The 115415-nt window shown below is 49.4% G+C and overlaps 2 protein-coding genes across 2 annotated transcripts; both read right to left on the bottom strand.

The window, feature by feature from the left end:
- Window positions 1-2462: 2462 nt before the first annotated feature.
- Window positions 2463-71151, bottom strand: LOC145338821 (uncharacterized). Its single transcript, XM_080183232.1, has 13 exons — window positions 70447-71151; window positions 26871-26973; window positions 25031-25175; window positions 24196-24278; window positions 21727-21834; window positions 19454-19590; window positions 17503-17680; window positions 16073-16173; window positions 12752-12829; window positions 7572-7961; window positions 7455-7529; window positions 5513-5760; window positions 2463-3452 (listed from the first exon to the last, which is right to left on the bottom strand). Exons 1-13 carry the CDS (start codon window positions 70538-70540, stop codon window positions 2478-2480), a joined length of 2715 nt encoding a protein of 904 aa, XP_080039358.1. The 5' UTR covers window positions 70541-71151; the 3' UTR covers window positions 2463-2477.
- Window positions 71152-76550: 5399 nt separating this feature from the next.
- On the bottom strand, window positions 76551-112433 carry LOC145338820 (nectin-4-like). Its single transcript, XM_080183231.1, has 9 exons — window positions 112143-112433; window positions 94709-95053; window positions 86641-86940; window positions 85688-85805; window positions 83865-84016; window positions 83150-83297; window positions 80739-80847; window positions 80251-80577; window positions 76551-77138 (listed from the first exon to the last, which is right to left on the bottom strand). The coding sequence occupies exons 1-9, from the start codon at window positions 112198-112200 to the stop codon at window positions 76941-76943; spliced, it is 1755 nt and encodes a 584-aa protein (XP_080039357.1). The 5' UTR covers window positions 112201-112433; the 3' UTR covers window positions 76551-76940.
- Between the last annotated feature and the right edge of the window lie 2982 nt (window positions 112434-115415).

The raw sequence follows: 115415 nt of genomic DNA, 5'->3' as shown, positions 1-115415 counted from the left end.
CCCGAATCCCTTGATTAGATTCCAGTCTGTAACTCACTGTTATTCTATATATAAACCGCTCCGAACTCCTCGATTAGATTCCAGTCTGTAACTCACTCCCGGGTATCTGTTATTCTATATATAAACCACCCCAAACCCCTCGATTAGATTCCAGTCTGTAACTCTCTCACGGGTATCTGTTATTCTATATATAAACCACCCTGAACCTCTCGATTAGATTCCAGTCTGTAACTCACTCCCAGGTATCAGTTATTCTTTATATAAACCACCCTGAACCTCTCGATTGTTTGACAGATTTTTTGGGAGTTTTTTTTGAGAATTTCACTGGCAGGCTAAATGAGGAGGAACCTGTGGATGTACTTTAATCTGATAATGTGCCATCTGCGAGGTTAATGAACAAGATGTGGGGACATGGGACTGGGGATAATATATTAGCAAGAATGGTGGATTGGTTAATGCACAAAGAGGGGGAATAACTGGGTCATTCTCTGGTTGACTCGCTGTGACCAGCGGAGTACTGCAAGGATTAGTACCTGAGCCCAAACTATTCACAATCACTGATTCGCATGTGGGGACCAAATCCAATATGTACAAAACTCAGTGGGAATGTGAGTGGTGAGGAGGATGCAAAGAGGTTACAAAGGGATTTCATAGAATCCCTACAGTGCAGGAGACCATTTAGCCCATTGAGCCTGCACTGACCACAATCCCACACAGGCCCTATCACCATAACTCCACACTCCTGACACTAAGGGGCAATTTAGCATGGCCAATCCACCTAACCCACACATCGTTGGACTGTGGGAGGAAACTGGAGCATCCAGAGGAAACCCACGCACCCATGGGGAGAATGTGCAGACTCTGCACAGACAATAACCTGACATGAGAATTGAACCGGGGGTCCCTGGCGCTGTGAGGCAGCGGTGCTAACCATTGTGCCATTGTGCTGCCTCAAATTTGGACTGGCTAAGTGAATGGACAAGGACATGGCAGATGCAGTATAGATATGTGTGGAGTTACCACAACACCAAACAACCCTGCCACAGCAACCTCTGCAAGACATGCCGGATCATCAACACGGATGACATCATCACACACGAGAACATCATCCACCAGGAACACGGTACATACTCTTGCACGACGGCCAATGTTGTCTATCTGATACACTGCAGGAAAGGATGTCCCGAAGCATGGTACATTGGGGAGACCATGCAGACACTACAACAACGGATGAATAAACATCGCTCAAAAATCACCAGGCAAGACTGTTCCCTTCCTCTTGGTGAACACTTCAGCGGTCATTGGCATTCGACCTCTGACCTTCAGGTAAGCGTTCTCCAAGGCGGCCTTCACGACACACGACACCGCAGAGTCGCTGAGCAGAGACCGATAGCCAAGTTCCACACACATGAGGACAGTCTCAACCGGGACCTTGGGTTCATGTCGCACTATCTGTAACCCCCACGACTTGCCTGGGTTTGCTAAACCTCACTTACTGTACTGTCCGGAGACAATACACATCTCTGTAACCTGTGGTCCTTCCACTCACATTGTCTGCATCTTTAAGACTTGAATAGCAGGTTAGTTGTAAAGACTTGCAATCTAATCAGTAATCTGTAAACTGCTCTGAGGCCAGAACTCTCCATTCACCTGACGAAGGGGCAAACCCCAAAAGCTTGTGAGTTTACTATCAAATAAATCGGTTGGACTTTAACCTGGCGTTGTCAGACTTCTTACTGTGTTATCCAGTTTGGTCAGAGAAACAGTAAGACAGTGTATTTGTTAAATGCTGAGAGGTCGGAAATGTTGCTGTCCAAAGGATGTTCTTGTCCATGAGTCAGTATAAACCATCGCGTGGGTGCAGCACGGCAATAGTACGTTGATTTTCATCGCGAGGGCGTTTGAATTCAGGAGTAAAGATGTCTTGCTGCAGTAGTCTGTGGCTCTGGAGTTACATGTAGGCCAGACCAGGGTAGACAACAGATTTCCCTCCCTAAAGGATACGATTGAACCACAGGGGTTTTTACAACAACTGACAATAGTTTGACAGCCAATAATTCCTGGTGTCATTTTTAATTCTAAATTTATTAACCGACTGATTAAATTCATGCTGAGCAGGAGTGGGGAGATTCAGTCTGATCTGCCTGTGGTATTAGTCCAGCACTGGAACAGTCCCCAGTCAATGTCCCTCCTCAGAGGGCTGGAGTCTCCTTCAGCTCCAGCCTGTCCTGAGGATTCCCTCCACCAGGGATATGCCACCCCGTCTCAATCCTCGGCCTGTCTCTGCTCGCCTTCACCAGGCCTCAGGCTGCCGTGACGTCCCAGTGACACGTTACCACGGCGACCCCACCACCCCACCACCCCAGCCACTTCCCACACCGCCCCCGTGCCCCTCCCCACCCCCTCCGCCCCCACCCCAACCCCCCCCCCGCCCTCAGCCGCGATGTCCCCTCCGACTCCCGCCCTCGACACCGTCTTCACTCGGCCTCGTCTCCCTCCAGCACCAGGGAGCGACAGCGGGCCTGGGCCTTGGGGTCGGGAGGAGCCTCCGGGTTCGGTGGCCGCAGGGGGTCCGGGAACTGGGGGAGGCTCAGCCGGTCGCGATGGGCCGAGGGTAGCGCGGGAGGGCCGGGGTCCGGGAGGGAGTCGCCCCTCGCGAAGTTTTGCAGGCGCCTGCAGGGGGCGTTCTTGCGCTCCCGGGCCAGGGCGACCGCCTCGTCGAAGGAGATGCTGCCGCCGCTGCGCCAGGCCTGCCAGCGGACTGCGGGGGAAGCGCGGGCGGCTTCCTCGACTGGGCCAGAGTGTGGCGGAGTCTCGGATGCCTGCGGCTCCGGCGCCTCAGGCCGACGCTTCTCCTTCAATGCTGGCGGCAGCTTGGCATAGTGGGGCTTGGGGGGCACCACCGGTAAGGACTTGGCATGGTACACTCTGCCCGGCGAACTCTCCAGCCTCATGTGGACGCCCGCTGGCACCCATGGAGATTCAGAAAGCAGCGGGAGCGGAGAAGATCCCTGCTCGGTGAAGGCCTCCGTAGCCGAAGAGCACTTATCCCCGGCTCCCCCATCCACCTCACAGGGAGAGCCCCGCTCCGGGCAGCTCAGTTGGGTGGGGGAGCCCTCATTCCCATCTCCCGCGCTCTCCTGGATGGGATCCTCCTGCTCTGTGATGCACGCTGCAGTTGAGCAGCCCGCTTTCCCAGACACTCTGCCGCTCCCCTCGCTGTGATTCTCCGGCTCAGTTTGCCCGGCCTCCGGTCTCACGTCGAGGTCAGTGGCCTGGAGGTCCGGGGCGGATGGTTCAGGATCCTGCTCCAGGTATCCCACTCCCAAAGGCGGGGGCTCAGCGGGGCAACTGAGGGCTGTTCCTGGGGGCTCCGAGGACCACTCATAAACATCGTCTTGATTCCAGATCTCCTCAACTGGGGGCTCGACGGAGAATTCCACATGATGAACCTGGAGAGTGAGAGAGACACGAGGGGGTTAACATTAACATCAACATAGGCAACACCTCATTCCCAGAACTCAACGCAAATCCACCCTTCAAAACACCCCAATCCCCCAGACCCACTTTCTCCCCAATCCCTCCAACACAGCAACTCCCTCTCTGTAACCTCATCTAGACATTACAACCCTCCCTTTCTCTGGAACCTCCACCAATTCCTAGATCCCTCCCTATCTCTGGAACCTCCTCCAGCCCCTACACCCCTCCCTATCTCTGTAACCTTCTCCAGTGCCTGTACCCCTCCCTATCTCTGTAGCCTCCTCCACCTCCCCTGCAACCCTCATTATATCTGTGGCCTCCTCCAGTCACTACAGCCCTCCCTATCTCTATAACCCTTCTAGCCGCTACACCACTCCCTTTCTTTGTAACCTCCCCCACTGCCTACTACACTCTATTTCTATAACCTGCTCCACACCCAACAATCCTCCCTATCTCTGTGGCCCCCTCCAGCCCCTACAACCCTCCCTATCTCAGCAACCTCCTCTAGTCCCAACAACCCTCCTTATCTCTGTAACCTCCACCAGTCCCTACAATCCTCCCTTTCTCTGTAACTTTCTCTAGTCCCTACAACCCTCCCTATCTCTGTAACCTCCTACAGCCCCCCCTATCTGTAAGCTCCTCCACTCTTTACAACCCTGTCTATCTCTGTAGTCTCCCCCATCCCCTACAACCTTCCTTATCTCTGTAACCTCCTCCAGCTCCTACAACCTTCTCTAGCTCTGTAACCTCCTCCAGCTCCTACAACCTTCTCTATCTCTGTAACCTCCTCAAGCCCCTATAACACTCCCTATCTCTGCAACCTCACCAATTCCTAGATCCTTCCCTATCTCTGAACCCATCTCCCGCCACCTACAACTCTTGTCTCTGTAACCTCCTCCAGCCCCTGCAACCCTCTCTATCTCTATAAGCTCCTCCAGTCCCTATAGCCCTCCCTATCTCTGTAACTCCCTTATCCCCTTTACCCCTCCCTATCTCTGTTAACTTCTCCCGCCCCTACGCCTCCCCCTATCTTTGTAACCTACTCAGCTCCTACAACACTCTCTATCTCTGTAACACCCTCTATTCCCTACACCCCTCCCTGTCTTTGTAACATCCTCCAGCCCCTACAATCCTCTCTTTCTCTGTAACTTACTCCAGCCTCTTCATGTGCGGGTTAGGTTGATTGGCCATGCTAAAATTGCTCCTTAGTGTTCTGAGATATGTAGGTTAGAGAGATTAGTGGGTAAATATGTAGGGATATGGGGATAGGGCCTGGGTGGGATTGTGGTCGGTGCAGACTTGATGGGCCGAATGGCCTCTTTCTGCATTGTAGGGTTTCTATGGTTCTATGAGCCCCCTCCCTACCCCTCTAACGTCCTCAGGTGTCACATGACCTAGTGACAAATTATTATTGACTACACTCATGCAAAGCATCTTGGGGCCTTTCACTACTTTCTCGGCCCAAAATAATGTTGAATTTTGTTGGTTGCTCCATGAGTTCCTCATTAAAGACCATGTCACATTCTCCATTTACACTCACTCCCACTTTCTCCAACTGGAGTGAGCGTGAGGGGAAAAAGGAAGGCAGACACTTCCTTAACGTCAAACCCAAGGGAGACATCTCAGCTATGGCAAGATTTGACCTCAGGATGTGCCTATCTCCCCCTTCGTCTGGCTTCCTTCAGTGGGACAGGCCAGGGCAAACCTCTGACTCGCTCTCCGACCAATCACCAGGCACAGTTGGCTCTCTTCAAGAAAACTTTCATGTGGAACTTTATCACGAGCCTTCCTTAAAACAGTTTGGATGTTGCGCTGAGCTTATGGTGGGGTAGGGGAGGGCTGGTCTAGTCGGTGTGTCGTTGGCTGCTTCTGAAGGGATCAAAGCCCCGTTATAGTCTCTGCAGTGTCAGGGGTTTAAGAGGGTAAATATGTGGCGTTACAGGGGATAGGACCTGGGTAGAGTTGTGGTCAGTGCAGGCTCGATGGGCTGAATGGCCTCAGTCTGTACTGTGGATTCTATGATTTTATGTACCGGCGTGTCGTAAACTCTCAGCTCTCTGCTGTCCAAATCGTGGTCCATCAGCTCTGACTCGATGCTCATTTCCAGGGCTCCTGTTCTACTATGGTCGCTGTGGGCGTAGTAATCATACGGCTCCATCTCCTCGGGCGTCATGAGCGGCATCCCCATCTCACCGGGGTAATCCGAATCACAGTCCCCAGTCTCGGAGGTGTCCTGGGTGTCAAGGAAGGAGAAGGTGTCCTGTAGTTCCAGGGTGAGTTCTGGAGGGAGATAGGGACATCAAAAATCAGATTCTCTCATGTCTCTCTCTGTCTGTTTCTCTCAATCTCTCTGTCTCACTCACTTTCTCTGTGTCTGTCTGTCTTGCTCACTTTCTCTCTATCTCTCTGCCTATCTCTGTCTCTCTCTCTCTCTCTCTCTCTCTATGTCTATCTGTCTCTTTCTATGTCTGTCTGTCTCCCTTAGTTGCTCTCTGTCTCTGCCTCCTTTTCTCTTTCTCTCTGTATCTGCCTCTCTCCCTCTCTGCATTCCTCTTCGCGTCTATCTCTGTCTCTCTCTGTTTCTTTTTTGCCTCTTTCTCGCCACCTCTCTTGTCTCTCCTCTCTCTGCCTGTCTATCTATCTCTACCTCTGCGCCTCTCTGTCTCTCTCACTGCCTGTCTGTCCCTCCCTGTCTGTCACTCTCTTCCAGTCTCTCCCACGTTGACTTTCTCCTAGCTGTCTCTCTCTCTCTCTCTCCCTTTCCATGTCTCTCTATATCTCTCTGTGTTTTATTTATCTCTCTCCCTGGTTCTCTTTGTGTGCCTGTTTCTTTCTCCAGAAGCATGAACCAGTAACTGTTTTTGTCTTTCTCTCTTTCTCTCAGATAAGTGTAGGGATAGGAGTAGGCCATTCAGCCCATCGGGCCTGCTCCATCATTCAAACAGAGCATTGGGCTGATTTTCTCCCTCACTGACACTTTCCCCCTCTCTCCACAGTGTCCCAGGGTGTTAGTCACATCCAGAGATCTATCACTCTCTGTCCTGAGCACACTCTATGACTGACTCTCCACAGTCCCCTGGGGGAATGAACTCTAAACATCTTTGGACACTAGGGGGCAATTTACAATGGCCAATCCACCTAAACATGTCTTTCGTAGTGTGGGAGGAAACCCACGCAGGCACAGGGAGAACGTGCAGTCCCCACACAGACAGTGACCGGAATTGTACCCAGGTCCCTGGCGCTGTGAGGCAGCTAACCATTGTATCGCTGTGCCACCCAATTTAAATTTAAATTCAATAAAAACCTGGAATTAAATGTCTAACGATGCTCGTGAAACCATTGGCGTAAAACAAAACCCATCTTGTTCACTAATTTACAGAAGGAAATCTGCTGGTTTCTGGCCCACATGTGACCCCAGACCCACAATGTGGTTACACGTCCTCGGGGAGGCAGTAATGTTGACTCAGCCAGCCATAGCCGTATCCCAGGAACAAGTCGAGAAAAAAGGTTTTGACTACCTCTTACTCCAGTGGATACAAGCTTAACCTTTCCAACTTTTATCCCTCCTGTTAACTCCTTAATTTATCCAACCTTCCCTCATTGATCCGTTGTCCCCGCATGAATATCTCTGGGGATGTGACGTGGCAGAACACTGGTCCCAGTATAGTTCAGGGAAAGGCCTTCCCGATGGTTAAAGGGCCTCCTGATATCAGTGCCCAGGAACCTGGCCTTCACTCAGAGGGTGAGTGGAATCGGCTGCCGTCGGTGGTGGTGGAGGCAAACTCGTTTAAGAGACTTCTGGATGAGTACATGGGATTTAATGGGATTGAGGGTTATAGATAGGCCTAGTAGGTAGGGATATGATTGGCGCAACTTGTGGGCCGAAGGGCCTGTTTGTGCTGTAGTGTTCGATGTTCTATCTCTGTCTTTCTCCCTCTCTTCTTTTTCTCTGTCTCACATTCCCTCTCTCTCACCGTGACCTTCCATCGTCTCCATTCCGGCCTGCACGTTGTCTGCGACCAGTTCACGGGGCGCATCGTCATCCTCCTCCTCCTCCTCCTCCTCGCCCTCCTCCTCCTCCTCCTCCTCGCCCTCCTCCTCCTCCTCCTCCGCACTGGCCTGATCCTGCGTCCCCTGGCCGTCCCGGGTGGCCTCGGACCCCTGCTCGGCGTTCCTGAGCAGCAGCGAGGTGACGTGTTCGGGCAGGCTGACCGAGAAGGGCCCGGAGATGTGCATGGCCGCCCGCTTCTCCGCCCTCAGCCTGGCCGCCTTGCCCGAGCGGGGGGAGTCCAATCCCGCCCGGAGCACGGGGGCCGGCTCGTCGGCGGCGCTGGGCTCCAGCAGCAGCTCGGACCCCAGGGAGCAGAAGGCCACGGCTTGGCGGGCTGGCGAGCCCAGGCGCATGGAGCCGAAGCTGTCCCGGCGGGCGATGAGGGCCGGGCGGTGAGGGGCGTGGTCATCCATCGCCGGGGAGATGCCTGCTGGGAAGAGAGAGAGAGAGAAGTAGCGGTTAGACTGACAAAGATGGAGGGGGGGAGGGAGGGGAGGAGGAGGGGGGAGGGGGAGCGGAGGAGGGAGGGAGGGGGGAGCAGAGGAGGGGGGAGCGGGGGAGGGAGGAGAGAGGAGGGAGGGGAGGGTTGAGGGGGGAGGGGTAGGGAGAAAGGGGAGGGGGAGAGGAGAAATGAGGTGGGTGGTACACGGGAGGCATCAATTGCATGGGGGATCGGTAGGTAGGAATGTGGAACTCGACACAAACATGGAAACACAGGAGATAGGAGGCCAGTCCAAAGATGTGCGGGTTAGGTTGATTGGCCGTGCTAAGAAATTGCCCCTTAGTGTCCAGGGATGTGTAGGTTAGAGGGATTAGTGGGTATAGGGATACGGGGGTAGGGCCTGGGTGGGATTGTGTTTGGTGTAGATGGGCCGAAGGGCCTCTTTCTGCATTGTAGGGTTCTATGGTTTGGCCTTTCGAGCCTGCTCCACCATTTATTACAATCATGGCTGATCATCCAACTCAATAATCTAATCCTGCTTTCTCCCCATAACCTTTGATCCCATGCCCCCCGCTATATCCAGCCACCTCTTGAACACATGCAATGTTTTGGCATCAACGATTTCCTGTGGTAATGAGTTCCACAGGCTCACCACCCTGGGTGAAGAAATGTCTCCACCTCTGACCTAAATGGTCTACCCTGAATCCTCAGACTGTGACCCCTGGGTTCAGGACGCCCCCACCCTCGGGAATATCCTCCCTCCATCTACCCTGCCTCGCCCTGTTAGAATTTTGTAAGTCTCTGCGAGATCCCGTCTCATTCATCTGAACTCCAGCAAAAATAATTCTAACCGAGTCAGTCTCTCCTCGTATATCAGTGAGGCTGACTATCTATGATCTTATTGACTGGTAGGAACATGCTCCAGGGGCTGATTGGCCTACTCCTGAGAGAGTGATTGCTACAACTGTGCAGAGCATTGCTGAGATCGCATCGAGGGTACTGGGTACAGTTATACCTGCCTTGCAAAGGAGGGATTACTTTTAGCTCATTCACATAATGTGGGGATCGCTTGCCAGGTCAGCATTTATAGTCCATCCCTAATTGCCCCTTGAGAAGGTGGTGGTGAGCTGCCTCCTGCAACCTCCTGCAATCCTTGAGGTGTAGGTACACCCACAGTGCTGTTAGGGAGGGAGTTCCAGGATTTTGACCCAGTGACATTAAAGGAACGGTGATATATTTCCCAGACAGGATGCTGAGTGACTTGGAGAGGAATCTCCAGGTGCCGGTGTTCCCAGTGCTCTTGTCCTTCTAGATGGAAGTGGTGGTGGGTTTGGAAGGTGCCGCCTAAGGAACCTTGGTGAGTTGCTGCCGTGCATCTTGTAGATGGTGCACACTGGGTGTCAGTGGTAGAGGGGGTGAATGTTTGTGGATGGGGTGCCAATATAACGGGGCTGCTTTGTCCTGGATGGTGTTGAGCTTATTGAGTGTTGTTGGAGCTGCACTCATCCAGGCAAGTGGGGAGTATTCCATCACACTCCTGACTTGTGCCTTGTTGATGGTGGACAGCCTTTGGAGAGTCAGGAGGTGAGTTACTCACCACAGGATTCCCAGCCTCTGACCTGCTCTGGAAGCTCCAGTATTTATATAGCTGGGTCCAGTTCAGTTTCTGGTCAATGGTAACTGCCAGGATGTTGACAGTGGGAGATTCCGTGATGGTAACACCATTGAATATCAAGGGGCAATGGTTAGATTCTCTCTTGTTGGGGGTGGTCATTGCCTGGCACTAATGTTACTTGCCAGTTGGAAGCCCAAGGTCTTGCTGCATTTGGAATCGGACTGCTTCAGAATCTGAAGCGTTACAGATGATACTGAACATTTTATAATCATCTAACCTTAAGGTGGAAAAAAGGTCATTGATGAAGCAGCTGAAAATGGTTGGTCCTAGGACATAACCCTGAGGAGCCTCCATTGGAAGCAATCCAGAGAAGGTTGTCTTGGCTGACTTAATTTGAACTAATTTGATTTATTATTGTCACGTGTATTGGTATACAGTGGAAAATATTGTGTGTTACGCAGACAAAGCATATCATACATAGAGTATTTAGGGGAGCAGGAAAGGGGAGGGTGCAGAATGTACAGTCATAGCTTGGGTGTACAGAAAGATCAACTTAATCTATGGTAGGTCCATTCAAAAGTCTGACGGCAGCACGGTAGCACAGTGGTCAGCACTGCTGCTTCACAGCTCCAGGGCCCTCGGTTCGATTCCTGGCTCGGGTCACTGTCTGTATGGAGTTTGCACATTCTCCTTGCGTCTGTGTGGGTTTCCTCCCACAGTCCAAAGATGTGCTGGTTAGGTTGATTGGCCATGCTAAGAAATTGCCCCTTAGTGTCCAGAGCTGTGTAGATTAGAGGGATTAGTGAGTATAATATTTTGGGATATGGGGGGTGGGATTGTGGTTGGTGCAGACTCGAAGGGCCTCTTTCTGCACTGTAGGGTTCTATGGAATTCACTGTGTTGAGTCGGTTGGTACATGACCTCAGACTTTTGTATCTTTTTCCTGACGGAAGAGAGAATGTCCGGGGTGCGTAGGGTCCTTGATTACGCTGGCTGCTTTTCCTGAGGTAGTGGGAAGTGTAGACGGAGTCAATAAATGGGAGGCTGGTTTGTGTGATGGATTGGGCTACATTCATGACCTTTTGTAGTTCCTTGCAGTCTTGGGCAGAGCAGGAGCCCATACCGAGCAGCGATACAACCAGACAGAATGCTTTCTATGGTGCAGCTGTAAAAGTTGGTGAGAGTCATCGTGGATATATTTCCTTAGTCTCCTGAGAAAGTGGAGGCATTGGTGGGCTTTCTTAACTATAGAGTTGGCATGGGGGGAAGCAGAACAGGGTCATCCCTAGGATGAAGGTGGTTTCCCTTGTGAGGAAAAATAAAACAGGCTGGGCCCATATTTGTTGGCACTTAGAAGAATGTGAGGTGATTTTACGAGAACATACCAGATTCTGAGGGGATCTGGGGTTGAACAAGGTGTCGCTGAGAAGCTGCTTCCCCTTTTCAAGTCAGGAGCGGGACTGTCAATCTAGAACTAAGGGGAAAATGGCGTTCTCCCATTTAGTATTCTAGATAATAGGTGTAGGCCATTCTGTCATTCAACATAGAATCATAGAATCTTACAATGCAGACGGAGGCCATTCAGCCCGTCAAATCTGCACTGACCACAATCCCACCCAGGCCCTATCCCTGTAGCCCCATATACTTACCTAGCGAGTCCCCCTGATACGAAGGGGCAATTCAGCACGGCCAATCCACCTAACCCGCACGTCTTTGGACTGTGGGAGGAAACCCACGCAGACACAGGAAGAACGTGCAAACTCCACACAGACACATACCCGAGGCCAGAATCGAACCTGGTCCCCGGCGCCGTGAGGCAATGTTGTTAACCGCTGTTCTACAGCGCTGCCCCTGGATCATTTATCTCAAAGCTGTACTTCCACGCCAAACCCCTTGACGCAAAGGGAGCTGGGTGTCTCAGTGTACCAGACTCTGAAAGTAACCACGCAGGTATGGTGGCACTGTGGCTCACACTGCTGCCTCTCAGCTCCAGGGACCCCAGTTCAATTCCAGCCTCAGGTGACCGTGTGAGGTTTGCACGTTCTCCCCGTGTCTGCGTGGGTTTCCTCCGGGTGCTCCTGTTTCCTCCCACACTCCAAAGATGTGTGGGTTAGGTTGATTGGGCATGCTAAAATTGTCCCTTAGTGTCAGGGGGATTAGCAGAGTAAATATGTGGGCCTACGGGGATAGGGCCTGGATGGGATTCTTGTCGGTGCAGACTCAATGGACCGAATGGCCTCCTTCTAGAGCAGTTGTAGAACATAGAACATTACAGCGCAGAACAGGCCCTAAACGCCCCCAAACTAGGCACATTTACAACTGCAGAAGGCAGTTAGGGAGGCAAATTGGGCATTGGCCTTTATTGCAAGAAGACTCGAGTACTGGAGCAGGGATGTCAGACTGCAGCTGTATGGGGTCTTGGTGAGACACAGCTGGCATATTGTGTGCAGTTCTGATCTCCCTATCTAAGAAGGGGTGTACCTGCCATAGAGGGACAGGCTCACCAGACTCATTCCAGGATTCCCTGAGGAGAGATTGGATTGTCTGGGTCTGCATTCACCTGGGATGAGAGGTTTCTCGAGAGTGTAGGAGCATGGCATTGAGATAGAGGATCATATTGGACTGTGGAACAAACTCAAAGGGCTGAATGGCCTACTCCCCTTCCCATTTCTATCTATTTCTATGATACCTGAAGCAGTGAGAAATCTATATTGGTGATTGGTCCCCACAAGCTTCAGTGGAAGAATTGGGGAGCAGGGTATATGGAGAGTCAAAAGACAGAGAGGGGTAGAGGGAATCATTTGAGGGAGGAGAGAGAATGGGAGGGAAAGAGGAGAGGGAGATAGGAGTGGATGAGGGTGGGGCTGGAAATGAAGGACAGAGGTGAGGGTAGGGAGGAGAGAGGAATGGAGTTGTGGGACTGATGGAGAGATGGAGGAAAAGATGTGGGAAAGGGAGACTTTCAGGGAGGTTTGGGGAAGGGAATGAAGGATTGCGGGAGGGAGTAAGAGCGAGAGTCTGAGATGGAGACAGGTTGAAGGAGAGAAAGGTTGAAAAGAGAGTGAGACAGTGTGCAGCAAGAAAGAAGTTAGTGATGTGGAAGTGTTGACAAACGAGCAACCCCCCCCCCCCCCCCCCAATTCATTTCTTGACTGAGACTTACCATCGTCAGTAAATGGGACAGAGCTCAGGGAGTCCATACTCTTCGCAGGACGCAGATTCCTTGTTTCGGCCTTTAATTCTGAAAGGTGACCAGGGTGACGAATGGGTTAGAGGGTAAAGTGAGGAGAGAGAATTATCAAACCCCTTCTCATTCACTCCCACTGTACACAATCCCAATGGACCCAAACCCCTTCCCATTCACTCCCACAGTACACAATCCCAATGGACCCAAACCCCTTCCCATTCACTCCCACTGTACACAATCCCAATGGACCCAAACCCCTTCCCATTCACTCCCACTGTACACAATCCCAATGGACCCAAACCCCTTCCCATTCACTCCCACTGTACACAATCCCAATGGACCCAAACCCCTTCCCATTCACTCCCACAGTACACAATCCCAATGGACCCAAACCCCTTCCCATTCATTCCCACTGTACACAATCCCACTGGACCCAAACCCCTTCCCATTCACTCCCACTGTACACAATCCCAATGGACCCAAACCCCTTCCCATTCACTCCCACTGTACACAATCCCAATGGACCCAAACCCCTTCCCATTCACTCCCACTGTACACAATCCCAATGGACCCAAACCCCTTCCCATTCACTCTCACTGTACACAATCCCAATGGATCCAAACCCCTTCCCATTCACTCCCACTGTACACAATCCCAGTGGACCCAAACCCCTTCCCATTCACTCCCACTGTACACAATCCCAATGGACCCAAACCCCTTCCCATTCACTCCCACTGTACACAATCCCAATGGACCCAAACCCATTCCCATTCACTCCCACTGTACACAATCCCAATGGACTCAAACCCCTTCCCATTCACTCCCACTGTACACAATCCCAATGGACCCAAACCCCTTCCCATTCACTCCCACTGTACACAATCCCAATGGACCCAAACCCCTTCCCATTCACTCCCACAGTACACAATCCCAATGGACCCAAACCCCTTCCCATTCATTCCCACTGTACACAATCCCACTGGACCCAAACCCCTTCCCATTCACTCCCACTGTACACAATCCCAATGGACCCAAACCCCTTCCCATTCACTCCCACTGTACACAATCCCAATGGACCCAAACCCCTTCCCATTCACTCCCACTGTACACAATCCCAATGGACCCAAACCCCTTCCCATTCACTCTCACTGTACACAATCCCAATGGATCCAAACCCCTTCCCATTCACTCCCACTGTACACAATCCCAATGGACCCAAACCCCTTCCCATTCACTCCCACTGTACACAATCCCAATAGACCCAAACCCCTTCCCATTCACTCCCACTGTACACAATCCCAATGGACCCAAACCCCTTCCCATTCACTCCCACTGTACACAATCCCAATGGACCCAAACCCCTTCCCATTCACTCCCACTGTACACAATCCCAATGGACCCAAACCCCTTCCCATTCACTCCCACTGTACACAATCCCAATGGACCCAAACCCCTTCCCATTCACTCCCACTGTACACAATCCCAATGGACCAAAGCCCCTTCCCATTCACTCCCACTGTACACAATCCCAATGGACCCAAACCCATTCCCATTCACTCCCACTGTACACAATCCCAATGGACTCAAACCCCTTCCCATTCACTCCCACTGTACACAATCCCAATGGACCCAAACCCCTTCCCATTCACTCCCACTGTACACAATCCCAAAGGACCTAAACCCCTTCCCATTCACTCCCACTGTACACAATCCCAATGGACCCAAACCCCTTCCCATTCACTCCCACTGTACACAATCCCAATGGACCCAAACCCCTTCCCATTCACTCCCACTGTGCACAATCCCAATGGACCCAAACCCCTTCCCATTCACTCCCACTGTACACAATCCTAATGGACCCAAACCCCTTCCCATTCACTCCCACTGTACACAATCCCAATGGACCCAAACCCCTTCCCATTCACTCCCACTGTACACAATCCCAATAGACCCAAACCCCTTCCCATTCACTCCCACTGTACACAATCCCAATGGACCCAAACCCCTTCCCATTCACTCTCACTGTACACAATCCCAATGGATCCAAACCCCTTCCCATTCACTCCCACTGTACACAATCCCAATGGACCCAAACCCCTTCCCATTCACTCCCACTGTACACAATCCCAATAGACCCAAACCCCTTCCCATTCACTCCCACTGTACACAATCCCAATGGATCCAAACCCCTTCCCATTCACTCCCACTGTAGGCAATCCCAATGGACCCAAACCCCTTCCCATTCACTCCCACTGTACACAATCCCAATGGACCCAAACCCCTTCCCATTCACTCCCACTGTACACAATCCCAATAGACCCAAACCCCTTCCCATTCACTCCCACTGTACACAATCCCAATGGACTCAAACCCCTTCCCATTCACTCCCACTGTACACAATCCCAATAGATCCAAACCCCTTCCCATTCACTCCCACTGTACACAATCCCAATGGACCCAAATCCCTTCCCATTCACTCCCACTGTACACAATCCCAATGGATCCAAACCCCTTCCCATTCACTCCCACTGTACACAATCCCAATGGACCCAAACCCTTCCCATTCACTCCCACTGTACACAATCCCAATGGACCCAAACCCCTTCCCATTCACTCCCACTGTACACAATCCCAATGGACCCAACCCCTTCCCATTCACTCCCACTGTACACAATCCCAATGGACCCAAACCCCTTCCCATTCACTCCCACTGTACACAATCCCAATGGACCCAAACCCCTTCCCATTCACTCTCACTGTACACAATCCCAATGGACCCAAACCCCTTCCCATTCACTCCCACTGTACACAATCCCAATGGACCCAAACCCCTTCCCATTCACTCTCACTGTACACAATCCCAATGGACCCAAACCCCTTCCCATTCAGTCCCACTGTACGCAATCCCAATGGACTGAAACCCCTTCCCATTCACTCCCACTGTACACAATGCCAATGGACCCAAACCCCTTCCCATTCACTCCCACTGTACACAATCCCAATGGATCCAAACCCCTTCCCATTCACTCTCACTGTACACAATCCCAATGGACCCAAACCCCTTCCCATTCACTCCCACTGTACACAATCCCAATGTGCACAATCCCAATGGACCCAAACCCCTTCCCATTCACTCCCACTGTACACAATCCCAATGTGCACAATCCCAATGGACCCAAACGCCTTCCTGTTCCCCCACAATGTATACAATCTGGCTATCATTTTCATTGTCTATCTTTTCCCTCTCATGGAGCCTCCATCTCGATTTAATGCCGTTAACACAGGTACTCTGCTCACCTTTCTCCTCATTCCTGGAGGCTTTTCTTTTGGAATCTGTCCCAGATCGTCCAAGGTTAAAAATTGATTTCCATTTCTTCACCTTCAGTGATCCTTTCCGCCTGGTTACGTATGAGAAGAGGCATTTGTTATTCTGTATAGCGACTACCCTGAACCCCTCGATTAGATTCCAGTCTGTGACTCACACCCAGGTATCTGTTATTCTATATATAAACCACCCTGAACCCCTTGATTAGATTCCAGTCTGTAACTCACTCCCGGGTATCTGTTATTCTCTATATAAACCACCCCGAACCTCTCGATTAGATTCCAGTCTGTAACTCACTCCCGGGTATCTGTTATTCTATATATAAACCACCCCAAACCCCTCAATTAGATTCCAGTCTGTAACTCACTCCCGGGTATCTGTTATTCTATATATAAACCACCCCGAACCCCTCGATTAGATTCCAGTCTGTAACTCACTCCCGGGTATCTGTTATTCTATATATAAACCACCCCGAACCCCTCGATTAGATTCCAGTCTGTAACTCACTCCTGGGTATCTGTTATTCTATATATAAACCACCCCGAACCCCTCGATTAGACTCCAGTCTGTAACTCACTCCCGGGTATCTGTTATTCTATATATAAACCACCCCGAACCCCTCGATTAGATTCCAGCCTGTAACTCACTCCCGGGTATCTGTTATTCTATATATAAACCACCCCGAACCCCTCGATTAGATTCCAGTCTGTAACTCACTCCCGGGTATCTGTTATTCTATATATAAACCACCCCGAACCCCTCGATTAGATTCCAGCCTGTAACTCACTCCTGCGTATCTGTTATTCTGTATAAAAAATACCCTAAATCCCTCCATTAGATTTGATATGTAATTGACCCACAAGTATAAGTTATTCTGTATAAAAACTGCCCTAAATCCCTCAATTAGATTCCAGTCTGTTGTTAGTTAAATTTAATAACTTTTTTTAAATGATCAATTTATTACTTGGCCTACAATTCGTTTTAAATTCATGATTTCTATTTTACCAAACTTATCTTGGGGAACTATACTTAACAACCCCTTGAATGAGAGCACATTTAAAACTTGTTCCCCACCCCAATGCGAAAGATCTGGACTTACGCGGTGATGTGGGGAGGTGACCCCAGTGGGGCTCTCGCTTCTGGTTGGAAGCACCCGGGCAGGGCCTGGTAGGTAGGGATATGATCGGCGCAACTTGTGGGCCGAAGGGCCTGTTTGTGCTGTAGTGTTCTATGTTCTATGATGTGTAGATGGACGCTGCCCTCACTTCCCACCCTCTGATTCTCCCTGCCAAGGTTGACATGTCACTTTTGATGTCTTTTGGCCATCTCTCCCCACCCCTCTTCCCCTGCCTTCCTCCCTCCATCTCCAAACGCATCTGGCGCCAGCATCTATCCCCCTTACCTGTGTTCGGGCAGCTCGATAATGGAGTGGTATGGGCGCATCGCGGGTGGTCCATCGCCCATGTGGAGGGTGTGTGGTATCTGGGAGACCAAAATCCGACATCCGGCCTCGTCATATGCCAAGTTCGGGGCGGAGGTCGGAGAGGGCAACGACTTGCGTCTATCGTCGGTGTGCATTGCTGTGGGGAGAGAGGAAGGGAGGGAGAGAGTTGGGGGGTTAATATTAGTGGACTATGCAGATAGAGAAAAAAAAGAGAGAGAGGGAGTTTGGGGCAGACAGACTGGAAAACAGAACCAGTATTATAGAAGAGCATGCAGGAAAGGAGGGAGAGAGAAGGAAAGAACCATGGTCAGAGAGAGAGAGAGAAGGGGCAACAAGAAGGTTGGAAAGAGAGCGGTGGATGGGGAGAAAATGAGAGAGAATATCAGCAGAGCATGAGAGGAGAGTGGGTGGGTGAAGGGGAGGAGGGAGAGTGAGAGTTAGAGAGAAAAGAAGGGACAGAGAAAAGGGAGACAGAGGGAGGAATGGAGGGAGAGAAGGAGGGAGAATTGGGGGAAGCGGGAAGAAGTCAGAAGTTAAGAAGGATGGAGGGATTGGGAAGCAAGTGGATTGTTGAGATTCCAGGACTGGGGAGAAGGTGGGTGGGTGGGATTGAGAGATTGGGGAAAAGGTGGGTGGGATTGAGGGATCGGGGAGAAGGTGGGTGGGTGGGATTGAGAGATCGGGGAGAAGGTGGGTGGGATTGAGGGATCGGGGAGAAGGTGGATGGGATTGAGGGATCGGGGAGAAGGTGGGTAGGTGGGATTGAGGGATCGGGGAGAAGGTGGGTGGGTGGGATTGAGAGATCGGGGAGAAGGTGGGTGGGATTGAGGGATCGGGGAGAAGGTGGATGGGATTGAGGGATCGGGGAGAAGGTGGGTGGGTGGGATTGAGGGACCGGGGAGAAGGTGGGTGGGTGGGATTGAGGGACCGGGGAGAAGGTGGGTGGGTGGGATTGAGGGATCGGGGAGAAGGTGGGTGGGTGGGATTGAGGGATCGGGGAGAAGGTGGGTGGGTGGGATTGAGGGATCGGGGAGAAGGTTGGTGGGTGGGATTGAGGGATCGGGGAGAAGGTGGGTGGGTGGGATTGAGGGATCGGGGAGAAGGTGGGTGGGTGGGATTGAGGGATCGGGGAGAAGGTGGGTGGGTGGGATTGAGAGATCGGGGAGAAGGTGGGTGGGATTGAGGGATCGGGGAGAAGGTGGATGGGATTGAGGGATCGGGGAGAAGGTGGGTGGGTGGGATTGAGGGATCGGGGAGAAGGTTGGTGGGTGGGATTGAGGGATCGGGGAGAAGGTGGGTGGGTGGGATTGAGGGATCGGGGAGAAGGTGGGTGGGTGGGATTGAGGGATCGGGGAGAAGGTGGGTAGGTGGGATTGAGGGATCGGGGAGAAGGTGGGTGGGTGGGATTGAGGGATCGGGGAGAAGGTGGGTGGGTGGGATTGAGGAGAAGGCGGGTGGGTGGGATTGGGGAAAGGGTCAGTGGGATTGGGGAGAGGATGTGTGACTGGGATTGGGGAGAGGGTCGGTGGGGTTGGGGAGAGGGTCGATGAGTGGGATTGAGGAGGAGGTGGGTGGGTGGGATTGAGGGATTGGGGAGAAGGTGGGTGGGTGGGATTGGGGAAAGGGTCAGTGGGATTGGGGAGAGGGTCGGTAAGTGGGATTGAGGAGAAGGTGGGTGGGTGGGATTGGAGAGAGTGTGGGTGGGTGGGATTGGAGAGAGTGTGGGTGGGTGGGACTGGGGAGAAGGTGGATGGATGGGATTGGGGAGAGGGCGGGTGGGTGGGATTGGGGAGAAGGTGGGGGGTGGGATTGAGGGGTTGGTGGATGGGATTGGGGAGAGGTTGGGTTGAGGGCAGTGTGGGGATTGATAGCTCTCTGGAGAGGCAGACAGGCACCATTGCACCATTACCTGGATTTGAGTGAAGGCTCTTGCTGTCGAATAGCTGTTCCACGTGGTTAAGGATGAACTCTACAACAATGGATTGCACACGGACCTCCATGAATGCAGCCGTCCCATTGAATCCTGATGACTCAATCTCCTTTGATCTGTTGATGTGTGAACAGAGGATTTAACTCATCTTTGACCCCCTAACCCGTCAACATCTTGTCCCCACTTCACTCCCGCTTTCTCTGCCCTTTTCTCTAACATCCCTGCAATCAGTGCCACAAACCTGCTAGATGTGAACGCCAAGAACATTTCATAAAACAGGCACAGGAGGAGGCTATTCAGCCCCTCGATCCAGCTCCCTGCTGGTACAAGGTGATGAATCCTATGCCTTAACTCCACATTACCCTCCACATCAACCTCTTTAGTGTCCAGAACTCCCTAAATTCCCTTGAACTGAGTGGCTTGCACATCCATTTCAAAGGGTAATTAAGAGTAAACTGCATTGCTGTGGCTCTGGAGTCACATGTAGGCCAGTACAGGTAAGGATGGCAGATTTCCCTCCCTAAAAGACATTAGTGAACCAGATGGGTTTTTATGACAATCAGTTAGACCGTAGGAACAGAAGGAGGCCATTAGGCCCATCGAGTCTGCTTTGCCAGTCATAAAATCATACAATCTACAGTGTAGAAGGAGGCCATTTAGTCCATCGAGCTTGCACTGCTAACCATCCCACCCAGGCCCCATCCCTGTAACTGCATATATTTACCCTCCCAATCTCCCTGACACTAAGAGGCAATTTAGCATCTACCTATCCCGCACATCTTTAGGCTGTGGGAGGAAATAGGAGCACCTGGAGGAAACCCACGCAGACACGGGGAGAATATGCAAACTCCACACAGACAAGTCACCTGAAGCCGGAATTGAACCCGGGTCCCTGGCGCTGTGAGGCAGCAGTACAGCCTTGTCGCTCCCCCCCCGCCCCCCCAATCATTGAGACTCTGATTGACCTGAAACAATAATCCTCAACTCCCCACTTTCCTGCCTTTGATTCCCTGACCGATAAAAATCTCTCTGTCTCAGCCTTGAACATACTTAATGATCCAGACACCACAAACCTCTGCAGTAAAGAATTCCAGAGGTTCACCACCGTCAGAGGGAAGAAAATACCTCCTCATCTCTGTCTTAAATGGGTGACCTTTGACTCTGAGATACTGCCCTCTAGTCCTCGACTCTCCCCCAAGGAGGAACAACCTCTCAGCATCTACCCTGTCAGTCCCCATGGAGAATCCTCGCTGTCTCACCTTTCATTCTCCTAAACTCCAGTGAGTACAGATCCAACCTACTCAACCTCTCCTCAGAAGAAAATCCCTCCATACCTGGGATCAACCTTCTCTGGACTGCCTCAAATGTCAGTGTATCTTCCCTTAGATAAGAGGACCAAAACTATACTCATAATGCGTGCTCCCAGCGCCTCCAGCCCCTACCTCTCCCCCCAGCCCCACACCACCCATCACCTTCCAAGCACCAATCCAGGCCTCTACCTTCACAGCCCAGTCATAGAGTTGAAGCAAACTCGATGGGCTGAAGGGCCTCCTTTTGTAGGGACTCTATGGTAAACCACGTAGGGGCCATCAGAGACTAGCTGTAAAGGCCAAATCAACAACTGTTATTTTACAGTAACTATTATTAATGCCTTTTTTAAAAATTCTGGATTTAATAATTACATTTAATTTCCAACACTGCCCGTGACAGGATTTGAACTCATAAGAACATAAGAAATAGGAGCAGGAGTAGGCCATCTAGCCCTTCGAGCCTGCCCCGCCATTCAATAAGATCATGGCTGATCTGAAGTGGCTCAGTTCCACTTTCCCGCTTTCTCCCCATAACCCTTAATTCCCTTGTCTACCAAAAAACTATCTAGCCGTGACTTAAATATATTCAGCGAGGCAGCCTCCACCACTTCAACGGGCAGAGAATTCCAGAGATTCACCACCCTTTGAGTGAAGAAGTTCCTCCTCAACTCTGATCTAAACTGTCCCCCTTATCTTGAGGCTGTGCCCTCTAGTCCTGCTGTCCTTTCTGAGTGGGAAGAATCTCTCTACCTCTACCCTATCCATCCCCTTCATTATCTTATACGTCTCTGTAAGATCCCCCCTCATCCTTCTAAACTCCAATGAGTACAAACCCAGTCTATTCAATCTCTCCTCACAGTCCAACCCCCTCATCTCCAGTATCAGCCTGGTGAACCTCCTCTGTTCTCACATCACTCAGTTGGTTAACACAGGAACACGTACCTCAGGAGATTAGGGGCCCACACAATGGCCAGGTTCCGAGCGTGCATGTTAGTCTCAGAGCTATGTGAAGCCATGCGGAGCAAATGTCGCATCAAAAATTCCAAAGTCCTGGACAGAGTGAAGGAGAGAGGGCAAGGGAGCAAAAAATTACTGTAAATCCTGCATCAGAGCTCACTGTTCCAGGAAAGACACAGATCCACAGATACAGCAGAGAAAGGGACCATTTGTTCAATCCTGTCAATGTCAGTCACGCTCACAAGACGATCACACGAGGGTCAGTGCTGAGGGAGCGCTGCACTGTCAGAGGGTCAGTACTGAGGGAGTGCTGCACTGTCAGAGGGTCAGTACTGAGAGAGTGCTGCACTGTCAGAGGGTCAGGGCTGAGGGAGTGCTGCACTGTCAGAGGGTCAGTACTGAGGGAGCGCTGCACTGTCAGAGGGTCAGTACTGAGGGAGTGCCGCACTGTCAGAGGGTCAGTACTGAGGGAGCGCTGCACTGTCAGAGGGTCAGTGCTGAGGGAGCGCTGCACTGTCAGAGGGTCAGTACTGAGGGAGCGCTGCACTGTCAGAGGGTCAGTACTGAGGGAGCGCCGCACTGTCAGAGGGTCAGTGCTGAGGGAGCGCCGCACTGTCAGAGGGTCAGTACTGAGGGAGCGCTGCACTGTCAGAGGGTCAGTACTGAGGGAGCGCTGCACTGCCAGAGGGTCAGTACTGAGGGAGCGCTGCACTGTCAGAGGGTCAGTACTGAGGGAGCGCTGCACTGTCAGAGGGTCAGTACTGAGGGAGCGCTGCACTGCCAGAGGGTCAGTACTGAGGGAGTGCCGCACTGTCAGAGGGTCAGTACTGAGGGAGCGCTGCGCTGTCAGAGGGTCAGTACTGAGGGAGTGCTGCACTGTCAGAGGGTCAGTACTGAGGGAGTGCTGCACTGTCAGAGGGTCAGTACTGAGGGAGTGCTGCGCTGTCAGAGGGTCAGTACTGAGGGAGTGCTGCGCTGTCAGAGGGTCAGTACTGAGGGAGTGCTGCGCTGTCAGAGGGTCAGTACTGAGGGAGTGCTGCACTGTCATGACTACACCCTTTCCTATAAGCTGACCCATCTACCCTCTTGTGGACGTAGTGAATAAACAATCAAGCTGGCCGTGACCACATTATGCTGGCGGGATCTTGCTGTGCATAAATTCCTGTATTAATTCCTACATCACAACAGATGAGAATGATGCAAAAATGCGGAAGTATTGTAAATTGTGATGAGGACAGCATCGAAATTGACAAAGGGCTGAGACAAGTTGGTGGAGTGAGCAGATAGGTGGCAGGTGGATTTCAATGTGGATAAACGTGTGCTCATTCATTCTGGTAGGATGAACTCGTAGAATAAAGGGTTGAATGCTAAAAGGAGCAGAGGGAGCTTGGTGTATCAGTGCATAGATCACTGAAGGTGGCACAAACAGAGGGACAAAGTAGTTAATAAAACATATTATTTTCTGAGCTTTATTAACTGGGGCAGTACAAGAACAAGGAGGTTATGCTGAACTTATGTGAGCTAGATCTCAGCTGGAGTATTGTGTACAGGTGCCACACTATAACAAGGATGCGAACACATTGTAGCGAATCTGGAGGAGGTTTACAGGAATGGTTCCAGGGACGAGAAACTTCAGTTATGGAGATAGTTATGTTCCAGTTGGTAGAAGTATTGAGAGTGGGAGGATAATTCATTGGCAAAAGTGAGGGTGATGTGAGAAAAGTATCTTTACACAGCAAGCGGTTAGGGTCTGGAGTGCACTGCCTGAGAGTGTGGGGGGGAGGCATCTTTGCACGGCAAGTGGTTAGGGTCTGGAGTGCACTGTTTGAGAGTGTGGGGGGTGGGGGGGTGGTGGGGGAGCAGCTTCGACTGAAGCATTCAAGCCTGCTCAGTGGTAAGAGTGAAGGTGATGGTGCTGAACAAGTTGCTGTGCCGGGGAGCCAGTGCAGATTCAAAATGCCAAACAAGTCTGCGAGTGAACTTGGAAAAGCAGTGCATGGACTGTGAAACACGCTGGGGTGTTCTGCAGCCCAGGCTATCGCTACACCAACACAAAACCTTCAGCTCAACTTGATACATTCACAACCATTTGGCTGTACATTAGATGGTCTGGACTGTACGCAATCAATGGGGGATGCATTGGCAGGACATGAAGGTGCTAAAACCTCAGCTAACACCAGGACCCTGGGAAGACCAATGTCCGAACTCTGCTGGGGGTTGTGGGCTTTAAACAAAACAGCGGGCTTGCACGCCTAGATTCAAAGTAACAGCCACAGATTTCTTGGAAGAGATGTTCTCTACTCAGAGGACAAACTGAGAGTAAAACAGCATCTGCTGCAACACCCTAATGACATCACCATCAAATCATGTGATCAGCTTTGAAAGCAACCATACAACCAATAAAATATATAACAGAAAAGTTCTCTCCCTCTTGCAAAGAAAACCCCACTCTACCTGTAATGTCCGATTGGAAGATCTTGCAAGACACTCCGGATTTTGAGCAATCTGTCCTCTTCCAGTTGTGTGTTAACCGCATCCTTTCCATCAGAAAATATTAAAAATGAAAGAATATCAACAACACAGAGAAAGATGATACAACATCTCAGACAGTGTAGAGAGAGACTTACTCTGGATCTAACCCCATGCTGTTCCTGTCCTGGGAGTGTTTGATGGGGGACAGTGTAGAGGGAGACTTACTCTGCATCTAACCCCGTGCTGTATCTGTCCTGGGAGTGTTTGATGGGGACAGTGTAGAGGGAGATTTATTCTGTATCTAACCCCGTGCTGTACCTGCCCTGGGAGTGTTTGATGGGGACAGTGTAGAGGGAGATTTACTCTGTATCTAACCCCGTGCTGTACCTGTCCTGGGAGTGTTTGATGGGGACAGTGTAGAGGGAGATTTACTCTGTATCTAACCCTGTGCTGTACCTGTCCTGGGAGTGTTTGATGGGGACAGTGTAGAGGGAGATTTACTCTGTATCTAACCCTGTGCTGTGCCTGTCCTGGGAATGTTTGATGGGGACAGTGTAGAGGGAGATTTACTCTGTATCTAACCCCATGCTGTACCTGTCCTGGGAGTGTTTGATGGGGACAATGTCGAGGGAGATTTACTCTGTATCTAATCCCGTGCTGTACCTGTCCTGGGAGTGTTTGATGGGGACAGTGTAGAGGGAGCTTTACTCTGTATCTAACCCCGTGCTGTACCTGTCCTGGGAGTGTTTGATGGGGACAGTGTAGAGGGAGATTTACTCTGTATCTAACCCCAGTAGAAAGTGACAAATGAACTTACTGCAAATTTATCGTAGAGCTGGTACATGAGTAGTGGATTAGGTAATTCCCGGAAGTAAGCTTTACAGAGAGAGCTGACACAGTGAATATCCTGGAAATACACATCCTTGGAGAGATCAGCTGTCTTTTCACTATCAAATTCCTGTCTGTGAAGGAATGGAGAGATAAGGAATAGTTGGAATGAACTGAGAGTGAGTCAGAGGGATAGAGATGGAGAGAAACAGAGCACAGAGAGACAGAAAGATAGGGAGTGATGATGAAATAGACAGAGGGAAAGAGAGGGACTAAGGGCAGGAGACTGCCAGAAACAGAGCAAATGAGTTAGAGGGATAGAGACAGAGAACAAAAGGGAGCGATTAGAAGAGAGAAAGAGAAACAGAGAAAGAAAGAGATCAAGAAGGCAAGGAGAGAGAGAGATGCACACAGCAAATGAAACAGAAACAGATGAAGAGAGGCTGTAAGGCAGAGAGAAGTGAGATAGCAAGAGAGACTGAAAGAGTGAAAAAGTGTGTGAGAAAGATAGAGAGACAGAGAGAAAGAGGAAGTGAGAGACAGAGAGAAAGAAAGAGAAATGCACAAATATGGACAGAGTGAGTGCCTGACAGTAAGAGAAGGAGTTGGCGTTATTTTCTGATTGGCAGTCAGTGACTAGTGGGTTCGACAGGGATCTGTGCTAGAACCCAACTGTCCACATTGTATATTAATGATTGGGAATAGGAAACTGAATGCATTTCTCCAAATTTGCAGATGATACAAAGTTGGGTGGAGGGTGAGCTGTGAGGAGGATGCAGAGATGGACTGGCAGGTGCAGTATAATGTCTATAAATGTGATGTTATCCACTTTAGTAGCAATAATAGAAAGACAAATTATTACGTGAATGGGTGTAAATTGAGAGAGGTGGACACTCAGCGAGACCTTGAGTCCTTGTGCATCAGTCGCTGAAAGTAAGCACACAGGGACAGCAGGCAGTAAGGAAGGCAAATGGTATGTTAGCCTTCACAGCAAGAGGATTTGAGTATAGGGGTAGGGATGTTTTGCTGCAACTGTATAGGGCGCTGGTGAGGCCTCACCTGGAGTATTGTGTGCAGTTTTGGTGTCCTTATCTGAGGAAGGATGTCCTTGCTATAGAGGGGGCACAGTGAAGGTTTACCAAGGCTGATTCCTAGGATGGCAGGTCTGTCATATGAGGAGACACTAAGTCGATTAGGATTATATTCATTGGAATTTGGAAGAGTGAGAGGAGATCTCAATAAAAAATTATAAAATCCCAACAGGATTAGACAGGGTAGATTCAGAAAGAATGTTCCCTATGGTGGGGGAGCCCAGAACTAGGGGTCATAGTTTGAGGATAAGGGATAAATTTTTTACAACTGAAGTGAAGAGAAATTTCTTCACCCAGAGGGTGGTGAATGTGTGGAGTTCACACAGAATGTAGTTGAGGCCAAAACGTTGTCTGATTTCAAGAAGAAATTATATATCGCTGTAGGGGATAAAGAGATCAAGGGATCTGGGAAGGAAGGAAGGATAAGGATATTGAATTTGATTATCAGCCATGATCAAAATGAATGGAGGAACAGGGTCAAAGGGCTGAATGGCCTACTCCTGATTCTAGTTTCTATGTTGCTATGAGAGAGAGAGAGAAACCATGTGTAATAGAGAGATACTGAAGAGACGGGCAAAGAGGGATAGAAACATAGAGGGACAGAAAGAGAGAAACAGAGAGAGGCAAAACGAGAAGGAAATAAAGGGGAGAGAGAGACATGGAGAGAGATAGTAAAATAGGGAGACAAAGAGAGGCAGTGAGTAGAAAATGGAGCATCTGCAAATTCTGATGTTTCACCTGAGTTTCTGGATATTTGATGATACCCCGGAGAGACGATAGATCCCATCAACAATTCCATGTTCCTCAATGAATTCTGCGCAGCTTCTCAGGACCTGAGGGACTGAAACACGACAGAATGATAGTTGGATAGGAACGCAGAAAGAAAGAGGGAACGAGAGAATGATAGAAAGGAACAGAATGAGAGGGATACAATTCAGGAGATAGCACATGAAGACAACAGACAATGAAACACAAAATTAGCAAAATACCTGTACAGTGACTGGGCTTCACAGGAACCAATCTCCCACTGAGTGTCACTGAGAGAGATATCTGTACACTGACTGGTGTCTCTCAGTCCCTCTCTCTCAGGGAGATATCTGTACACTGACTGGTGTTTCTCAGTCCCTCTCTCTCTCAGGGAGATATCTGTACACTGACTGGTGTCTCTCAGTCCCTCTCTCTCAGGGAGATATCTGTACACTGACTGGTGTCTCTCAGTCTCTCTCTCTCAGGGAGATATCTGTACCCTGACTAGTGTCTCTCAGTCTCTCTCTCTCAGGGAGATATCTGTACACTGACTGGTGTCTCTCAGTCCCTCTCTCTCAGGGAGATATCTGTACACTGACTGGTGTCTCTCAGTCTCTCTCTCTCAGGGAGATATCTGTACACTGACTGGTGTCTCTCAGTCTCTCTCTCTCAGGGAGATATCTGTACACTGACTGGTGTCTTTCAGTCCCTCTCTCTCAGGGAGATATCTGTACACTGACTGGTGTCTCTCAGTCCCTCTCTCTCAGGGAGATATCTGTACACTGACTGGTGTCTCTCAGTCACTCTCTCTCAGGGAGATATCTGTACACTGACTGATGTCTCTCAGTCCCTCTCTCTCAGGGAGATATCTGTACACTGACTCGTGTCTCTCAGTGCCTATCTCTCAGGGAGATATCTGTACACTGACTGGAGTCTCTCAGCCCCTCTATCTCTGTGAGATATCTGTACACTGACTGGGGTGTCTCAGACCCTCTCTATCAGAAAGATATCTGTACACTGACTGGTGTCTCTCAGACCCTCTCTCTCAGTGAGATATCTGTACACTGACTGGTGTCTCTCAGTCCCTCTCTCTCAGTGAGATATCTGTACAATGACTGGTGTCTCTCAGTCCCTCTCTCTCAGGGAGATATCTGTACACTGACAGCTCTCTCTCACTGCTTTCTCAGGGAGATATCTGTACACAGACTGGTGTCTCTCAGTCCCTCTATTTCAGGGAGATATCTGAACACTGACTGGTGTCTCTCAGTCCCTCTCTCTCAGGGAGATATCTGTACACTGACTGGCGTCGCCCAGCGCTTCTCTCTCAGGGAGATATCTGTACACTCACTGGTGTCTCTCTGTCCCTAACACTCAGTGAGATATCTGAACACTGACCGGTGTGTCTCAGACCCTCTCTCTCAGGGAGATATCTGTACACTGACTGGTGTCTCTCAGTCCCTTTCTTCCAGGGAGATATCTGTACACTGACTGGTGTCTCTCAGTCTCTCTCTCTCTCACGGCGATATCTGTACACTGACTGGATTCTCTCAGTCCCTCTCTCTCAGGGAGATAGCTGTACACTGACTGGTGTGTCTCACTCCCTCTCTCGCAGGGAGATATCTGTACACTGACTGGTGTCTCTCAGTCCCTCTCTCTCGGGGAGACATCTGCACACTGACTGGTGTCTCTCAGTCCCTCTCTCTCAGGGAGATATCTGTACACTGACTGGTGTCTCTCTGCTCCTCCCTGTCTGGGAGGCATCTGTACACTGACTGGTGTCTCTCAGTCCCGCTATCTCAGGGAGATATCTGTACACTTACTGATGTTCTCAGTCCCTCTCGCTCAGGGAGATGTCTGTACACTGACAGCTCTCTCTCACTCCATTCTCAGGGAGATATCTGTGCACTGACTTGTGTCTATCACCCCCTCTCTCAGGGAGATACCTGTTCACTGACTGGTTTCTCTCACTCCCTCTCTCTCAGGGAGATACCTGTACACTGACTGGTGTCTCTCAGTCCCTCTCTCTCAGGGAGATATCTGTACACTGACTGGTGCCTCTCACTCCCTCTCTCTCAGGGAGATATCTGTACACTGACTGGTGTCTCTCAGTCCCTCTCTCTCAGGGGGATATCTGTACACTGACTGGTGTCTCTCAGTCCCTCTCTCTCAGGGAGATATCTGTACACTGACTGGTGCCTCTCACTCCCTCTCTCTCAGGGAGATATCTGTACACTGACTGGTGTCTCTCAGTCCCTCTCTCTCAGGGAGATATCTGTACACTCACTGGTGTCTCTCTGTCCCTAACACTCAGTGAGATATCTGAACACTGACCGGTGTGTCTCAGACCCTCTCTCTCAGGGAGATATCTGTACACTAACTGGTGTCTCTCAGTCCCTTTCTTCCAGGGAGATATCTGTACACTGACTGGTGTCTCTCAGTCTCTCTCTCTCTCACGGCGATATCTGTACACTGACTGGATTCTCTCAGTCCCTCTCTCTCAGGGAGATAGCTGTACACTGACTGGTGTGTCTCACTCCCTCTCTCGCAGGGAGATATCTGTACACTGACTGGTGTCTCTCAGTCCCTCTCTCTCGGGGAGACATCTGCACACTGACTGGTGTCTCTCAGTCCCTCTCTCTCAGGGAGATATCTGTACACTGACTGGTGTCTCTCTGCTCCTCCCTGTCTGGGAGGCATCTGTACACTGACTGGTGTCTCTCAGTCCCGCTATCTCAGGGAGATATCTGTACACTTACTGATGTTCTCAGTCCCTCTCGCTCAGGGAGATGTCTGTACACTGACAGCTCTCTCTCACTCCATTCTCAGGGAGATATCTGTGCACTGACTTGTGTCTATCACCCCCTCTCTCAGGGAGATACCTGTTCACTGACTGGTTTCTCTCACTCCCTCTCTCTCAGGGAGATATCTGTACACTGACTGGTGTCTCTCAGTCCCTCTCTCTCAGGGAGATATCTGTACACTGACTGGTGCCTCTCAATCCCTCTCTCTCAGGGAGATATCTGTACACTGACTGGTGTCTCTCACTCCCTCTCTCTCAGGGAGATATCTGTACACTGACTGGTGTCTCTCAGTCCCTGTCTCTCAGTGAGATATCTGTACACTGACTGGTGTCTCTCAGTCCCTGTCTCTCAGTGAGATATCTGTACACTGACTGGTGTCTCTCAGTCCCTCTCTCTCAGGGAGATATCTGTACACTCACTGGTGTCTCTCTGTCCCTAACACTCAGTGAGATATCTGAACACTGACCGGTGTGTCTCAGACCCTCTCTCTCAGGGAGATATCTGTACACTGACTGGTGTCTCTCAGTCCCTTTCTTCCAGGGAGATATCTGTACACTGACTGGTGTCTCTCAGTCTCTCTCTCTCTCACGGCGATATCTGTACACTGACTGGATTCTCTCAGTCCCTCTCTCTCAGGGAGATAGCTGTACACTGACTGGTGTGTCTCACTCCCTCTCTCGCAGGGAGATATCTGTACACTGACTGGTGTCTCTCAGTCCCTCTCTCTCGGGGAGACATCTGCACACTGACTGGTGTCTCTCAGTCCCTCTCTCTCAGGGAGATATCTGTACACTGACTGGTGTCTCTCTGCTCCTCCCTGTCTGGGAGGCATCTGTACACTGACTGGTGTCTCTCAGTCCCGCTATCTCAGGGAGATATCTGTACACTTACTGATGTTCTCAGTCCCTCTCGCTCAGGGAGATGTCTGTACACTGACAGCTCTCTCTCACTCCATTCTCAGGGAGATATCTGTGCACTGACTTGTGTCTATCACCCCCTCTCTCAGGGAGATACCTGTTCACTGACTGGTTTCTCTCACTCCCTCTCTCTCAGGGAGATATCTGTACACTGACTGGTGTCTCTCAGTCCCTCTCTCTCAGGGAGATATCTGTACACTGACTGGTGCCTCTCAATCCCTCTCTCTCAGGGAGATATCTGTACACTGACTGGTGTCTCTCAGTCCCTCTCTCTCGGGGAGATATCTGTACACTGACTGGTGTCACTCACTCCATCTCTTCCAGGGAGATGTCTGTACACTGACTGGTGTCTCTCACTCCCTCTCTCTCAGGGAGATATCTGTACACTGACTGGTGTCTCTCAGTCCCTGTCTCTCAGTGAGATATCTGTACACTGACTGGTGTCTCTCAGTCCCTGTCTCTCAGTGAGATATCTGTACACTGACTGGTGTCTCTCAGTCCCTCTCTCTCAGTGACATATCTGTACAATGACTGGTGTCTCTCAGTCTCTCTCTCTCAGGGAGATATCTGTACACTGACTGGTGACTATCACTCCCTCTCTCTCAGGGAGATATCTGTACACTGACTTGTGTCTCTCACTCCCTCTCTCCCAGGGGGATATCTGTACACTGACTGGCGTCTCTCAGTCACTCTCTCTCCGGGAGATATCTGTACACTGACTGGTGTCTCTCAGTCCCTCTCTCTCAGGGAGATATCTGTACACTGACTGGTGTCTCTCAGTCCCTCTCTCTCAGGGAGAAATCTGTACACTGACTGGTGTCTATCACTCCCTCTCTCTCAGGCAGATATCTGTACACTGACTGGTGTCTCTCAGTCCCTCTCTCTCAGGGAGATATCTGTACACTGACTGGTGTCTCTCTGCTCCTCTCTGTCTGGGAGGCATCTGTACACTGACTGGTGTCTCTCAGTCCCGCTATCTCAGGGAGATATCTGTACATTTACTGATGTTCTCAGTCCCTCTCGCTCAGGGAGATGTCTGTACACTGACAGCTCTCTCTCACTCCATTCTCAGGGAGATATCTGTGCACTGACTTGTGTCTATCACCCCCTCTCTCAGGGAGATACCTGTTCACTGACTGGTTTCTCTCACTCCCTCTCTCTCAGGGAGATATCTGTACACTGACTGGTGTCTCTCAGTCCCTCTCTCTCAGGGAGATATCTGTACACTGACTGGTGCCTCTCAATCCCTCTCTCTCAGGGAGATATCTGTACACTGACTGGTGTCTCTCAGTCCCTCTCTCTCGGGGAGATATCTGTACACTGACTGGTGTCACTCACTCCATCTCTTCCAGGGAGATGTCTGTACACTGACTGGTGTCTCTCACTCCCTCTCTCTCAGGGAGATATCTGTACACTGACTGGTGTCTCTCAGTCCCTGTCTCTCAGTGAGATATCTGTACACTGACTGGTGTCTCTCAGTCCCTGTCTCTCAGTGAGATATCTGTACACTGACTGGTGTCTCTCAGTCCCTCTCTCTCAGTGACATATCTGTACAATGACTGGTGTCTCTCAGTCTCTCTCTCTCAGGGAGATATCTGTACACTGACTGGTGACTATCACTCCCTCTCTCTCAGGGAGATATCTGTACACTGACTTGTGTCTCTCACTCCCTCTCTCCCAGGGGGATATCTGTACACTGACTGGCGTCTCTCAGTCACTCTCTCTCCGGGAGATATCTGTACACTGACTGGTGTCTCTCAGTCCCTCTCTCTCAGGGAGATATCTGTACACTGACTGGTGTCTCTCAGTCCCTCTCTCTCAGGGAGAAATCTGTACACTGACTGGTGTCTATCACTCCCTCTCTCTCAGGCAGATATCTGTACACTGACTGGTGTCTCTCAGTCCCTCTCTCTCAGGGAGATATCTGTACACTGACTGGTGTCTCTCTGCTCCTCTCTGTCTGGGAGGCATCTGTACACTGACTGGTGTCTCTCAGTCCCGCTATCTCAGGGAGATATCTGTACACTTACTGATGTTCTCAGTCCCTCTCGCTCAGGGAGATGTCTGTACACTGACAGCTCTCTCTCACTCCATTCTCAGGGAGATATCTGTGCACTGACTTGTGTCTATCACCCCCTCTCTCAGGGAGATACCTGTTCACTGACTGGTTTCTCTCACTCCCTCTCTCTCAGGGAGATACCTGTACACTGACTGGTGTCTCTCAGTCCCTCTCTCTCAGGGAGATATCTGTACACTGACTGGTGCCTCTCACTCCCTCTCTCTCAGGGAGATATCTGTACACTGACTGGTGTCTCTCAGTCCCTCTCTCTCAGGGGGATATCTGTACACTGACTGGTGTCTCTCAGTCCCTCTCTCTCAGGGAGATATCTGTACACTGACTGGTGCCTCTCACTCCCTCTCTCTCAGGGAGATATCTGTACACTGACTGGTGTCTCTCAGTCCCTCTCTCTCAGGGAGATAGCTGTACACTGACTGGTGTCTCTCAGTCTCTCTCTCTCAGGGAGATATCTGTACACTGACTGGTGTGTCACAGTCCCTCTCTCTCAGGGAGATAGTTGTACACTGACTGGTGTGTCTCAGACCCTCTCTCTCAGGGAGATATCTGTACACTGACTGGTGTCTCTCAGTCTCTCTCTCCCAGGGAGATATCTGTACACTGACTGGTGACTATCACTCCCTCTCTCTCAGGGAGATATCTGTACACTGACTTGTGTCTCTCACTCCCTCTCTCCCAGGGGGATATCTGTACACTGACTGGCGTCTCTCAGTCACTCTCTCTCCGGGAGATATCTGTACACTGACTGGTGTCTCTCAGTCCCTCTCTCTCAGGGAGATATCTGTACACTGACTGGTGTCTCAGTCCCTCTCTCTCAGGGAGAAATCTGTACACTGACTGGTGTCTATCACTCCCTCTCTCTCAGGCAGATATCTGTACACTGACTGGTGTCTCTCAGTCCCTCTCTCTCAGGGAGATATCTGTACACTGACTGGTGTCTCTCTGCTCCTCTCTCTCAGGGAGATATCTGTACACTGACTGGTGTCTCTCAGTCCCGCTATCTCAGGGAGATATCTGTACACTTACTGATGTTCTCAGTCCCTCTCGCTCAGGGAGATGTCTGTACACTGACAGCTCTCTCTCACTCCATTCTCAGGGAGATATCTGTGCACTGACTTGTGTCTATCACCCCCTCTCTCAGGGAGATACCTGTTCACTGACTGGTTTCTCTCACTCCCTCTCTCTCAGGGAGATACCTGTACACTGACTGGTGTCTCTCAGTCCCTCTCTCTCAGGGAGATATCTGTACACTGACTGGTGCCTCTCACTCCCTCTCTCTCAGGGAGATATCTGTACACTGACTGGTGTCTCTCAGTCCCTCTCTCTCAGGGGGATATCTGTACACTGACTGGTGTCTCTCAGTCCCTCTCTCTCAGGGAGATATCTGTACACTGACTGGTGCCTCTCACTCCCTCTCTCTCAGGGAGATATCTGTACACTGACTGGTGTCTCTCAGTCCGTCTCTCTCAGGGAGATATCTGTACACTGACTGGTGTCTCTCACTCCCTCTCTCTCAGGGAGATATCTGTACACTGACTGGTGTCTCTCAGTCCCTGTCTCTCAGTGAGATATCTGTACACTGACTGGTGTCTCTCAGTCCCTGTCTCTCAGTGAGATATCTGTACACTGACTGGTGTCTCTCAGTCCCTCTCTCTCAGTGACATATCTGTACAATGACTGGTGTCTCTCAGTCTCTCTCTCTCAGGGAGATATCTGTACACTGACTGGTGACTATCACTCCCTCTCTCTCAGGGAGATATCTGTACACTGACTTGTGTCTCTCACTCCCTCTCTCCCAGGGGGATATCTGTACACTGACTGGCGTCTCTCAGTCACTCTCTCTCCGGGAGATATCTGTACACTGACTGGTGTCTCTCAGTCCCTCTCTCTCAGGGAGATATCTGTACACTGACTGGTGTCTCTCAGTCCCTCTCTCTCAGGGAGAAATCTGTACACTGACTGGTGTCTATCACTCCCTCTCTCTCAGGCAGATATCTGTACACTGACTGGTGTCTCTCAGTCCCTCTCTCTCAGGGAGATATCTGTACACTGACTGGTGTCTCTCTGCTCCTCTCTGTCTGGGAGGCATCTGTACACTGACTGGTGTCTCTCAGTCCCGCTATCTCAGGGAGATATCTGTACACTTACTGATGTTCTCAGTCCCTCTCGCTCAGGGAGATGTCTGTACACTGACAGCTCTCTCTCACTCCATTCTCAGGGAGATATCTGTGCACTGACTTGTGTCTATCACCCCCTCTCTCAGGGAGATACCTGTTCACTGACTGGTTTCTCTCACTCCCTCTCTCTCAGGGAGATACCTGTACACTGACTGGTGTCTCTCAGTCCCTCTCTCTCAGGGAGATATCTGTACACTGACTGGTGCCTCTCACTCCCTCTCTCTCAGGGAGATATCTGTACACTGACTGGTGTCTCTCAGTCCCTCTCTCTCAGGGGGATATCTGTACACTGACTGGTGTCTCTCAGTCCCTCTCTCTCAGGGAGATATCTGTACACTGACTGGTGCCTCTCACTCCCTCTCTCTCAGGGAGATATCTGTACACTGACTGGTGTCTCTCAGTCCCTCTCTCTCAGGGAGATAGCTGTACACTGACTGGTGTCTCTCAGTCTCTCTCTCTCAGGGAGATATCTGTACACTGACTGGTGTGTCACAGTCCCTCTCTCTCAGGGAGATAGTTGTACACTGACTGGTGTGTCTCAGACCCTCTCTCTCAGGGAGATATCTGTACACTGACTGGTGTCTCTCAGTCTCTCTCTCCCAGGGAGATATCTGTACACTGACTGGTGACTATCACTCCCTCTCTCTCAGGGAGATATCTGTACACTGACTTGTGTCTCTCACTCCCTCTCTCCCAGGGGGATATCTGTACACTGACTGGCGTCTCTCAGTCACTCTCTCTCCGGGAGATATCTGTACACTGACTGGTGTCTCTCAGTCCCTCTCTCTCAGGGAGATATCTGTACACTGACTGGTGTCTCAGTCCCTCTCTCTCAGGGAGAAATCTGTACACTGACTGGTGTCTATCACTCCCTCTGTCTCAGGGAGATATCTGTACACTGACTGGTGTCTCTCAGTCCCTCTCTCTCAGGGAGATATCTGTACACTGACTGGTGTCTCTCTGCTCCTCTCTCTCAGGGAGATATCTGTACACTGACTGGTGTCTCTCAGTCCCGCTATCTCAGGGAGATATCTGTACACTTACTGATGTTCTCAGTCCCTCTCGCTCAGGGAGATGTCTGTACACTGACAGCTCTCTCTCACTCCATTCTCAGGGAGATATCTGTGCACTGACTTGTGTCTATCACCCCCTCTCTCAGGGAGATACCTGTTCACTGACTGGTTTCTCTCACTCCCTCTCTCTCAGGGAGATACCTGTACACTGACTGGTGTCTCTCAGTCCCTCTCTCTCAGGGAGATATCTGTACACTGACTGGTGCCTCTCACTCCCTCTCTCTCAGGGAGATATCTGTACACTGACTGGTGTCTCTCAGTCCCTCTCTCTCAGGGGGATATCTGTACACTGACTGGTGTCTCTCAGTCCCTCTCTCTCAGGGAGATATCTGTACACTGACTGGTGCCTCTCACTCCCTCTCTCTCAGGGAGATATCTGTACACTGACTGGTGTCTCTCAGTCCGTCTCTCTCAGGGAGATATCTGTACACTGACTGGTGTCTCTCAGTCCCTCTCTCTCAGGGAGATATCTGTACACTGACTGGCGTCTCTCAGTCACTCTCTCTCAGGGAGATATCTGTACACTCACTGGTGTCTCTCAGTCTCTCTCTCTCAGGGAGATATCTGTGCACTGACTGGTGTCTCTCAGTCCCTCTCTCACAGGGAGATACCTGTACACTGACTTGTGTCTATCACTCCCTCTCTCTCAGGCAGATATCTGTACACTGACTAGTGTCTCTCAGGCCCTCTCTCTGAGGGATGTATCAATACACTGACTGGTGTCTCTCAGTCCCTCTCTCTCAGGGAGCTATCTGTACACTGACTGGTGTCTCTCAGTCCCTCTCTCTCAGGGAGATATCTGTACACTGACTGGTGTCTCTCAGTCCCTCTCTCTCAGGGAGATATCTGTACACTGACTGGTGTCTCTCAATCCCTCTCTTTCCGGGAGATATCTGTACACTGACTGGTGTCTCTCAGTCCCTCTCTCTCAGGGAGATATCTGTACACTGACTGGTGTCTCTCTGCTCCCCTCTGTCTGGGAGGTATCTGTACACTGACTGGTGTCTCTCAGTCCCGCTATCTCAGGGAGATATCTGTACACTGACTGGTGTCTCTCTGCTCCTCTCTGTCTGGGAGGTATCTGTACACTGACTGGTGTCTCTCAGTCCCGCTATCTCAGGGAGATATCTGTACACTGACAGCTGTCTCTCACTCCATTCTGAGGGAGATATCAGTACACTGAATTCTTTCTATCACCCCCTCTCTCTCAGGGAGATATCTGTTCACTGACTGGTGTCTCCCAGTCCCTCTCTCTCAGGGAGGTGCCTGTACGCTGACTGGTGTCTCTCAGTCCCTCACTCTCAGGGAGATATCTGTACACTGACTGGTTTCTCTCAGTCCCTCTCTCTCAGGGAGATGTCTGTACACTGACTGGTGTCTCTCAGTCCCTCTCTCAGGGAGATATCTGTACACTGACTGGTGTCTCTCAGTCCCTCTCTCTCAGGGAGATATCTGTACACTGACTGGTGTCTCTCAGTCCCTCTCTCTCAGGGAGATATCTGTACACTGACTGGTGTCTCTCACTCCCTCACTCTCAGGGAGATATCTGTACACTGACTGGTTTCTCTCAGTCCCTCTCTCTCAGGGAGATGTCTGTACACTGACAGCTCTCTCAGTCCCTCTTTCTCAGGGAGATATCTGTACGCTGACTGGTGTCTCTCAGTCTCTCTCGCTCAGGGAGATATCTGTACACTGACTGGTGTCTTTCAGTCCCTCTCTCTCAGGGAGATATCTGTACCCTGACGGGTGTCTCTCAGTCCCTCTCTCTCAGGGAGATATCTGTACACTGACTGGCGTCTCTCAGTCCCTCTCTCACAGGGAGATATCTGTCCACTGACTGGTGTCTCTCAGTCCCTCTCTCTCAGGGAGCTATCTGTACACTGACTGGTGTCTCTCAGTCCCTCTCTCTCAGGGAGATATCTGTACACTGACTGGTGTCTCTCAGTCTCTCTCTCTCAGGGAGATATCTGTACACTGACTGGTGTCTCTCAGCCCCTCTTTGTCAGGGTGATATCTGTGCAATGACTGATTTCTCTCACTCCCTCTCTCTCAGGGAGATATCTGTACTCTGACTGGTGTCTCTCAGTCCCTTTGTCACGGTGATAAGAACATAAGAACATAAGAAATAGGAGCAGGAGTAGGCCATCTAGCCCTTCGAGCCTGCCCCGCCATTCAATAAGATCATGGCTGATCTGTCGCTGCTCAGTTCCACTTTCCCGCTTTCTCCCCATAACCCTTAATCCCCTCTCTTATCAAAAACCCATCAACCCGCGTCTTAAAAATATTTAGCGAGGCAGCCTCCACCACTTCAACAGGCAGAGAATTCCAGAGATTCACCACCCTTTGAGTGAAGAAGTTCCTCCTCAACTCCGTTCTAAACCGCCCCCCCCTTTATCTTGAGGCTGTGCCCCCTAGTCCTACTGTCTTTTTTGAGCGGGAAGAGTCTCTCCACCTCTATCCTATCCATCCCATTCATCATCTTATACGTCTCAATGAGATCTCCCCTCATTCTTCTAAACTCTAACGAGTACAAGCCTAGTTTATTCAGCCTCTCCTCATAGCTCAACCCCCTCAACTCCGGTATCAGCCTAGTAAACCTCCTCTGCACTCCCTCCAAGGCCAAAATATCCTTGCGCAGGTGCGGTGCCCAAAACTGCACACAGTACTCCAGCTGCGGCCTCACCAATGCCCTATACAGCTGCAGCAAGACCTCCCTACTTTTATATTCAATCCCCCTCGCTATGAAGGCCAGCATCCCATTTGCCTTCCTGACCACCTGCTGCACCTGCAAGCTGGGTTTTTGCGACTCATGCACAAGGACCCCGAGGTCCCTCTGCACTGTCGCCTGCTGCAGTTTTTCGCCCCGTAAGTAATAGTCCTTCCTACCATTCTTCCTACCAAAGTGGACCACCTCACACTTGCCAACATTAAATTCCATTTGCCATTTCCTGGCCCATTCGCCCAGCCTATCTAGATCCTTCTGCAGACTCTCCACACCCTCCGCACAATTTGCCGTTCCCCCTATCTTGGTGTCATCAGCATATTTCGACACCCTACACTCGGTTCCCTCCTCCAGATCATCTATATAAATGGTAAAAAGCTGAGGCCCCAGCACCGACCCCTGGGGCACTCCACTAGTCACCATCCACCAATCCGAATAGCACCCGTTGACCCCCACTCTCTGCCTCCTATTTGACAACCAATCCTCTATCCACGCTAACACCCTACCCCCAACTCCATGTCCCTCGACCTTCTGCAATAACCTCTTGTGAGGTACTTTGTCAAACGCCTTCTGAAAATCTAGAAAGACCACATCCACCGGCTCTCCTCTATCCACCGCCCTAGACACATCCTCATAGAACTCCAGTAAATTTGTCAGACACGACTTCCCTTTAATGAAACCGTGCTGCGTCTGCTCTATCAAGCAATTCCCTTCAAGATGCCTCGCAATTTCCTCCTTAATGACAGATTCTAACATTTTTCCTACAGCAGACGTTAAACTAACCGGCCTATAATTCCCCGCCTTTTGCCTGGCACCCTTCTTAAACAACGGCGTAACATTAGCCGTTTTCCAATCTTCCGGCACTTCCCCGGAATCCAGCGACGTCTGGAAAATAACCACCAAGGCATCCACTATAACCTCCGCCATTTCATTCAGAACCCTCGGATGCATTCCATCCGGTCCTGGGGACTTGTCCACAATCAGCCCCTCCAGTCTGTCGAGCACCGCCTCTCTAGTAACAGTAATGTCATTAAGACCCTCCAGTCCTACCACCTTTCCATCGCTAACACCCGGCAAATTATTCACGTCCTCCTCCGTGAAGACAGAAACAAAAAAGTTATTCAATACCTTAGCCATATCCCCATCCCCTACCACTAGGTCCCCTTTCTCATCCTCTAAAGGACCAACGCTCACCCTAGCCAGCCTCTTCCTTTTTATATATTTATAAAAACTCTTGCTATCCTTTTTTATATTAAGCGCTAGCCCAGCTTCATAGTTTCTCCTACCCTTCTTTATCAACTTCTTTATCAATCTTTGTTGACATTTAAACCTCTCCCAATCCTCTTCTCGCCCACTACTCTTAGCTACTCTAAATTCCTCTGCTTTTAATTTAACACTTTCCTTCACCACCTTCGTTATCCACGGCTTATTACCTCTCTTCCTACTATCCTTTTTGACCATCGGAATAAATTTCCGCTGAGCACCAAGAAAGATCTCCTTAAAGATCCTCTACTGCTCCTCAGCAGACCCTCCCTCCAACGCGCTCCCCCAGTCCACATTCTCCAATTCTTCTCTCATCCTACTGTACTCCCCTCTGTTCAAACAGAGGACGCGTGTCCGGGAACCCACTTTCTCCTCCTCCATCTGCACCAGAAACTCCACCATACAATGATCACTCTCCCCAAGAGGATCCTTCACCACAAGGTCCCTAATTCTACCCGCCTCATTACATAGCACCAGATCCAATATAGCTCGCTCCCTCGTCGGCTCCAACACACACTGTTCGAGGAAACTATCCCGGCAGCATTCCAAGAACTCTTCCTCGAGCCCCCCGCGTCCAACATGGGTCGACCAATCAATATGCAGATTGAAATCCCCCATAACTACGGCCGTCCCATTCCTGCACGCCACACTTATTTGCGCGTTAACAGCCCGCCCCACCTCCAGATCATTATTCAGGGGCCTATAGACGACACCCACCAGCGTCTTCCTCCCTTTGCTGTTCCTAATCTCCACCCACAACGATTCCACCCTCTGCTCCTTGGCTCCAATATCATCCCTTGCTACCACCGTGATGCCATCCTTAATCAGTAGAGCTACGCCCCCCCCCTTTTCCCTCCTGCCTATCCTTCCTAAACACTTGATAGCCCTGCACATTCAGCTCCCAGTCCCTGTCACCCTGCAGCCACGTCTCTGTAATGGCCACCAGATCATATCCATTTGTGTCGATCTGCGCCATCAGTTCATCCACTTTATTCCGAATGCTTCGTGCATTCAGATAAAGTGCCTTCATTCCAGCCTTCACCTGGACCCTATTTGCCGTAACGCCACCAACCATACTCACGCCCCCTACTCCCTCTATTATTGGGACATCCTCGGCCTCTTCCCTTACCTGTACCCTCTCCTTAACTTTAGACCTCGTAACATCACCTACCCTCGCACCCTCCCCCCCCAATTAGTTTAAAGCCCTGTCTACAGTCCTCTACTCGATTCGCCAGCACTCTGGTCCCAGCACGGTTCAGACCAACCCCATCCCGCCCAAACAGGTCCCACCTACCCCAATACTGGTGCCAATGCCCCATAAATTCAAACCCATTCCTCCCACACCAATCCCTGAGCCACCCATTCACTTCCTTAATCCTGTCAACCCTACACCCGTCTGCAGTTGGTTCAGGTAGTAGCCCAGAGATGACCACCTTGTCGGTTCTACGTTTTAATTCCATTCCCAGCTTCTCATACTCCCTCCCCAGATCCTCAGTCTGCATTTTGCTTACGTCGCTGGCACCCACATGTACCACAACGACCGGATTCTCACCCTCCCACTCCAGGTTCCTCTGCAGCCCAGATGCGACATCCTGGACCCAAGCACCAGGCAGACAACACACCCTTCTGTGCACTTTGTCATTGTGACAAAGGACAGTGTCAATACCCTTCACCCCACTATCCCCAATCACTACTACGTTCCTTTTCCCCCTCTCTTTGCCTATGTCCTGCTGCATCACTGTACCGTGTGCAGTTTGCTCACCAACCTCACCTGCCTCGTTCTCATCCAGCCTGGAAGCAAGAACCTCAAACCTGTTATGCAGATTAAGAGGCTGAGGCCTCCACTCCCCACCCTCCTTCCTCCGCTCCTCACCCGCCTTCCTCCTCCCAGCAGCCCCCTCTTGTTCCTGACCCTTAGAGTTAGCCAGTCTAGAGGGGGTGGATGTCACTTGCACCCCATTGACAATGGCACCCTCTCTCCCCTTGATGAGCCTCAGTGTCTATAGCTCAGAGGCCAGCTCATTTACCCTGAGCTGGAGCTCCTCCAGCAACCTGCACTTACTGCAGACATGGTCACTGGGAAGGACCCTGGGGTCCACCAGCTCCCACATCATACAGAAACCACACATCACATGCCCCTCCATTATTCACTGTAGTCGTTTTGAAAAAAATTTTTTTTTTTGTTTTTTTTTCCTTGTTTTTCAAACGAACTCACCTGGCCTTTTTTCCCTCCAGCCCTTTTTGATATTAAGCCCTAATAGCTCACTCTGCTTCCCACTCACTCCGCTGCCCGCTGTCTACACCAGGCCTCCTTTTAAACCTGGCGCTGATTTAAAGCTGATGGCCCACAACTGCCTTCCAACCACTCCCTCAGAATTCTTAAACAGTAAATGCAATAAATAAATGCTTTAAACAGTTCTACAAAAAACAAACTGCTTTAAACTTATTTTAAACAGGTTTTTAACAGGTAAAATCTTAGCTCTCTCTCTGCTCCTTCACTCGTCTGCTCCAGCAAACAATGTACCCTGACTGGTATCACTCAATCCCTCTCTCTCAGGGAGATATCTGTACACTGACTGGTGTCTCTCAGTCCCTCTCTCTCAGGGAGATATCTGTACACTGACTGGTGTCTCTCAGTCCCTCTCTCTCAGGGAGATACCTGAACACTGACTGGTGTCTCTCAGTCCCTCTGTCTCAGGGAGATGTCTGTACACTGACAGCTCTCTCTCACTCCTTTCTCAGGGAGATATCTGTACACTGACTGCTGTCTCTCAGTCCCTCTCTCCCAGGGAGATATCCGTACACTGACTGGTGTCTCTCAGTCCCTCTCTCTCAGGGAGATATCTGTACACTGACTGGTGTCTATCACTCCCTCTCTCTCAGGGAGATATCTGTACACTGACTGGTGTCTCTCAGCCCCTCTCTCTCAGGGAGATATCAGTACAATGACTGATTTCTCTCACTCCCTCTGTCTCAGGGAGATATCTGCACACTGACTGGTATCTCTCAATCCCTCTCTCTCCGAGAGATATCTGTACAATGACTGGTGTCTCTCAGTCCCTCTCACAGGGTGATATCTGTACCCTGACTGGTATCTCTCAATCCCTCTCAGGAAAAAATCTGTACACTGACTTGTGTCTCTCAGTCCCTCTCTCTCAGGGAGATATCTGTACACTGACTGGTGTCTCTCTGGCCCTGTCTCTCAGGGAGATATCTGTACACTGACTGGTGTCTCTCAGTCCCTCTCTCTCAGGGAGATATCTGTACACTGACTGGTGTCTCTCAGTCCCTCTCTCTCAGGGAGATATCTGCACACTGACTGGTGTCTCTCAGTCCCTCTCTCTCAGGGAGATATCTGTACACTGACTGGTGTCTCTCAGTCCCTCTCTCTCAGGGAGATACCTGTACGCTGACTGGTGTGTCTCAGTCCATCTCTCTCAGAGAGATATCTGTACACTGACTGGTGTCTCTCAGTCTCTCTCTCTCAGGGAGATGTCTGTACACTGACAGCTCTCTCTCACTCCTTTCTCAGGGAGATATCTGTACATTGACTGGTGTCTCTCACTCCCCTCTCTCTCTGGGAGATATCTGTGCACTGACTGGTGTCTCTCAGTCCCTCTCTCTCAGGGAGATATCTGTACACTGACTGCTGTCTCTCAGTCCCTCTCTCTCAGGGAGATATCTGTTCACTGACTGGTGTCTCTCAGCCCCTCTCTCTCAGGGAGATATCTGTTCACTGACTGGTGTCTCTCAGCCCCTCTCTGTCAGGGTGATATCTGTGCAATGACTGATTTCTCTCACTCCCTCTCTCTCAGGGAGATATCTGTACACTGACTGGTGTCTCTGAGTCCCTCTGTCAGGGTGATAAGAACATAAGAACATAAGAAATAGGAGCAGGAGTAGGCCATCTAGCCCTTCAAGCCTGCCCCGCCATTCAATAAGATCATGGCTGATCTGTCGTGGCTCAGTCCCACTTTTCCGCTTTCTCCCCATAACCCTTAATCCCCTCTCTTATCAAGAACCCATCAACCCGCGTCTTAAAAATATTTAGCGAGGCAGCCTCCACCACTTCAACAGGCAGAGAATTCCAGAGATTCACCACCCTTTGAGTGCAGAAGTTCCTCCTCAACTCCGTTCTGAACCGCCCCCCTTTTATCTTGAGGCTGTGCCCCCTAGTCCTACTGTCTTTTTTGAGCGGGAAGAGTCTCTCCACCTCTATCCTATCCATCCCATTCATCATCTTATACATCTCAATGAGATCTCCCCTCATTCTTCTAAACTCTAACGAGTACAAGCCTAGTTTATTCAGCCTCTCCTCATAGCTCAACCCCCTCAACTCCGGTATCAGCCTAGTAAACCTCCTCTGCACTCCCTCCAAGGCCAAAATATCTTTGCGCAGGTGCGGTGCCCAAGACTGCACACAGTACTCCAGCTGCGGCCTCACCAATGCCCTATACAGCTGCAGCAAGACCTCCCTACTTTTATATTCAATCCCCCTCGCTATGAAGGCCAGCATCCCATTCGCCTTCCTGACCACCTGCTGCACCTGCAAGCTGGGTTTTTGCGACTCATGCACAAGGACCCCGAGGTCCCTCTGCACTGTCGCCTGCTGCAGTTTTTCGCCCCGTAAGTAATAGTCCTTCCTACCATTCTTCCTACCAAAGTGGACCACCTCACACTTGCCAACATTAAATTCCATTTGCCATTTCCTGGCCCATTCGCCCAGCCTATCTAGATCCTTCTGCAGACTCTCCACACCCTCCGCACAATTTGCCGTTCCCCCTATCTTGGTGTCATCAGCAAATTTTGACACCCTACACTCGGTTCCCTCCTCCAGATCATCTATATAAATGGTAAATAGCTGAGGCCCCAGCACCGACCCCTGGGGCACTCCACTAGTCACCATCCGCCAATCCGAATAGCACCCGTTGACCCCCACTCTCTGCCTCCTATTTGACAACCAATCCTCGATCCACGCTAACACCCTACCCCCACCTCCATGTCCCTCGACCTTCTGCAATAACCTCTTGTGAGGTACTTTGTCAAACGCCTTCTGAAAATCTAGAAAGACCACATCCACCGGCTCTCCTCTATCCACCGCCCTAGACACATCCTCATAGAACTCCAGTAAATTTGTCAGACACGACTTCCCTTTAATGAAACCGTGTTGCGTCTGCCCTATCAAGCAATTCCCTTCAAGATGCCTCGCAATTTCCTCCTTAATGACAGATTCTAACATTTTTCCTACAGCAGACGTTAAACTAACCGGCCTATAATTCCCCATCTTTTGCCTGCCACCCTTCTTAAACAACGGCGTAACATTAGCCGTTTTCCAATCTTCTGGCACTTCCCCGGAATCCAGCGACGTCTGGAAAATAACCACCAAGGCATCCACGATCACCTCCGCCATTTCTTTCAGAACCCTCGGATGCATTCCATCCGGTCCTGGGGACTTGTCCACAATCAGCCCCTCCAGTCTGTCGAGCACCGCCTCTCTAGTAACAGTAATGTCATTAAGACCCTCCAGTCCTACCACCTTTCCATCGCTAACACCCGGCAAATTATTCACGTCCTCCTCCGTGAAGACAGAAACAAAAAAGTTATTCAATACCTTAGCCATATCCTCATCCCCTACCACTAGCTCCCCTTTCTCATCCTCGAAAGGACCAACATTCACCCTAGCCAGCCTCTTCCTTTTTATATATTTATAAAAACTCTTGCTATCCTTTTTTATATTAAGCGCTAGCCCAGCTTCATAGTTTCTCCTACCCTTCTTTATCAACTTCTTTATCAATCTCTGTTGACATTTAAACCGCTCCCAATCCTCTTCTCGCCCACTACTCTTAGCTACTCTAAATTCCTCTGCTTTTAATTTAACACTTACCTTCACCACCTTCGTTATCCACGGCTTATTACCTCTCTTCCTACTATCCTTTTTGACCATCGGAATAAATTTCCGCTGAGCACCAAGAAAGATCTCCTTAAAGATCCTCTACTGCTCCTCAGCAGACCCTCCCTCCAACGCGCTCTCCCAGTCCACATTTGCCAATTCTTCTCTCATCCTACTGTACTCCCCTCTGTTCAAACGCGTGTCCGGGAACCCACTTTCTCCTCCTCCATCTGCACCAGAAACTCCACCATACAATGATCACTCTCCCCAAGAGGATCCTTCACCACAAGGTCCCTAATTCTACCCGCCTCATTACATAGCACCAGATCCAATATAGCTCGCTCCCTCGTCGGCTCCAACACACACTGTTCGAGGAAACTATCCCGGCAGCATTCCAAGAACTCTTCCTCGAGCCCCCCGCGTCCAACATGGGTCGACCAATCAATATGCAGATTGAAATCCCCCATAACTACGGCCGTCCCATTCCTGCACACCGCACTTATTTGCGTGTTAACAGCCCGCCCCACCTCCAGATCATTATTCAGGGGCCTATAGACGACACCCACCAGCGTCTTCCTCCCTTTGCTGTTCCTAATCTCCACCCACAACGATTCCACCCTCTGCTCCTTGGCTCCAATATCATCCCTTGCTACCACCGTGATGCTATCCTTAATCAGCAGAGCTACGCCCCCCCTTTTCCCTCCTGCCTATCCTTCCTAAACACTTGATAGCCCTGTACATTCAGCTCCCAGTCCCTGTCACCCTGCAGCCACGTCTCTGTAATGGCCACCAGATCGTATCCATTTGTGCTGATCTGCGCCACCAGCTCATCCACTTTATTCCGAATGCTTCGTGCATTCAGATAAAGTGCCTTCATCCCAGCCTTCACCTGGACCCTATTTGCCGTAACGCCACCAACCATACTCACGCCCCCTACTCCCTCTATTATTGGGACATCCTCGGCCTCTTCCCTTACCTGTACCCTCTCCTTAACTTTAGACCTCGTAACATCACCTACCCTCGCACCCTCCCCCCCCAATTAGTTTAAAGCCCTGTCTACAGTCCTCTTTACTCGATTCGCCAGCACTCTGGTCCCAGCACGGTTCAGACCAACCCCATCCCGCCCAAACAGGTCCCACCTACCCCAATACTGGTGCCAATGCCCCATAAATTCAAACCCATTCCTCCCACACCAATCCCTGAGCCACCCATTCACTTCCTTAATCCTGTCAACCCTACACCCGTCTGCACTCGGTTCAGGCAGTAGCCCAGAGATAACCACCTTGTCGGTTCTACTTTTTAATTCCATTCCCAGCGTTTCATACTCCCTCCCCAGATCCTCAGTCTGCATTTTGCTTACGTCGCTGGCACCCACATGTACCACAATGACTGGATTCTCACCCTCCCACTCCAGGTTCCTCTGCAGCCCAGATGCGACATCCTGGACCCAAGCACCAGGCAGACAACACACCCTTTTGTGCACTTTGTCATTGTGACAAAGGACAGTGTCAATACCCTTCACCCCACTATCCCCAATCACTACTACGTTCCTTTTCCCCCTCTCTTTGCCTATGTCCTGCTGCATCACTGTACCGTGTGCAGTTTGCTCACCAACCTCACCTGCCTCGTTCTCGTCCAGCCTGGAAGCAAGAACCTCAAACCTGTTATGCAGATTAAGAGGCTGAGGCCTCCGCTCCCCACCCTCCTTCCTCCGCTCCTCACCCCCCTTCCTCCTCCCAGCAGCCCCCTCTTGTTCCTGACCCTTAGAGTTAGCCAGTCTAGGGGGGGTGGATGTCACTTGCACCCCATTGACAATGGCACCCTCTCTCCCCCTGATGAGCCTCAGCGTCTGTAGCTCAGAGGCCAGCTCATTTACCCTGAGCTGGAGCTCCTCCAGCAACCTGCACTTACTGCAGACATGGTCACTGGGATGGACCCTGGGGTCCACCAGTTCCCACATCATACAGAAACCACACATCACATGCCCCTCCATTATTCACTGTAGTCGTTTTGAAAAAAATTTTTTTTTTGTTTTTTTTTTCCTTGTTTTTCAAACGAACTCACCTGGCCTTTTTTCCCTCCAGCCCTTTTTGATATTAAGCCCTAATAGCTCACTCTGCTTCCCACTCACTCCGCTGCCCGCTGTCTACACCAGGCCTCCTTTTAAACCTGGCGCTGATTTAAAGCTGATGGCCCACAACTGCCTTCTAACCACTCCCTCAGAATTCTTAAAGCAGTAAATACAATAAATAAATGCTTTAAACAGTTCTACAAAGAACAAAGTGCTTTAAACTTATTTTAAACAGGTTTTTAACAGGTAAAATTTTAGCTCTCTCTCTGCTCCTTCACTCGTCTGCTCCAGCAAACAATGTACCCTGACTGGTATCACTCAATCCCTCTCTCTCAGGGAGATATCTGTCCACTGACTGGTGTCTCTCAGTCCCTGTCTCTCAGTGAGATATCTGTACACTGACTGGTGTCTCTCAGTCCCTCTCTCTCAGTGAGATATCTGTACAATGACTGGTGTCTCTCAGTCCCTCTCTCTCAGGGAGATATCTGTACACTGACAGCTCTCTCTCACTGCTTTCTCAGGGAGATATCTGTACACAGACTGGTGTCTCTCAGTCCCTCTCAGGGAGATATCTGTACACTCACTGGTGTCTCTCTGTCCCTAACACTCAGTGAGATATCTGAACACTGACCGGTGTGTCTCAGACCCTCTCTCTCAGGGAGATATCTGTACACTGACTGGTGTCTCTCAGTCCCTTTCTTCCAGGGAGATATCTGTACACTGACTGGTGTCTCTCAGTCTCTCTCTCTCTCACGGCGATATCTGTACACTGACTGGATTCTCTCAGTCCCTCTCTCTCAGGGAGATAGCTGTACACTGACTGGTGTGTCTCACTCCCTCTCCCTCAGGGAGATATCTGTACACTGACTGGTGACTCTCAGTCTCACTCTCTCAGGGATATATCTGTACACTGACTGGTGTCTCTCAGTCCCTCTCTCCCAGGGATATATCTGTACACTGACTGGTGTCTCTCAGGCCCTCTCTCTGAGGGAGATGTCTGTACACTGACTGGTGACTCTCAGTCTCACTCTCTCAGGGATATATCTGTACACTGACTGGTGTCTCTCAGTCCCTCTCTCCCAGGGATATATCTGTACACTGACTGGTGTCTCTCAGGCCCTCTCTCTGAGGGAGATGTCTGTACACTGACTGGTGTCTCTCAGTCTCTCTCTCTCAGGGAGATATCTGTACACTGACTGGTGTCTCTCACTCCCTCTCTCTCAGGGAGATATCTGTACACTGACTGTTGTCTCTCAGTCCCTCTCTCTCAGGGAGATATCTGTACACTGACTGGTGTCTCTTAGTCCCTCTCTCTCTCAGGGAGATATCTGTACACTGACTGGTGTCTCTCAGTCCCTCTCTCTCTCAGGGAGATATCTGTACACTGACTGGTGTCTCTCAGTCCCTCTCTCTCAGGGAGATATCTGTACACTGACTGGTGTCTCTTAGTCCCTCTCTGTCAGGGAGATATCTGTACACTTAGAACATAGAACATAGAACATTACAGCGCAGAACAGGCCCTTCGGCCCACGATGTTGCGCCGACCAGTTAAAAAACAATGACCCTCTAACCTAAACCAAACCCTTACCATCCATAAACCTATCCACGGATCTCTTAAACGTCCCCAAACCTGGCGCATTTACAACTGCAACAGGCAGGGCATTCCAATCCCTCACCACCCTCTGGGTAAAGAACGTACCCCTGACATCCGTCCTATAACTACCACCCCTTAATTTAAAGCCAGGCCCCCTCGTGCTAGATTTCTCCATCCGAGGAAAAAGGCTATCACTGTCCACTCTATCTAAACCTCTAATCACTTTATATGTTTCAATAAGGTCCCCTCGTAGCCGCCTTCTTTCGAATGAAAACAACCTCAAATCCCTCAGTCTCTCCTCATGGAACCTCCCCTCCATACCAGGCAACATCCTGGTAAACCTCCTCCGCACCGTCTTCAAAGCCTCCACATCCTTCCGATAATGTGGGGACCAGAACTGCACACAATACTCCAAGTGCGGCCGCAGAAGAGTTTTGTACAGTTAAAACATGACGCTACGGCTCCTAAATTCAATCCCCTTACAAGTAAACGCTAAGAGCCCGTATGCCTTCCAACAACCGTATCTACATGATTCCCAACTTTCAGGGAACTTACTGGTGTCTCTCAGGCCCTCTCTCTAAGCGGGATATCTGAACATTGACTGGTGTCTCTCAGTCACTCTCTCTCAGGGAGATATCTGTACACTGACTGGTGTCTCTCAGTCCCTCTCTCTCAGGGAGATATCTGTAAACTGACAGGTGTCTCTCAGTCCCTCTCTCTCTCAGGGAGATATCTGTACACTGACTGGTGTCTCTCACTCCCTCTCTCTCAGGGAGATATCTGTACACTGACTGGTGTCTCTCAGTCCCTCTCTCTCAGGGAGATACCTGTACACTGACTGGTGTCTCTCAGTCCCTCTCTCTCAGTGATATATCTGTACACTCACTGGTGTCTCTCAGTCCCTATCTCTCGGGAAATATCTGTACACTGACTGGTGTCCCTCAGCCCCTCTCTCTCAGGGAGATATCTGTACACTGACTGGACTCTCTCAGTCCCTCTCTCTCTGTGAGATATATGTACACTGACTGGTGTCTCTCAGTCCCTCAATCTCAGGGAGATATCTGTACACAGACTGGTGTCTCACAGTCCCTCTCTCTCAGGGAGATTTCTGCACACTGACTGGTGTCTCTCAGTCCCTCTCTCTGAGGGAAATATCAAGACAATGACTGGTGTCTCCCAGTCCCTCTCTCTCAGGGAGATATCTGTACACTGACAGCTCTCTCTCACTGCTTTCTCAGGGAGATACCTGTACACAGACTGGTGTCTCTCAGTCCCTCTCTCTCAGGGAGATATCTGTACACTGACTGATGTCTCTCAGTCCCTCCCTCTCAGGGAGATATCTGTACACTGACTAGTGTCTCTCAGTCCCTCTCTCTCAGGGAGATATCTGTTGACTGACTGTTGTCTCACAGTCCCTCTCTCTCAGGGAGATATCTATACACTGACTGGTGTCTCTCAGTCCCTCTCTCTCAGGGAGATATCTGTACGCTGACAGCTCTCTCTCACTCCTTTCTCAGGGAGATATCTGTACACTGACTGGTGTCTCTCAGTCCCCTCTCTCTCAGGGAGATATCTGTGCACTGACTGGTGTCTCTCAGTCTCTCTCTCTCAGGGAGATGTCTGTACACTGACTGCTGTCTCTCAGTCCCTCTCTCTCAAGGAGATATCTGTTCACTGACTGGTGTCTCTCAGCCCCTCTCTGTCAGGGTGATATCTGTGCAATGACTGATTTCTCTCACTCCCTCTCTCTCAGGGAGATATCTGTACACTGACTAGTGTCTCTGAGTCCCTCTGTCAGGGTGATAAGAACATAAGAACATGAGAAATAGGAGCAGGAGTAGGCCATCTAGCCCTTCGAGCCTGCCCCGCCATTCAATAAGATCATGGCTGATCTGTCGTGTCTCAGTTCCACTTTCCCGCTTTCTCCCCATAACCCTTTATCCCCTCTCTTATCAAAAACCCATCAACCCGCGTTGTAAAAATATTTAGCGAGGCAGCCTCCACCACTTCAACAGGCAGAGAATTCCAGAGATTCACCACCCTTTGAGTGCAGAAGTTCCTCCTCAACTCCGTTCTAAATCGCCCCCCTTTTATCTTGAGGCTGTGCCCCCTAGTCCTACTGTCTTTTTTGAGCGGGAAGAGCCTCTCCACCTCTATCCTATCCATCCCATTCATCATCTTATAAGTCTCAATGAGATCTCCCCTCATTCTTCTAAACTCTAACGAGTACAAGCCTAGTTTATTCAGCCTCTCCTCATAGCTCAACCCCCTCAACTCCGGTATCAGCCTAGTAAACCTCCTCTGCACTCCCTCCAAGGCCAAAATATCTTTGCGCAGGTGCGGTGCCCAAAACTGCACACAGTACTCCAGCTGCGGCCTCACCAATGCCCTATACAGCTGCAGCAAGACCTCCCTACTTTTATATTCAATCCCCCTCGCTATGAAGGCCAGCATCCCATTCGCCTTCCTGACCACCTGCTGCACCTGCAAGCTGGGTTTTTGCGACTCATGCACAAGGACCCCGAGGTCCCTCTGCACTGTCGCCTGCTGCAGTTTTTTGCCCCGTAAGTAATAGTCCGTCCTACCATTCTTCCTACCAAAGTGGACCACCTCACACTTGCCAACATTAAATTCCATTTGCCATTTCCTGGCCCATTCGCCCAGCCTATCTAGATCCTTCTGCAGACTCTCCACACCCTCCGCACAATTTGCCGTTCCCCCTATCTTGGTGTCATCAGCAAATTTCGACACCATACACTCGGTTCCCTCCTCCAGATCATCTATATAAATGGTAAAAAGCTGAGGCCCCAGCACCGACCCCTGGGGCACTCCACTAGTCACCATCCGCCAATCCGAATAGCACCCGTTGACCCCCACTCTCTGCCTCCTATTTGACAACCAATCCTCGATCCACGCTAACACCCTACCCCCAACTCCATGTCCCTCGACCTTCTGCAATAACCTCTTGTGAGGTACTTTGTCAAACGCCTTCTGAAAATCTAGAAAGACCACATCCACCGGCTCTCCTCTATCCACCGCCCTAGACACATCCTCATAGAACTCCAGTAAATTTGTCAGACACGACTTCCCTTTAATGAAACCGTGCTGCGTCTGCTCTATCAAGCAATTCCCTTCAAGATGCCTCGCAATTTCCTCCTTAATGACAGATTCTAACATTTTTCCTACAGCAGACGTTAAACTAACCAGCCTATAATTCCCCATCTTTTGCCTGCCACCCTTCTTAAACAACGGCATAACATTAGCCGTTTTCCAATCTTCCGGCACTTCCCCGGAATCCAGCGACGTCTGGAAAATAACCACCAAGGCATCCACTATCACCTCCGCCATTTCTTTCAGACCCTCGGATGCATTCCATCCGGTCCTGGGGACTTGTCCACAATCAGCCCCTCCAGTCTGTCGAGCACCGCCTCTCTAGTAACAGTAATGTCATTAAGACCCTCCAGTCCTACCACCTTTCTATCGCTAACACCCGGCAAATTATTCACGTCCTCCTCCGTGAAGACAGAAACAAAAAAGTTATTCAATACCTTAGCCATATCCCCATCCCCCACCACTAAGTCCCCCTTCTCATCCTCTAAGGGACCAACATTCACCCTAGCCAGCCTCTTCCTTTTTATATATTTATAAAAACTCTTGCTATCCTTTTTTATATTAAGCGCTAGCCCAGCTTCATAGTTTCTCCTACCCTTCTTTATCAACTTCTTTATCAATCTTTGTTGACACTTAAACCTCTCCCAATCCTCATCTCGCCCACTACTCTTAGCTACTCTAAATTCCTCTGCTTTTAATTTAACACTTGCCTTCACCACCTTCGTTATCCACGGCTTATTACCTCTCTTCCTACTATCCTTTTTGACCATCGGAATAAATTTCCGCTGAGCACCAAGAAAGATCTCCTTAAAGATCGTCCACTGCTCCTCAGCAGACCCTCCCTCCAATGCACTCCCCCAGTCCACATTCGCCAATTCTTCTCTCATCCTACCATACTCCCCTCTATTCAAACAGAGGACGCGTATCCGGGAACCCACTTTCTCCTCCTCCATCTGCACCAGAAACTCCACCATACAATGATCACTCTCCCCAAGAGAATCCTTCACCGCAAGGTCCCTAATTCTACCCGCTTCATTACATAGCACCAGATCCAAGATAGCTCGCTCCCTCGTCAGCTCCAACACACACTGTTCCAGGAAACTATCCCGGCAGCATTCCAAGAACTCTTCCTCGAGCCCCCCGCGTCCAACATGGGTCGACCAATCAATATGCAGATCGAAATCCCCCATAACTACGGCCGTCCCATTCCTGCACGCCGCACTTATTTGCGCATTAACAGCCCGCCCCACCTCCAGATCATTATTCGGGGGCCTATAGACGACACCCACCAGCGTCTTCCTCCCTTTGCTGTTCCTAATCTCCACCCACAACGATTCCACCCTCTGCTCCTTGGCTCCAATATCATCCCTTGCTACCACCGTGATGCCATCCTTAATCAGCAGAGCTACGCCCCCCCTTTTCCCTCCTGCCTATCCTTCCTAAACACTTGATAGCCCTGTACATTCAGCTCCCAGTCCCTGTCACCCTGCAGCCACGTCTCTGTAATGGCCACCAGATCGTATCCATTTGTGTCGATCTGCGCCATCAGTTCATCCACTTTATTCCGAATGCTTCGTGCATTCAGATAAAGCGCTTTCATCCCAGCCTTCACCTGGACCCTATTTGCCGTAACGCCACCAACCATACTCACGCCCCCTACTCCCTCTATTATTGGGACATCCTCGGCCTCTTCCCTTACCTGTACCCTCTCCTTAACTTTAGACCTCGTAACATCACCTACCCTCGCACCCTCCCCCCCCAATTAGTTTAAAGCCCTGTCTACAGTCCTCTTTACTCGATTCGCCAGCACTCTGGTCCCAGCACGGTTCAGACCAACCCCATCCCGCCCAAACAGGTCCCACCTACCCCAATACTGGTGCCAATGCCCCATAAATTCAAACCCATTCCTCCCACACCAATCCCTGAGCCACCCATTCACTTCCTTAATCCTGTCAACCCTACACCCGTCTGCACTCGGTTCAGGCAGTAGCCCAGAGATGACCACCTTGTCGGTTCTACGTTTTAATTCCATTCCCAGCTTTTCATACTCCCTCCCCAGATCCTCAGTCTGCATTTTGCTTACGTCGCTGGCACCCACATGTACCACAACGACCGGATTCTCACCCTCCCACTCCAGGTTCCTCTGCAGCCCAGATGCGACATCCTGGACCCAAGCACCAGGCAGACAACACACCCTTCTGTGCACTTTGTCATTGTGACAAAGGACAGTGTCAATACTCTTCACCCCACTATCCCCAATCACTACTACGTTCCTTTTCCCCCTCTCTTTGCCTATGTCCTGCTGCATCACTGTACCGTGTGCAGTTTGCTCACCAACCTCACCTGCCTCGTTCTCATCCAGCCTGGAAGCAAGAACCTCAAACCTGTTATGCAGATTAAGAGGCTGAGGCCTCCGCTCCCCACCCTCCTTCCTCCGCTCCTCACCCCCCTTCCTCCTCCCAGCAGCCCCCTCTTGTTCCTGACCCTTAGAGTTAGCCAGTCTAGAGGGGGTGGATGTCACTTGCACCCCATTGACAATGGCACCCTCTCTCCCCTTGATGAGCCTCAGCGTCTGTAGCTCAGAGGCCAGCTCATTTACCCTGAGCTGGAGCTCCTCCAGCAACCTGCACTTACTGCAGACATGGTCACTGGGATGGACCCTGGGGTCCACCAGTTCCCACATCATACAGAAACCACACATCACATGCCCCTCCATTATTCACTGTAGTAGTTTTGAAAAAAATTTTTTTGTTTGTTTTTTTTTCCTTGTTTTTCAAACGAACTCACCTGGCCTTTTTTCCCTCCAGCCCTTTTTGATATTAAGCCCTAATAGCTCACTCTGCTTCCCACTCACTCCGCTGCCCGCTGTCTACACCAGGCCTCCTTTTAAACCTGGCGCTGATTTAAAGCTGATGGCCCACAACTGCCTTCTAACCACTCCCTCAGAATTCTTAAAGCAGTAAATACAATAAATAAATGCTTTAAACAGTTCTACAAAGAACAAAGTGCTTTAAACTTATTTTAAACAGGTTTTTAACAGGTAAAATTTTAGCTCTCTCTCTGCTCCTTCACTCGTCTGCTCCAGCAAACAATGTACCCTGACTGGTATCACTCAGTCCCTCTCTCTCAGGGAGATATCTGTACACTGACTGGTGTCTCTCAGCACCTCTCTCTCAGGGAGATATCTGTACACTGACTGGTGTCTCTCAGTCTCTCTCTCTCAGGGAGATATCTGTACACTGACTGGTGTCTCTCAGTCCCTCTCTCTCAGGGGGATATCTGTACACTGACTGGTATCTCTCAGTCCCTCTCTCTCAGGGAGATATCTGTACACTGACTGGTGTCTCTCAGTCCCTCTCTCTCAGGGAGATATCTGTACACTGACTGGTGTCTCTCAGTCCCTCTCTCTCAGGGAGATATCTGTACACTGACCGGTGTCTCTCAGTCCCTCTCTCTCAGGGAGATATCTGTACACTGACTGGTGTCTGTCAGTCCCTCTCTCTCATGGAGATATCTGTACACTGACCGGTGTCTCTCAGTCCCTCTCTCTCAGGGAGATATCTGTACACTGACTGGTGTCTCTCAGTCCCTCTCTCTCAGGGAGATATCTGCACACTGACTGGTGTCTCTCAGTCCCTCTCTCTCAGGGAGATACCTGTACACTGGCTGGTGTCTTTCAGTCCCTCTCTCTCAGGGAGATATCTGTACACTGACTGGTGTCTCTCAGTCTCTCTCTCTCAGGGTGATATCTGTACACTGACTGGTGTCTCTCAGGCCCTCTCTCTTAGCGGGATATCTTTACACTGACTGGTGTCTCTCAGTCCCTCTCTCTCAGGGAGATATCTGTACACTGACTGGTGACTCTCAGTCCCTCTCTCTCAGGGAGATATCTGCACACTGACTGGTGTCTCTCAGTCCCTCTCTTTCTGGGAGATATCTGTACACTGACTGGTGTCTCTCAGTCCCTATCTCTCAGGGAGATGTCTGTACACTGACTGGTGTCTCGCAGTCCCTCTCTCTCTGTGAGATATCTGTACAAAGGCTGGTGTCTCTGAGTCCCTCTCTCTCAGTGAGAAATCTGTACACTGACTGGTGTTTCTCAGTCCCTCTCTCTCAGGGAGATGTCTGTACACTGACTTTTGTATCTCACTCCCTCCTTCTCAGGGAGCTATCTGTTCACTGACTGTTTTCTCTCAGTCCCTTTCTCTCAGGGAGATATCTGTACACTGACTGGTGTCCTTCAGGCCCTCTCTCTCAGGGAGATATCTGTACACTGACTGGTGTGTCTCAGACCCTCTCTCTCAGGGCGATATCTGTACGCTGACTGGTGTCTCTCAGTCCCTCTCTCTCAGGGAGATATCTGTACACTGACTGGTGTCTTTCACTGCCTCTCTCTCAGGGAGATATCTGTACACTGACTGGTGTCTCTCAGTCCCCCTCTCTCAGGGAGATGTCTGTACACTGACTGGTGTCTTTCACTGCCTCTCTCTCAGGGAGATATCTGTACACTGACTGGTGTCTCTCAGTCCCTCTCTCTCAGGGAGATGTCTGCACACTGACTGGTGTCTCTCAGTCCCTCTCTCTCAGGGAGATGTCTGCACACTGACTGCTGTCTCTCAGTCCCTCTCTCTCAGGGAGATATCTGTACACTGACTGGTGTCTCTCAGTCTCTCTCTCTCAGGGAGATATCTGTACACTGACTGGTGTCTCTCAGTCCCTCTCTCTCAGGGAGATATCTGTACACTGGCTGGTGTCTCTCAGTCCCTCTCTCTGAGGGAAATATCAAGACAATGACTGGTGTCTCCCAGTCCCTCTCTCTCAGGGAGATATCTGTACACTGACAGCTCTCTCTCACTGCTTTCTCAGGGAGATATCTGTACACAGACTGGTGTCTCTCAGTCCCTCTCTCTCAGGGAGATATCTGTACACTGACTGGTATCCCTCAGTCCCTCTCTCTCAGGGAGATACCTGCACACTGAATGGTGTCCCTCAGTCCCTCTGTCTCAGGGAGATGTCTGTACACTGACTGGTGTCTCTCAGTCCCTCTCTCTCAGGGAGATATCTGCACACTGACTGGTGTCAATCAGTCCCTCTCTTTCTGGGAGATATCTGTACACTCACTGCTGTCTCTCAGTCCCTCTCTCTCAGGGAGATATCTGTACACTGACTGGTGTCTCTCACTGCCTCTCTCTCAGGGAGATATCTGTACACTGGCTGGTGTCTCTCAGTCCCTCTCTCTCAGGGAGATATCTGTTCACTGACTGTTGTCTCTCAGTCCCTTTCTCTCAGGGAGATATCTGTACACTGACTGGTGTCTCTCAGTCCCTCTCTCTCAGGGAGATATCTGTACACTGACTGGTGTCTCTCAGTCCCTCTCTCTCAGGGAGATATCTGTACACTGACTGGTATCTCTCAGTCCCTCTCTCTCAGGGAGATATCTGTACACTGACTGGTGTCTCTCAGTCCCTCTCTCTCAGGGAGATACCTGTACACTGATTGGTGTCTCTCTGGCCCTGTCTCTCAGGGAGATATCTGTACACTGACTGGTGTCTCTCAGTCCCTCTCTCTCAGGGAGATATCTGTACACTGACTGGTATCTCTCAGTCCCTCTCTCTCAGGGAGATATCTGTACACTGACTTGTGTCTCTCAGTCCCTCTCTCTCAGGGAGATATCTGTACACTGACTGGTGTCTCTCAGTCCCTCTCTCTCAGGGAGATATCTGTACACTGACTGGTGTCTCTCAGTCCCTCTCTCTCAGGGAGATATCTGTACACTGACTGTTGTCTCTCAGTCCCTATCTCTCAGGGAGATATCTGTACACTGACTGGTGTCTCTCAGTCCCTCTCTCTCAGGGAGATATCTGCACACTGACTGGTGTCTCTCAGTCCCTCTCTCTCAGGGAGATATCTGTACACTGACTGCTGCAGTTCAGTCCTTCTCTCTAAGCGAGATATCTCCACCACCCGGTGTCTCTCAGTCTCTTTCTCAGTGGGATGTCAGTACAATTATTGGTGCCTCTCAGCCCTTATCTTTCAGTGTGATTTGATTGAATTTGATTGATTTCTTTGAAGATGTAACTAATTGTGTTGATGAAAGTAGAGCAGTTGATGTTGTATACATGTATTTTAGTAAGGTGTTTGATAAGGTTCCCCATGGTAGGCTCATGATGAAGTTAGAAGTGTGGTTTAGAAGGAAGTTTGACCGGTTGGAGAAGTAACTGGCTATCTCATAGAAGACAGAAGGTGGTGATGGGTGGAAAATTTTCAGACTGGAGACCAGTTACCAGCGGTCTACCACAGGGATCAGTGCTGGGTCCTCTGCTATTTGTGATTTTTATCAATGACTTGGAGGAGGGGGCTGAAGGGTGGGTTAGTAAATTTGCTGATGACACCAAGATTGGTGGAAAAGTGGATGAGGTGGAGGGCTGTTGTCGGCTGCAAAGAGACATAGATAGGATGCAGAACTGGGCCAAAAAGTGGCAGATGGAGTTTAACCCTATAAGTTCGTGGTGATTCATTTTGATAGAACAAACTTGAATACGGATTACAGGGTCAACGACAGGGTTCTGAGGATTGTGGAGGAACAGAGAGATCTTGGGGTTCATATCCACAGATCGCTGAAGCTTGCCACTCAAGTGGATAAAGCCGTGAAGAAGGTATGGCCAAACAGGCCATAGTGATTTGTAAAGCACTCTGGGACAATTGGGCAAGAACTAAAACTGCAGTCTAAAGACAGAGACAAAAAAGCTGCAATCCTGATGAGTTGGAGGGGTCAGTTTTTGTACAAACCGTGCAGGAGGGTTTTTTGAGTCAGTATGTAGATAAGCCAACTAGAGGTGAGGCTATATTGGATTTGGTGCTGGGAAATGAGCCAGACCAGGTGCTAGACTTGGAAGTTGGTGTGCATTTTGGTGATAGTGACCACAATTCGGTTACGTTCTCCTTAGAGTCTCACTTCTGTTGTGGGCAAGGTTTTAGAAAAAATTATTAGGGATAGGATTTATAGTTATTTGGAGTGTAATGAATTGATTAGAAATAGTCAGCATGGTTTTGTAGCGGGTAGGTCGTGCCTTACTAACCTTATTGAGTTTTTTGAAAAAGTGACCAAGGAGGTGGATGCGGGTAAGGTGAGGGTGGTGAGGGATTGGAATGCCTTGCCTGCTGCGGTTGTAAATGCGCCTAGTTTGGGGGCGTTTAAGAGATCCATGGATAGGTTTATGGACAAAAAGGGATTGGTTTAGGTTAGTGGGTCATTGTTTTTTAACTGGTCGGCGCAACATCGTGGGCCGAAGGGCCTGTTCTGCGCTGTAATGTTCTATGTTCTATGTTCTATGAATAAATAGGATATGGGTCATCTCCAGGATAAAAGGGATTTTATCGTCACGCTGGGTTGTTTCATCTCCAGGGTGAAAGAAACTTTCTGGTCACACTGGGATGTGTACCAGACATAGGGGCACCAGGAATCCTTATTTAGGAGGGAGGTATGTGACCTATGTACCCCCAGCACCTACAGACATGGCCGCTGGCGACACACCCAGAGATCGGTGTGGCAGCACCTGATTGGACTTTATTGATCGGGGGATCAAGTCCTGATCGATTGATTGGCAATGGCCAAAAAGAGCATGAAACCAAACAGGGTATAAAAGGTGCTGCACAACCAGGAATCTCTCTGACCCCACAAATGAGCGACAACGATGGTGACCATCGCCAGCATGAGGAGAGCCACCACACCCGAGAGGGAAGGAAGACCAGAGCCAGAGTGCCAGACCAGACAAAGGACCAGACTACACAGAGGACAACCGAGATTAACGCACAGATAAAGGCCAATATCTGCTTGGGTACTTGCCAGTCACACAAAGTTAAGTCAAGGTCTAGTATTGGACTTGAATTCTAGTATTTTCTGTTAAGATAACTTATTGTCGGTCAGGTGGGTGATTATTGATTGTGTGGGTTTAAATAAATATTGGTTAGAACATAGAACACTACAGCACAAACAGGTCCTTCGGCCCACAAGTTGTGCCGATCACATCTATACCTACCAAGCCATAGAACTATCTGTAACTCCCACTCCCATTAAATCCCATATACTCATCCAGAAGACTTTTAAAAGACCCCAGTGAGCTTGCCTCTACCACCATCTACGGCAGCCGATTCCACTCACTCACCACCCTCTGAGTGAAAAACGTACCCCTAACATCTCCTCTGTACTTGCTTCCCTGCACCTTAAACCTGTGTCGTCTCGTAGCAACCATTTCAGCCCTGGGAAATAGCCTCCGAGAATCCACCCTATCTATTCCTCTCAACATTTTATAAACCTCTATCAGGTCGCCTCTCAACCTTCGTCTCTCCAGGGAGAAGAGCCCTAGCTCCCTCAACCTATCTTCATAAGGCATGCCTCCCAATCCAGGCAATATCCTTGTAAATCTCCTCTGCACCCTCTCAATCGCCTCCACATCCTTCCTGTAGTGAGGCGACCAGAACTGCGCACAGTACTCCAAGTGGGGTTGTACTAACAAGACGTCTACTCGTAGTCATTTGTCCGCCGTGTAAAGGTTACAACAGACTGTGCGGCAGGCAACAGTGACGTCCCTGGGTGGGCATCGATAAGAAGTAACTTTGTTGCTCCGATATCGAACCCCGCACAATCTATATTGAACGGTTATTTAAAACTCAGAGTCGATGGGTGTGAACTCCTTATTGGACAAATAACTGCTTTCGGGAAATTGTTTATTGTGTATTGTTACTAACAAGGAGGATAGGGTAAATTCTGTGAATTTTTATTAGAACCCAGAGGGATTAGTACTGGAACGTAGCCCAAAACCATTCCCACAGTCCGATCAACTCCCTACCCCTTGTTGAATATAGAATGGCAGGAAACAACACAGAGATGGAGAAGTGTCCCAAATGGGAAAAAAGAATCAGGGAATTTATTAAGAAGAACGGCCCCTATGGGCAGAACCTTGTGCCCATACTGAGATGGGACCAGGATCCCGAGGGTAGTAAGGCTGGTCAAGGGGAAGAGTAACTCTATTGTCGACCATGAGGCAAGGCTCAAACCTAACTCTGGAGTAGTGAGGGGGTGTTTATCATACCCTTAATACCAACTGACTAAGAGGGACTGATTGGTAAATTAGTAGGCACTGATAGACAAGGGGATTAAGGGTTATGGGGAGAAAGTGGGAAAGTGGAACTGATCCACTTCAGATCAGCCATGATCTTATTGAATGGTGGGGCAGGCTCGAGGGGCTAGATGGCCTACTCCTGCTCCTATTTCTTATGTTCTTATGTACCTTTCTGTCACTTCTTGTTCCCCTGGGACTACGCCTAGAGAAATGGATAGAATACTACAGTGAGTTTTTGGATCTGGGATCCATGAGTCAGAGATGTTTTAATGAGAGAAACACAGTTAAAGGAAAATGTTTGTTTCAGTTGAATAAAGTTATTGTGATTATTAGTTTCGAAGGGTTACAGAGTGAGACAGCAGAGAAAATGAAGTTAAAAGATGAACTAGAAATTATGAGAGTTAGTTGAGAAGTTAAGGGAAGAAAATAAGTAATTTTGTGGAAAAGTAAATAAGCAAGAGCAAAACAATGAGGTAAATATATTGTCTATGAGTCAGTTTAAAGTATATCAAGTTAGTGAAAGGAATCCAAGTTCTGATTACTCCAAGTTCCAGCAGGAGATTAATCAATTAAAATCTCAAGTTGTCAATACAGATAGGGACGTTGTCTGTGTTTGGAACAGTTGAGTCTGAGGGAGATGGTGTTTATGGATTGGGTTGTGGATTGTATCTGGAAATGAATGCCCATTTTGCACGTGGCATCGACTGGGGACCAGAACTAGAGGGTATAGCCTCAAAATAAGGAGGGGCAGTTTAGATCAGAGTTGAGGAGGAACTTCTTCACTCAAAGGATGGTGAATCTCTGGAATTCTCTGCCTGTTGAAGTGGTGGAGGCTGCCTCGCTAAATATTTTTAAGACGCGGGTTGATGGGTTTTTGATAAGAGAGGGGATTAAGGGTTATGGGGAGAGGGCGGGAAAGTGGAACTGAGCAGCGACAGATCAGCCATGATCTTATTGAATGGCGGGGCAGGCTCGAAGGGCTAGATGGCCTACTCCTGCTCCTATTTCTTATGTTCTTATGTTCTCATGACCCCCCCATCTCCTCTTCCAGAGGCACCTGATCCCACAGTAATTTTAGAATTTGCCCCTGGTCTAATGAATTCTGTGACTATTAGTTCCAAGGAAGTCATGGAATTACCAGGAGATGTTGTTGATCAGGAGGGAATGAATATTTTAAAGAATCTCAGCTCTGTATATAGTTCTGAAAGCAGACTTAACCGCCCCCATCAATGGATAGTCTTGCGTTATTAGAAAATGTTATGCCCATGAACCCCATTAAAACAGACCACGTGGGGTAAGGACCTCACACTCTAACATCACAAAAAAACCCAAGTGGTTCTTTGTTTTTTTTTGAAAGGAGGGGGTGTACAGTGTGTGTTACAAAATTTTGAGAGAAAGGAACTATGTTCTCTCAACTTACTAGGGAAATAGTATAAATTAATTGGCAAGTTGGAAAATTGATTAGAGAAAATCTAAGGTTGAGCTAATAATTTGAGTAGTTTTTGTATTTCACTGTGTTTGTGTGGTCTGGTTGCTTGTTGAATGTAAGTGATTGTTGTTGCATTAGATTGAGAGCAGGAGTTGTTAAAGGTCTGTTTGTTCTTGTGGAGTCTTTATTGTGGGCAATAAATGCAATACTTTACACTTGGGTTTCATTTCAAAGGGGCTGAGTGAGTGTGACAACTGTTAAGATTTAAGTATAATATTTCTTGAATTTACTTCTGTTTTTGAGTTTAATTACAGTTTAGAAGAAAGAAGAATGAAGACAACTGTCTTAATCTATTTTTTTTAATTTTCTTTCAATGTTTTATTTTCACCCCAGTTTAAAATGTTGAATTTGAACGAAAGATAATATGGAATGAATGTTGGAAGCCTCCATGTGTGTCTGTGTGTGTTTGGTAAAGTGGCTGTGTCGATGTTTTTGTTACGTTGTTTGTTTTAATGTTCTTCCCCTAATTGTGATTTTACGACAGTGGGTTTGATACAGGGTTTAAATACAGTTGGAAATTGGATTGGATTAAATTGAAATAAATATTTGGAATTTTCTTAGCCTTTTGGGTATAATCAATGGACATGATTGTGCTTAAAAGGTATAGAATATAAATTTATAAATAATATATGAGGGACATTACTTTGAACATAATTTTTGGAAAGTAAACTGAAATTTCGAAATCAAAGTACCTAAATTGAAGTTTGAAATAACCAATTTGAATTTTAATAATCCCAGGTTCAAATTTTGTTAAGAAAGGATTTAAACCTTGGAGGGAACCATGTGCCCTTTCCTTTGTCTTGAAGAAATCGTGACATCAACACATTGGAATGTTTTATTTCTTGGGTTTTCTTAATTGGTGGAGGGATATCGGAGATTGTTTTAAATAAGGTTCAGTAGCCTTGGATCGTCCCTGGTAATGTGTAAGGATGTGGTATAATACTAATGTTTTTCTCTTTTAATTCACAGGTGACTCAGTCCGCCTTGTTGTCTATACACGCGATGGGTCGTACGAGGGCTGCTCTTGGTTGTTTCGAGAATGGCCTAGTGCTTCATGTCATTAGTGTGTGCCTAAACTGGACCAGATACTGGGCAAGACAACAGCTCAGCGACGATCACTGTTTGCTGTGCAGACACATGGATTTGGGCCGGTGTCTGTGGGAGTTTGTGCATTCTCCCTGTGCTTGCGTGGGTTTTCTCCGGGTGCTCCGGTTTCCTCCCACACCCCAAAGATGTGCTGTTAGGCTGATTGGAGGTAATAAATTGTCCCTAAATTAGTTTCCTTCAATGTGGAATGCCATAAACATAGGTAAGGATCATGGGTGGAGTGGGGACTGGTAATGTTAAAATGGCGGCGTGGGCTCGTTGGGCTAAAGGGCCTGTTTCCCGTGCTGTTCCCGTGCCGCACAAGAGGTTATTACAGAAGGTCAGGAGACATGGAGTTGGGGGTAGGGTGTTAGTGTGGATAGAGGATTGGCTGTCAAATAGGAGGCAGAGAGTGGGGGTCAACGGGTGCTATTCAGATTGGCGGATGGTGACTAGTGGAGTGCCCCAGGGGTCGGTGTTGGGGCCTCAGCTTTTTACCATTTATATAGATGATCTGGAGGAGGGAACCGAGTGCATGATGTCGAAATTTGCTGATGACACCAAGATTGGAGGAACGGCAAATTGTGCGGAGGGTGTGGAGAGTCTGCAGAAGGATCTAGATAGGCTGGGCGAATGGGCCAGGAACTGGCAAATGGAATTTAATGTTGGCAAGTGTGAGGTGGTCCACTTTGGTAGGAATAATGGTAGGAAGGACTATTACTTACATGGCGAAAAACTGCAGCAGGCGACGGTGCAGAGGGACCTCGGGGTCCTTGTGCATGAGTCGCAAAAACCCAGCCTGCAGGTGCAGCAGGTGGTCAGGAAGGCGAATGGGATGCTGGCCTTCATAGCGAAGGGGATTGAATATAAAAGTAGGGAGGTCTTGCTGCAGCTATATCGGGCATTGGTGAGACCGCAGCTGGAGTACTGTGTGCAGTTTTGGGCGCCGTACTTACGCAAGGATATTTTGGCCTTGGAGGGAGTGCAGAGGAGGTTTACTAGGCTGATACCGGAGTTGAGGGGGTTGAGCTATGAGGAGAGTCTGAATAAACTAGGCTTGTACTCGTCAGAGTTTAGAAGAATGAGGGGAGATTTCATTGAGACGTATAAGATGATGAATGGGATGGATAGGATAGAGGTGGAGAGACTGTTCCCGCTCAGAAAGGACAGTAGGACTAGGGGGCACAGCCTCAAGATAAAGGGGGGGCGGTTTAGAACGGAGTTGAGGAGGAACTTCTTCACTCAAAGGGTGGTGAATCTCTGGAATTCTCTGCCCGTTGAAATGGTGGAGGCTGCCTCGCTAAATATTTTTAAGATGCGGATTGGTGGGTTTTTGATAAGAGAGGGGATTAAGGGTTATGGGGAGAGGGCGGGAATGTGGAACTGAGACACGACAGATCAGCCATGATCTTATTGAATGGCGGGGCAGGCTCGAAGGGCTAGATGGCCTACTCCTGCTCCTATTTCTTATGTTCTTATGTTCTTTGTTCTTTGTTCTCACCAGCTTCTGATCCTAATTTGGCAATTAAAAAGTTATATACACTGGAGGTTGTAAATTTTATTTTTGTTTTTATTTTTAATTTGAGAGATTTTGAGACCAACGTCATTCATTAGACTCCAAACCAAATGTATTTTTTTGTGTTTTGTTTTAAATAGATGGCTCGTGAATAACAAGCCCAGCAGCTTTGAGACTCCAAGATTGTTTATCTGTAGTGATAACTGAGACTTGGAGAGTTTGGCTCATTCAGATTTTCTCACTGTTAGCTTTCAAATTAAAGTAATTGGTCACGCATTACAGTTTGTGACATTTAAATTGATAGAATAAATTGAGCGCACAAAATAACCAACTTGTAATTGGAAAGTTGCCTAAATTCTAGAGAGGTAAATAAGTTTAAATTTGACAAATGGAGAGAGAGTCTGTATGGGTTTTGTGTTTCAAAAAGGGATGCATTGAAACATGTTCTCAGTTTACGTTGTAACCATTTGAATGTGAGATAATTTTACAAAGCAATATCTGTTTGTTTTGTGACTTTCCTGTACTGACTAAAAGTTATCTGTGGTAATCCACGTGTTCACATGTAAAATTTGCTCAGTTCAATGTACGTTAATGCTAATACATTGGGAGTTAATTTTTCTGGAAAGTTAAGAGCTCGAGAGAGTGTCAGTGGCTTTACAATAGACGACAGGATTTTTCCTAAATGGTGTTTGGAATATGTGGTTGTTTATATTTGTAGAGTGTTGTTGTCTGTAGCTTCTGTAATATGTTGTAGGAATGTATTATCACTGTGCATGCCGATAGCTGGCCATTGCTTGACTGTTGGGTGACTGGGGAATTCCTGACAGGTATGTGTTCAGGATCAAAGGGGAGACTGTGGCCAAACGGGCCATCTAAAATGGTGTTTTGTAAAGCACTCTGGGACAATCGGGCAAGAAATAAAACAATAGGCTGCAGTTTAAAGACAGCGATGAAAAGGTGGCAATCCTGATGAGTGAATAAACAGGATATGGGTCATCTCCAGGATAAAAGGGATTTTATCATCACGCTTGGTTGTTTCATCTCCAGGATGAAAGAAACTTTCTGGTCACACTGGGATGTGTACCAGACATAGGGGCACCAGGAATCCTTATTTAGGAGGGGGGTATGTGACCTATGTACCCCCAGCACCTACAGACATGGCCGCTGGCGACACACCCAGAGATCGGTGTGGCAGCACCTGATTGGACTTTATTGATCGGGGGATCAAGTTCTGATCGATTGATTGGCAATGTCCAAAAGGGGCATGAAACCAAACAGGGTATAAAGGGTGCTGCGCAACCAGGAATCTCTCTGACCCCACGAATGAGCGACAACGATGGTGACCATCGCCAGCATGAGGAGAGCCACCACACCCGAGAGGGAAGGAAGACCAGAGCCAGAGTGCCAGACCAGACCAAAGGACCAGACTGCACAGAGGACAACCGAGACCAGCGCACAGATAAAGGCCAATATCTGCTTGGGTACTTGGCAGTCACGCAAAGCTCTTGTATTGGACTTGAATTCTAGTATTTTCTGTAAAGATAATTTTTTGTCGGTCAGGTGGGTGATTATTGATTGTGTGGGTTTAAATAAATATTGGTTGTGCTAACAAGACTTGCAATTAGTTGTCCCCCGTATAAGGGTTAAAACAGCCTGTGCGGCAGACAACAAAGGCCTATCGTGTGTTAGCGTTTATTAACAGGGGGTTTGAGTTTAAGAGCCGTGGGGTTATGCTACAACTATACTGGACCTTGGTGAGACCACATTTGGAATATTGTGCTCAGTTCTGGTCACCTCACCATAAGAAGGATGTGGAAGCATTGGAGAGAGTGCAGAGGAGATTTACCAGGATGCTGCCTGGGTTTGGAGGGTAGGTCTTACGAGGAAAGGTTGAGGGAGCTGGGGCTTTTCTCTTTAGAGCAGAGGAGGATGAGAGGCGACTTAATAGAGGTTTATAAGATGATGAGGGGGATAGACAGAGTGCACATTCAGATACTATTTCCTTGGGTGGATGTAGCTGTTAGTGGAGGGCATAACTATAAGGTTCATGGTGGGACATATAGGAGGGATGTCCGAGGTAGATTCTTTACTCAGACAGTGGCTGGGGTGTAGAATAGACTGCCTGCTGTGTTAGTGGAGTCGGACGCTTGAGGAACTTTCAAGAGGTCATTGGATAGGCACATGGAGCACACCAGAATGATAGGGAGTGGGGTAGATCAATCTTGGTTTTGGACAAAGCTCAGCACAACATCGAGGCCCAAAGGGTCTGTACTGTGTTGTAATGTTCAATATACTATGTTCTCTGGGAGATTTCTGTACACTGACTGGTGTCTCTCAGTCCCTCTCTCTCAGGGTGATATCTGTACACTGACTGGTGTCTCTCAGTCCCTCTCTCAGGGAGATATCTGTACCCTGACTGGTGTCTCTCAGTCCCTCTCTCTCAGGGAGATATCTGTACACTGACTGGTGTCTCTCAGTCCCTCTCTCTCAGCGAGATATCTGTACACTGACTGGTGTCTCTCAGTCGCTCTCTCTCAGGGAGATATCTGTACACTGACTGGTGTCTCTCAGTCCCTCTGTCTCAGGGAGATATCTGTACACTGACTGGTGTCTCTCAGTCCCTCTCTCTCAGGGAGATATCTGTACACTGACTGGTGTCTCTCAGTCCCTCTCTCTCAGGGAGATATCTGTACACTGACTGGTGTCTCTCAGTCCCACTCTCAGGGAGATATCTGTACACTGACTGGTGTCTCTCAGTCCCTCTCTCTCAGGGAGATGTCTGTACACTGACTGATGTCGCTCAGTCCCTCTCTCTCAGGGAGATGTCTGTACACTGACTGGTGTCTCTCAGTCCCTCTCTCTCAGGGAGATATCTGCACACTGACTGGTGTCTCTCAGTCCCTCTCTCTCAGGGAGATATCTGTACACTGACTGGTGTCTCTCAGTCCCTCTCTCTCAGGGAGATATCTGTACACTGACTGGCGTCTCTCAGTCCCTCTCTCTCAGGGAGATATCTGTACACTGACTGGTGTATCTCAGTCCCTCTCTCTCAGGGAGATATCTGTACACTGACTGGTGTCTCTCAGTCCCTCTCTCTCAGGGAGATATCTGTACACTGACTGGTATCTCTCAGTCCCTCTCTCTCAGGGAGATATCTGTACACTGACTGGTGTCTCTCAGTCCCTCTCTCTCAGGGAGATATCTGTACACTGACTGTTATCTCTCAGTCCCTCTCTCTCAGGGAGATATCTGTACACTGACTGGTGTCTCTCAGTCCCTCTCTCTCAGGGAGATATCTGTTCACTGATTACAACATAGAACATAGACGATTACAGCGCAGTACAGGCCCTTCGGCCCTCGATGTTGTGCCGACCAGTGGAACCAATCTAATGACCCTCTAACCTAAACTATTCCAATGTTATCCATATGCCTATCAACTGACCATTTGAACACCCTTAAAGTTGGCGAGTTCACAACTGCTGCAGGCAGGGCATTCCACGCCCTTACTACCCTCTGAGTAAAGAACCTACCTCTGACATCAGTCCTATAATTACCACCCCTTAATTTAAAGCTATGTCCCCTCGTGTTAGCCATCACCATCCTAGGAAAAAGGCTCTCACTGTCCACTCTATCTAACCCTCTGATCATCTTGTATGCCTCAATTAGGCCACCTCTTAACCTTCTTCTCTCCAATGAAAATAACCTCAAGTCCCCCAGCCTTTCCTATAAGACCTTCCCACCATACCAGGCAACATCCTGGTAAACCTCCTCTGCACCCTTTCCAATGCCTCCACATCTTTCTTATAATGCGGCGACCAGAACTGTACGCAATACTCCAAGTGCGGCCACACCAGAGTTTTGTACAGTTGTAACAGGACCTCACAGCTCCGAAATTCAATCCCTCTACCAATAAAAGCTAACACACCGTACACCTTCTTAACAACCTTATCAACCTGGGTGCCAACTTTCAGGGAGCTATGCACATGTACCCCGAGATCTCTCTGCTCATCGACACTACCAAGTATCTTATCCTTAGCCCAGTACTCTGTATGCCTGTTACTCCTTCCAAAGTGAATCACTTCGCACTTTTCTACATTAAACTCCATTAACTGGTATCTCTCAGTCCCTCTCTCTCAGGGAGATATCTGTACACTGACTGGTGTCTCTCAGTCCTTCTCTCTCAGGGAGATATCTGTACACTGACTGGCGTCTCTCAGTCCCTCTCTCTCAGGGAGATATCTGTACACTGACTGGTGTCTCTCAGTCCCTCTCTCTCAGGGAGATATCTGTACACTGACTGGTGTCTCTCAGTCCCTCTCTCTCTCAGGGAGATATCTGCACACTGACTGGTGTCTCTCAGTCCCTCTCTCTCAGGGAGATATCTGTACACTGACTGGTGTCTCTCAGTCCCTCTCTCTCTCAGGGGGATATCTGCACACTGACTGGTGTCTCTCAGTCCCTCTCTCTCAGGGAGATATCTGCACACTGACTGGTGTCTCTCAGTCCCTCTCTCTCAGGGAGATATCTGTACACTGACTGGTGTCTCTCAGTCCCTCTCTCTCAGGGTGATATCTGTACACTGACCAGTGTCTCTCAGGCCCTCACTTTTAGTGGGTAATCAGTTCACAGATTGAAGAGGTGTGGCCCCCTTATCTTACCCTCCTGTCCCGATGTCTCGAGATGACTGATGAGGTCGCAGCCAAACACTCGTTCCTTTGTGTTAATTTTCTTCTTTCCTTTCTGTCTTTTCATGGTGTAGGTGTGATGCGGTGGGAAACACCGATCACTTCTTGACTTGCGATCCCCCTCTGGGTGGTCCTGTCATCCAGCCTGGTGATTCTTGGGCCTGGGGCCTACGTTGGCTGGTGCCCCTCTGGCCACATCGGCCTGAAGCCTGAGTTAGGCCCGCGTTTGTATCATCCGGCAGGTCTCTCAGTGAAACGCTGGCTAGAGTTGTCTTCGCTGTCTCTTTCTCGCTCTCTCTCTTTCTCTTTCCCCTTCCTATCACACCCTCATTTCCTCTTCTCTTTCACACAGATTCTTTCTGAATTGTCCTCTGCCGATGTGAATCGCCCACCGCTTTCCTTGCAATCTTGCAAGGGGCAGCAGTGGGGAGTGGGGCGAGGTGGGCAGGCTTGAGCTTGGGGGCAGGCTGGCTGAGGCAAGGGAGGACCAGGCCCAGGATTCAGGTACTGGTTACCTTTTGCGAACTTCAATATCTGACCTGACAGGAAGTGAGAGGCACAGGGACAGAGAGAGGGAGTGACGGGAGTGAGAATGACGGAAGGAGAGATAGGGATAAAAGCACCAGTGGTGAGCCTCTCGATGTACTTGCGACAAGCAGGGCCGTGAAATCCGTCAGCGCCAGCCGTTTACGAAAGCCCCTCCGCTCTCCAGGCCTCCCACCCCACCCCGTAACGCCCCACCGGCAGGAAGCAGCCCAAGTACTTGAGAAAACCACTTCCTGTTTCAAGGCCTTCAGCAAAGCGAATAGAAGAGAGACGGAGGGAGAAACAGAGAGAGAGAAAGATCAAGAAAGACAGAGCTGGCAAGTGACAGAGACGAAGGGATGGAGGTGAGAGAGATGGACAGAGTGAGGGAGATGGGGAGTGAGACAGAAAGACAGAGTGCATGATCAAGAGAGAAAAGAAGGAAGGGTTGGGGACAGTGAGAGAGAGAGATGGAGACAGAGAGAGAGAGATGGAGACAGAGAGAGAGATGGAAGTGGAGACAGAGAGAGAGAGATGGAAATGGAGACCGAGAGATAGAAATGGAGACCGAGTGATAGAAATGGAGACAGAGAGAGAAAGATGGAGACAGAGAGAGAGGGAGAGAGATGGAGATGGAGACAGAGAGAGAGGGAGAGAGATGAAGATGGAGACACAGAGAGAGAGTGAGATGGAGACAGAGAGGGAAAGAGAGATGGACATGGAGACAGAGAGGGAGAAAGATGGAGACAGAGAGAGTCAGAGTGAGAGATTTGGAGACAGAGAGAGTCAGAGTGAGAGATTTGGAGAAAGAGAGAGTCAGAGTGAGGGATTTGGAGACAGAGAGAGTCAGAGTGAGAGATTTGGAGACAGAGAGAGTCAGAGTGAGAGATTTGGAGACAGAGAGAGTCAGAGTGAGAGATTTGGAGACAGAGAGAGTCAGAGTGAGAGATTTGGAGAAAGAGAGAGTCAGAGTGAGGGATTTGGAGACAGAGAGAGTCAGAGTGAGAGATTTGGAGACAGAGAGAGTCAGAGTGAGAGATTTGGAGACAGAGAGAGTCAGAGTGAGAGATTTGGAGACAGAGAGAGTCAGAGTGAGAGATTTGGAGACAGAGAGAGTCAGAGTGAGAGATTTGGAGACAGAGAGAGTCAGAGTGAGAGATTTGGAGACAGAGAGAGTCAGAGTGAGAGATTTGGAGAAAGAGAGAGTCAGAGTGAGAGATTTGGAGACAGAGAGAGTCAGAGTGAGAGATTTGGAGACAGAGAGAGTCAGAGTGAGAGATTTGGAGACAGAGAGAGTCAGAGTGAGAGATTTGGAGACAGAGAGAGTCAGAGTGAGAGATTTGGAGACAGAGAGAGTCAGAGTGAGAGATTTGGAGAAAGAGAGAGTCAGAGTGAGGGATTTGGAGACAGAGAGAGTCAGAGTGAGAGATTTGGAGACAGAGAGAATCAGAGTGAGAGATTTGGAGACAGAGAGAGTCAGAGTGAGGTGCAGACCAAGGCTGGAACATTCCAGTTTTGATGACGATAGGATTTCCTAGTCCGGCTGACAGTGCTGCCTCCCTGCTGTGGGTTCCTGGGTGGATTGAATAGGAAATCCCATTGATAGCGGCAGGACGGGAAAGCCCATCATCAGGCACCACCTCCTGGCGTGAGAAACACGTGGCAGAGAATCTCGCTCCGAGCACGAGGGATAGGAGGTGGGATTCTCCGGCCTCCCTGCTGGTGGTTTTTTTGGTGATAGGATCTCCAGTTCCTGCCGCTGTCGGGGGGGTTTTTTCCATTGTGTCGAACTCACAGCACCAGGAAACCTACAGCAGGGCAGCGGCACTGTCGGCACAGCCAGGAGATCCCAGCACGGTGAATAGTCAGAATGTTTTGGCCAGAGGTGAGGAGAGGAGACAACGGCTGGAATTTTACCGCCCTGGAATCAGGGAGGGCTCAGCTCCTAAATGGAATTCTCCATTGGTCTCAGTGGGAATTTACTAGGATCACTCAAACAAGGCCTTAAAATCCCACCCAATGAGAGAAAAAGGCAGACAGAGACTGAGAGAGAGAGCAAGAGAGAGAGAGAGACTGAGAGAGAGAGAGAGAGAGAGAGAGAAAGACAGAGAGTGAGAGAGAGAAACCGAGAGAGCGAGAGAAAGACAGAGAGAGAGAGAGAGCGAGAGAGAGAGAAACCGAGAGAGAGAGAGAGAGAAACCGAGAGAGAGCGAGAGAGACGGAGAGACTGAGAGAGAGAGAGAAACCGAGAGAGAGAGCGAGAGAGAGAGCGAGAGAGAGAGACAGACAGAAACCGAGAAAGAGAGAGCGAGCGAGAGAGAGCTAGAGAGAGGCCGAGACCAAAAGAGAGAGAGAGACCCAGACAGAGGGACAGAGAGAAACACAGAGACCGAGAGAGTGAGAGAGAGACAGAGACCGAGAAAGACAGAGAGAAACAGAGACCAAAAGAGACAGACAGAGAGACAGAGACTGAGAAAGATAGAAAGAAACACAGAGACCAAGAGAGAGAGAGAGACCAAGAAAGACAGAGAGAAACAGAGACCAAAAGAGAGAGAGAGAGAGGCAGAGACCGAGAGAGAGAGGGAGAGACCGAGCGAGAAAGACAGAAAGAGACGGAGAGAGAGAGAGACGACAGAGACAGAAAGACAGAGACAGAGAGAAAGCCAAAGAGAGAGAGAGAGAGAGAGAGAGAGGGAGAGAAAGACTGGGAAAGAGAGCGAGTCAAAGCCAGAGAGAGAGAGTGAGATAGTCTCACAGAGTTAGACAGAGAGAGGGAGAGAGTTATCCTCAACACTGAGACAATACCATCCCCAGGCAAAATGTTTGACTCCAAAACCAAGACAAGAGTTTTAAACCAAAATTGGGTTATAATTTTACAGAATATTTATACAGTTATGTACAAATTTACAACTTTTTACAGACTCTAACAGCTGAACTCAGATACAGAATCTACAACTTAGTTCAAAATGTCAAACATGAGGAAGAACTGAATGAACAGCTGCTCCTTAAACAGCACCATTAATGTATTAAAACATCCCAAAGTGCTCCACAGGCCCCTCATCAAGTAACGGTGGGCTCTGAGTCCTTGAGAAGATATCAGGGACAAGTGAGTAAAAGCTCGGTCAAAGAGAAGGGGCTTTAAGGAGCATCTTAATCGAGGGGAAGAGGGCGAGAAGGACAAAGGTTTGGGGAGGGGGTTCCAGAGTTTAGAGCTGGAGGAGGATACAGAGATAGGGAGGGTTGTAGGGACTGGAGGAGGTTACAGAGATAGGGAGGGTTGTAGGGGCTGGAGGAGGTTACAGAGATAGGGAAGGTTGTAGGGACTGGAGGAGGTTACAGAGATAGGGAAGGTTGTAGGGGCTGGAGGAGGTTACAGAGATAGGGAGGGTTGTAGGGACTGGAGGAGGTTCCAGAGATAGGGAGGGTTGTAGGGGCTGGAGGAGGGTACAGAGATAGGGAGGGTTGTAGGGGCTGGAGGAGGTTACAGAGATAGGGAGGGTTGTAGGGACTGGAGGAGGTTACAGAGATAGGGAGGGTTGTAGGGACTGGAGGAGGTTACAGAGATAGGGAGGGTTGTAGGGACTGGAGGAGGTTACAGAGATAGGGAGGGTTGTAGGGGCTGGAGGAGGTTACAGAGATAGGGAGGGTTGTAGGGACTGGAGGAGGTTACAGAGATAGGGAGGGTTGTAGGGACTGGAGGAGGTTACAGAGATAGGGAGGGTTGTAGGGGCTGGAGGAGGTTACAGAGATGGGGAGGGCTGTAGGGGCTGGAGGAGGTTACAGAGATAGGGAGGGTTGTTGGGACTGGAGCAGGTTATAGGGATAGGGAGGGAAGAGGACATTGAGGGGAGCTGAGAAGAGTTGAGAGGTTTAAATCGCGTTGCTGGGAGCAGTGTGAGTGACTGTCAAGCTCCTCAGCCAGCTCTGACGAAGGGTCATCCAGACTTGTAACACTGGCTCTATTCTCTATCTCTCCATGGCTGCTATCAAAAGTTTTTTCAGCATTCTTCTCTGTTTCAGATTCCAGCATCCACAGTATTTGTTTCTATCATCAAGCCCCACTTGATTGTTGCCCCTTCCAAAAACATTCACTCCCTCCACCACTGACACCCAGTGGCAGCCGTGTGTACCATCTACAAGATGCGCTGCAGCAACTCACCAAGGTTCCTTAGGCAGCACCTTCCAAACCCACCATCACTTCCATCTAGAAGGACAAGAGCAGCAGATATTGGAAACACCACCACCTGGAGATTCCCCTCCAAGTCCCTCACCTTCCTGACTGGGAAATATATCACCGTTCCTTCACTGGGTCAAAATCCTGGAACTCCCTCCCTAACAGCACTGTGGGTGTACCTACACCTCAGGGACTGCAGCGGTTCGAGGCAGCAGCTCACCACCACCTTCTCAAGGGGCAATTAGGGATGGGTAATAAATGTTCGGCCCAGCCAGAGACAGTCACGGGCTCCAAAAGGCTAACTTTTTTAAAATGTCACCAGGAAGCAGGAGTCTGGCACGGAGGGTCAGTGGGTGGAGGGTGAGGGAGACAGTGGGTGGAGGGTGAGGGAGTCAGTGGGTGGAGGGTGAGGGAGACAGTGGGTGGAGGGTGAGGGAGTCAGTGGGTGGAGGGTCAGGGAGACAGTGGGTGGAGGGTCAGGGAGACAGTGGGTGGAGGGTGAGGGAGACAGTGGGTGGAGGGTCAGGGAGACAGTGGGTGGAGGGTCAGGGAGTCAGTGGGTGGAGGGTCAGGGAGACAGTGGGTGGAGGGTGAGGGAGACAGTGGGTGGAGGGTCAGGGAGACAGTGGGTGGAGGGTGAGGGAGACAGTGGGTGGAGGGTGAGGGAGACAGTGGGTGGAGGGTGAGGGAGTGTGTGGGTGGAGGGTGAGGGAGACAGTGGGTGGAGGGTCAGGGAGTGTGTGGGTGGAGGGTGAGGGAGGTAGTGGGTGGAGGGTGAGGGAGACAGTGGGTGGAGGGTCAGGGAGAGTGGGTGGAGGGTGAGGGAGACAGTGGGTGGAGGGTGAGGGAGACAGTGGGTGGAGGGTGAGGGAGACAGTGGGTGGAGGGTCAGGGAGTGTGTGGGTGGAGGGTGAGGGAGACAGTGGGTGGAGGGTGAGGGAGACAGTGGGTGGAGGGTCAGGGAGACAGTGGGTGGAGGGTCAGGGAGACAGTGGGTGGAGGGTCAGGGAGACAGTGGGTGGAGGGTCAGGGAGACAGTGGGTGGAGGGTCAGGGAGACAGTGGGTGGAGGGTCAGGGAGACAGTGGGTGGAGGGTCAGGGAGACAGTGGGTGGAGGGTGAGGGAGATAGTGGGTGGAGGGTGAGGGAGACAGTGGGTGGAGGGTCAGGGAGACAGTGGGTGGAGGGTGAGGGAGACAGTGGGTGGAGGGTGAGGGAGTCAGTGGGTGGAGGGTCAGGGAGACAGTGGGTGGAGGGTGAGGGAGACAGTGGGTGGAGGGTGAGGGAGACAGTGGGTGGAGGGTGAGGGAGACAGTGGGTGGAGGGTGAGGGAGTGTGTGGGTGGAGGTGAGGGAGACAGTGGGTGGAGGGTCAGGGAGACAGTGAGTGGAGGGTGAGGGAGTCAGTGGGTGGAGGGTGCGCAGTTTGGATTATGGATGGAAAACAACGGCTCTCAACATTAATATTCCCAATATTAACCTGGGGGGAAATTCTCTCCATGACGGACAGCTGTCTGGTTGGTTAGTAATGGTGGCAGTTGTCGGGAGAGTTGGTGAGGTGGAGCTGGAGAGGGTCAGCGTACATGTGAAAACTAAACCAGTGCCTTGGGATGATGGTGCTGAGGGGCAGCACATCAATGGGAACGAGGAGGGAAGGGGATAAGAATCATTGAGTCACTCCCGACAGGTACTGTATAGATGGGGTGTATCTCACTCCCCAACCCTGTACATGTCCTGGATGAGGGGGCAGGATTCAGCTCAATGGGACACTCAGACACAGTGCTCTCTCCTGGCGATATAGATTCCATTGCCAGTCGATTTGGCACGCAGAGTTCCATTGTGTGGGTAGAAGTGACCCATGGCAGCATGGATCGACTGCTGCTGTTCCATCACCTCCTCATCTTCATCTGTCTGAGAGTCTGGTACTGAGGGTGAGGGAGTCAGGTTCTGGGCTGAGAGAACCTCTACCTGAGAGAGAGAGACAGAGAGACAGAGACAGAGAGAGAGACAGAGAGAGAGAGACAGAGAGAGATGGAGAGACAGAGAGAGAGAGACAGAGACAGAGAGAGAGACAGAGAGAGATGGAGAGACGGAGAGACAGAGAGACAGAGAGACAGAGAGACAGAGAGAGAGGGAGTGAGAGAGAGAGAAAGAGAGAGACAGAGAAAGACAGAGAGAGAGAGAGAGGAAGAGACAGCGAGAGACAGAGAGAGCGTCAGAGAAAGACAGAGAGAGAGAGAGAAAGAGACAGAGAGAGAGAAACAGAGAAAGACAGAGAGAGAGATAAAGGGACAGAGAGAGAGAAAAACAGAGAAAGACAGAGAGAAAGAGGAAGAGACAGAGAGAGGGACGGAGAGAGAGAGAGAAAGAGAGAGAGAGACACAGGGAGAAAGAAAGAGGGAGGGAGAGAGACAGAGAGCGAGATGGGAAGAGAGAAATAGAGAGTGAGACAGGGAAGGAGAGAGAGAGAGACACAAAGAGAGAAAAAGAGAGAGAGAGACCGAGAGAGAGAGACAAAAACAGAGAGAGAAAGACAGGGAGAGAAAGACAGGGAGACAGAGATAAAGGCAAAAAGAGAAAAAGAGAAATAGAGAGGTAAAGGGAGCAACAGTACAGAGAGAGAGAAAAAGACAGGAAGAGAGAGACAGAGTGGAACGTGAGATAGGCAGAGGACAGGGAAGGGTAGAGAGAGGGAAAGGAAGCAAATAAGATGGAGAGACAGTGTGAAAGAGAGACAGAGAGAGAGAAAGAACAAATCATCGATTAGAATCAAACCTGATGCAAATGTTGAGGATATTTTCAAATTAATTGTGTCTAACCCCGTGCTGTACCTGTCCTGGGAATGTTTGATGGGGACAGTGTAGAGAGAGCTTTACTCTGTATCTAACCCCGTGCTGTACCTGTCCTGGGAGTGTTTGATGGGGACAGTGTAGAGAGAGCTTTACTCTGTATCTAACCCCGTGCTGTACCTGTCCTGGGAGTGTTTGATGGGGACAGTGTAGAGAGAGCTTTACTCTGTATCTAACCCGTGCTGTACCTGTCCTGGGAGTGTTTGATGGGGACAGTGTAGAGGGAGATTTACTCTGTATCTAACCCTGTGCTGTACCTGTCCTGGGAGTGTTTGATGGGGACAGTGTAGAGAGAGCTTTACTCTGTATCTAACCCCGTGCTGTACCTGTCCTGGGAGTGTTTGATATACACATCTCTGTAACCTGTGCTCAGTGCTCCTTCCACTCACATTGTCAGCCACTTCAGGTCTTGAACAGCAGGTTAGGTGTAAAGATTCGCATTCTAATCAGTAATCTCTAAACTGTCTGTGCTTTATATGCTCTGTCTGAGGCCAGAACTCTCCATTCACCTGACGAAGGGACTAACCCAAAAGCTTGTGAGTCTATTATCAAATAAATCGGTTGGACTAAAACCTGGTGTTATCAGACTTTTTACTGTGTTTACACCAGTCCAACGCCGGCATACCCACATCGTGTTTGATGAGGACAGTGTAGAGGGAGATTTACTCTGTATCTAACCCCATGCTGTACCTGTCCTGGGAGTGTTTGATGGGGACAGTGTAGAGGGAGATGTACTTTGTATCTAACCCCGTGCTGTACCTGTCCTGGGAGTGTTTGAAGGGGACAGTGTAGAGGGAGATTTACTCTGTATCTAACCCCGTGCTGTACCTGTCCTGGGAGTGTTTGATGGGGACAGTGTAGAGGGAGATTTACTCTGTATCTAACCCCGTGCTGTACCTGTCCTGGGAGTGTTTGATGGGGACAGTGTAGAGGGAGATTTACTCTGTATCTAACCCCGTGCTGTACCTGTCCTGGGAGTGTTTGATGGGGACAGTGTAGAGGGAGATTTACTCTGTATCTAACCCCGTGCTGTACCTGTCCTGGGAGTGTTTGAAGGGGACAGTGTAGAGGGAGATTTACTCTGTATCTAACCCCGTGCCGTACCTGTCCTGGGAGTGTTTGAAGGGGACAGTGTAGAGGGAGATTTACTCTGTATCTAACCCCGTGCCGTACCTGTCCTGGGAGTGTTTGAAGGGGACAGTGTAGAGGGAGATTTACTCTGTATCTAACCCCGTGCCGTACCTGTCCTGGGAGTGTTTGATGGGGACAGTGTAGAGGGAGATTTACTCTGTATCTAACCCCGTGCTGTACCTGTCCTGGGAGTGTTTGATGGGGACAGTGTAGAGGGAGATTTACTCTGTATCTAACCCCGTGCTGTACCTGTCCTGGGAGTGTTTGATGGGGACAGTGTAGAGGGAGATTTACTCTGTATCTAACCCCGTGCTGTACCTGTCCTGGGAGTGTTTGATGGGGACAGTGTAGAGGGAGATTTACTCTGTATCTAACCCCGTGCTGTACCTGTCCTGGGAGTGTTTGAAGGGGACAGTGTAGAGGGAGATTTACTCTGTATCTAACCCCGTGCCGTACCTGTCCTGGGAGTGTTTGAAGGGGACAGTGTAGAGGGAGATTTACTCTGTATCTAACCCCGTGCCGTACCTGTCCTGGGAGTGTTTGAAGGGGACAGTGTAGAGGGAGATTTACTCTGTATCTAACCCCGTGCTGTACCTGTCCTGGGAGTGTTTGAAGGGGACAGTGTAGAGGGAGATTTACTCTGTATCTAACCCTGTGCTGTACCTGTCCTGGGAGTGTTTGATGGGGACAGTGTAGAGGGAGATTTACTCTGTATCTAACCCTGTGCTGTACCTGTCCTGGGAGTGTTTGATGGGGACAGTGTAGAGGGAGATTTACTCTGTATCTAACCCCGTGCTGTACCTGTCCTGGGAGTGTTTGATGGGGACAGTGTAGAGGGAGATTTACTCTGTATCTAACCCCGTGCTGTACCTGTCCTGGGAGTGTTTGATGGGGACAGTGTAGAGGGAGATTTACTCTGTATCTAACCCTGTGCTGTACCTGTCCTGGGAGTGTTTGATGGGGACAGTGTAGAGGGAGATTTACTCTGTATCTAACCCCGTGCTGTACCTGTCCTGGGAGTGTTTGATGGGGACAGTGTAGAGGGAGATTTACTCTGTATCTAACTCGTGCTGTGGTTGATCTGATGAGCAATTTCTTACTTCCTCTGGAGTCCGTGTCATGTCCCTCATGCTGTCTCTATGGTTGCTGAGTGGAATGGGAGGTGGGAGTATCCTTTGGCCCACCAGTCGCTCTCGCCCACTGTATCGCAGGCTGTTATTCAGGCTGTAGCGAAAGTTCCCAAACTGGTAATTCGGGACCATGGGGTTCTCACTTGTTGTCGACCTCAGGCTGTAGCGATGGCTGCCAAAGGCTGGAGGAGGGAGTGTGATCTCTCCGTTGGGGCACTGCAGGTCCCGGGTGCTGGTCCTCAGTTGCTGCTGTGTGCCCGTCACCTGGGTCTCCTGTAGCATCGGCTCCTGCTCCAGCTGCACAAAACGGAGGAAGGCGGGTGAGAAAATTGAGGCCAAGGCTTTGGGCCTAATTCCAGGGAGTAAAGACAAACCCTTCCCTTCACCCATTGCCGTGACCCCTTCACACATCATCCCCAATCCTTCCCTTCTCCCGCCGCCAACGCTCTTCAACTCACATCGTCCTCCCGACTCCCGCCTCCGTCCTGAAGCCTGGCATCTACTGAGGCTGACATGGAATTACAGCGGCGGATAGAGGGCTGTCGGGACATGGTGGAGATCTCCTCCCTGCAAAAGGAACAGGCACCAGTGGCTGAGCGTCAGCTGCACGTCACATCTCCCACAGCCACTTCCCATCAACCCATTCAGATACAAACACTCCCCACGACCCCACACAGGACCCCATTTACCCTCCCCCCGACACTGAGGGGAAATTTAGCAAACCGCCTAACACGCACATCTTTGGACTGTGGGAGGAAACAGGAGGAAACCCACGCAGATTCTGCACAGACAGTGACCCAAGAAGCGATAGGAGCCTAGGTCCCCTGGCGCTGTGAGGCAGCAGGACTAACCACTGTGCCACCGTGCCACCAAATGCAAACATTCCCCCTCCTTCCAAATACAAACGTTTCCTTCCTCAAGTCCAACGTAAACATCCGTCGACTCAGATCAGACACACTCCACGCCTCTGTTCTCGTTAGAGTTTAGAAGAATGAGGGGAGATCTCATTGAGACGTATAAGATGATGAATGGGATGGATAGGATAGAGGTGGAGAGACTCTTCCCGCTCAGAAAGGACAGTAGGACTAGGGGGCACAGCCTCAAGATAAAGGGGGGGCGGTTTAGAACGGAGTTGAGGAGGAACTTCTTCACTCAAAGGGTGGTGAATCTCTGGAATTCTCTGCCCGTTGAAGTGGTGGAGGCTGCCTCGCTAAATATTTTTAAGACACGGGTTGATGGGTTCTTGATAAGAGAGGGGATTAAGGGTTATGGGGAGAGGGCGGGAAAGTGGAACTGAGCCACAACAGATCAGCCACGATCTTATTGAATGGCGGGGCAGGCTCGAAGGGCTAGATGGCCTACTCCTGCTCCTATTTCTTATGTTCTTATGTTCTTAATAATCTCTGCTTGCAGCTGAAATGCAAATTCTTTGTTCGAGGTACTGCTTCACGACACCAGGTGGCGACCATTCAGAACATCAAACCGATCACAAATATCGCAATAATTGCTCCCGCCCTGCTCCTCCAGACCCTTTAAACAATCCTCTCATTCCCACCACTCCCATACTTCTCCCTTATCTATTACCTTCATAATCTTAGAAGTGTCTACAAGATCTCCCCTCATCCTTCTGAATTCCAATGAGCATAGCCTCAGTCTCTCCTCATAAGCCAACCCTCTCAACTCCGGAATCAACCTAGTGAATCTCCTCTGTACCCCCTCCAGAGCCAGTATATCCTTTCTCAAGTAAGGAGACCAAAACTGTACACAGTACTCCAGGTGTGGCCTCAACCAGCACCTGATACAGCTGTAATATAATCTCACTGTTTTTAAACTCCATCCCTCTAGCAATGAAGGACAAAATTCCATTTGCCTTAATTACCTGCTGCAACCTGCAAACCAACTCCTTGAGATTCCTGCACAAGGACACACAGGTCCCCCTGCACAGCAGCACGCTGCAATTTTTTACCATTTAAATAATAGTCCATTTTGCTGTTACTCCTACCAAAATGGATGACCTCACATTCACCAACATTGTACTCCATCTGCCAGACCCTCACCCATTCACTTAGACTATCTGTATCCCTTTGCAAACTTTCAGCGTCCTCTGCACATTTTACTCTGCCACCTATCTTAGTGTCAATTGCGAATTTTGACACTTGGTCCCCAACTCCAAATCACCTATGTAAATCGTAAACAACTGTGGTCCCAACACTGATCCCTGAGGCACACCACTAGTCATCGATCGCCAACCAAAAAAACACCCATTTATCCCTACTCTTTGTTTTCTGTTAATTAACCAATCCTCTATCCATGTTAATACATTACCCCTGCACCTTTATCTTATGCAGCAGCCTTTGGTGCGGCACCTTGTCAAATGCCTTCTGGAAAACCAGATACACCACATCCACAGGTTCCCCATTGCCCACTGAGCATGTAATGTTCTCAAAGAATTCCACCGAATTAGTCAAACATGACCTGCTCTTCATGAACCCGTGCTGCATCTTACCAGTGGGACAATTTATATCCAGGTCTCTCGCTATTTCTTCCTTGATGATGGATTCAAGCATTTTCCCTACTACAGAAGTTAAGCTAACCGGCCTATAGTTACTCGCCTTTTGTCTACTTCCTTTTATTTAAACAGTGGTGTCACATTTGCTGTTTTCCAATCTGCGGGAACCACCCCAGAGTCCAGCGAATTTTGGTAAATTACCACGAGAGTATTTGCTATTTCACCCGCCATCTCTTTTAATACCCTGTATCAAGCAGCAGTCCTTCCAGTGAATGTGAGAAAGTCCTGAGAGGGTCTTCCTGTACCAGCTCTGAAAGGGGCACCACTGCTGGGAAGGCCGGGTAATAAATGGGTGCTTACAGTTTGAACACCATCTCCTGAGTCTTCTTTTTATGGTAATGGTTCACAGCAACAACGGCCACCACCAGAGTGATGAGCAGCATCAGTCCCACCGCACCAATGGCTATGAATGCCATGGACAGCATGCTCACATTACCCTCCTTGGTATCTGGGGAATAGAAAGAGAGAGAATCACACAAAGTGATAGTACACGGAAACTGAGTAAGATTCCTCTACACTGTCCTCGTCAAAACACTCCCAGGACAGGTACAGCACGGGGTTAGATACAGAGTAAATCTCCCTTTACACTGTCCCCATCAAACACTCCCAGGACAGGTACAGCACGGGGTTAGATACAGAGTAAATCTCCCTCTACACTGTCCCCATCAAACACTCCCAGGACAGGTACAGCACGGGGTTAGATACAGAGTAAAGCTCCCTCTACATTGTCCCCATCAAACACTCCCAGGACAGGTACAGCACAGGGTTAGATACAGAGTAAATCTCCCTCTACATTGTCCCCATCAAACACTCTCAGGACAGGTACAGCATGGGGTTAGATACAGAGTAAATCTCCCTCTACACTGTCACCATCAAACACTCCCAGGACAGGTACAGCACGGAGTTAGATACAGAGCAACTCTCCCTCTACACTGTCCCCATCAAACACTCCCAGGACAGGTTAATGCTAAATTGGTCTCTGATGGGTTTGCAGGGCTCTAGTATTGGAACTCACCAGCTATTTTGATGTCAGTTTGTCCAGTTCTGCCCCCAATCGAATTGGTGGCTTCACAAACATAGGTTCCAGCATCTTCAATGGAAAGTGGACCAAGAAATATCAGTTTGTTCCCCAGTGTTCGGCTGTTGTTGGGTAATGAACTTTCTATTCTAATTGGCATTGCAAAGGGAGCAAAAATGTTAACAATTACACAGTTTTCCAATCGTAAACCCTTTCCCATTTACTCCCACTGTGCACAATCCCAATGGACCCAAACTCCTTCCCATTCACTCCCACTGTACACAATCCCAATGGATCCAAACTCCTTCCCATTCAGTCCCACTGTATACAATCCCAATGGATCCAAACCCCTTCCCATTCACTCCCACTGTACACAATCCCAATAGACCCAAACCCGTTCCCATTCACTTCCAGTGTAAACAATCCCAATGGACCCAAACCCCTTCCTATTCACTCCCACTGTACACAATCCCAATGGACTCAAACCCCTTCCCATTCAGTCCCACTGTACACAATCCCAATGGATCCAAACCCCTTCCCATTCACTCCCACTGTACACGATCCCAATAGACCCAAACCCCTTCCCATTCACTCCCACTGTACACAATCCCAATAGATCCAAACCCCTTCCCATTCACTCCCACTGTACACAATCCCAATAGACCCAAACCCCTTCCCATTCACTCCCACTGTACACAATCCCAATAGACCCAAACCCCTTCCCATTCACTCCCACTGTACACAATCCCAATGGACCCAAACCCCTTCTCATTCACTCCCACTGTACACAATCCCAATGGACTCAAACCCCTTCCCATTCACTCCCACTGTACACAATCCCAATGGACTCAAACCCCTTCCCATTCACTCCCACTGTACACAATCCCAATGGACTCAAACCCCTTCCCATTCACTCCCACTGTATACAATCCCAATGGATCCAAACCCCTTCCCATTCACTCCCACTGTACACAATCCCAATGGATCCAAACCCCTTCCCATTCACTCCCACTGTACACAATCCCAATGGATCCAAACCCCTTCCCATTCACTCCCACTGTACACAATCCCAATGGATCCAAACCCCTTCCCATTCACTCTCACTGTACACAATCCCAATGGATCCAAACCCCTTCCCATTCACTCCCACTGTACACAATCCCAATGGATCCAAACCCCTTCCCATTCACTCTCACCGTACACAATCCCAATGGACCCAAACCCCTTCCCATTCACTCCCACTGTATACAATTCCAGTGGACCCAAACCCCTTCCCATTCACTCTCACTGTACACAATCCCAATGGACCCAAACCCCTTCCCATTCACTCCCACTGTGCACAATCCCAATGGACCCAAACCCCTTCCCATTCACTCCCACTGTACACAATCCCAATGGACCCAAACTCCTTCCCATTCACTCCCACTGTATACAATTCCAGTGGACCCAAACCCCTTCCCATTCACTCTCACTGTACACAATCCCAATGGATCCAAACCCCTTCCCATTCACTCCCACTGTATACAATCCCAATGGACCCAAACCCCTTCCCATTCACTCCCACTGTACACAATCCCAATGGATCCAAACCCCTTCCCATTCACTCCCACTGTATACAATTCCAGTGGACCCAAACCCCTTCCCATTCACTCCCACTGTACACAATCCCAATGGACCTAAACCCCTTCCCATTCACTCTCACCGTACACAATCCCAATGGACCTAAACCCCTTCCCATTCACTCCCACTGTACACAATCCCAATGGACCTAAACCCCTTCCCATTCACTCCCACTGTACACAATTCCAAAGCATAATCACCTTTTCCAAACAAAGCCATTGGCTGGAGGATTCCCATTTTCCTCACAGGTAAGTTCAGCCTTTTCCATGCCCACATACCAATCCTTGGAGGATTTGTGGATTGTGACTTCTGGAACATCTTGGGGAAGGAAGGTTTGGAGATTTATCACATCTTAAAATAATAGTGTGGACGTATCTCAACACTTATACACCACCCCCACCCCCCCAATCATATCAGATACAGAATAAATCTCCCTCTACACTGCCCCCATCAAACACTCCCAGGACAGGTACAGCACGGGGTTAGATACAGAGTAAATCTCCCTCTACACTGTCCCCATCAAACACTCCCAGGACAGGTACAGCACGGGGTTAGATACAGAGTAAATCTCCCTCTATACTGTCCCCATCAAACACTCCCAGGACAGGTACAGCACGGGGTTAGATACAGACTAAATCTCCCTCTACATTGTCCCCATCAAACACTCCCAGGACAGGTACAGCACGGGGTTAGATACAGAGTAAATCTCCCTCTACACTGTCCCCATCAAACACTCCCAGGACAGGTACAGCACAGGGTTAGATACAGAGTAAATCTCCCTCTACACTGTCCCCATCAAACATTCCCAGGACAGGCACAACCCAGGGTTAGATACAGAGTAAATCTCCCTCTACACTGTCCCCCATCAAACACTCCCAGGACAGGTACAGCACGGGGTTAGATACAGAGTAAATCTCCCTCTACACTGTCCCCGTCAAACACTCCCAGGACAGGTACAGCACGGAGTTAGATACAGGGTAAATCTCCCTCTACACTGTCCCCATCAAACATTCCCAGGACAGGCACAACCCAGGGTTAGATACAGAGTAAATCTCCCTCTACACTGTCCCCCATCAAACACTCCCAGGACAGGTACAGCACGGGGTTAGATACAGAGTAAAGCTCCCACTACAGTATGCTCTGTTTTACTCACAGTGTACACTCAGTTGAAGATCAGTGCGGGCTGGCTTTGAGAATGTGGAATGATTGACCAGGCACGAGAGTTTGTGACCCTCCATCTCCCTGACTGGGTCCAGATAGAAGTTGCTTCTGATGGTGGATGTTCCATCTGCATTCTTGATGATGTTTTCCTCCTGTTCTCCAGGCACATCATGTTCCCAGCTGACTGTTGCTGGCGGCAGGCTACCCTTGGCAATACAGGTGGCAGCTAATGCCCGTCTGTCACCCTCCAGCAAGGCCCGGGAACCAGGCACGATGGAGACCTCGGGGGGCACTGCTCAGGGGAAGGGAGAAGATGGGTGCAAGGGAAGGGGAGAGAGGAGTGAAGGAGGGAGGGGGAGGAGAGAAGAGGGTGGCAGAAAGGAGTGAAGGAGGGAGAGGGAAACAGAGAGGAAGGGAATGGGTGTGAGAGGTGGAGAGAGAATCGAGGTGTGAAGAGAGACAGATGGAGAAGAAAGAAAGGTGGGAGATGGAGGTTAGGTAAGGAAGAGGGAGAGAGACAGGAAGGAGCATGGGAGAGAGGGATAGACAGATATGGAGAGGCACGAAAGGGCCAGAAGTTGGTGGGAAAGATGGAGAGATAGTGTGAGAGAGAAAAGAAATAAGAGTGGAGAGAAGGGAGATAGAGAAGGGGAGCAAGGAAGGAGAGAGGAGAAACGGAGGGGAGTGGAAGGCAGCAGGCATAAGTGAGGGAGAGGAGAGAAAGGGAGGGATTGAATGGAGAGAGAGAGCGAGGAATGGTGAGAATGAGGGGGAGATTTGGAGAGAGTGAGAGAGGCAGAGAGAGATAAAGCCAGGGAGGTGGAAAAAGGGAATCATTGAGAAATCAATGGGAAGAGGTGAAGGTAGAGAAGGAGTGGAGAAGGGGAAGGTGAAAGGAAAAATGGAGTGAGGGAACAGGATGAAAGGGTGAATTGAGAGGGAAGACGAGAAACAAGGAGGACGGGGGAGAGTGAGACACAAGAGGACATATTGAGCAAAAGAATGAGGCACAACATTGTCAGGGGTAGCATTGTAATGGGGAGGGAGCGATGGATCTCAGTTAGTGCGTAGAGACTGGAGAAGTTGGGATTGTTCCTTTGTTTAATAGTGTTCAGAATCACTGCGTAGAAATTGTTTCCGGTGGTGGGGGTGTTAGTAACCAGGGGATTTAAATTAATTGGCAAACAAATGAAGATTGGCACTGAGGGCTACTTTAACACAGCAATATCCAGGTCGTGTAGTGACTGGGTATCCGATATTCCCGCCTGGGCCCGGATAGCCTGTCCCTGCAGTTTTAACCGCTGCATTAAAGTTTGGGGCTTCCACCTCAACTCGGCTTGTATTGTGGTCTTGCACAGATGCCAATCTGAAGTAAACTGGCATGGCGGCAGCGTTGAAGCAAATTGGTGAGTTCATTTGGCAATTATGCTTGGATATCTGTTTAGTCCACACTACTGGGGGACTACAACAGTGGGAGCCTCAAGAGGTGACAGTGACAGCGGAATACTTCAAAGAACAAAGAAAATTACAGCACGGGAACAGGCCCTTTGGCCCTCCAAGCCTGCCCCGATCATAATACCTGCCTAAATTAAAACCGTATGCACTTACAGAGTCCATATCCTTCCAGTCCCACCATGCTCATATATTCATCCAGTTGCCCCTTTCAATGCCACAATCGTACCTGCTCCCACCGGCTCTCCAGGCAGCACATTCCAGACATTCACCACCCTCTGTGTAAAAACCTTGCCTCGCACATCTGCTCTAAACTATTCCCCATGCACCTTAAACCCATGCCCCCCCCTAGTACGTGACTTTCTTGCCCTAGGCAAGAACATCTGACTACCCACTCGATTCACACCACTCATAATCTTGTAAAACCTCCATCGGGTCACCTCTCAACCTCTGTCATTCCAGTGAGGACAAACCCAAGTTTATCCAATCTTTTAGCTCATATCCTCCAGACCAGGCAACATCCTGGTAAACCTTTGCTGCACTTTCTCTAAAGACCACCATTTCTCGTGAAGGAGTCAGCCGGGGGTGTGTGTGTGTGCGTGCGTGCGTGCGAGCGTGGGGGTGGACCTTTGGCTTGCCAGAGCACCCATCGATGTTGGGCACAGCACTCAGCTACAGCCGGACACTGGCTCAACCATTGTGGGTGGCACAGTGGTTAGCGCTGTTGCCTCAAGTGCCAGGGAATCGGGTTCAATTCCAGCCTTGGGTGTACTGTGTGGAGTTTGCATGTGCTTCAAGTGTCTGTGGGGGTTTCCTTCGGATGCTCTGCTTTTCTCCCACAGTCCAAAGATATGCTAGTTAGGTGGATTGCCATGAAAAAATTCTCCTTAGTGTCCCAAGATGTGTAGATTAGGGGGATAAATAACGGGGTCATGGGTTAGGCCTGGGTAACAGACTGAATGAATCGAATGGCTTCCTTCTGCACTGAAGGGAGTCTATTCAAACTTGACACAAGATTGTCCGCTGGAAACTCGCCAGTACCACACAAATCTGACCAATGCCTTTTACTAGATGCAATTAGTGCCATCTTCTCAAGTGCAATTATGAACAAGGTGATAAATGTTAGTTAGCCAGTGACAACCACATCGCATGAACTAGTAATTTAAGCACACGGTGTTGTGGAGTGGTCACACCCAACAAAGATATTTAATCTGCGGGATGGCATGCACGGACCTGAAAGTGCCCTCAGGGAATTGGCAGGCCGTCTGGTGGAGGGCGCGTCCATCAGGATTGCAGGTGTCCCTCATAATTTCTCATGACTCCTTCACGAGAAATGACGGTCTGAAGTCACCACACCAGAAAGATGTGGACGCTTTAGAGAAAGTGCAGCAGAGGTTTACCAGGATGTTGCCTGGTCTGGAGGATATGAGCTAAAAGGAGGGGTTGGATAAACTTGGTTTGTCAACCTATCCCACCGGCTCCGTCACAATGTGACCTGCACCTCTCCACCCCTGTCTCACCCGCCCTCGAGGCAACGAGTGGAATTTTCCAGACGCACTGTTCAAAATTCCACTGATTTCGGCAGGACAGGAAGATCCCACTAGTGAGAGAGGCCATAAAATTCCACGCCGCGAATATCCCAGGAGGGATTTGGTCTTCAGAGGGGCACCTTGGCAAGAGTGCCAGGTGTGCAGCCACCTTGTCCACGTGCCCTTGCAGGGAGGGGTTTCCAGTCAATGGGGGATGATCAGAAGACCTCCTTCCCTCAGTATGCCCCCTGCGAGGCCTTTATTGAGGGTCACTGGGCCAATGAGAAGGTTGAGTGGGCCGATGCGCTCGGGAAAAGCTGTCAGCTAGTTCAATCTGCTCTTTCACCCAACGACAACCCTTCTCCACCCTGTCTATTAACTCCAGGGCCTGGCATCCCATCCATCGGTTACACAACACCACTGGCAAAGCAGCTTCCAAGCACTTCATCCTGCAAAGTCCCATCACTGGCAAAATGGGAACGTCACTGGGTTAGTAACCAGTGTAGGTGCTCTGGGGATGCTGGTCTGAATCCCATCTTGGCAGATGGCGAAGCATGATGGTGGCACAGTGGTTAGCACCGCTGCCTCACAATACCAGGGATCTGGGTTCGATTCCCAGCTCGGGTCACTGTTTGTGTGGAGTCTGCATGTTCTCCCCGTGTCTGCGTGGGTTTCATCCGGGTGCTCCGGTTTCCTCCCAAAGATGTGCGGGTTAGGTTGATTAGCCATGTTAAATTGCCCCTTAGTGTCAAGGGGCTTAGGAGGGTAAATACATGGTGTTATGGGAATAGGGCCTTGATGGGATTGTTCTCAGTGCAGGCTTAATGGGCCGAATGGCCTCCTTTTGTACTGAGATCTATGATTCTGAAAATCTGGAATTCAAATTCTAATCATCATAAAAGCCCATCTGGTTCAATAATGTCCTTTAGGGAAGGAAATCTGTTGTCCCTACCTGGTATGGCCTACATTTGATCCAAGTTGGTTGAACCTTGGCTGCTCACTCTGAAACGGCCGAGCAAGAAACTCAGGGGCAATTCGAGAAGGAGTTCAGCCAGTGACCCCCACATCTCATGAAAGAATATGGTGGAGATGAAGTTGGACTGGATTGGGCACAGCGAGAGGTCTCACAGCGTCAGGTTAAAGTCCAGGTTTATTCGGAATCACGAGCTTTCGGAACACCACTCCTTCATCACTGAGGAAGGAGCAGCGCTCCAAAAGTTCGCGATGCCAAATAAATCTGGTCGTTAACCTGGTATTGTGAGACTTCTTACTATGAAAGAATAAAGTAAACAAGGTAGGCAGAAAAGACTTGTTTCCCATGGCTGAGTGGGCAATACCAGGGGGTATAGAACATAGAACATTACAGCGTAGTACAGGCCCTTCGGCCCTCGATGTTGCGCTGACCAGTGGGACCAATCTAATGACCCTCTAACCTAAACTATTCCAATATTATCCATATGCCTATCCACTGACCATTTGAACGCCCTTAAAGTTGGCGAGTTCACAACTGCTGCAGGCAGGGCATTCCACGCCCTTACTACCCTCTGAGTAAAGAACCTACCTCTGACACCCGTCCTATAATTACCACCCCTCAATTTAAAGCTATGTCCCCTTGTGTTAGCCATCACCATCCGAGGAAAAAGGCTCTCACTGTCCACCCTATCTAACCCTCTGATCATCTTGTATGCCTCAATTAGGTCACCTCGTAACCTCCTTCTCTCTAATGAAAATAACCTCAAGTCCCTCAGCCTTTCCTCATAAGACCTTCCCACCATACCAGGCAACATCCTGGTAAACCTCCTCTGCACCCTTTCCAATGCCTCCACATCTTTCTTATAATGCGGCGACCAGAACTGTACGCAATACTCCAAGTGCGGCCGCACCAGAGTTTTGTACAGTTGCAACATGACCTCACGGCTCCGAAATTCAAACCCTCTACCAATAAAAGCTAACACACCGTACGCCTTCTTAACAACCTTATCAACCTGGGTGCCAACTTTCAGGGAGCTATGCACATGTACCCCAAGATCTCTCTGCTCGTCAACACTACTAATAGTCCTTCCATTAGCCCTATATTCTGTACTCCTGTTATTCTTACCAAAGTGAATCACCTCACACTTTTCCGTATTAAACTCCATTTGCCACCTCTCGGCCCAGCTCTGCAGCTTATCTACGTCCCTCTGCAAACTGTAACATCCATCCGCACTGTCTACAACTCCTCCAACTTTGGTGTCATCAGCAAATTTACTAATGGATTTAAGGTGATTGGTGAAAGGGTTAGAGGAGATATGAGGAAAAGTCTCTTCACCCAGTGGGTGCTGGGGGTCTCGAAATCTCTGCCTGGTTTGATGACTGAAATCCCTCAACTCATTTTAAAGGTACCTGGATCTGCGAGGCTACGGAGAAGGTGCTGGATTAATATTAGCGGCTAGATTATTTTATCTCTTCCTCGGTGGGTGCAGATCCAAAGGGGCTGAATGGCCTCTTTCTGCACCGTCGCTGGTTCTGTAGAGGATGCGGTTTCTGGCAAAGGGCGACCAAACTAAATTAAACCAGCTAAAATCAAAAGAGTTAGCCATCTTGAAGGGAAACTGGAATAAGCAAAAACAAAATGAAGGGAGCTTAACAAAATAAAATCAAATCAAGATGTGACAAGAGGCGTCTATAAAACACCTAATCCCAGGGTGTCCACCCATACGGAAAGGTCCACAGTGCCAGCGGACATCACTTGCTCCCAGTCCTGGGACACCCAGCTACACATACAGAGGGGCAGCCAGTCAGGCTGGATAACTCCTGAACCCTTCCCCGATTCCCCACTTTGTCTGGACTGTTGATGATAAGACCATAAGACGTAGGAGCAGAATTAGGCCTCTCGGCCCATCGAGCCTGCTCCGCCATTCAATCGATGGCTGATATTTTTTCACATCCCCGTTCTCCTGCCTTTTCCCCGTAACCCCTGATCCCCTTTATTAATCAAGAACCTATCTATCTCTGCCTTAAAGACACTCAATGACTTGGCCCTCCCCCAGCTGTCTGCGGCACTCTGTGGCTGAAGAAATTTCTCCCCAGCTCGGTTTTAAACCTTTAGCTTGAGGTTGGTGAATTTGACCAGACCCAGGGCCAGGTTCACAAGGACCAGGTCCTCCTTCCCTGCACCCCGCCACACCGGGTGACAATGTTTGTCTACGTGTAATCATCTTTTGTTTTAGGGGGTGGGGAGGGGGGTGGCGGTTCATGCACAAGGTGGATAGGTGACGTCCAGGTGAGAGAAAGACATCACATGCTATAGCTTATCGCCCTCTGGTGGTTGGGAGTTCACCTGAGGCTATGGACATGGTACAGTCCTGTTGTTTTGCTAACAGTGTTAAAAGATTTGACATTTTCATCTGAAAACAGTTTGCATTGTGCTCCTGTGTACGAGCCAACATGAAAGTAAACATCCTGGTACACAGCATTCCTGTGATTCGGAATGTTTTACATGGAAGACTGATGCAACCAGATTTAAGAGCGACCTTCAAAGGGGCAGTTGGTTAAATATTTTCTCCAGTAATACGGGATGGAATGAGAAGGAGAGTGAATCCCACTGAATAGCTTTATCAAAGGAAACATGACGGCTTGGGTGATGTTTGTGTTGGAACTGAGTGGGTCAGTGTTTAAACAGGAACACATAGACACAATGTTTGTGTTTGAACTGAGTGGGTCAGTGTTTATACAGGAACACACTGGGACAATGTTTGTGTTTGAACTGAGTGGGTCAGTATTTATACAGGAACACACAGACACAGTGTTTGTGTTTGAACTGAGTGGGTCAGTGTTTAAAAAGGGACACACTGGGACAATGTTTGTGATTGAACTGAGTGGGTCAGTGTTTATACAGGAACGCACAGACACAATGTTTGTGTTTGAATTCAGTGGGTCAGTGTTTATAAAGGAACGCACAGACACAATATTTGTGTTTGAATTGAGTGGGTCAGTGCTTATACAGGAACACACTGGGACAATGTTTGTGTTTGAACTGAGTGGGTCAGTGTTTATACAGGAATGCACAGACACAATGTTTGTGTTTGAACTGAGTGGGTCAGTGTTTCTACAGGAACACATAGACACAATGTTTGTGTTTGAATTGAGTGGGTCAGTGTTTATACAGGAACGCACAGACACAATGTTTGTGTTTGAACTGAGTGGGTCAGTGTTTCTACAGGAACGCACAGGCACAATGTTTGTGTTTGAATTGAGTGGTCAGTGTTTATACAGGAACGCACAGACACAATGTTTGTGTTTGAACTGAGTGGGTCAGTGTTTCTACAGGAACGCACAGACACAATATTTGTGTTTGAACTGAGTGGGTCAGTGTTTCTACAGGAACGCACTGGGACAATGTTTGTGTTTGAACTGAGTGGGTCAGTGTTTCTACAGGAACGCACAGACACAATATTTGTGTTTGAACTGAGTGGGTCAGTGTTTATACAGGAACGCACAGACACAATGTTTGTGTTTGAACTGAGTGGGTCAGTGTTTATACAGGAACACACTGGGACAATGTTTGTGTTTGAACTGAGTGGGTCAGTGTTTATACAGGAATGCACTGGGACAATGTTTGTGTTTGAACTGAGTGGGTCAGTGTTTATACAGGAACGCACAGACACAATGTTTGTGTTTGAACTGAGTGGGTCAGTGTTTCTACAGGAACGCACAGACACAATGTTTGTGTTTGAACTGAGTGGGTCAGTGTTTATACAGGAACGCACAGACACAATATTTGTGTTTGAACTGAGTGGGTCAGTGTTTATACAGGAACGCACAGACACAGTGTTTGTGTTTGAACTGAGTGGGTCAGTGTTTATACAGGGACACACTGGGACAATGTTTGTGTTTGAACTGAGTGGGTCAGTGTTTATACAGGATTGCACAGGGACAATGTTTGTGTTTGAACTGAGTGGGTCAGTGTTTATACAGGAACGCACAGACACAATGTTTGTGTTTGAACTGAGTGAACGATATTGCATTTTAAAGCAGTGAAACGATGATCGTATTCGAACATGAGCCCAAACAGCGGAAGTGCGCGACAGTGATGCCTACCCAAGACGGTCAGCAAGGTTTCTTTCTCGAAGTTGCCCGATGGGAATGTGGCGATGGTGCAGCGGAAATGCCCGCCATCGGTGGATATCACATCCTCGATGACCAGCGAGGCGTCGGGGTCGGAGGTCGTGACCTGGAAGTGCGCCCGTGACCCGTAGAAGTTGTGAGTGCGGACGCCATGGTCCTGGCTTCGGACGGCCACCATCTCCGGCCCCATATCCGTGATTTTGTTCCAGGTCACCTGCGTTACTTGTCCCTCCCCCAGGAAGCGACACGGCAGTGTGACAGCTCTGCCCCGAATGGCCTGAATCTTTGGGTCCAAAGAAACTTCGGAACTCGACACACCTGGAAAAGAGGCAGAGGGAGAGGTGGAGACAGAAAGAGAGCATTGCGGAGAAAAACAGAGAAAATGGGCAGGGGGACAGCAACAGACATAGAGTGGGAGATTGTTAGAGAGGAAGAGGGAGAGATAGAGAGAAACAGGTCAGAAAAAGGAGAGAGCGCGAGAATAGTGGGTGAGAGGGAGAGTGAGAGAGAAGAGGGTGGAGGGAGAGGGAAGAGGGAGAGAGAGATGGAGAAGAGTGTGAGGGATAGAGAAGGGGGTGAGAGAAAGTGGGACAGAGAGACAAAGGGGGAGAGGGAGAAGGAGAGAAAGGAGGGTGTGTGAGACAGAGAGAGAAGTGGGTGAGAAGGCGAGAAGAAGATGAGGGAGAGTGGAGATGGCGAGAGAGGGAGAGTGAGAGAAAGTAAAGAGAGAGCACAATCAGGAGAGGGTGAGAGAGACAGGAAGGAAAATAAAGAGAGACAGAAAGAGGGACAGGGCAGAGAGAGAGCGAGAGACAGAATGACACAGAAAGGAGGAGGAAGTGTGACAGAGTAAGAGAGAGAAAGAGGAAGGGAGAGGAAGAGGGTGACAGGGAGACAGTAAAGAGGAGATAAGGTGGGGGGAGGTGTAAGGAGAGAACAGGGAGAGCAAGAGATGGAGAGGAAAGGGGGAAGGTATGAGAGGGGAGGTGGTATAAGGTGGGGGCAGAGATGAGAGGGTTGAACAAAGAGGTGGGACAGGTAAGGCGGAGGGAGACAGTGAGGTGGAGAAGAAGGGAGGAAAGAAAGGGTGCCGAGAAATAGAAAACAAAATAGACATGGATGGAGACAGAGAAGAAAAAAGTGAAGGAGGGAAAAAGAGAGCAGAGAAAGAGGGAAGAGAGAGGGGATGTTAATTGTTTTTCAAGATGGCCTTTCACTCTCTGGCCCCCGGCATTCCAATCTGGAACAACAATCTGAGGGTGTGTCTGCTTTCCAACCCAAAGTGATACTAGAGACGTGAATATACCTGTCAGTCCACTAACAGTGAAACTCCATTGTTATCTAAAGAAGTGGAATTCGCTCACTTCCAGTTGCCAATTTGACTGTCTATCGCACACAAATAAATTATTACGTGTCCGAGGGGAAAGATGACTTCCTGACTGTCAGATCAGAAAACTTAATTAACTTCAGACAGAAATCCAGCACTCGAGGGATACTCTGAACAGACAGAAATTACAAGTTCACACGGAGAGTAAATCTTTCACTGCACTGTCCCCACCAAACACTGACAAAGGGGTAAATCCCAAAAGCTTGTGAGTTTACTATCAAATAAGTCGGCTGGACTTAAACCTGGTGTTGTCAGACTTCTTACTGTGTTTACCCCAGTCCAACACTGGCATCTCCACATCATGCCCACCAAACACTCCCAGGACAGGTACAGCACAGGGTTAGGTACAGAATGAATCTCCCTCTACACTGTCCCCATCAAACACTCCCAGGACAGGTACAGCACGGGGTTAGATACAGAGTAAATCTCCCTCTACACTGTCCCATCAAACACTCCCAGGACAGGTACAGCACAGGGTTAGATACAGAGTAAATCTCCCTCTACACTGTCCCATCAAACACTCCCAGGACAGGTACAGCACGGGGTTAGATACAGAGTAAATCTCCCTCTACACTGTCCCCATCAAACACTCCCAGGACAGGTACAGCACAGGGTTAGATACAAAATAAATCTCCCTCTACACTGTCCTCATCAAACACTCCCAGGACAGGTACAGCACGGGGTTAGATACAGAGTAAATCTCCCTCTACACTGTCCCCATCAAACTCTTCCAGGATACATACAGCACGGGGTTAGATACAGAGTAAATCTCCCTCTACACTGTCCCCACCAAACACTCCCAGGACAGGTACAGCACGGGGTTAGATACAGAGTAAAGCTCCCTCTACACTGTCCCCACCAAACACTCCCAGGACAGGTACAGCACGGGGTTAGATACAGAGTAAAGCTCCCTCTACACTGTCCCCACCAAACACTCCAAGGACAGGTACAGCACGGGGTTAGATACAGAGTAAATCTCCCTCTACACTGTCCCCATCAAACACTCCCAGTACAGGTACAGCACGGGGTTAGATACAGAGTAAATCTGCCTCTACACTGTCCCCATCAAACACTCCCAGGACAGGTACAGCACGGGGTTAGATACAGAGTAAATCTCCCTCTACACTGTCCCCATCAAACACTCCCAGGACAGGTACAGCACAGGGTTAGATACAAAATAAATCTCCCTCTACACTGTCCTCATCAAACACTCCCAGGACAGGTACAGCACGGGGTTAGATACATAGTAAATCTCCCTCTACACTGTCCCCATCAAACTCTTCCAGGATACATACAGCACGGGGTTAGATACAGAGTAAATCTCCCTCTACACTGTCCCCACCAAACACTCCCAGGACAGGTACAGCACGGGGTTAGATACAGAGTAAAGCTCCCTCTACACTGTCCCCACCAAACACTCCCAGGACAGGTACAGCACGGGGTTAGATACAGAGTAAAGCTCCCTCTACACTGTCCCCATCAAACACTCCCAGGACAGGTACAGCACGGGGTTAGATACAGAGTAAATCTCCCTCTACACTGTTCCCATCAAACACTCCCAGGACAGGTACAGCACGGGGTTAGGTACAGAATAAATCTCCCTCTACACTGTCCCCATCAAACTCTTCCAGGATACATACAGCACGGGGTTAGATACAGAGTAAATCTCCCTCTATACTGTCCCCCATCAAACTCTCCCAGGACAGGTACAGCACAGGGTTAGACACAGAGTAAAGCTCCCTCTACACTGTCCCCTATCAAACACTCCCAGGACAGGTACAGCACGGGGTTAGGTACAGAATGAATCTCCCTCTACACTGTCCCCATCAAACACTCCCAGGATAGGTATAGCACGGGGTTAGATACAGAGTAAATCTCCCTCTACACTGTCCCCATCAAACACTCCCAGGACAGGTATAGCACGGGGTTAGATACAGAGTAAATCTCCCTCTACACTGTCCCATCAAACACTCCCAGGACAGGTACAGCACGGGGTTAGGTACAGAATAAATCTCCCTCTACACTGTCCCCATCAAACTCTTCCAGGATACATACAGCACGGGGTTAGATACAGAGTAAATCTCCCTCTACACTGTCCCCATCAAACACTCCCAGGACAGGTACAGCACGGGGTTAGATACAGAGTAAAGCTCCCTCTACACTGTCCCCACCAAACACTCCCAGGACAGGTACAGCACGGGGTTAGATACAGAGTAAAGCTCGCTCTACACTGTCCCCACCAAACACTCCAAGGACAGGTACAGCACGGGGTTAGATACAGAGTAAAGCTCCCTCTACACTGTCCCCATCAAACACTCCCAGGACAGGTACAGCACGGGGTTAGATACAGAGTAAATCTCCCTCTACACTGTCCCCCATCAAACACCCCCAGGACAGGTACAGCACGGGGTTAGGTACAGAATAAATCTCCCTCTACACTGTCCCCATCAAACTCTTCCAGGATACATACAGCACGGGGTTAGATACAGAGTAAATCTCCCTCTGTACTGTCCCCCATCAAACTCTCCCAGGACAGGTACAGCACAGGGTCAGACACAGAGTAAATCTCCCTCTACACTGTCCCCTATCAAACACTCCCAGGACAGGTACAGCACGGGGTTAGGTACAGAATGAATCTCCCTCTACACTGTCCCCATCAAACACTCCCAGGATAGGTATAGCACGGGGTTAGATACAGAGTAAATCTCCCTCTACACTGTCCCCATCAAACACTCCCAGGACAGGTACAGCACGGGGTTAGATACAGAGTAAATCTCCCTCTACACTGTCCCATCAAACACTCCCAGGACAGGTACAGCACAGGGTTAGATACAGAATAAATCTCCCTCTACACTGTCCCCATCAAACTCTTCCAGGATACATACAGCACGGGGTTAGATACAGAGTAAATCTCCCTCTACACTGTCCCCATCAAACACTCCCAGGACAGGTACAGCACGGGGTTAGATACAGAGTAAAGCTCCCTCTACACTGTCCCCACCAAACACTCCCAGGACAGGTACAGCACGGGGTTAGATACAGAGTAAAGCTCCCTCTACACTGTCCCCACCAAACACTCCAAGGACAGGTACAGCACGGGGTTAGATACAGAGTAAAGCTCCCTCTACACTGTCCCCCATCAAACACCCCCAGGACAGGTACAGCACGGGGTTAGGTACAGAATAAATCTCCCTCTACACTGTCCCCATCAAACACTCCCAGGATAGGTATAGCACGGGGTTAGATACAGAGTAAACCTCCCTCTACACTGTCCCCCATCAAACACCCCCAGGACAGGTACAGCACGGGGTTCGATACAGAGTAAAGCTCCCTCTACACTGTCCCCATCAAACACTCCCAGGACAGGTACAGCATGGGGTTAGATACAGAGTAAATCTCCCTCTACACTGCCCCCATCAAACACTCCCAGGACACATACAGCACGGGGTTAGATACAGAGTAAAGCTCCCTCTACACTGTCCCCATCAAACACTCCCAGGACAGGTACAGCACGGGGTTAGATACAGAGTAAAGCTCCCTCTACACTGTCCCCATCAAACACCCCCAGGACAGGTACAGCACGGGGTTCGATACAGAGTAAAGCTCCCTCTACACTGTCCCCATCAAACACTCCCAGGACAGGTACAGCATGGGGTTAGATACAGAGTAAATCTCCCTCTACACTGCCCCCATCAAACACTCCCAGGACACATACAGCACGGGGTTAGATACAGAGTAAAGCTCCCTCTACACTGTCCCCATCAAACACTCCCAGGACAGGTACAGCACGGGGTTAGATACAGAGTGAAGCTCCCTCTACACTGTCTCCATCAACAAATCTGCATGCAGATATAACAGGAGAGGAATCAAATCAGACAATTAATTGCACTATCCACTCAGATGGCATTCATGACTCAGTCCCGAGTCACTATTTCCTGCAAGGTTATTATTGAGTAAATACTGTCAGTGCATTGCGTGTGTGAGCTGCCGCCCGCCCAACAATTGTGGCCAGCTGGATTGAAACCAAACCACTTCCTCAAACCTATTTCAGAACAGTATTACAAAGAGAAACCTCACCTAAAAGTAACCTTGTGCTATACTTGTCCTGGGAGTGCTTGATGGGGACAGTGTAGAGGGAGATTTACTCTGTATCTAACCCCGTGCTGTACCTGTCCTGGGAGTGTTTGATGGGGACAGTGTAGAGGGAGATTTACTCTGTATCTAACCCCGTGCTGTACCTGTCCTGGGAGTGTTTGATGGGGACAGTGTAGAGGGAGATTTACTCTGTATCTAACCCCGTGCTGTACCTGTCCTGGGAGTGTTTGATGGGGACAGTGTAGAGGGAGATTTACTCTGTATCTAACCCCGTGCTGTACCTGTCCTGGGAGTGTTTGATGGGGACAGTGTAGAGGGAGGTTTACTCTGTATCTAACCCAGTGCTGGGCCTGTCCTGGGAGTGTTTGATGGGGAAATGCCAGTGTTGGACTGGGGTAAACTCAGTAAGAAGTCTCACATCTTTAACCTGGTGTTGTGAGACATCTTACAGTGTTTGATAGGGACAATGTAGAGGGAGATTTACTCTGTATCTAACCCCGTGCTGTACCTGTCCTGGGAGTGTTTGATGGGGACAGTGTAGAGGGAGATTTACTCTGTATCTAACCCCGTGCTGTACCTGTCCCGGGAGTGTTTGATGGGGACAGTGTAGAGGGAGATTTACTCTGTATCTAACTCCGTGCTGTACCTGTCCTGGGAGTGTTTGATGGGACAGTGTAGTGGGAGCTTTACTCTGTATCTAACCCCGTGCTGTACCTGGGGTAGTCCTCTTCTCAGCCTTCCCACACTCATCTGATTGATTTTGTTCCATGTTTTGTGAGATGATTTCTGTCTGGATTATCTCACCTGTCTGTGTGCATTTTAAAGTGGAATTATGAGTGGTTTGCGGCATTGATGGTTGATGAATTAATTCATTGTGGTTAAACAAGTCCTTACCTTGTTCTGACTGATAATGGGAGGGAATAAGAGTTGAAAAAAAAATACTGTTTGTGTCAGGAAATCCCACCCAATCCTCCCTCAGCAGACTGCTGAGTCAACTGTTTACCAAATCCCAATGTGGGACTTTTCACCTCACACTGTCTCTCCCTCTCTCTCTCTGTCTTTATGTCACTTTCATTATTTCTTACTCTTTCTCCCTGGCTGTCTCTCTCTTTCTCTCTCTCTCTGTCTCTACCTCACTCTGTGTGTTTGTCTCTCTGTTTTTCAATCGGTCTGCGTTTCATTCTCTTTCCCTCCTGTACGAGATTTTTGACAAGGTTGTTCAACTAGTCCAGCGAGAAACCTGAACCAAAAAATGTTAACAACATCTCCAAGGTCAGAGAGTATTGGAATGTGGGTGGAAAATAATATTTTAATAGTTCATGTATAAAGCTACAGTCTGTTCCCCTATCGTTGGAGGGGGATTAACCCTCTCACCCACCTCTCCCCCATTGACACACACCGAGCAGTCTGTTCCCCTATCGGAGGGGGGATTAACCCTCTCACCCACCTCTCCCCCATTGACACACACCGGGCAGTCTGTTCCCCTATCGGAGGGGGGATTAACCCTCTCACCCACCTCTCCCCCATTGACACACACCGGGCAGTCTGTTCCCCTATCGGAGGGGGGATTAACCCTCTCACCCACCTCTCCCCCATTGACACACACCGGGCAGTCTGTTCCCCTATTGGAGTGGAGGGGATTAACCCTCTCACCCACCTCTCCCCCATTGACACACACCGGGCAGTCTGTTCCCCTATTGGAGTGGAGGGGATTAACCCTCTCACCCACCTCTCCCCCATTGACACACACCGGGCAGTCTGTTCCCCTATCGGAGGGGGGATTAACCCTCTCACCCACCTCTCCCCCATTGACACACACCGGGCAGTCTGTTCCCCTATCGGAGGGGGGATTAACCCTCTCACCCACCTCTCCCCCATTGACACACACCGAGCAGTCTGTTCCCCTATCGGAGGGGGGATTAACCCTCTCACCCACCTCTCCCCCATTGACACACACCGGGCAGTCTGTTCCCCTATTGGAGTGGAGGGGATTAACCCTCTCACCCACCTCTCCCCCATTGACACACACCGGGCAGTCTGTTCCCCTATTGGAGTGGAGGGGATTAACCCTCTCACCCACCTCTCCCCCATTGACACACACCGGGCAGTCTGTTCCCCTATCGGAGGGGGGATTAACCCTCTCACCCACCTCTCCCCCATTGACACACACCGGGCAGTCTGTTCCCCTATCGGAGGGGGGATTAACCCTCTCACCCACCTCTCCCCCATTGACACACACCGGGCAGTCTGTTCCCCTATCGGAGGGGGGATTAACCCTCTCACCCACCTCTCCCCCATTGACACACACCGGGCAGTCTGTTCCCCTATCGGAGGGGGGATTAACCCTCTCACCCACCTCTCCCCCATTGACACACACCGGGCAGCCTGTCCCCCTATCGGAGGGGGGATTAACCCTCTCACCCAAACTCATAAGAGACAATTAAGATCCAGACAGAGACAGAAGTGGTGGATAAGCTGCAGATCACTGTCAGAGATTGTGGCGAAATTGGTTGAAGGTTATGATGAGGCCTGAAGAACTGTTTGTAGTTTTGGTTTCCTTAACTAAGAAGGGATATACTTGCATCAGAGCAATTGTAACAAAGGTGGCAAATGTTGTGCCTTTGTTTAAGAAGGACTGCAAGGAAAAGCCTGGGAACTACAGGCTGGTGAGCCTAATGTCTGTCGTGGGTAGGTTCTTGGAAGGTATTCTGAGACATAGGATCAACAGGCATTTAGAGAGACAAAGACTGATTCGGGACAGTCAGCATGGCTTTGTGAGTGGAAAATCAAATCTTATTCAGTTTTTTGAAGGGGTAACCAAAAAGATAGATGAGACGAGTGCAGTTGACATTGTCTACATGGACTTTAGGAAGGCCTTTGACAAGATACCACACAGTAGGTTGTTGCATAAAGTTAAATCTCATGAGGTCCAAGGTGACGTAGCCAATTGGAGACAAAATTGGCTTGATGATAGAAGGCAAGGTGGTTGTAGAGATTTGTTTTTCAAACTGGATGCCTGTGACCAGTGGTGTGCCTCAGGGATAGGTGCTGGCTCCACTGTTATTTATCATTTATTTTAATGATTTGGATGCAAATTTAGAAGGCATTGTTAATAAGTGTGTGGATGACGCCAATATTGATGGCATAATGAACAGCAAAGAAGGTTATCTAGGATTGTGACGGGATCTTGATCAATTGGACCAGTGGGCTGACGAATAGCAGAGTTTAATTTCGATAAATCCGAGGCAGTGCAGTTTGGTAGATTGAACAAGAGCAGGACTTACTCAGTTAATGGTAGGGCGTTAGGGAGAGTTATAGAACAAAGAGATTTAGGGGTACAAGTTCATAGCTCCTTGAAAGTGGAGTCACAGGTGGACAGAGTGGTGAAGAAGGCATTCAGCATGCTAGGTTGCATTGGTCAGAACATTGAATACAGGAGTTGGGACATCTTGTTGAAGTTGTGCAAGACATTGGTAAGGTCACACATAGAACACTGTTCAGTTCTGGTCACCCTATTATAGAAAGGATATTATTAAACTAGAAACAGTGCAGAAAAGAGTTACTACAATGCTACTGGGACTTGATGGTTTGAGTTATAAGTAGAGGTTGGATAGACTGGGACTTTTTTCCTTGGAGTGTAGGAAACTTAGGAATAACGATGGGCATAGATCAGCTAGATAGTCAACATATTTTCCCGAAGGTCGGGAAATCAAAAACTAGAAGGCATAGATTTAAGGTGAGAGGGGAGAGATATGAAAATTGTCCAGAGGGACAATTTTTTCACGGAGAGGATGGTGAGTGTCTGGAACAAGCTGCCAGAGGTAATACAATTTTGTCTTTTAAAAAACATTTAGACAGTTACATGGGTAAGATGGATATAAAGGGATATGGGTCAAACGCAGGCAATTGGGACTAGCTTAGTAGTTAAAAAAAGGGTAGCATGGACAAGTTGGGCTGAAGGGCCTGTTTTCATGTTGTAAATCTCTATGTCTGTATGAGGACAATCATTGGAACGGCACAGTGATGCAGTGATGATATGCCACTGAGGAAAGGCTGAGGGACTTGAGGTTATTTTCATTAGAGAGAAGAAGGTTAAGAGGTGACCTAATTGAGGCATACAAGATGATCAGAGGGTTAGATAGGGTGGATAGTGAGAGCCTTTTTCCTCGGATGGTGATGGCTAACACGAGGAGACATAGCTTTAAATTAAGGGGTGGTAATTATAGGACGGATGTCAGAGGTAGGTTCTTTACTCAGAGGGTAGTAAGGGCGTGGAATGCGCTGCCTGCAGCAGTTGTGGACTCGCCAACTTTAAGGGCGTTCAAATGGTCAGTGGATAGGCATATGGATAACATTGGAATAGTTTAGGTTAGAGGGTCATTAGATTGGTTCCACTGGTCGGCACAACATCGAGGGCCAAAGGGCCTGTACTGCTCTGTAATGTTCTATGTTCTATCTCACAGCACCAGGACCCAAGTTCAATTCTAGCCTTGGGTCACTGTCTGTGCAGAGTTTGCACATTCTCCCCATATCAGTGTGGGTTTCCTCTCGGTGCTCCGGTTTCCTCTCACAGTCCAAAATGTGTGTGTTATGTTGATTGGCCATGCTAAATTGCCCCTCGTGTCAGGGGGATTGCTCGGGTAACTATGTGAGGTTACGGGGATGGGTGGGATTGTTGTCGGTGCAGACTCGATGGGCTGAATAGCTTCCTTCTGCACTGTAGAGATGCTCTGATTCTATGACTGTGTGTCTATTTCCCCCGAATTTCGAAGAATTTTTGGTGACGACATCGAAATGGATAAAATTCTGAAGGGGTGTGACAGGGTCGAGGCTAAGACAGTTCATTTCCCACCTAACCCAGGGGAATTGAGGACTGAGGCGAGTCGCGGTCTCAGGATTAAGGGAGCAGCCATTTTGGACTGAAATGAGGAGAAACTCTTTCACATGCAGGGGCCTGAATTTTTGGAATTTCCTGTCCCAGAGAGCCGGGTTGTTGAGTAGATTTAAGACCGAGGTAAGTCGATTTCTTTTTTGACAGAATGGAGAGATTCACCGGGATATTGGAACAGCAGGTACAGAGGGTTGGGCACATTGGAACTTGGATCATGGCGGAGAAGGCCGAGGGGCTGAGTGGCCTCATGTATCAGTCGCCGAGAGTAAGCATGCAGTGTCAGGCAGCACAGTGGCACACGCCAGCTCGTTTCTCTCCTGCCAGACCTGCTGAGATTTTCCAGCATTCTTCTTTTGCTTTCAGATTCCAGCATCCAGTGGTTAGCACTGTTGCCTCAGCTCCAGGGGCTCAGGTTCGATTCCCGGCTTGGGTCATTGTCTGTGTTTGCACGTTCTCCCTGTGTCTGCGTGGGTTTCCTCCGGGTGCTCCGGTTTCCTCCCACAGTCTAAAGATGTGCGGATTAGGTACATTGGCCATGCTAGACTGCCCCTTAGTATCCTGGGGTGCATACGTTAGAGAGATTAGCAGGATAAATATGTGGGGCTGTGGGGATAGGATCTGTTGTCAGTGCAGACTCGATGGGCTGAAGGGCCTCTTTCTGCACTGTAGTGATTCTAATACTAGGTGCAGCAGGCAGTAAGGAAGACAAATATATGTTGACCTTTATAGTGAGAGGTTTCGAGTACAGGAGCAAGGATTCTTACTGCAATTATGCGGGGCCTTGGTGAGGCCACACTGGAATATTGTATGCAGTTTTGGACTCCTTGTTATATGGCATGCAGAGAAAGTATACCAGGCTGATTACTCGAATGGTGGGATGGACAATGGTTTGCCTCTCAGCACCATGGACCAGGTTCGATTCCCAGCTTGGGTCACTGTCTGTCTGTGGTCTCATCAATGTCCTGTACAATTCTTTCATAGAAATCTACAGAGTTCCAGAGACTCTGCTTTTGAGAGAAAACATTTCTCCTCTTAAATTTTACACAGTGACCCCTGGTTCTAGATTCTCCAACAAGAGATAACGTTCTCTCCACATCCACCCTGTCAATAACCCTCAGGATCCTTTTGATCGAGCCACCTCTTACTCTTGTAAACTCCAGTGGATATAAACCTAACCTCTCCAACCTTTCCTCATAAAACAGCCCACCCATTCCTGGTCTTAGTCCAGTGAACCTTTTCTGAACTGCTTCCAACACATTTCTATCTTTCCTTAAATAAGGAGAGCAACAGTAATAGAGTTTTACAGCACAGAGAGAGGCCCTTTGGCCCATTGTGTCTGAGGTGGTCACCAAGCACCTATCTATTGTAATCCCATTGTCCAACACTTGGTCTGTAGCTTTGTGTGCTGTAGTGTTTCAAATGTTCATCTAAATGTTTCTGAAATGTGATGAGGGTTCCCACCTCTATCATCCTTTCAGGCAGTGAGTACCAGATTCCCAACACCCTCTGGTGAAAACATTTTTTGCCAAGTCTTCTCTAAATCTCCTGCCCCATGACCTTAAATCTGTGGCCCCGAGTAATCGATTCTCCGCCCCCCCCACTACTAAAAGTAATTCCTCTCCAACCTGTCTATGTCTCTCATTATCTTACGCACCTCAATCAGGCTCCCCTCCTCTCAGCCTTCTCTGCTCTGAGGAAAACAACCCCAGTCTATCCAGCCCCTCTTCATAGCTGAAACCCTCCAGCCCAGGCAACATCCTGGTGAATCTCCTCTGCTCCCTCTCCATTATAATCACATCCTTCCTACAGTGTGGTGATCAGAACTGTACACAGTACTCTAGCTGTGGTCTAACTAGCATTTTATACAGCTCCATCATAACCTCCTGCTGTTATATTCCATACAAAAACCAGTACAGCACAGGAACAGACCCTTCGGTCCTCCAAGCCTGTGCTTGATCATGATGCCTGCCTAAATTACAACCGAATGCACTTACAGAGTCCTTATCCTTCCATTCCCATTCTATTCATATATTCATCCAGATGCCCCTTCAGTGCCATTATCGTACTCGCTCCCTAGGCAGTGTGTTCCAGACATTCACCAACCTCTGTATAAAAAAACTGACCTCCTACATCTCTAAACTTTTGCCCACATCCCTTAAACCGACGTCCCCTAGTACTTTTTCTACTCTAGGACAGAGCAACTGACTATCCACTCCGTCCATGCCATTCATAATCTTGTAAACTCTGTCAGGTCATCCCACAAGCTCTGCTGTTCCAGTGAGAACAAACTGAGTTTATCTGACCCCCCCCCCCAACGTGGCTAATGCCCTCCAGACCAGGCAACATCCTGGTAAACCTCTTCCGTAGCCTCTCCAAAGCATCCACATCCTTCTGGTAATGTGGTGACCAGAACTGCATACAATATTCCAAATGAGGCCTAAAGTTCTGTTCAGCTGCAGCATGACCTACCAATTTTTATACTCAACGCCCCGACCGATGAAGGCAAGCATGCCGTATGCCTTCTTGACTGCCTTATCCACCCACGTTGCCACTTTCAGTGATCGGTGGACACGTACGCCCAGATCTCTCTGCCCGTCAAAACTCCTAAGGGTTCTATCATTTACTGTATAATTCCTACATGCATTGGACCTTCCAAAATGCATTATCTCACATTTGTCTGAATTAAACTCCATCTGCCATTTCTCTGCCCCAGTCTCCAACCGGTCTCTATCTTGCTCACTATCCGCAAACCCACCAATTTTTGTGTCATCTGTGGATTTACTAATCAGACCAGCTACAGTTTCCTCCAAATCATTTATATATACTACGAACAACAAAGATCCCAGAACTGATCCCTGTGCAACACTGCTAGTCACAGCCTTCCATCCAGAAAAGCACCCCTCTACTTCTCCCCTCTGTCTTCGATGGTCAAGTCGTACATATCCCACATGCCTCCTTAACCACCTTATCTGCCTGTTCTGCTGCCTTCAGGGATCAATGGACTTGTAGCCCAAGGTTCCTCTCGCCCTCTGTACTTCCCGGCGTTCCAGCGTTCATTCCCTTGCCTTGCCAGTCCTCCCAAAATACTGCACGCAATGTTCTAGATGTGGCCTCACCAATGTCCTGTGCAAACATAACCTCCTATTCTTGTATTCAATTCCCCTCACAGTAATTGTTCATGGACTCTTTCCCCCTCCCCACTCAATCTCCAGATGGACAGAAGTGGGAGCGAGGAGGGAGGGGAAGTGGGGGTGGGTGCAAAATGAAGGCAAGTGCTGAATAACAAAGGAAGAGGTGCCAATTTGATATGGAGATGTGTGCCCTGCCTCAGGCCCGAGACTGGTGAAGGTTAGAAACCGTGGGAACCGACACTTGGGTGTCTGATTGAACTCCTTGACAGATCAAGGGCTTCTCGGCTTTACCTCAGCAAAGCACGCAAGTTGGAACCTGCTCCTCAAAAAAAAAAATCGCACTCCTCAGTCAGTGACACCCTCCCTAAAATCTGCAAATTTCTCCTGGATCCTGCCCACTGCCAAAAGCCAGGAAGATCCCAGGCTCTCGTTCCCGATGCCTGCGCTGAGTAAAGCAGTCAGTGTGGTACAGAGACCCACACACAGAGTAGCAGAGGCCCTCAGGCTCCCATCCCCTGTGCCTGTGTTGAGTGAGCTGTGTGCAGACTTGTCTCTTTCGGAGAGGGAGCAGGGTGAAAAAAAAAAATCAGCCTGCGGCCGTGTCACCCAGACTCGAACAATAGTTTCTGTGAGGCACAAGGTGTGGCTTTCGCACCCTCCTCGTTTTCGGGCCTGCGAGCACTCCAGGTCACCATGGCAACCGTGAGATATGAAAAATTACCTTGCGTGTGTGTGGAGTAGATAGGCGTGTTTCGGGTTCGACTTATGGGTGGCAGCAGGCACACTGACCTCTCACCTTTCACCCCCTTGATTTCCCCTCAGAGTGCACCGCCCTCCCCCCACCTCCTGCGATTCCCTCCGAGGTCACAGAATCGTAGAATTTCTACAGTGTAGAAGGAGGCCATTCGGCCCATCAAGTCTGCACCGACCACAACCTCACCCAGGCCCTATCCCCACACCCCCATGCATTTACCTAGCTAGTTGCCCTGACACTAAGGGGCAATTTAGCAACCCCTGAGTCGCACCCTCTACTCCAAACACCTCCACACTGTGGGGTCTCTCAACTCTCAAACTACGGGACTCCCCAAAACTGTAGCACTCCTCAAGCAACCAGTCCCCCAACACCCAAGCACCAACCCCCACCTCCCACCTATAGGATTCTACACCCACCAAAAACTTCGGAATGTGTCACTGTAAAGACTGCGCAATTCAAAAAAAAAGAATGTAATTAAAAGATTGGGGAGAAGGTGGTGTGTGGATGGGATTGAGGGAGTGGGGAGAAACAAGGTGTATGGGATTGAGGAGAAGGTGGGTGGGTGGGATTGAGGGATTGGGGAGAAGGTGGGTGGGTGGGATTGAGGGATTGGGGAGAAGGTGGGTGGGTGGGATTGAGGGAGTGGGGAGAAGGTGGGTGGGTGGGATTGAGGGATTGAGGAGAAGGTGGGTGGGTGGGTGGGATTGGGGAGAAGGTGGGTGGGTAGGATTGAGGGATTGCGGAGAAGGTGGGTGGGTGGGATTGAGGGACTGGGGAGAAGGTGGGTGGGTGGGATTGAGGGACTGGGGAGAAGGTGGGTGGGTGGGTGGGATTGAGGGATTGAGGAGAAGGTGGGTGGGTGGGATTGGGGAGAAGGTGGGTGGATAGGATTGAGGGATTGGGGAGTAGGTGGGTGGGTGGGATTGAGGGATCGGGGAGAAGGTGGGTGGGTGGTATTGAGGAATTGGCTGTAAATGGTAAATTGGTTGGATTGAAGATTTTGGAATTAGGGGAAGTGAGGGCTTTTGAGGGTATATGGTGCTTAGTTGAATGTAGTCTATTCTCTGTCTTTTCAACACATGGCCGGCTGTTCCTAAGGGACCCATATCATAAACTCATAACAAGCAGCTAATTATTGCCTGCTTCGAAACAAACATCCAATCCCATATACAGACAAAGAACTGGCAGAGCAAATAAAACAATAAAAACAGCAGAAAGATTAATAGAAGCTGAGAGGACTCCACCCCATAACAATCACAAACAAAAAAAACACTGGGAGTGTTTGATGGGGACAGTGTAGAGGGAGATTTGCTCTGTATCTAACTCCGTGCTGTACCTGTCCTGGGAGTGTTTGATGGGGACAGTGTAGAGGGAGATTTACTCTGTATCTAACCCCGTGCTGTACCTGTCCTGGGAGTGTTTGATGGGGACAGTGTAGAGGGAGATTTACTCTGTATCTAACCCTGTGCTGTACCTGTCCTGGGAGTGTTTGATGTGGACAGTGTAAAGGGAGCTTTACTCTGTATCTCATGCCGCGCTTTACCTGTCCTGGGAGTGTTTGATGGGGACAGTATAGAGGGAGCTTTACTTTTTGGGCAGCACGGTAGCACAGTGGTTAGCACTGCTGCTTCATAGCTCCATGGTTTTGGGTTCGATTCCCGGCTCGGGTCACTGCCTGTGTGGAGTTTGCACATTCTCCTTGTGTCTGCGTGGGTTTCCTCCGGGTACTCCGGTTTCCTCCCACAGTCCAAAGATGTGTGGGTTAGGTTGATTGCCTATGCTAAGAAATTGCCCCTTAGTGTCCAGGGATGAGTAAATTAGAGGGGTTAGTGGATATATGTAGGGATATGAGGATAGGGCCTGGGTGGGATTGTGTTCGGTGCAGACTCAATGGGCCATAGGGCCTCTTTCTGCACTGTAGGGTTCTATGTCTTTCATCTAACCCTGTGCTGTACCTGTCCTGGGAACGATTGATGGGGACAGTGTACTGGGGATCTCCATATCTAAACATAGCTCTTGGTACTGTGTGCCTCTTCCTGTCAAATGGGCACCTGCTCCTGTGACATTCTAACTTTTCTTATTCAGTTCTGCTCCATTCATCCCTGTTGTGTTTCCCAGTCCAGGGAATGAAATCTTTATGGGGATTACATTTCATCACACTGTGCACGATTCAGATTTGGCTCAAATTGTGAAGATTATTCTGTTCTGTCTCTCCCCATCTCTCCCTCCTTGCCACTATCTGTCTCTTGCTTTTTCATTTCAATTCTACATCTCTCTCTCACTGTCTGTCTCTCCTTGTCTCACTTTTTCATCCTATCTCTTTGTGCTTCTGTCACTTCCATCCTATGTCTATGTCGCTGTCTCTCTTTCTGCAACCTCTTTGTCTCTCTCCATCAGTCTTTCTCTTCATCCTATCTCTCGGTTCTCTGTCACTGTCCATTGCTCATCCATCTGTCTATTGCTCCATTTCTCTCACGCCCTGCCGCTACCCCTCTCTTACATTTATCCTTTGTCCCATCTTCTTCTTTCACTCAGTGGCACAGTGCTTAGCATTGCTGCCTCACAACACCAGGATCCAAGTTCAATTCCAGCCTCGGATCATAGTCTGTGTGGAGTTTGCACTTTCTTCCCGTGTCTACGTGGGTTTCCTCAGGGTGCTCCAGTTTCCTCCCACAGTCCAAAGATGTGCGGATTAGGCTGACTGGCTATGCTAAGATTGTCCATTAGTATTAGCAGGATTAGGACTGTAAATATGTGGGGTTACAGGATAGGGCCTGGGTGGGATTGTAGTCGGTGTAGATTCAATGGGCCAAATGTCCTCCTTTACACTAGATTCTATGGTTTCTGTCTCTCTTCCTCTGTTATTTCCTCCTTTCTACTCATTCTCCTTCTATTTCTTCATCTCTCTCATCCTCTCCACTCACGCTTCCTTTGCCAAGTGCTCGGAAACCGCAGAATCCCATGTGAGGTCAGCATCTCCACATCCCCACTCCCCTCAACATCTTCATACACCACCCTCCACACACCCCCCCCCCCCCCAACCTTTATCCATTCTTCGTCCATATCACAGACCTGTGCAACTGAGCGACAGTGGAGTCTATTTCTCTGTCACTCCCCAGGGGTCAGAGCCCCATTGTCCCCAGCCTTACCTGACAGTAGAAATATGAGGATAAGGAGCTCGTTTGGTTTTGTGTGCCCATAGTCCATCGCCACTGACAATTGGAGGGTCGGTCGGGGCGGTGGAGATCCACAGGAGCAGGAATATCAGCCGTGAGTGTACGAGAGGTTCCTGCACTGCGTGTCTGAAGTTGCCAGGCCAGTTCGATACTGAGCTGTGTGCTGCCAGAGCAGGATACACAACCTGTTACAGATTCGCTTGGTTTGCGGTTTCTCTCCTGAAACACACCTTGCTTTCTTGGCTGCCTGTGTGTGTGTGTGTATGTGTGTGTGTGTGCGAGTGTGTGTGTTCTCTTGCTCATCACTAAAGGTATTTCAGAAATACAACCTGTTTTCCTCCTCAAGCCTTAGGGCGGAGCCTCAGAGATGGATTAAAATCAAAACCTGCTAGGCAGCTATAAGCAGGTGCTCTTTAACCGTTTGCGAGCTGATAAATTCAGATGGGAGAGAGAGATAGAGGCTCCTGTTTCCAGACTCTCCCTTTGGTGAGAGACGGGATCGAGACGCACCCATCTCCGGTCTCCCCTTCCTGAGACGGGTCCAAAACGCTCATGTCTCCACTCCCAGTCATTCCCAGTCCATATCTGGAGCTCTGCGACTGCTGGTGCATGTGTGGGCTGACATTAGTCAGCGCCTCAAACCAGCAGTAGTTTTTACGGCTGATGTTAACAGGCTGGCATGGCTCTGCTCTGCAAACAGAGCTGTACTGAGTGTGAGTGTATGAGTTTGTGTGAGCAAGTTCCAGTCATTGTGGTTGAGTAGGAGTGTGTGTGTGTGCATGTGAGTGTATCAGTGAGTGAATGAGTGTTTAGGAGAGGTTGCGTGTGTGTGTGAATGAGTTTGTGTGCGTGTGTGTATGTGTGTACATGAGCGTGTATGCAAGCACATCTGTGCACGTGTGTATGTGTGTTTGTGAGGGGTGGTGCGTGTGTTTGTGTACGAGTGTGTGTGTGTGTGTGTGTGAATGGGTTTGTGTATGTGAGAGTGAGTGAGAGAATGAGTGAGAGTATGTTGTGAGTGTGTGCGAGAGAATGTATGTGTGTGAGTACGTGTGTAGAAGTGTATGTGTGAGACCGTGTGAGCGAGCGTGTATGCGAACGCATCTGCGTGTGTGAGAGTGAGTGTTTGCGAGGGGTGGTGTGTGTGAGTGAATGGGTTTGTGTATGAGTATGTGTATGAGTGTGTGTGTGTATGTGAATATGAGTGTGTGAGTGAATGGGTTTGTGTATATGTGAGTGTGTGTGAGAGAATGAATGTGTGTTGTGAGAGTGTGTGAGTGTATGTGTGTGAGTGTGAGTACATGTGTGAGAGGATGTGTGTGGGAGTGTGAGTATATGTGTGAGCGAGCAGGTTTGGGTGGGGGAGTGATTGATTTTACTGATATACACACACACACATATCCCTTGATGTACAGGGCACAATTTCCAAATCTGTGCATGGTACGAAAGTTGGAAGTGAGCTGAGAGAAGGACAGTGTAGAACTTCCAAGGGCACAAAGGAGTTAACAAAATGGGCAGAAAAGCGGCAGATGATGTTCTGTGCAGCAAAGTGTGAGGTGGTTCAGTTTGGTATGAAGATCATGGGGTTCCACAAAGGCTGTAGCTCTAAAGAGGGGATGCAGGGACAGAGGGACCTGGATGTCTCTGTACATAAATCATTGAACAAAGAACAAAGAAAATTACAGCACAGGAACAGGCCCTTCGGCCCTCCAAGCCTGCACTGACCATGCTGCCCGACTGAACTAAAACCCCCTACTCTTTCGGGGACCATATTTATCTATTCCCATCCTAAAAGAGCAAAGGAAATGACAGGTGGCAGGATAGGTGAAGAACAGTTAATAAAGAATGTAGTATTATGGGCTTTATTGATAGGGGCATAGGTGCAGGAGCAATTATGTTATACTGAACTTGTATTGGACATTAGTTAGACCTCAGGAGTACTGTGGATGCTATTGGATAGGAATGATGTGACTGCATTGCAGAGAGTGTAGGAGAGGTGTGCAAGAATGGTTCCAGGAATGAGAATCTTTAGTTATGAGGATAGATGGACAGGTTGGGACTGTTCCCCTTGGAGAGAAGAAAGCTGAGAGGAGATTTGATAGAAATGTTCAAAACAATATGGAGAAACTGTTCTCATAGAGTAGGAGAGGGTTACAGCATGGAAACAGGCCCTTTGGCCCATGCTGCCCTTTTTTAACCACCAAGCTAGTCCCAAGTACGTGTGTTTGGCCCACATTCTTCTATACCCATCTGACCCATGTAACTGTTTAAATGCTTTTTTGAAGTGAGTGAGCGGGAGGGTGGGAGTGAGAGTCTATATGTGAGTGAGTGAGTGAGAGTGAGTGAGAGTGTGTGTGTGTGAATGTGACAGAGAATGAGTGTGTGTCAGTGAATGTGACAGAGTGAATGAAAGTGAATGTGAGTGAGAGACAGATTCTGTGAGAGTGACGTGAGAGTGAGTGTGTGTTTGTTAATGTGACAGAGTGCAAGTGAACGTGAGTATGTGAAAATGAGTGCCAATGAGAGTGTGAGAGTGTATGTAAGTGAATGAGTGGGAGACTGTATGTGTGTGAATGTGACTGCAAGTGAATGTGAGTGATAGTGTGAGAGTGAGACAGCGAGAGTGAGTGTGAGAGTGAGTGAGATTGAGTGTGAGAAAGTGTGAATGTAAGAGTATGTGTTAGTGTGAGTGAGATTGTAAGTGTGTGAGTGACAGAGACTGTGTGTGTTTGCTGTGAGTGTGCGCGAGTGACTCTGAGAGTGTGACTGTGAATCTGAGAGAGCATGAGAGTGTGAAAGTAAGTGACAGAGAGTGAAAGTGGTAAACTGAGAGATAGGCCGAGATTTTACCACTGCGTTGTGCCTGTTTTCGGGTGTGATGTGGTGGTAAAGTGGACGTAAAGCCCTTAGCATGATGGGCACCAGTTTTCACGACCAGCACCATTTTATGAGCATTGGATTTCCGGTGCTGTCAGCCTCTTGGCGGAAATGGGTGAGAGACAGGTTAATTTATTGAAATTTATTTAAATAAACATTTACATGTCATTAGCGAGCCCAGCGCACAATCGTCTGGGCCTGCCTCACTTTATGGCCTCACTGGGAAAGGTTCTCGCCGGCAAGCCAGTCAACTTGGCCTCACCGGTGGAACCAGAGGCCGTTGAGGCCCCCTAGGGAGGCTAAGGGCAAGGTGGGGTGCCCCTTCACCAATGCCAGCCTCACCCCTGGACAATGCCAGTCTGGGACCTG

This window comes from Carcharhinus amblyrhynchos, unplaced genomic scaffold (genome assembly GCF_965287045.1).
Source record: "Carcharhinus amblyrhynchos unplaced genomic scaffold, sCarAmb.v2.hapA chromosome_189, whole genome shotgun sequence".
Lineage (NCBI taxonomy): Eukaryota > Metazoa > Chordata > Chondrichthyes > Carcharhiniformes > Carcharhinidae > Carcharhinus > Carcharhinus amblyrhynchos.
The sequence above is the reverse complement of the archived record's forward strand: the minus strand, read 5'-3'. Positions and strand labels throughout refer to the sequence as shown.

Coding starts and splice junctions, on each gene's coding strand:
- LOC145338821 (XM_080183232.1), bottom strand. CDS start 70,540: ATGAAAAGACAGAAAGGAAAGAAGAAAATTAACACAAAGGAACGAGTG. Junction 24,279..25,030: donor AGCTCTACGATAAATTTGCA/GTAAGTTCATTT, acceptor TCTGATGGAAAG/GATGCGGTTAACACACAACT. Junction 7,962..12,751: donor TGTCCCATTTACTGACGATG/GTAAGTCTCAGT, acceptor CTCTCTTCCCAG/CAGGCATCTCCCCGGCGATG.
- LOC145338820 (XM_080183231.1), bottom strand. CDS start 112,200: ATGGACTATGGGCACACAAAACCAAACGAGCTCCTTATCCTCATATTT. Junction 86,941..94,708: donor AACCTTGCTGACCGTCTTGG/GTAGGCATCACT, acceptor TCCCCTGAGCAG/TGCCCCCCGAGGTCTCCATC. Junction 85,806..86,640: donor TCTTCAACTGAGTGTACACT/GTGAGTAAAACA, acceptor TCCTTCCCCAAG/ATGTTCCAGAAGTCACAATC.